Source organism: Plectropomus leopardus, chromosome 22, assembly GCF_026936395.1.
Source record: "Plectropomus leopardus strain MGB_pleo_1.0 chromosome 22, ASM2693639v1, whole genome shotgun sequence".
Taxonomy (NCBI): domain Eukaryota; kingdom Metazoa; phylum Chordata; class Actinopteri; order Perciformes; family Serranidae; genus Plectropomus; species Plectropomus leopardus.
Window position 1 is genome coordinate 10,507,160 of NC_142197.1, and position 121,896 is coordinate 10,629,055.

The 121,896-nt window shown below is 39.7% G+C and overlaps 4 protein-coding genes and 1 long non-coding RNA gene across 7 annotated transcripts; 3 read left to right on the top strand and 2 right to left on the bottom strand.

Moving 5' to 3' along the window:
- The first annotated feature begins 7,493 nt into the window (after nt 1-7,493).
- tmtc2a (transmembrane O-mannosyltransferase targeting cadherins 2a) lies at nt 7,494-80,535 on the top strand. Its single transcript, XM_042511279.2, has 12 exons — nt 7,494-7,898; nt 40,937-41,552; nt 54,822-55,656; nt 57,060-57,174; nt 57,956-58,041; nt 59,771-59,955; nt 60,085-60,163; nt 61,560-61,681; nt 65,195-65,276; nt 68,881-68,995; nt 72,591-72,654; nt 77,909-80,535. The coding sequence occupies exons 1-12, from the start codon at nt 7,816-7,818 to the stop codon at nt 78,116-78,118; spliced, it is 2,592 nt and encodes an 863-aa protein (XP_042367213.2). The 5' UTR covers nt 7,494-7,815; the 3' UTR covers nt 78,119-80,535.
- A 5,981-nt stretch (nt 80,536-86,516) lies between these two features.
- Nucleotides 86,517-89,476, bottom strand: LOC121961078 (protein mono-ADP-ribosyltransferase PARP11). Its single transcript, XM_042510928.2, has 7 exons — nt 89,262-89,476; nt 89,018-89,132; nt 88,865-88,931; nt 88,666-88,729; nt 87,502-87,635; nt 87,268-87,413; nt 86,517-87,170 (listed from the first exon to the last, which is right to left on the bottom strand). Exons 1-7 carry the CDS (start codon nt 89,355-89,357, stop codon nt 86,872-86,874), a joined length of 921 nt encoding a protein of 306 aa, XP_042366862.2. The 5' UTR covers nt 89,358-89,476; the 3' UTR covers nt 86,517-86,871.
- Nucleotides 89,477-89,811: 335 nt separating this feature from the next.
- Nucleotides 89,812-97,032, bottom strand: LOC121961423 (protein mono-ADP-ribosyltransferase PARP11-like). 2 transcript variants are annotated; one of them, XM_042511413.2, is made up of 8 exons: nt 96,868-97,032; nt 96,494-96,618; nt 95,072-95,192; nt 94,810-94,885; nt 94,580-94,652; nt 92,841-92,968; nt 92,466-92,617; nt 89,812-92,362 (listed from the first exon to the last, which is right to left on the bottom strand). In XM_042511413.2, exons 2-8 carry the CDS (start codon nt 96,608-96,610, stop codon nt 92,046-92,048), a joined length of 984 nt encoding a protein of 327 aa, XP_042367347.1. In that variant the 5' UTR covers nt 96,611-96,618; nt 96,868-97,032; the 3' UTR covers nt 89,812-92,045. The 2 variants fall into 2 exon arrangements, with proteins under 2 accessions (XP_042367347.1, XP_087928758.1); XM_088072632.1 differs by lacking the exon at nt 96,494-96,618.
- A 30-nt stretch (nt 97,033-97,062) lies between these two features.
- LOC121961421 (sodium- and chloride-dependent GABA transporter 2-like) lies at nt 97,063-111,632 on the top strand. 2 transcript variants are annotated; one of them, XM_042511411.2, is made up of 18 exons: nt 97,063-97,112; nt 97,684-97,771; nt 99,987-100,112; nt 102,428-102,619; nt 103,937-104,071; nt 104,606-104,746; nt 104,912-104,993; nt 105,818-105,859; nt 106,601-106,736; nt 106,942-107,076; nt 107,197-107,300; nt 107,388-107,512; nt 108,287-108,399; nt 108,475-108,612; nt 109,090-109,192; nt 109,929-110,029; nt 110,955-111,101; nt 111,218-111,632. In XM_042511411.2, exons 4-18 carry the CDS (start codon nt 102,439-102,441, stop codon nt 111,383-111,385), a joined length of 1,851 nt encoding a protein of 616 aa, XP_042367345.1. In that variant the 5' UTR covers nt 97,063-97,112; nt 97,684-97,771; nt 99,987-100,112; nt 102,428-102,438; the 3' UTR covers nt 111,386-111,632. The 2 variants fall into 2 exon arrangements, with proteins under 2 accessions (XP_042367345.1, XP_042367344.2); XM_042511410.2 differs by lacking the exons at nt 97,063-97,112; nt 97,684-97,771; nt 99,987-100,112 and adding an exon at nt 101,950-102,074.
- A 746-nt stretch (nt 111,633-112,378) lies between these two features.
- LOC148185867 (uncharacterized) lies at nt 112,379-121,366 on the top strand. Its single transcript, XR_015775498.1, has 3 exons — nt 112,379-112,808; nt 115,264-115,385; nt 118,198-121,366. It is a non-coding gene; the product is annotated as an uncharacterized LOC148185867 (long non-coding RNA).
- Nucleotides 121,367-121,896: the final 530 nt, after the last annotated feature.

Genomic DNA, 121,896 nt, shown 5'->3' on the forward strand with positions numbered 1-121,896 from the left:
TGTGCAGTGATAAGGTTGGTGGGTGATGTTTGGTAGACGAAAAAATATTCCCTGCATTAAACTGTTTACAACAGTGTCTGTGGATTATGATTTCTGGAAAGAGCTTTTTTAATGTATTTTTTTGGTGCTTTGAGCACCTCAAGCTGAGTACCATCTAGTTCCATTATATTGGAGAGAAGGCAGGCAGTCAGTATATCCAACACTTGGCAACTTACACCCAAACAATCTAGATTGATAAAAAGCACTTCAGGTAAGAGGAAAAATATGGATTTTGACTTTAATACAGATTGTCACTTTAAAATAGTTACAATAGTTAGCTTAAAGCAATGGATAGTGGGTTAAAGCATCCAGCTAATGTCTTATCACACGGTGGCATTAATTCAAACTTGACCTAAACAACCTAAACACTGACATTTACACTGCATTAAAAATGTCTATTATCCACTTTTAAAACATTTACAGTAGTATATAAATTACATTGGTGTGAAGTCATGTCAGTACGGGGTAACTTGAGTTCATTTGAAAGGTCTGTGTCAAACATAAAAGATTATCTTTTAAAATGAACTGTCATATTTTGCCCTGTGTGTCTCTCACTACCCACCACAGAGTCAGTAATGGTCCTGGCAGCTGTACATGTGAAAAGTGTTGATTAAAGCTCCGTAGGAACATCCATTCTTCATAATTATGGACACTCATGAACAAAATTAGCCTGAAACAAAGACAATGTAATACACTTTCCCACTGTGCACTACCTATACAAAGCACATCTCCCACTGCTTCTATTATTTGTCACTGTAGCTGCAGCAGCCTGCACATCTGTAGGCCATCCATAGGTCTGTCAACGATGCCGTGACGAAACCGTGTCCTAGAGCTTTATTTTTATCTCGGTAAAGACAGATGGCAAGGCTCTCTGCTGCGTCTGGACCATGTTTGGATCCGGCACGGTGTTTCACACTGACAGCCTGCTCGAGTGGCCAAACCGTACCGACATGGATGCAGGCAATTCAAGATGTGAACGAAGCTTGTTTTGGAATACAAATGTTGCTGGGGTTTTGTTGTGGCCAAGTGAGTCATGTCCTGTGTCCTGTCCTTGATGCTTGCACGCATGTCTATGCACATGTATGTATGTATATACAAACACAACCTGGCGCAGCCGTCTTTCATGTGCCCACATAGAAGACAAGAAAAGTGACGTGATGAAAGGCGTGCTTCCAATACACACAAACAAACTTGTTGGAAAGACATCAGGACAAGCTATCCAGGCAATGCAAAACTACAATTTCCCAAAGTTTTAAGACAGGAAACCGGTGACAGGAAGGAGACAGAAATAGTCTTCATGGGGAATCATGCAAGGCAATCCCACCTCAGATGACTTTTCATTGCAAGGAGGAAGTGGAGGGGAAGTGAGGGGAGTGCGTCAAACACTTCGGCCCTTTGCTGTGATCACTGTTTCTCACGGTGGTGTTTGGATGTGAATCAAGTTCCTGCTATCCTACTTGGTATGAAAAATTATCTCCGAGTTCCTCCGACTTCATGAACAGGAAGCAGCCTACATTTGCAGTTTATCTACTTTCAAACATCGTCCAATCATGTCTAAACAAGTCAGTTGGTAGATGTTTTGGCTTGAAAGAATGCCCTTTCTTCTGACTTTTAATCAATGAACTCAAATATTCAAAGGGTAAAATTTGGAAGGAAGTGGCTTTATCAAGCAGCAGCACAGCTTGAGTGTAAAGAGAAGGAGCAAGGGAAAAATGAAGCTTAGTGAACTGATTATTTGCAAAATGTCAGAAAGAATGGCAGTGCTGAAAAAGCTATTTAGTACAATTAAACATCATAAAGACTTTAGCCAGTTATCTCAGGATTGGTTTTAGATTAGTTCTGTTCTTACCCTTCAGAAAGGTCATTCTGTTTGGAAATTGGAAATGATCACTTAGCTTCAGTAAAATATGGAGTTCACAGGGATCCGTTCTTGGGCCCATGCTATTTTTCCTTTTTTTTTTTTTTTTGGAGATTTCAAAAATCAGATCATTTTTATCTGCCAACAACTTAAAACCAATACTTAACACCAATTCATGCATTTATTTCTCCTGGTTTGATTCTTGCAATGCACTCCTCTCAGACCTTTCCACAAAACCCTCAATAAAATCACTTCATTGGCCTAAAATCCATCCTAAGGTGGATTATCATAAGTTTAATAATCACTTTTAAGGTTCATGGGGGGATAGCTTGTCCTTTTTTTCATTTTGCAGTTAACTTTTTAATGAATTTTACTTGTACAGGAATACAAACAAACAGAAATCAAGGAGTAGAGGACCATATATACATATATAACTAACACGGATGATTAAGACATTTACTCGAAAAAAAGAAATGTATATATGTAAAAATACAATTCAATTCAGTGAAGAGTATAAGATAAACAAGAGTTTGAAACGTAATTAATGAATGAAACAAAGAAGAAAAACAAAACAAAATCAATAATTGTCTGAAAAGCACTTTGTAACTTGTAACTTAATAAAGTTATTATTATTATTATAGTTTGTCACAGCATCTCATGCACAAGCCAACTACAGTTACTTCTACATCTACTCTCATACACACTGCTCAAATTTCTTACATCTGAGCATCATCATGTTGTCCTGCTTTCACTGTCCCCAAGCACCACTGGGATTTTTTGGGGGCCTGGGCAGACGGCCATAGGAGAGAAGGGTGCCAGGAAGTGGCCCTGGCTGCCATCATCCTGCCCCTTCAGTCACGAACAGGCTACGCTTCTCTGCCAGCTGCCCTTCTTGTGAGAAAGAAAGGATTTGGCTGGGTATCGAGCTGGGCACACACGGCTTGTTTTAGATTAAAATCGGCTGTTATCACCTCAAGTCACTGCACATTTATCTTCCAGAGAGCCACATTTACAAAAACGCATTTTTACACCTGTCAGAGATGTATCTGCAGACGTGTAAACAGGCACGTCAAGCTGCGTAAATGTTTGACTCTGACTCTCAAATAATGTCACCCTCAAGAAACTGGACAGCTGCTGTTTTCAATGAGAAACAAAGTTGTCACGTATATCCAATAACAATACTTGTCTCTCTCACTGAATCATATTTTCCATTAATCTTGCCCGCTCTTATGTTGTCCAGATAAATATCAAATTAGATCCATCTAAAACATCTGCCAAGTCATAGAAAACAGACAAAAGAAGAGACACTGTTATGTGCAGCTTGCACAGAATATAGTACTCCAATTCTACAGCTTCAACCTGTAAAGCAATTGCCAAACACATGTAATGCTTCATTTCCCCTTCAAATTATGAGTTGCATGATTAACGTTGCTTTGCTTGTATTCACTGGCGGCTCATCCGATAATTAACATGGTCAGCTGCTTATAGGGTGCACAGAGGGCCCCTACCCAAAAATAAAAAAAAAAACCAAACAAAAAAAAAAAACTGTATTTTTGGACAATCAAAAAAATTAAACTTAAGTGATATGGTGGAGTAGAGTGTGTGTAGGGAGCTGTGGAGTAAGACGAAAGGAAAAGGCAAAAGCCATCTAGGACAAAATGACAAAAACAAGAGCATAAAATTAACAAATTTCTAAAAAAAAATACTTGATTTTTTTTTTTTTAAATGATGCAATACTAATACTACTACTACTACTACTACGACTAATAATAATAATAATAATTTTGGATAACCTGTTTGAAGAATATAAATCCTGAATGTAATTGTGTAAATGTATTGACACTCTTACAGCACACATGGAATGAAAAATACATTTATTTTAGTATATTATGTTAGCACAAACTGCAATGTTCAATGGAAGTGCAGAGGGAAACCAAAGTGAAACATCACTTAAATTAAGATCTAAAAAGTTTTTCCTATCTTGAAGGGTAAACCACTCAGAATTTGTACTTTCTTTTATTGTCATTGGATTTAAATACTTTCTTGAGGTAGGGAAATACTTTAAGTTGTATAAACTGGATTTATTTTAGAACTGCTGAACGCAGAAAGCTCATGGGGTCAATAGAAAAGCCACTTATAAAATCGGTCAGGTTAAACTTTTTTCCCCTTTTCTTCCCCTTCTACAGGACAGCTTGAGACTCCAAAACACATCAAATTTATTGCACATAGTAATGATAACATTAAAGTGCATATGAGCGGTTTCATTTTATGGTTATGAAATGTAGTTATTTTTCATGTATTCCTGTTTCATTTATCCTCACAATTTATCTTTTCTGAAACAATACAAGCCACTGACCCTTTTAACTACTATTCAAGCCATTTTACAGTCAGTCATCAGCGTGGTTTCAACTTGCAATAACACTCATTCCCCTTCTTAACACCAAACCCAAACAGTCATCAAGCTCCCATTTTATTCCAGTTATATTTCTGATCTTCCTGAGCTGAACGAGGAGGTGACACCCTTACGGATGCTCCACAGCAGGGAGGATTTGATTTGGTTTGCGACGTCTCCTGATTTTATGTTGTCAGGCTTCAACGTTTATATTAATAACATGGGTGTGCTATTTCTGTGAGGGCAGGGTCCGGGCCCGGTCCTTCCAGCTGTGATTATGTTTCCTGCGTGATGTCTATCTGCTGAGGTGAAGAAACAGTGGTTCCGGAGTAAATAGCACAGGATAATTACCATTACTCGCTTTGTGTAGCTTCAAGGGAAGAGGAAATCTCTTAATAGCCCTTTTTACACAGAGATCATGCGATAGGGCCGTGACGAAGACCCTCCATTAGGCGGGATTTGCTTTTTTGTACAGAACCAAACAATGCTAGCATAGCACCGCCCCAGTGTGTGATTTTAGATAACATGCTGGCTTTCTGGACGCAAAAGAGGTGTAACTGACTTATTAATGAGCGAGCAAACTGCAGATTGTTTCAGTGTTTCCCAGTAAAGATGTCCTAACCTGCTCTGTGTGTCCACAAACAGGCTAAATGCCATGTCGCTCCTATGAAAAAGTGCTCGCCCTGTCTCTATTTCTGCAAAGCTTTGCAAAAAGAAACAAAATGAACTTTGACTGCAGGTAGTTAATAAGTGCTGTTTCCCCTGTTTCTTTATGCTAAAATAACCAGCTGCTGGCTGTAGCTTTACATTTATTACACATGAACGTGGTTTTGATCGCCTCACCTTTAGCAAGAAAGCACATTTCCCAAAATTTTGGGGAATGTGTGCAACTAATACTCATTGAAAGCATGTAGTCCTTTGCTGAAGGCTTCAACAGTTTAGTCACATGGCAAGTAAAATATGCAAACATTTTCTTGAGCAAAACAAAATGTGGCTTAGATGAGCGTGCATGCATGCTTTTAATTAAAAGCACTAAATGTTTGTCACTTTTTATAACAGATGGAAAAATAGGAAGAGAAAGAAGAAAAATAAAATCATCAATGAATGTAAATACACCTGATGATGCAGAGTCCTCAACTGCCCTTTAGACTATATCTAAAACCCAAAAGGAATGTTTCATTGCGTGTTTACACCTGAAGAGCGGGCAATATATTCATGACGCTGCTCCACGGTGAGGACGTAGCAGGTAATCAGTCAGAGGGAGTAAACACTTCTTCTCTTGTAATGTGTTTGTTTTGCCTCGGCCTGTTTATACTCTACAGGAACATTTTTCCCTCTTTGCTTTAGCTAATCCCTTAATCACTTGTGCCGCCTGCAAAACAGAGCACTCCTTGTCCCCATGGGGCTGCAGCGTGACGACACAGTGTGCATCCTGTAGGCTTTGTGTTTGCCTGTAGGTTTGTTTAGGTATATGTTGTGATCACGTTGGTATACAACACATGTATGTTAACATCTATTTTTGTAATAATTCACTTAATGCCTTTTCACATTATGCAGATCAAAATAGCAAAACCAACAATACTCATGTTTTGTTTCAAGCTGTGATGCTCAGAGCAGATGATCCACTGTCTACAAGCTGGCTGTCTCTGTACCCCGGATGAGATGGATAATTGCAATTTCAATAAAACTAACTATTTAACCAGGATTTTGAGGCATGGCTCAAACTGTTACAAGGCGATGCGTATGACCCACAGTGTATTTTGTGCAAAAAGTCTTTCAAACTCAGGGCAATAGAGTCCCACATGCAGAGTGAGAATATCAAAAGCTTTGTCTCTGGCACAAGAAAAAAAGTCATATTTGTGTTACAATAAACATTTAGGCAGAATTGTCTTTAATGCTAAATAATTGATTTGGTACATATTTTTATTCAATATTGCATATTGTAAACAAGGTGTTAAATTTAATTCCAAGTGGATTAAAAAAGTCTTACATCTAATTTTCCCAGATTATAACTAATTAATGGTTAAAAGCTGACATTCCTTAACAAAACTAACAATGAGGTTGTCTTCCTGATAAAGTTTCAAAAGGACTGAGTGTCTTCCTACAACCCAAACACTCATTTGTTATCTCTGGACACTGATGGATGCTGTAAGAGGAAGCACCTAAACATCAGTCTCAGGTACACAAACACAGCAGCCTGCCGAAAGCTTTCTAAATAGTCCAACAGGTTCCATGAGGTCAAGTCTTTTTCAGAGTCAGGGGTCACTGGGTGCCACTGTTACAAATGACTGTTCCTGCTTCGTCACTGTCTCACCCCTCACCGGCTGATGCCCTCGCTCTCTATACATCCCTCTCCAGCCATCTGTTTTACTCTCTCTGCCGCTCTGTGCTGGATTTCTCTGCTTGCAGCCCCGACTGAGGGACAGGCGTCGGTCCAGCTGGTAGTCAGCGGGACCAGGCTGCACGTCTCCAAACTGACGCCCATATGCATCCTCGCCATAGGGTGAGGTACAACGGTTCATCAATCACAGCAACTCTCCAAGTTTAGCCTTTCCACAGAGACAGTGGGGGGGCTGATGTATGGCAAATTAATCAATATTTTTATTAGAATCAGATTATATGATACCTACAGCAGTGGCTTCTAGTCAGGTTGTTTAGCAAGACACCTAAGCAACAATTATGTTGTCAGAATTTGCAAAACAGCTTTTTAGAAATGTATTTAAATGTACAACATCAGTGTTTTCCAAAGTTACAGTTCAAAGTTGGAATACATTTATTACAAAACCAGGCAGCCATCCAACCTTAATCTTACTACCAGAGGTCACTTTTTCTGTAAGATAGGTGGTATATATGGAACTAATTTGGTCATAATTGTATCTTGTAGCTTGTTGTGTGTCTCTGAGGTTATTCTGTGTCTCAATGAGGTCATTTTGTGTCTCTTTTTGATCTTATTGTGTGCCTCTTTTTGGTCCTTCGAAGTCATTTTGTTTCTGCTTGTACTTGTTTTGTGTCTCTTTCAAGTCATTTTATGTCTCCTTTTGTATGTTTTGTGTCTCTGTGGTTATTCTGTGTCCCACTGAGGTAATCTACTCCACCAGCAATGCATAAAACACAATTACTTATTTCCAACACTCCCCACCTTCTCTCTCCAGTGCAGCGCCCATTGCGCATGCTCAGCCTCCCTGAAAACCACATGCGTCTCCCCGCTCTGCTCTCTCCAGTGCCAAGGCGGAGAGATGCGCACACTGAGGACACCGCAGCATAGAAATGCGCACAGCTCCGAGCCAAACCCGGCTATAGCTTCACCTCGCGGCACCCCTGACCCGTCTCTCAACACAATGGGTTACAGGGAATATGGCTAACTTTGCCACACTTTGCATGTCTCGGGAAATGCCCTGCGTTGTCTGGAGAGCTGTGCTGCCGAGCGGCTGAATTGAGAGCACAATAACACAGAGACTTGAGAGAAGAAGCGGGAGGGAGACCTGATTCCAGTCATTTCTGTCCTCTCCCACTTTGGTTTTGAGAGATGATCACGGAGCTGGTGTGCACCGCCGTGGCTGTGGGTCTCTATCTGAACACGCTGGACGCGGATTTCTGCTACGATGACAGGTAGGTTTCGCCCACAGAGCGCAGCAGCAGCAACATCACCATCCGCCGCTCCACTTGTCATCTCCTCTTGTTACCTCACGCACGGAAGCGGAGGGGGACGGTCGCTGCGTCTACCCGCATGTTTGCACGTGCTTTTGTCCGGAGTCTGTCATAAATCACTGCTTATCACCGGCTGTGTAGTTAAAGGCACAAAGACAGGGAGAAGGAGAGTTAAAATTACAGCAAAATGCCAAAATAAACCAGCAGTGGTGTTTTATTCTAACTTGGACCGCTGCTCATTGAGTTCATATTGCTTTATTGCCCTTAATTGCATATTTTCTCTGTAATTGTGTGCGTCTAACATTCATTCAAGAGCTACAAGTTATGATTCCAAATTGTTTGTTTTTTTTTTTTTAAGTATTATTGCCAAAAAAGTGCACTCCACATGGTTCACAGTAACTTAAAGCAAAAGAGGTGAAGTTCAACACGTTGTGAACTGTGTGGCTCGGATGCTCTTTGTGTTGTGAAGCACTGGTGGCTGTTACAACAACGCCCTGCTGCACCCCCGGGGGAATTAAAGCTAATTTAAACCGGGAGTTTCATTTTGCAAACAGCTGAATAAACATGTCAACACTTTCATGCTGTGGAGGGACATGGTGGGGAAACCTGTAATGCCCTGATGGACTGTGGAAGTCGAAAATCATCATAAGAAACTTTAATAAAAAAAAAACTTCTTTCATTTTAGGTAGAAGTAGCATCACTTTGTCACTTAAAGACAGTTTTGGCTGCATTTGCTTTCTTACATAGGAGCAAGACACACAGACTTTGTGGTTTTGTTGTTTTGCATCTCTTTGTTGATGCATCTTTTTGTGGTTTTGTGTCTCTTCGAATCTCTGTCTGGTCTTTTTGAGTCTCTTCCTGGTTGGTTCATGTTGATTTGAGTCAAATTTTGCAGGTAAAGGCCTGTGCGGGGCTCATTAGTCCAAAAATGTAATTATTTGTGATTATTTTTAAAAGTAATATGAATACTCAATTATCTCCTACAGTAATTAGTTACACTACCTGTTACATTACTTTTTTTGTTACATCCCACAAAATGTCTAATTGCATCTTTTCTCCTCAAAATTCAGACTTTGCATGTGTCTCTGTGTAATTGTCAGGGCAACATTAGTCGCAAGTAAGCACAGCTAAGGCTAGATGGCTTGCAAATGTTACCTTGGGATCTTCTGTTGTTCTTTACTGGTATTTCCTCAAGGATTATTAAAGGCAGAGAGTCTATCATGGACATAGGCAACATTTACTCCACCAACATATCCAGCCATAAGCTTCATTTGTTATTTGTCGCCTGTAACCTGCAGCTATAGGTGATTAAAACCCAGTTTTGGTTATTTAGCTGTTGTAGGGCTGCAGCCATCCTCCATGGCCGCAGAGGGCTCAAATTTGGTGGGGTGTATTTCATGGAATGTCACGTTTGTATGTTTAATATGCTGCTGGTTACTTAAATTTCCCTCGGGATCAATAAAGTACCTATCTATCTATCTATCTATCTATCTATGTTGTTGTGCTGTTTGTTGTGGTAGGTGTTTCAGTTGTGTTTTTCCAAAAAGTCTTAATACCACTACCTGTAACAGTGATGTTATTTTCGATTGTTATATTCTCTTCCTCCCGCCAATATCAAAGTAATGGGGATGTTTCCAGCCACTGCATGTAAAGTAGGAGTCAGGCTAGCTTGCTGTTTTATTAACTGTTTTTATGATTATGAAAATAAATCCAAAATGTGATTACAAATCAGTAGGGGTGTGACGAAAAACATTTTAATGAGTTATTTCTTTTTGAAGTAACCGTAATATTATCACTGAAATTGTATTAGTAATCTGTTACACTATTCTGTACTGGAAAAAATAATATTATTATTGTTATTACTGGTTAAGGACGGGTTGGGGGGGCTGACATGTTGGGCCCCTGGGCTTGTGCCCTGTAGGCCCGTTTAGTCATCCATCAATGCTTGTGAAACATGTCCACACTGAGGGTGTAACCTTTGATAACAAGTCGCTGGGCCAAAAATACAGAAACCACTGATAAACTGTGCACGTATCCATTCATTATGACTAAAGTGTAGTGTAAGCCTGTTGTGTTTCACGCCCACAAAAAAAGAAAAGTATGTTGCTCAAATTTTTGTTCAGTGAGTGAGCCTGCCATACATCTGTGAGAGAATAATCGCCCTTCATGTAAAAGTACATTTGCACCACAGCTGGTCCCCTTTCAAAAAAAAAAAAGTCTGGACAGGTAGTTCTTCACTGACTCTGAAACACTGTATATGGACATAAAGGGTTTTGGCTCTTGCAACAGTTCTGCCAAAACTGTTATTAATCAGTCTTCCATTATCAAGAGTTAAATCAAAAGGTGAACTACTGATATGCAAGGTATGTGGTAGATTTCTCATCTGCAGCTCCATCAAGGTTTGCTGTCTGGTAAGCATCTCCAGACACCTCTTAAAGGTCAAAGATCCCCCCGCTTTACTTTTCAGCACCGGCAGTGACCCCTCTGTGTGTCAAGACAGAGTGTGCGTGGAGGTGAAGGAGGATTGGTAGAAATGAGGTCCGTATGGCGTCTCCACTTGCATCACACCTCGCCAAGTATCCCTGTAAAGCACCCAGCAGGGGTTATTCCATCCATCAGCCTCATCTCTACATGTGACTGTGACACCGCAGGGTTGTCAAAAAGCCCCTTGGTGACAGATTACCTGGGGCGCGGCCCTGCCCGCTTCAACCTACGCTTGCACTCCATCCCCTCAGTGCAAGTTCAGTGTCTGCCAGTGCTGTGTATCTATCATAGTCACCATGGTAATTTACGCTCTTGGGGACACACTCTGGCGTTTTGGTTCAGTGATTTCAGGTGGAGGAGGGTGAATACCAATCAGAGGTTTGACCTTCACTGGTCATTCATCAAACGTTGCCCTCTTTTGGGGTCAAGAGTCGTGTGCTCCCGCTGTCTCCCTCGGGGGTTGGAGGAGAGTTACGAGCAAAAGGTTAAGGCGAGAGACAGTCATTCTGGTCTGGAGTAAAAAGATGGTTGTAGACAAATTTGTTCTGCATTTGTCTGCTTTGCGAGCTGATCGTGTCTGACCTTTCACCCTATAATCTAATTATCGTCACGTGTCGCACACTGATCTTAACATTGAAGACGAGATGGCGGAGCAGATAATTACAGGCGCTCCAGCTTGTGGGGATGTTCTGGCCAGTCTCTGCTTTTTCAATCATGTCAAGTGTTTTTCCTGGGCACCGCTCAGGGCTCAGCCAAGCGCTCTCTTGGCCAGTGGTAATCCCAATGAAAAGCCTCTGCGTGTGAAATGAGTACGTTTTTACGGGAGCAGGGAGAGGGCTTGAGCCAGGCACATTTTTGATTCTGGGAAATAATCAGTACATGATCTGCTGGTTGCTGGTGTTGAGCCAAATGTAAAGGCAACCTATATTTAAAAATCATATTTAAAACAAGCTATTCAGGGTGCTGATGTGTTCGTGTTTGTATAGGCTTGTTAGATTGATTGCTTGAGAGCTGTGGCCATCAATTGGAGAATTTATTTACCGTAACCTCTGGACGATCCTTTGAATACCCATCATCAAGACTTTTGACAGGTTAACAAATGGGACTCTGAGTGACGCTGCCATTTCAGTGATGGTTTTTAACTGCACCTTTTAACAAATCGACCCAGTAATGGATGTCTTATTCGAAAGACTTGGACAATTTCCTGTTGACACCAATAGTGAAGCAAGGACAAGAGATAATTGAGGTGTTATTGTGAAATGAAATGCATCCTAAAAGCTCAGTTCAGACCAGATATTTGTGACGAGACGAAACCGTTTTGGAATGCTGCAGAGAAAAGTTGCAGTGGTGTGTGAACTGGCCCGACACAGTTTTTTTGGTAATCATATATTGCACCACTTTTCACCAGAGGTTTCAATGTCTATATCTGCCACAGACATGAAAAAAAAATTAGCTCAACACTTTTATGTTTCAAAATAAAAGCCTTCTGACAACATTCATTAGTTAACACAAGGCTGTGTGTGTTATGTGTTATGTTTTTGCCGTTCCATCACTACCAGAAATGCAACTGTAGGGCAAGTATCCCACTATCATCATTCACATTTGTTCCTTAAGAAACTGAAAATGATATTCAGCTACAAAATAAGCCTGAATAGCTGAAAATCGGAATGGAAGTACGATGCATTGTTGCTATGGAGATGACACATCATCCCATCTAGCCTCTTTGGTGTAAACTGGCAGGATTTCAGAACATTGCAGACTGACGCATTGCATGTAGTTATGAGTTTTGACCCATCTCATTGCAAATCTTTGGTCTGAACTGGACTTAAGTGTCTTTCAGCTTTCAGAGTCATATATCCCAAAAGATCTGTGACCCCAATCACGTCGCCGTCTGCCTAAGAAGTGCATTCTGGTCCCTTAAGAGACTAAAGGGAAGACTTGTTCCCTCTTTCTTTCAAAAGAGCAAAACAGTAAAATCTCTGAGCTTTAAGGGGCTGGGAGGTTTGAATTTCACTGAACATTCACATTCACCCTTTATAATTTCAGATTCCTTCTCGAAGTATCATCACCCTTGAGATTAAAAATGTGCATCCAGAGCGAGTTTTTAAACAATTAAACATGCCACACAAATGACAAAGAAGTGATGCAGAGTAGTGACTAAAGAGAAGCGCCACAGTGAAGACAGAAGATCACTTAGTCTGCCGGTTGCAACATCTGTTACTTTTATAGCTTGGTTTCTGAGGTTGACCGATAAGTGCGTCAATATGGGATTGTCTTTAAGAAGTGCCCTTTCATCTTAGTGCAAACCATAGTGCTTTGAGCTGAAGTACGAATGAAAGGATGTATGTTAAGGGTGCACACATTGTTTAACCCCCTGGATCACCTATAAATATGAATAATATCCCTATGAACTCCTTAAAGTGCGTAAAACATGGGGAAAAAAGGGTTATTGCTTCCTTCTTTATGTCCGTCATGTTTCTGCAAGTCATTCCATGCATAAATCTATATGTAGTAAGTATGTGGAAGTATGTTCAGTTAATAAGGAGCCTTGTTTTGTCAGGAATGTTCACATGCTTGTATCAACTGAGATAAGAGAAGCAGTAATTTTAGTTTGAAGCAGCAGGCCGGTTTTCATTACAGTGTTTCTGGTTGTTTCTCTGCTACTAGCTACTAGGCCTATTTTTGAATTATGTATCCTATTATGGCCAGTGTTGGGAAGGTTACCTGAGAAATCTAATTATTTTATCATTACTTGTTACTAACTAAAACTAATTACATCCCTTACTAATTAAACTAATAGTTAAATCACTTTTGTTACTCACACAAATGTTGGCAAAGGTGCCCTTGAACACCTCCAGCACCCACACATAGCATCTTTTGTAGTTTTAGCTGCGCTAATCAATATTTTGATGTTCTATAAATCTTTACCAGGCAATGCAGCTCCCCTCAGCTCTGTGGAGTGTCTCTTAGTTCACTGCCTACATTTTATGTCCTGCAACTTTGTGTAGTGCAAAGGATTTAATGGCATTAGTGGTGAAAATTGCAGATTTCAACCAGCTGAAACTTCTATGTGGCAAGCATGAATTCTTGGTGAGAATTTCTTCAGTTTTTTGACCGGGAGCTCAAATAGCCGCAGAGGTTTCCTCATATCCATAACAGACAGACCCGGTGACTTAAACTAGCACAAACACTAAATAAAGCAGTTTCACGTTATACCAACTATATCACATTTCTGCCAGTATATGGCCCCAAAACCATACTCACTGGCCTTTTAAGTATTAGTTTTATTGTTGTTTACATTAGTAGCAGGAAGCTGTAGCTTCTAGCTTGGAGTATTAAATGGCTAAAGAGCAAGTTGTTCCCTCCAGCAGCCGGTGGACACAAGACCAGACATGAAGAAGTGGGAATATTAGACTTATGTCAGCTAGGTGGCTAGAAAAACGCTTCATAGTTTAGACAACAGTCCAGTGCAGCTCTCCAACAGTTTGACGGTAATTATAACACCCTAAAGTTGGAGGGTGTGTGAATCCTGTGGCAGGAAACCAAGCGACTGGTGAACGTAGTTTTATTGGTGGCAAGCTAGCAGCCAAGAAGACACATAAAAAGGACATCTTTTGAGTTACAGGAGGATGTTTTCCTTTTCTTTTGACACTGGCTAGCTGCCTCCCCTGCACCAAGCTAACACATCCTGGACCAGTCTGTCCCATCTGTCCGCTGGGGACGTAGGAATGAAACTTGTTATCAGCCCTCCATCAAACTCCTGGTAAGAGAGCAAACAATGCTGTTCACCGTATGCTGCTCCACCTGTTTGTTTTTTTATCTTCTGGTTATGATTCAATTGTTTTTATCTTCCAGTTTAGCACTAGCAGCGCTAATTGTTGTCGTGCTCTATTACACTTTTAACATATGTTTTATGCTGCCCAGGTGGTCTCACAAAGCAAGTAGCTCCAAAAAAAAATGGAATATTTGGAAAACTATTAGAACAGCTTTTTGTTTAACGATTGCAATACCTAAAATCACGCAATGTGAAACACCCCAGTTCAGGCAAAAAAAAAAAGTGATTAAACTACTCAATATTGACTATGACATATGGCCAGTGTTTCTTAAACATTTTCAAATAATTACCCTTTGAATTTTTTAAATCCAGCGTAAAAGTATTTTGGTAGGAATACACACTAAACAAATGTAAATGTAAACATGATTGCGTTTATTGCGGCAGTTGACAGTATATGGCAGTTAATGGTTACTTTAAAAAAAGAAGAAGAATATTAAATACAAAATAGGGTTTACTGAACTCCTTATACTAGTATTATATTTGCAATAATGTATGACTTATTTCTTAAGTTAATATTTTGAAAAAATCTCAAATGCTCCCTGAAGTATGGGAACCCATACTGGCATCTGTGCCCCTGTTTTAGAAACACTGGTTTTAACCCTTGGAAAGCTAAATCAACATACCTTTTCTTGTGCCACATTCAGACGCCTTCACAAGTATTTAAACCTTCGAACCCTTAGTGAAAACAGTGTGAAAAAGGCAATAAGCTACTTGGCAAAAAAGTGTAGCAAAAAAGTGCCAGAAATGAGAAGATTACGATTTTATTCTTATAAAAGCTGAGAAAAAATGTCCAAAAAATTATTAATTATCTAAATTATGTATAATGTATTCTTATGTACAGAATGATTATTAATTAATTAACATAATAAGTACTTTATTTTATTTATTTTTTGCTAACTTTAGGTGAAATTGTTTTCATCCTTCAAATTTTTGGATTGTTTTTTCCTAAGTAGGTCATTGCCTTCTTTCCGTGTTTTTGTAAAAAATAAAACTAATTTGCTCATGTTTCAAAGGGTTAAAAACATACACCTGTGTTTTTCAAAGTCCCCATGTTAAACTCTCAAGGGCATGGATTGTTATAGGGCTGTAATATTCAATTCGTTGGCTTAAAAAAACAGTTGGCGTGTTTCCTGCATGTGCCTGGTTGTGTTCCATCAAAAGGACCCACGTCATCTCTGAATCATTTTTGAATCATCTCTGTTTTTCATGACTGCTCGTAATTGTTATCTCTTTTGGGTTGGTGCTCTCAAGGCTCACTGTGATGGGTTGTGGCCCTCTGTAGTAAATGTTGCCAGGAATCCCAGTGCCTCTAGTGGAATAATTATCTAAAACATGTGCCCTAGTTGTGTTGAGGCTGTTTAAGTTACAATATGTGCTCGGAGCAGATAAATATTGAAGGAAGATGTAGGCTAATGAAATGAGTGAGAGGAATTTTTTGACTGTGTGCAGTAAGGAATACAGTGGAGGTAAAAAAAAAAAGCTGTCAGGAGGAATTTTCACTGTAAGAGATGAATAAAACCGCCTTGAGATGAGAATTAAAGAGGACGATGTGTGAGTGAAACTGAAAAAAAGTGTTTATGAAAAGTAATTTGAGATGGTTTTGAGTCTTTTAACCAGATTAGCCGACACAGGAGATGATGTGTTTTCGAGGAGAAACAGGCAAGCCTCATTAAAGTGAGGTTTGGTGGTAAAAAACCCCCACTCATTGTATATAAGCTTTAACATGTTTTTTCACTTTCTGGCCATGAAAAGAGTTTGCTATTGATGTCTTGTTTTTGCAGTCCGTAGCCTCTTTATATTCAGTGGTAGAGGGATCAGACTATTAGTCAAACAATAGGAGGGCGGGGGCAAAAAGTCTCATTTTGATTACTAGCAGATTTAAGTCACAAAAGCACTTAGTGGTCAACTCTGCAGATGTTGTGGCTTTGAAACAGCTTTAAAGCCACAAATGAAGGCTTGAACCCTCTACGCTGGACTGGGTGAATTAGAATTTCTCTTTGGGGTTATGAAGGCGTCTGGTTCAATGTTTAAGTAAAGAAATGGCAGCACATGTGCAGAAGACACAGGATGAAATATTAAAACCTATCTTCTCACGCTGGGATGTGCTCCAGCTATTGCAATCCTTAAAGGGGCAGAAAAAACAGTCTGCTGGCAAACAGAGGAGCGTGCATGGCTTGGTCTTCATAATGAAAGGGCACCGAGGCACGCACATGGCAGATTTATTTTTTATCAGAAACATTTATGAAAGGTATTGTCATAATAAACTAAATCTCTTTCAGAACATCACAGTACTTGCCAGTCAGGGGTCGGGGTTTGGTGTAACTGCTGCCCAAGGTTACTCTGTAAATGTGTGTGTCCTCAATTGCTATAAACTACAGCTGCACAATATGCGAAAAAATAATATTGAGATTTTTTTTGGACAGATATTAAAATACAAGTCACAATTTTTGCATTTAATTTTTACTGAAGAGAAAACCATAAAAATTATGATGTCATTTTTGCTGAAGTCTGTACAAAACAAGCATGTTAACTTACGTTTAGAATATGATTTGTAGGCCAGGACGTCTCTGTAGCACCACTAGCTTCATATTTTACTTTTATAAAAAAAAATTCAGCTTCTGCTGTTTAAATATTGCACTTGGCCATACAGCAATTAAAATAATACTTCAATTAAATGTCTTGCCATATTATTAATCTTGATTTACAATTACAAACATGATATTTAAAATTGAGATATTTATATCATGATAACAATGCACATATGATAATATAGTGTAAATAATGTAGTGCCCTTTTAAATAATTTGCTTTTCTTTTTATTCTTGCTTTGTCTCCCTCCCTAAATGCTAGTTGTTTTTTCATAATGCAGTTTGTGAAGTTTTTAGATTCTTTGTTCACTGTAGGCATGCAAAAAAAAAAGTTTTCTTCACAATTTCAATGGAGCACAGGGTCATTTCTTTAACTGATATACAAATGGTCATTTCGGGGGTGAAGTATTTCTTTAATAACTCCCTTGTCACTGAAACCACTGTTAAATCTCGAAGAGATGATTTTGTTTATTTTTAGTTTGCCCATCCTCCCATCAGATCCAGTGATGCACAATGCTGGTTGAAACTGCTGCTAACCCTTGGCTGGCCCTTTGGCTTCGCAGGCCGCAGTCGACCCGCCCGTCTGCCAAGACATGACCGCCAAACCACTGTCCCACGACCCTCCCTGTGTATACACCATATGTGAATCCCAAAACACTGGTATCCACTGACAACCAGGGCTTACAAGATTGACAGCGCCCTGCAAGATATGCATGACAAAGCTGTAGATATGTCATGTAACACCAATGCTAGATTTGGGAGTCTGACAACCACAAACCATAGATAAAAGGCTGAAAACATAGTCTCACAAGTTTCTTATCTGGCCAACTGCATGTGTGTTCATCAAGTGTGCCTTCATAACTGTAGCATGGGGTTCAATTTCCACCTCAGCGCACTAAACTGACTTTGTAAGCAAAGCTCCTTTTTGTGGCGTTAGATTACACTTAAAGGCCGGCATCCACTTTCTCACTTTAAACTACAAGGTGGACTTCTAAAGCAAGCAGTTGTGGCGTAATGTAAAACCAAACCCAAGCTCGGGATCACACGAATCGCCAGCAGTTACCCTTTCTACCTTTTGTAATCAATAGCCATTAAGTATCTTGTTTCAGTGACTGTGGAGGTTTTTTTGTCTGCTGCCCAGAACAGCTGTCAGAACAGAAAATCAAACGTGGGTTTTTTTTCCGCTGCATTTGACAACACGCTCACATTTCACTATGGCTCGCATCAGTTCTGACTGCAAGAAGCACTCTGAAAGTGAGCTCTGACTTTCATCAGCCACTTCCTCAGAATCTGAAGGGCTCTGTTTGTGCATGTGAAGGGGGTTTTCATGTGCACTGACAGCCTTTCCCCAGTGAGGGTGAAGCTGTCAGGAGTTGATGGCAGAAATGATCAGGATGACGGTGCCAGCGTTGCCAGATTGGGCGATTATCAGCCCAACTGGGTTACTTTTGATTTAATTGGGCGGGTAAACAATGCTTTTGGTTGGGCAGTAATAACTTTGGCTAGTTTTATACCATTTAAAGCTGCCTGGAACACTAGTTTCCCCCCAAGCCTTGTGCATCCACTACTAGAGTTGGAAGAAATTGCTTTTGCAAATAAAGTTATAAATAAATGTTTTCGTATTGCTAAACGGATTATTTATGCCAAAGCACTGTAGACCTGTTGAGCATTATGTTTTTGAGTTGTCCGTCTCATTCTCAAGAACACTGTATCTTAGGATCGCCCTGAGGAAATCTCTTCAAATTTGGCACAAACAGCCACTTGAACTCAAGATTGAACTGATTAGATTTTGGTGGTTCAAGATCGCTGTGACCTCACAACATGTTTTTGGCCATAACTCAAGAATTCATATGCTAATATGAATAAATTGCTCAATGAATATGAATTAGACACAATTGTCAAATTGGATAAAGTGATGATACTTTATATCCAAAAGGTTGAAGGTCAACGACATCATAATGTTCTGCTAAAACACTCTTCTGGCTGTTATTCAGTGTCATAAATTAGAAACAGAAGGGGAGATATTTGGTCAGATAATGAATTGGCAAAACTTAACTGAATGAATAGATCCTCTGCTGCTGGGAGAAGATGTGTGTGAAGCATCCATGTTTTGGGTTGCAGAGGCATACACTTGCAAAGCAGTAATCCCAGTTTGTCTGAAAAATATCTGTAATATAAGGTAAAGATTGTGCCATGCAAGCTTTGATGAAACTCTCATTCATATTTGCATGGGATACTGACCCTATGTTGTGCCTTAATTATGGTATAAATACCAGCAGCTTCATAAACCAATAGAGATTCATTAGTTTGGCAGCCTTGGCACCGAATTCTAGCAGAGCACTGCACACACTTTCCATTTCCACGCATGGCTACTTCAGCTAACTCTTGTAAAATATACTAATATGCAGAAGGCTTTCTGGGTCAGAACAGGGCCAATGATGTGTGGGGGGGAAATCGGTTTGTGCTTCTCACCTCATAAAAACCTGAGAGGGGGAGATTGAGGGAGTTGGTGTGAGGGCTTGAGGGATTTAAGATTCAGGAGAGATCAGATGACAGCCCCCGCTACTTTTACTCAAGGGCACAGTTATAGTGTTTGGTATTGAGATGGAGGGGGAGCGGAGTGATTATACTGGAAGCTCTGTTACTCGAGTGTGCTACAGTTGGTATTTGTTTGCCTCCAATGTCTTTGTAGCTCGACACTGGAGACTTTCTAAAGTTGTTTGCCGAATCTGAACCTGCAGGAGGTCGACATGAAAGTCTTTTGAGTAATTTTAGATGGGTGTGCAGTAATTTATATCTGAATTTATGATTGTATCTTCATGTGTACATAATGGAAATATGTCATTGAGTTTTAAATTGATTTATAAATGTCTGAAAGGGCTATAGTATACTCATATTTCATTCCTGTTCCTGCCAGAAACATTGGAACTGTACGTTTCTGCAAACCAAGAATACTTTACATTTGATTGATTTATACATGAAGTATGTATCATATCAAGGTTTGTGATGTGGCCTAATATACGTATGTGGATTTGTCAGCTGTAGGTGGAGGGGACGGGGGGATGGCGTGTCACCTAGGTGAGATGACAAGCTGCAGACCACTGCAGACCATTGTTTGACGGTTCACTTCTGGCTGGGAAGAGTGGTTGTTTCTTACAGAGACATCACTGCTTTTACAGCTCAGACTGTGCCATGAAATGCGGTTGTATTTACGAGTCTTTGCTACTTTTCTGGCCCAGAAAATGGTTGTCATTTACTGAGTCATCGCTGCTTTTTGGCCCAGGTTGTGGCCTGAAAAGTGGTGGTTGTTTTTTACAACGACATAGCTACTTTTGCAGTCTGGATTTGGCTTGAAAAGCAGTTGTTTTTTACAGAAACATCACTACTTTTCCAGCAGGGATTATGCACCCAAAAGATGATCTTTTCCCAACCATAACCAAGTGTTTTTATGCCTAAATCTAAACACGTAAAGCACAGAATTATTGAAAAATAAAGTCTCAATATATCTGCTACAAAATAGCATGCAAGTATCCGTGGTTAAATGCCATGTTTTCTGGCGATTGGATTGCCTTTTCACATAATTCACTCTGCAGAGGGAAAAAATCATTGTCCTTTTCCCTTTTCCTCTATAAGCAGCTAAAAGTGGAGAACCAGCCGATTATACAGATAGAGGAAGTGAGAGTTCTCAGTACAGCTGTGTTGTTTAGAGGTATCTCTCTTTGTGACACAATAGAAGGCTATTTGGAGGAGTGATGACACCAGTTGTATTATGAACGGAGATAGTGATTAGCTGGAAATACAAGGAAATGGCAACTGAGGTCGGAAAAATTCTTTGACTCGTTCGGAGAGAAATCTGCATGGCTTGATGCTAAGCTGTTCGGAGTTGGGTTTGAAATTGTAATTTCCTGCTCCACCATATAGCCACAGATTTGGGTTTTGTGGCGGATCATTTCCAGTCCAATCGAAACACACCAATTCACTCAGGTTTGGCTCGGTAGCAAAGTAATCATTCTGTGTTTAGAGCCATGAAGCGCACCATCCTTCAAGTTAACTATCCTCCTTTATTATCTAGGCAGGGTCAGGAAACATTTAAACCAATTTTCCCATTCTGATGGCCTGCCCATTTTGCTCAATAGTATCTCACAGAGAGGAACTGAGCTCCTCATTTCTGCAGAGTTAGTCTTAGTGGCTGGTTTTTCAGGTACTCGGAGCTCGCTGGAGATAAGGTGAATTGCTGTTTAAGTAAACATGGCAGTCTTGACTACAAGCAACCCACAGTGGAAGTCAACCTGATTAATGGAAGAAATCTGCATTTGATAATGGCTATTTTTCCGCCTCAGTCATTCCCGAGATAAACCAGCCACTGTATTTATCTTTCTACAGAATGTAATTTGTTTCTCGCCATCATTCTGATATTCATGGATCAATGGCTATGGGACAGGCTGTATGGTTATAGTGCTTTCATGATGAGCTATGACAACACTGTAATGTACTTTTGATGTATTTTGGGGGAAATCTACCATACTAGAGTTTTATCTCCTTCACAGATTTTCATCTTTTAATGTGGTGGAATGTACTGAAGGTCACTGAATTATGCATGTTTTGAAGAACATGGGTCGTTTATATGAGCTCTATGATGCATTTTCACTTGCATTTTGATAGGAAACACGCAGCAGGGAGCTCGGACTCTGTCAATACTTTGATTGGTTTCCCCCAGCCTAAAATAAATTCACCATCCAAGGCAATCAGTCATGCTTTTTCATGTGAATTTGAGTTAAGGAAACATCCAAAGGCGCTGTCCTGTTGTAGATTGGTATCTCTGTGCGGTAGACATGGCGAGCAGACAGATTAGAGGTCACCTCCGAGTGCGACGGTGCCAGCTCATCCACCTCACCAGGTGCATTTCATCAAAAAATCCACAGACATTTTCCCCCCAAGGCTTGCTCATTACCGTGATACCACATCCAGTCGATCCATTACCGAGGCGGCTGACAACGACAATTTAATCTTCACTGTGTGGCCTTGCAGGTTCTTTCCTGCTATGACCAGCAGCATCTACTAGCTGATAGTGTTATCAGCACCATGTGACATCCCTGTTGCAGACAGGAAAGATGTTTGTTCGTAAAGTGGAATGACCCATCTTGATGTATTTTTCTTCCACGCTCCTCACAGACATGGAGAAGCTTATTTACCGGAGAAACTGCCTCATAGTGTGTAAATAAATGAGCGTTTTTGTTTTGCAGCTGTAGGGAAATTAGAGGCAACAATGGAAATTCATGGAAATACTCCTATAAGCTTTCTTGCCAAGAGTTAGAGGAGTCGATTGATACCATTCTTATGTCTGTGCTGTAAATGTTAAGCTACCATTGGTAGTGTAGCTTAGCACAAAGACTGGAAACAAGGGGGAAACAGCTAGATCAGCACTGTCCAAAAGTAACAAAATCTTCCTACTAGCACCACTAAAGCTTACTAATTAACATGGTAAAAAATTGCCATTTATAGGACCATTTCTTGATGTTTTCACACAGTTTTTTTGGATTAAAGAAACTGTACAACATAATTATTAGTGAGCTTTTGCAATGATGCAAGAAAGCATGCAAATGATTTTGACTAAGGGGTCCACTGTTGCCTGTGAGCGGTACTTTCCCAAAGATCTGTCTAAAAGATGAAGAGTTGCAAAGATAGGCAATACTTCATCCACCACATATCCAACCACAAACTTCATTAGTACTTTGTTGCACCTGCAGCTGTCCATTATAAAATCTAGTTTTAGTTTTTTAACAGTTGTAGTGCTGCAGCCATCTCATGCAGCTGTGCAGGGCTCATTTATTGGGTCATATTTCTTCAAGATTTACATTGTTTTGCTGACAGTTGTAGTAGGTGTTTCAGGAGGTCTGAGGTTGTGGTTTTCGCAGTGGAAAGAGTCTTAGTACCATTGCCTAGAATAATGATGTTTTTGTCATCTTTCCTCATGACAAAATTAAAAGTTATGGGAATATTTACATCCACTGAATGTTCCAAGCAAGCTTGCTGCTTTGTGACATGCATGCATGACAATTACTAATATGTAAATTTCTAAAAGTGTAAGTGATTGTTAGATTTCAAATCAATCAATCAAATCAATGAATGAATGAACGTAATATTATGACTTAAATTTTATTAATAACTCTTAACCCCACTTGTTACTCACAGCCAATCACTGCAAGCGTTGTTCCATTTAATGTGACATGCCATTAGCCCACTACTATGGTAACTACAACCTACTCCTACACAGACTGTGCTGTGGTCAAGTCAAGCATAGTGTATTTCACAGAGGTGTTTGTACAGATATTTGATAAATATTCAAATAATTTGAGCACAATTTAAAATGTATCTGTGTAAAAAATAATTAAGAGGGTGCAGAGTAGTGGTGGTATTTCATGCAGCTGAATGCTTCCATTAACATTATGGCTATTTAGTGTAGTAGAAAAGGTGTCAAATGACAAACTCTTTTGGTATCAGCACTACATTAAGGGTAGCCTACTGGTATTGGTATTGGTATCATTATTTTTAAACAAAACCTAGCTCTACTGATTTTCTTACCTTTAGAAAGAGCCAGGCTAGCTGTTTCTCAGTGTTTCCAGTCAATGCTAAACTAGGCTAACTGGTTGTTGAACTTTTCCTTGAAGCAAATAGCCCCATGTCAGCCTGTTTAAATGTGGAAATGACGGGGAAGTGTTCTTTCCATCAATGCTCTCTGTAGCTGTGATTTATATGTATATATGGAATAACAAAAAGAACAACTTGGCTACAATCACTTGTAACCCAGTCTTCCATACAAATGTCATGAAGTTGCAGCATGACATCATGTCTCCTTGTCCCTCCAGTCCATCTCAGAGGGGAATATAGTGCTTTTATGATGTTACATGATGCGTTTTATGGTTTCATAATGGAGTTTCCTGCAGAATTTTAAACAGGGCAATATATTTTGGAACTCCTGCTGATAGTTTGACAAACTTGGATTATATTAAACCTCCTGCAGGGAATTTGTATCTGACATATTCTGTTATTGCCATGGATTCACTTGGTCTCATAATTCATATGCTATAATTATTTGCGCTTGCTTTTGGAGCACTGATAGAATTTGTGGGTTGTCGAGTGAAAACGTGGCTTTGAATAAAGTACCTTTGGCCAACTTTTGTTTGTCCTAAGTTAAGGGTCAAATGGATGGGGTTTGACTTCACTGGTTCCAATGTGAGAGTGGAGTTCAGGCAAATGGTTTCGTTGTACCAGCCGTGTTCAACAGATCACAGATCAGAATTTGAAAAGATCTTAGATAATTAGCACGGATCCTTGAAAAGAAGACAGATTTGGTTTGGGCTGGCCCCTGCGGTACCCCTCTATAGCTACCGTTTCTCTCTGCCTAAAGCTGGAATGTGACAACTGGTCACGGCAGAAGAAAGGAGCGCCTATTCTGGATTGGATACAGTGCTGAGCGGCCTGTTAGTGCAGCATACTTGGCCATTACAAACGCTGCATGCGAATTTGACCACTGAAAGCTGTCAAAGCAGAAAAGAGCTTCACTGCACCAGAATGTGACTGTGCAGGATGTTTTTTCTACTCATTCTTCACATACAACATAAAGGCACAAAATCTCTACATTCTTAAAATAACTGCATTTTTAATTTCTGATCAGATTACAAACCAATTCTGCTGGAGCATTAAAGTGTTTTTTTTCTAATCAGAGACAGAAGGCTTTCAAGCAGAAACAGAATGCTGCTTTGTTTCTCCAGCTGCTCCCTTGGCAGCGCTGCAGTAGTCAGATCCTCCGCTGGCTCCGTGATTTGTCATCAGCAATTAAAGTTTTCCTCATTATAATCTCCGCAGTGGATCAAAAATGATCCGGTTTCTCAAAGGAACGTCGAAGTTTGAACAGAAGTATTGTCTCCGAGGAGCAAACATGTAGCCAACAATATAGACTCCTTATATCCACATTTGATTAGCCTGCAGCAAATGTACTCTTTACTAGTTATTCCTGTGTGCTTCTTTATAGCAGGACAAGTGTCAGGGGATAACAGAGTTCAGTACTTCAAGTTCTAGTAGTTTTGAGGGTCTGATACACAGATTTTTTTGCTGCAAAAGAAACTTTATTCCTTGGCAACGGACAATAGACATTGCTGGACTTTTCCAAGGTCTGCCATACTTCCAGTAGTGCAAAACTCCAGAGAGGGGTGTTGTTGATGCAGTGTGTCCACACCTGGTGCTCTGCAAGTGTACGAGTAAATTTGAACACGTGTGAATGCAGATTATATGGTAAAAATTGAGCCGAGAACAGTGGCCGCCCTCTCTGAGCCTTGGCTCTTCAGGACCCATTAACATGCATCTATTCCCAGTAGAGAGAAAAAAAATCAATGCCGGGCAGAATATTTGTCCCCGGTGTTCAAGTCCCCCCATTTTAATTCAAGAGTGGAAGTGGGGGCTTCCATATTGATGAGCGTTGGTGGCTGGAGGTACACGTTTTTATAGGTCACTGTGCCAACACCCACAGCTTCTCTGGAAGTAGGCCAGTGGAATTGATTGTAGAAGTGGAAGGTAAAATGAATCGAGGGAAAAGGGAATAGGAGTTTTACCTGGTGCTTTAAAAAAAAACAAAAAAGCATCATGATGTGCTGACGATAGTCAAGTAGTCAAACCACTGAAGGTGTTACAGCATCCATACTTGGACAGTAAAATGTTTGCTTTTTGAAAAAAAAAAATGGTTGAAAATGTAGATCAGTGTTTCCCAAAGCTCAAGATGACATCTAAACATCTCAAGATGACATCTGTTGATTGTGAAATTCATGCAGCATATGGAGAGCTCAAAAATCCCTTGATGGGATTAAAAAAGGTACATTTATGAACAAAAGAGAGATTTCTTAAACAGCCGTGGGCCATATAGTACATTTAAAAACTCAAATTCCAAAAGATTAGAATTTGCATTATGTAGCCTATACTACTGTATCCTAATAATTCTGCAACACACTTTATTAAGGCAGATGCTTACATGGGTGTACACTGAAGGCATCCTAGCAACATCATAATAAACTGGTCTGTAAGTTTATGTACACAGACTCCAGTGTGAATGTCATCCACCACATTTTAAACTTACTCTGTGGATTGTGTTGTTCTTTGTATTACGTCACCTAACATTTTGGCAGTACATTTGTAAGTTTTTTCTCGTAAATGTACCACTTTAATGTCAGAAAATATCCCCGATTGGCTAGTGCTAGCCCTAACCATGACCCTTTGATCCTTATCGCTTCCAGCCTCGACATGTCAACGTGACAAGTGCTAGCCAATGTCAGCACGCAGTGGGATACATAAAAACACGTTGTGGGGATGTGTGTAAATAGCCAAATAGCTGCAGTGTGACTGTTCTCAAATGGCTGCAAATAGACACTCTATTTTACAGATGCAAAAATTTCACTGATTGAGTCCAGGGAAATTGTAATTTACTGTCAGTGTAGCGTAAGCTATTGAGTTTCCATTATTCAGAGGAAGTTAAACAGCTAATTACAGATTGAATATTGAGTTTCCCCCCATTTAAATGGTGGTTGGAATTTTGAAAGAATAGTAACAGCCCTGTTGCTCAGTTTTGCATGTTATAGATAGATAGTTAAAGCAGCAAATACAGACCCAAACGAAATAGCATAATTTTGCATAAATTCCTGCAGATGCAACAATGTTGCAAATTGAGATATGGCAACATCTGTCTGGGATTTAAAATCATATCATCAGTGTGCACACAGCTGTGATTTATGTATTGTTTGGCAAAGTCAGAGAACCGCACTCAGTCCCTTTTTAATCAAGCGTCACATTTATCGCTGTGGAAGCAGGCGACTCAGGGAGGCCACCCTAATTACCCGTCCGCAGTCAGACACTGTAATCAACTGTCGAGACCATACTGGATGCAGAATTTGGACAGACTGATTGGCTGCTTATTTGTTTTCTTGTAACACACTCAAGGTTGTTTTCTGGTCGGATGCCGGCAGTGGATGGATGCAGGGTGTTAGAGTTGGCCACTGTTTCACTGATAAGGGCTGGATGTGTGGGGAAGCCAAGGACTTTAGAAACCCTATAAAACTCTCAGCATCCAGTGCTCCTGGATGTTGGCTCATTTAAAAGCCGCTGGGCACTGTACCATACTGTAGGCATATGGTTTATTTATTGGGTGAGACTTTTTTTTTTTTTTTTAAATTCCCATGAATTTCACATTAAGCGCTCCTATCTGGATGTATAAGGCGGCAGAATCAAACCTTTTTCCAAAGACATTGCTGGTGGTCTTTGGGGTTTTCACAGAGGTGTGAAACCGTTACTTGCTGCTGAACTGCGCTGAACTCAGTCTCAAGCGTTTTTCAATTTGATTGCACTCACACGCATTGCCTTTTTATAGTATGAATACACCATGTGGCAGGTCTGCTTGGAAGCCTTCACAAGCTGTTGTACGCTGACAAACAGTTACAAAAACACCTCCTGTATCTGCAGTCGTACATTAGGTGTTCATCATATAAAAACTCAATTAATTCCACAGCTTTTTTGAAGCGTGAGTTTTGACCCCCGCAAATCCCAGCCCAGGCTTTCCTCTCACTGATATATTTATGCCCTGGGGAGAGTGGGGCATTTAGTTTTATTAGCCATTGATTTCCCATAGCCTTCCCCCTGGTGTCGGCAGAGGATTCATCACCGCGTTTTATTGACACCATCACTCAGGGGACGCTGCAGTGGACTCAGCCTCCTTTCTAGCTGAGGTGGCAGTGGTGGCATAGTTGTTGGATCGCCTCCATTTTGTGTGACCAGCTAATGGGAAGTGATCAATCAATCACTTGGATGGAGATAAAGCCTTTGCAATCAGTCTGCCGGAATAAAGATGAAGGAGTTGCACTCTTGTGGATTGGGTTCATAATTTTGACCCAAAAGAAATGTGGTGTATTAAGAAATGTAGCATGTACTCTAACGACAGTGGACTTGTTGCCACGCTAGTACACTATTAAACTAGGTTAAATATAATTTTATTAGACATTTATTAGACATTTAGAAATGGCGCTGCAATGATTATTTTTAGTATTGATAAATATGCTATTTATTTACACAGAAAGTTAAAAAATAATGTAAATGAGTCCGGTGAGAACATAGATAGCACTCTGATGTCTGTGCGTTTATAGACAGGTTGTGGTTAGCTTATCTTAGCATAAAGACTGGTAGCAGGGGTAAAGCATTTCTTGGTGGAAAGTTATCTTTTTGTTTTTACATTTCTCTTTGTGTGCGGATTAAGCAAACAGGCTGTAATGTGGTACTGAGTGAAGTTTAGTGTTTTGTTGTTGTTGTAAAGCTTATTTGTGAACTTTGGACAGAGCTATGGCAGCTGCTTCCAGCCTTTTCAAGATAAGCCAATCACCTTCTGGCTGTAGTTTTATACTTAATGGACAGACATGAAAGTGATAAACATTCTCACATCAAAGTTTTGGCAAGAAAGCAAGTAGGTATATTGCACAAAATGTGTGAAGTGTCCTTGCACAACAAGAGAGCAAATGTTGTTCTGCATATTGAGGTTTAGGGATTAAGGTATTATTGATACCAGTGCCATTCTTTATTCTTTATTGCTTTACTTAATGATTCTTTAACAGTTTGTCTGAGTGGGAAAAGAAGCAGGCCCACACAGGTGAGGGAGCTGATGGGTGAGTGGAGCTGGCTGTAGTCATCTCGCCTGCTCACAGCAGAGTCAGGCCTCTAGTGTGACATATATGTGTTTGCAGCCCTTTCTAAAGAATAATAATGGCGTAACTTGACAGTAACAATAATTTACTGTCCCTGTTATATTCCAGGTGATCTTGTCCTCTGCTTGGAGGGTAAGGTCCTCCTGAATCTCATTGTTTCCCAAATAGATAGTTGTTGCTTTTACACAGATGCCTTTTTGGCTCTGTTACTACCTCAGTTGTGGGTTTAAAGGTGAGACAACTCTGTCTCCCAATTCAGCGATCGTAACTTTCATACTGGATGGTGAGGTGGGATAATGGTGCAATGTTACCGCCTTGAGCAGGCAGTGTAAAAGGGGCTTTGACCCTAACCCTCAGCAGTGGGTTTGGTTCTTAACTGGAACCAGTTAAGAACCAAATTTCCATCCTTCCTGTAGTTAGATATTAGGTTAGGACCGGTCATCAATGGGTATATAATAATATTAGTCTGCAACTCAGATTTTAACCAATCAACAGATATTTGTGTTCTCCTTTGGTGAAGCGCAAACTCTTGTGGTACCTTAACAGCATGAACATGCAAATGGCTGTGCTGTACTTGGGATTTTGCTTCAGATTTTAAAACTGAAAAAAATGGCAGTCATTCAAGCAATGTTGTCCAATTTCCAAAAAGTATTCAAAGCATTAAACCATGCCTTAGTTTTACATCAACAGTAGGTTCAGAGATGTGAGTCAGCATTCCAGTTACTGATCGGTCTGGCCTCCAACTGGCTCTCAGTCAGTGCTTTTCAAACTCATACGCTATGAACAGAACTAGTGGATGTTATTATATTTGATACTTGAAAATAAAAACGTGCATCATACTATTTATTTATCAATCAGTATATGTTTTCAATTCATTGTCTATTTCATTCACTTGGAAGCACAATGAGTTGACCCTATTTGGAGTTTGTTGTCCTGCTGATCAGGAAACCGGCATCACAGGGGACATGAAAGCGAGTCCTTGGCCTGACAGAAGAGAGACGGCCAACTTCCTGACGCTGAGCTTAGACCGTTTCAGGCTCTTTGAAGCCGAGAGAGCCCGGAAGAAATCTGTTTGTCCTGATTGGCTGCTCAGACAGGCTGAGGATGTAGTGGAGACTATATCTTAATCAGGTATGAGTTGACTGTTGGGCTTGATGATGAAGCTAAAACAGCTGGACTTTAGTGATGAGGGGTAACTACACAGAACTGCATTCTTTTGATCACCGCAATGAAATTTGTGAATACTTATTACTTAGCTGGCCAGTTATTGACGTTAGGGGAGCTGCTTCTCTAAACGTTACGTGCATTCTGAAATAATATAATAGTAGACTGTCTATGGATAAGTACCCCGTATAACCCCACTTCAGAAAAATCTGAACTATCCCTTTAACCTTTGCTGTGTTAGCTGCAGACATCTAAAATAGACTGCTTTGTGTAGTTTTCGCACTAGTCTCTGTGTGAAGAGTTAAAAATAAATCATTTAACCGGCCTTTTCATTCCAACAAACTTCTGGCTGGTTATTCTGCACTCTTGGGAAAAACGCTGGGAGCTGCAGGATGGGCTATTTTTAATCAATGAAAAGATAGATCCAGTGAACTGAGCAGGAGAGATAAAATGTAGGTTAGTGCCTTGAATACAAAGTGCGTTTCATCCTCTGTGTCTCAGGTTTATTTTCAGTAATATATATATTTGAAAAAAGATGAAAATCTTGCCAGTTTCTCCTGTTTTTTTTCACATCATCAGTGCCCAGCTATGTTGAACGCCATCCAGCAGCAGTTTATCACTGTTCACACATTTCAAATGATGGAAAGAAACAAATAATTGCATGTGAGCGAGGCATAAAATCTGTCAAATTAATGTCAATTTTTTAGGCACAGGGAAAGGGAAGAGCCTCTGCAGGGCTGAGTATAAATCTTTCACAACTAGGCCACTGGCAGTATGTCAGAAGTTTTATGAATGCTATCTGGACATTTATGGTTTTTTCCTCTCCTCCCATTTTCATGCCAGTTTGGCGTGGGACGGACTGTGGGAAAGCAGTGGTGCCACTTCTCCATCGGGGTATTGTTCTGCCAGGGGTGTCGCTGACGTATGATGTTTGAGCACACCCTTAATGCTCACTTCCTGACCCTTTCAGCCTGCAGATATACAAACTAAACAGATACAAAGAGTTGATTGAAAATAAGGAAATATGTCATTAACGTCTTTATGTACTGTCTGTGTCCGCAGTATTTTGTGAGGAGAAAAAATTAAGATACGCTGTGCAGGATTTTACTAAAAAACGACGTACAGACTGATACCGAACGAATTCCTCACAGTCATCACTTATGACTCAATAGAAGTGTGTGGCAGTGTATTAATTTGCAAAGACTCTGCCTGCTGCCTGTATTTTGTTTTTGGTGTTCAAAATGTGTATGGGCTTGTCCCCCCACAACACTCAGGTGAGGTTGCTGCTTTATAAAAAGGTAGAGACCAGGTGCTAGATTCTAAGCAGCGCGCATCCAAAACTGCAGTGCCTTTTATGACCACTTCAGGCTCGCTCTAGAGACCAGTCAAACAGTCAAAATGCCCAACTTTATTGTAGATATAAACATGTTTACAGCATGGTACAAATAACGTTTTTTGGTCTCAGTGGCTAATTTCCCCATTTTGACAACTGTATGGGGGTTGAATTTTATAACTCACTTGTTTATGTTTTATGAAGACTTAAAGTAAAGCACAATAAAGGGCAGTTTCACTTAAAGTGACAGGCTGTCTGTCGATAGCGTCCACAGCTTCTCAGTCAGAACCTCCCCTCACTCCTCCATAGCGCCTGCCTCATGCCCAAATATGATTACTTCTGGCTCCAAAAACAACCAAAATGTCAATGGCGGAAAGCTAAACACAAGGCTTCAAAACAAGGGGCTACAAATCAACAGCTACATCCCTTATTTTTACAGTCTGTAGGTGTACCTTTAAATACCAAAAGTTTCTTTATAATGTAGGAAAAGGGTTCCCACAGTCATGGAAAGCTGGAAAAAGTCATGGAATTTCACAGTCACATCCTCCAGGCCTGTAAAAGTCATGGATTTAGAAAAGTCATTGAAAGTTTTGGAAAAGTCATGAAATTTTGTTGACTGTAATGAAATATTTGCAGTAATCTTCGGTGGATGACCTTGACATAACGAAAATAATACCTAAATACTTTCTCCATAGCTGTTTATGTGTGTCACATTGTTTACCATCAGCTACGTTTCAACATTTTCTCCCCACGTACCGTCTCTCTTTTCATGTATGCTAACTGAAATGATAGCTCTTGAATCTGATATGTTTCAAAACACCAGGCAAGTTGGGCAAGTTTATTTATTTTTTTAATCATCATGGCTCCTTGAAGTCATGGAACCGTTTTGAAATTTTGTCCATGAAAATATGTGGCAACACTGTAGGATGAATATTGATGAGGACATTAAATCATAAAGCCAGAGCTCATCTTACTCTTTCATCTTCATCACAGTCTCCTCATTGCCTTCCATCGTGCTGCAGCCACATACTGGCAGGATTATAGCAGCTGATAATCAGCCAATGAATGAATCACTCAGGGCCAGCCAGCGAGCGTAACGGCTTTACGCATGATCATTCAACCCTGCACTGTGATGGATGGCTTGGTACTTCTAGGATTTAAAAAAAAAAAAAAGATCAGATCACCATCTCCACGTGCTCGGTTGCCTCATGTGGTGCAGAACAATACGCGCCCCACTGCAGTGACCATTGAGCTGAAATTTATGGGATTTTTATCCTCAACCAGCTGTGGCGTTGGCTGGGAACAAAGGCATGAACATTGTTTTCCTTCCAACTCCTCATAGAATTAGGACGCTGCTTCATATAGATTACATGTTGTGTCATACATGTATGAGTGTGGAGCCTCGAGCGCACAACCTTTAAATCAGATTAGTCGTTGACCCCGGACCTCCGTGCATGTCTCAGAAACTCTATGCACTCTATGATCACTTTCTAATCCTGTTAGAACTGGATTAACACTGAGGTGATCTGGACCCTGACACCCACCCATACATACACTCTCCCCAGCTCACTGCCCCTTGCCCCACCCCCCCGCTAGTGCTGGTGAGACAGAATCTAAACCATGACATTGAAATCAATAATTGATAATGTATGCGATGAGAGTCTCTTATTCAAATGCAAATCATTTTGAGAGGTCAAAAAACTTGATGTGAAAATCCATGTCAGTAAATGATCAAACATTTGTTGTTGACTTAATCAGGACAAGTCATTAGACGCGTTATTGATGCTTTCGTACACGCACTCTGATTTATGACTTGACTGATTTATTCTACATGATGTTTCTGTATTGGTTTGTATTGCCTTTTTTTGGTCTAGAAAATGTCTTATAATGGTGGAAAAAAGGCTAGCAGCGGGCACATCCAAAAGCAGTTAAATACTAGGTACTGGACAGAAAAAAAGTAGACACAAAAATACAAAAATAAAGTCTGCACACTAGATGATGCTCCCATGAACATATATTACCTCCACGTGGGACGTTTTCGGGCCCAAGACCTTCTTCAGACATCTGACATGTCTGAAGAAGGTCTTGGGACCATGTTTTTTTTCTAAATGTAGCCTTACTGGTAGGGGTGCTAATTTGTAAGATTCGAATAGTAAAATACCCTCCTGGAATTAGACTGCCGGTATTGCATTTAAGGTGTATGGCCCTTTAACTCTATTTTTGAGAAGTCCTCTGTGACTCCTGTTTCTCTTTACTATTTAAGACCAAAATGGGTGTAATTACATGGTGATCCAGGCAGATTTAATTTGTTTATAAAGGTGGCAGCTCCGTAATCATACTGCTCTTAAATGGCTCCACCTCAACACATTTTCCACTGTGCTGCTGTGGATTTGTTTTGTGCCGTCAGTACGGCGGATTTCTCTTCTCCCAGAGACTTAATCATCTACGTTCCTGTAACTCCTGCACAAAGCCGGCAGCATCAGTGGTGTGTTTACTTCAGCGGTGCGCCAGCTCAAGATTAGCATTGTGTGAATAGGCCTGTCTGCCGCAGCTCTCTGACTGTGTGCTTAATTAGCACTCAGATTGCTCAGTAAGGAGATGGAAATTTAATAGATGTTGGCCAGACAACGGGCACTGAAAAGGGCTTAGTGGCAGACCAGTTTAGATGAGTTACATTATTAAGGGAGAGCTGAGAGATGAAAAGGATAAAGTAACAGAAAGGAAGAAGGTAATGGTGACAAGTCAGGGGAATAAGATGGATGAAATTAAATTCATGAATACTTGAAATCAAGATAACAGAACGGATGGCCGTGGGGAAGTGGGTGGCTCGAAATAAAGACGTAATGTTCACAAACGGAAAAGAAAAAGGGAAAAAGAACAAAGAGGTGATGATATCCATTAAAAAATGTCCAGCCCAGTATCCATTACCAGCGCTGTTTTTATGATGATTGGCTAATCCATCTCATTACTGCCGTCAGGGAGCAGGAGGATGCACTCTGCTACAAAAGGTTATAATTCAGCCAGTCCTGATTACGTTAAGTGATGACCGTTTATACTGCAGATGTTTATTGGAGCGGAGCGGGCCGGCTCGTACGCACGCTGCAGACAGACAGGCTGGATGAGAGCCCAAATATTTAAAAACAGACTCAAGTGCGTTGTTTTGCAATGCAGTTAATATTGCTGTTCTTTTAAGAGGGCACGAAAACATGAAACTAAAGGTAGGTTTATTGAGTCAGACCACAGAGTGGGAGAGAGAGTTATGCAGACTGTGTTTGTCATCTGAAATCTGTAAACTGAACTTTACAAGGATGCAATCACAAAACTCTTTATACTCTTTTATAGGATGCAGTCTGATTGAATTTCCTTAATAAATATGTATATTGGTTAGAAATAGCTGCTTAGAAAAACCCGTATTGCTTTATGTTCATATATAAATGGGTCTACATGCACTCGGAAAAAACTTATCAGGTTTGATTTGACCACTAGCAGCGCTATATATTATAGTTATACATTTACAAGAGCATAGGCAATGCAACACACATTCCCAGTTGCGTTTTTTCTCACTGTTTGACATTCGGTGGTGGTAATGCGCAGAGAAACAGCAATCTGATGAGCAAAGGCAGTAAAGAATACTAGCAAGCAATTGATGTAAAAAATGCACAATTTAGATTCAATTTTAATTAATAAAATCTGCCTTTCCAAATCTTTTATGAGAAAGAAAATACACTCAACATATTTGTTTGATCTCTTGGATGCATACAACTTATTTAGATGAGAAACACTCCATGCAAACATAATTTCATGTTAGTGGATTGGACATGGGACATGGGCAAAACTAAAAACTCACGTCAAAGCTTTCCTACGTCATTTTAGGTAGTTCTTATTGGCTGATGTCTGTTAAAGTGTATATTTTTCTGATATATTTGTGTATAATTAGTTTAATTTGATGCTTTATGGGTTCTGACATCATGATTGACAGCTGTGTGCCAATCAGTGTGCTAGCGATTGGTCGGACGGGTGTGTGGGTGGGTATTTAATAATGCAGAGGTTTCTACTGCGTAGACTTAGGCTCCCAATAACTGTAAATCGTGAGGGCAATATCACAGTGGCCATATCAGAGGTATTTTGCCTTCAGTTTTGCTCAGTGGGAGAAAATGGTGACACAGTGTCTTTATATATAGTCCACCCTGACTACCTCTCTAAATGGACTTTAACGCTACATCACCTGACTTCCTCTTTTGCACATAATTACCACAGCCTAACAATAAACATAAATATAGTAGGTAGAGGGGGGCCATACTACCTCAAATAATTGCTCCAGATGACGACCGCTAACAGCCATTTAATGGGCTAATATTTGAAGCGGGTGCTTTTTATAGCTGCTGCACAAAGGGATGGAATATCTGCTGCTAGTTTCTGCTCCACCTTTGTTGTATTTTGGGAGATGCAGTGATTTCCACTCCACCCATACTAAATCATGGAGTCATCTTCAACAAAAAACCCTCTTCCTATATTTGTCCACACCTCTACCCTTGGGACTAATGTACTGTAATAATGAGTAATGGCTTTTACTTAAATTCACTTCATCAGTGGAAAAAAAAATGTCCCTTTTTTTTGCATATTTCCATGTAAAATTTTTGCATTGTCCCCAAAAGAGGCCTAGTGTGTGTCTGCAAGCCACCACAGTGCATGAAAAAGAGAATCAGTAGTGGTGAGATCACTGTTTAGGAGGAGGTGGAGTGCCTCATTTCCATATTGAAAAGACACATACCCAAACACTGAAAGACAGCCAATTTTCTCTTCACTAAAAGCAGTGGACAGGTGAAAGAAGACCTCACCCTATTACAAATGGACCCTTAAAAAAAATGTCTCCTTTCAGCCTTAGATGGAAATCCTTTCGATCTTACCACCCCCCACAAAAAAAGAGAAGCAAATTGAAAGGACCAAACCTCGTCCTGTACTTTGAGGATTGTGAATAGAGTGCCCCGCAGCCTGCCTGCCTGCCCCACATACGGTGGCTGAATACAAAAGAACCCCCTCTGTAAGAGCAATCACTACGGGAGACCACTCTATCTGCGCTGCTGCAGCGACAGGTCTCAATGAAGCCGTCAGCACAGGCTCGGCTGTCACACACACATGTGCACACACTTGCAAAACACAAAGCCGGACACCTTGCATGAAGCTATTTATTCTTTACCCCTTACAGGCACAAACTGGGACTTTCAACCCCTTTCCAAACCCTCATGGCTTTCTTTTCATCCTCCAGGGTCGGGCAGGAGCAGGGAGGGAGATGAGTGGCTGGCGCTGATTTGAATATTTAAATTATTTATCACCAGAGAGTATTGAGATCCAAGGCGTGCCAGGGGACACAGGGGAGCAGGGTGAGGGTGAATCTAGCCGTGTTTGGATTTAACAGTGTGTTGTTATTGACTGAGGGGAATGCAGAAGTGGAAAAACATGGATTGCAGATTTTGGTTGACATTTATTCTTTTTTAGTAATGAATCAAAATCTTTTATGTGTTTTTCGAAGATAGAGTGGCTGTAACGGTAGACTGCAGTACTCTCTTAGGACATTCATGTAAATCCTGCATTAATAAAACTTTCAATAGTCAAATCATTGCATTTCAATATATGTTTATAGCTCTTATATCCCAAGTCCTGCTGCCATCATATCATTCTCCGCACTGTACTGGGACTGTAAAATGTTTTATAAATAATAGCTCACTGTGGAAATACTGTAAAAACAAAAGAGGTTTGTAAACTGGATGATGTAATGCATTGAGTCCATAGAAATTTTGGACAAGGGAGAATTCTGTAACTCAGAGCCTGAGAAACACACTTGCCTTCCTCTGACAGAGAACAATCCTGGGAAATTGAGGAATTTACTACACTTCACGCGACGACAGGGCTGTTGAAGGAAAAAACATTTCAATTAGGATTAACACATTGAGCAATTCTCGCTTTGACAACAGATTCATCTGCTGCCCCCCATTGTCAGTCTTTCTCTTTTACCTTGCCTGCTCTCATGCTGAGTACAGACTGGCGCAGCTCAATCTCGCCCTCCCTCTTCTTTATGTGTTCAGCACTAAGTTACAATCTCTAGACAAAGGAAGTCCTCGGCTGGCCCCCCTGTCGCTGTCCTTTTTCCTCCCTGGTGCACCATGCACAAGCACAGAAACAGCGCTGATCACTATCAAGCCCTGAGAAAAGAAGATTGCCGTTAAGTGAGTGTGATCGAATCTTGGAAACACAAAGTTTATGACCCTGTCTACACATATATAGATATTTTTTTAAGGGATATTATCTTATCCGTTTAGGAAAAAAAATCTGTCAACATGACCTTTGTTTTAAAATATCAGGCGGTTCTCATGCACTGTTCGTATGTATATCTATGAAAAGTAATGCACTAGAATTCATATATAACCCACGTAAACAGCAGTCGGGTAACAGGAGTAAAGGTGGACGTGATATAAGGACTTGCGGTGACGCATTAGTCAAACAAACACAGGACTTTACACAGGAAACCAATGTTTATGTTCCATTTAGTAGTGAACTTTGTTATTTTATGATTCATCGTAACCATGTTTCTCTTTTCTTAACCTAACTTACAAAACGTTACTTGTCAAAACCTAACCCACGCATCCCTACCGTAAGTACATCATGTCATACATTGGGTGCTTACTTGTTAGGTATCACATGAAGTTGTATTAAGATTTGTTGCCAAAAATAACTCACAGACTAAAATGCACAAATGCTCACTGGTATTGGCAGTCTTCTGCAGTCTCCCCTCCTTGTAAAGGTAGTAAAGTGTACAGGCTAATGTTACTTTTTCTAAAACACTTTCTGGAGATGGTATTACCATTGATTCCACTTCGATATAAGCAAGAAGGAGGTCACTCGAAGTAAAGAGTGATAATCTAGACCCACGGAAGTTTTCCTTCCACTCCTCATCGACTACAAGACTGTTGTTTATGTCTGACTTTTAACTCAGAATACTGAGGTGGACCAAAAAAAACTGGGTGCAGCAGATGCTTTTGATTTTCTGTGAAGTGGTGCAGCACTACCAAGTTTTAGGGGTGTATCCACGAAAGCATTTTATCTGATGCCAGCTGTTTTTTGTTGTAGTTGTTTTAATTGGGGGTACTGTGTATCTACGCCAGGTTACAAACCTCAGCATCATGACAAGGTGCTGAGGATCAATGCGGTGCTGAGCGCTGAACATTAGGTATTTTATTGCTGAGTGTCGAGATTAAAAAATGGTCAGTTTTGCGTAAAACACAGTGTTTATTGCTGTCTATTTTTACCAAGCTGTTCAGTCACAATGGAGGAGGGAAAATACCACTGAGACCATCCCTCGCATCTTACATATACAAGTGCAGAACAGCAACATTGGAGGAGAGATTTGATAATATACTGTATACTGTTATTTTTTGTTTCCTGTCATGAACCCACATAGCCCAGCAGATCTGTACTCTCTCCCTACGTGCTTTAGCCTCCCTTTTATCCAGAGCAAGTTGTCTACCCTGCATCGCCATTTTTACTTCCATGGGTATTCTGTATCATGGCAACGACATGCAACCAAAACATCTCAGCTGAAAATAAGCTGTGCCTTCAGAGCACTTTCAAGCGCTCCCAGCTCGGCAATTCCCCCGAGGAGTGTTTTGTGTTTTAAGCTTGGAAAATTGCTGTGGTGGACATGGGGCTTAAGTGTAAAGTAGTCATTAGACTAAGCAGTGCTAACAGATCATAAACAAGTCGGTATTTCGCCATTGTTGTGACTGCTTCCTGCACATGCCAATTACGCAAAGTAACAATGGGCATGCGCGAAATTGAGGAGATGATATCATCCTTTCACTCTGTTACAGATACACAGTTACTGGAGATTTGAAAAATCGACACGTTAAAAGTCATTTTTAAAAAAATCTAAGTTTCAGTGACCCAAAATTGCATGTGGACGAGAGGCTAAAATGTAGAGAGAGACTTACATTCATTCTCACATACCCATCTGTTTTCATGTTGCAGAGTGCAAAAACAATATTGCAACCTAGTGAAAAAAACGTTTTAATGTTTTCTGTTATAATGAATAATCTCACTTGGTGATTTCAAATTAAATTTCCTTTGTTTGCTCCAATACTTGAGTCAGCGTGGTGCTCGTTAGGTGGTATCCACCACAGCTGAGTGTAGTTTTTATGAGACCTCTTTTAAAAAGCCTTTTTGCATCAAGTTTATTTTTTGTCAATGTGATTGTGAAGCCTATGAATTCATACATTAAAAAATACATTTTTTCTTTTTTTTTGTTAGTAACATCCCTGTTTTTCCAGCAGTCCATATAGCTTGAGGAAAAAAGAATTTACAGTATTATTTTTCATTTTTTTTTTTCTCTTTTGAAATAACACTTATGTCTTGCAGGGGAATCTCCCATTTGCCTCCTTGTTGTAGCTGCCATTCATCACCGTTAATCCCTGCGGTGAACCTCATTTGTTGCAGTCTATGAGTGAACACGAATGCAGCTCGTGTCCCCAGTAATGATCCGCTAATTATGAGAATCCACTGCAGCCTCGGGGGTGTGAAACCACCTGTGTGTGTGTGTGTGTGTGTGTGTGTGTGTGTGTGTGTGTGTGTGTGTGTGTGTGTGTGTGTGTGTGTGTGTGTGTGTGTGTGGTGTGTGTGTGGTACCTGTGACATATGTACATGCTGTGAGTGTGAGAGAGAGAGCAACAGGGCACACATGTCTATTTAATCACACACTCTGCAGCCTGTTTATTACATTTGGTGTCCTCATTGCATTTGTCTATTAAATTTTCTTGATGACTGGAACATCAGCAATGTGGGAAACGTGTTATTACATATGAGGACATTTAGTTCATAAGATTTAGAAGTGTTCAAGTCTCTTTAAAAGAATTTGTTATTCAGTATCAGATGTTAAAATGCTTAGTTTTTATTATTTAATTAGTCCTTTACTTTTTGCTGGATTTTTTGGGGGGGTTGTTGGAGCCTAAAATGCCTGATTTCACAGCGGTTTTTCTAAAAAAAATGTAATATGGGTTTCATTTTTTTTTCTCATGCAGACAGCAGTGGCTTGCAGTAATTTCTTCAAAATTGGACTAAAGGATGAAGTGGTGTTTAAAGGTCAAATATCAAGCTCATTGTGACCTTGTGCATCTAATTCTCAAAAAAACCTGAGGGAATTTCTTCACATATGGCACAAACTCAAAATCACAAAATTCTAGTTTTGCGATGAAATCATGGTAGCAGGTGAAAATTGCACAAATAGTTGTGATGCTAAAAAAAAAATCATTAATATCAAAGTGAAATTGTTCCAGTGGGAATAAAATCTCACTGTTCTGAGTTTTTGGTGCAACATTAGCTCTAACTCTGCATATTTACACATCGTGATTCTTATTGACACAATAGATGTGGGTGTATCAGCCTCTCTCATGATTATTTGTCTTGTTTGTTATCTAGGCCTTTCAGCCTTTCTCGAGATGTATTTTGGGATAGCAAAGTGTTAGTTAATTGATGTTTGTGTTCCATCACAACATTGTGCATGTGTTGCAAAACATTTTTCCCCTGCTTTCATGGAGAGCATCAGGGTTTGTATTGCACGGTCTTTAAGAGCAATTTTTGTTGGTAAATGTGAGACTTTTGTGTTATACATGGCTGCATCTTGGTTGTGAGTTTGGTGTGATTGGTCAAATTTGCAGAAAATTTGTAGTGATTTGATAAAATTGCAAGGTTGCTCAGCATTCACAGGGATTGGTTGCAACCCCAACATTGCAGCATTTTTCTGTTGTGTTTTGTTATTAAACTTAAAGCTGCTGATCACACGACTTCTTAATAATTAATGTTTTCTACTCATTTTAGCCGAGCCATCAAGACCAACCAGGACCTTCTTCCTGAGACTCCGTGGACCAACATCCTGTATGATGACTTCTGGGGCACCCTGCTCACTCACAGCGGCAGCCACAAGTCCTACCGCCCCCTCTGCACCCTCTCCTTCCGCCTCAACTACACCCTACACGGCCTGCGTCCCTGGGGCTACCACCTGCTGAACGTGGTGTTGCACGGGCTGGTCACTGCCCTCTTCACAGCCTTCAGTCGCTCGCTTCTTGGTGGAGGACTGTGGACCCTGCTGGCTGGCCTTCTTTTCGCTTCTCATCCAATACACACTGAAGCTGTCGCTGGTGTGGTTGGCAGGGCAGACGTAGGTGCTGCGTTGTTTTTCTTGCTGTCTCTTCTCTGCTACATGAGACACTGTGGACTTCGTAGGGACCAACGAGGGACTTTTCAGACCAGGCGATGTGGTGGCGGCTCAGTGACCCGGTGCTGGGGATGGATGCTCGGCAGCTTGTGGTGCGCAGCAGCCAGTATGCTTTGGAAGGAGCAGGGGGTGACAGTACTGGCCGTGTCAGCTGTGTACGACCTCTTTGTGTTCCAGAGACTCCGGTTTCGCCAGGTGCTTCTCCTCCTGCTGGGAAAGGTAAATTAACCCTTTATAACCATGAGCAAACTGGTTTTATTTCTTTCAAAAAGATGTGAAGAAGACAGCGAGCAACGTAAGAAGAAATGACCTTCAAATTTGCATAAAATTATTATTATAAAGAAATTTACCTGAAAAGTATCAGAAAAACTGAAAGTAAAAAAATACAAAGAAATTTACTGTTTCAGAAAATTAGCAGGAAAAACGGACAGTAAAACAATACAAGGTAATTTACTTGCGTTTAATTTACGTTCTCAGTAACAATTTTGTAATATAATCTTAAATATGTAACATTTCTTAATGTAGTATAATGGACATTTTTGACTTGCTGAGTATACAAATAATTTATAAAATGTACTAGTTTCTTGCAGTTCATGGGGCTTTTCTTGCCAGGTTGCTTGTTGCCTTTTCTCTCGCAGTTTTTGAAATAAATCAAACCAATTTGTTTCAAAGGGTTAAATAGCTTGTGAAAGGCGTCTGAATGCAGCACAAGAAAAGTGATGTAGATCCAGGTTTCAAAGGGTTAAAACATGCCACAGGGACCGGTGCCTTTACAGGCTCTTGGCGTCTCTACCGGTTTCCTCTTCCTTCCCTCAGAGGCATACCTCATGTAGCCAGCTGTTAATGGTTCCTGTATGGTGGATTAAGTTTTGTGTGTGCGCATGCTGTTTGCTTTTCATTAGGGGTGTAATTAGGAAAGCTGTTTGCCGGTGCAAACCGTGCAGTTGGTGCATGAAAAGTAAGCTATTCTCATTTGTCATCGGCTAAACAGGAAGAAACTATATGCACAGGGGAAGTTTTCCACTTCCTCGCAGCTTCAGTTTGCTGCAGTAAATAGATACACATTAATGCAAGGAAATTTAGATTAGGATCTCGGCCTCATTATGTATGTTTGTGCGTTTCGGGAAAGAGAGCAGTTGCACAGGAAAAGCTATTTTCAGGGTGAGTTGTTTTTTTTTCCCAATTCAAAGTGACAAAAGGTATGTGCAGAAAAACAATAACATGCCTACTCTGGTTAATGATTTGTTCTACTTGTGGAGTCAGCTCTCCAAACATACGTACACACACTATTCCTCCTCTGCAGGATAAAAAAAAAACAACTGCAGGACTCCTTTTTCCCCTTCAAACTCAAGTTCTCTGAGGAGTACAACCTCAATGCAGTGACTCATCTGATTATGGGGATCAGTGTTTGACTGGAAAAGCTCCACTCTCAGGCACTCTACATTTGATTAGGGTAACTGCTCCTTAGCCAACATGATGGCCCTCGTAAAATGCATAACTAGCGTAATAAAAAGTCCCCTTGGGTTTACCGAGCAAGGACAGTCTGGCTCTCTGTGGTGGAGATCTTTTTATAGTTGTTTCTTCATGAGGAAGCATCTATAAATACCTCTGTTTGTTGCAAGGGCCGTGATGTCACCTTGTATAATACATCACAAATGTCCTATGGAACTTTCTGGCGCATACAAACTGCAGCCCGTTACAAACTTGTGCGTGCCCGTCTTATTTACACAGCCAGCCTCCGAGTGAAATCATGTTCTACCTTGGAGAGTGTAAGGCTTTACCGTACCTGTGAGGCAGCTTCTGCAGTAGTCGCCCCTGGCAGAATGATAACCCACAACTGTTATTAGAAGCCCTGCGGTGAGCGGCGCAGAGAGATCAGAGAGGGGGAGTTATGATGTTTTTTCTTTTCAGTGCTTGGCAGGAGTGACTCACGTGTGTGTGTGTGTGTGTGTGTGTGTGTGTGTGTGTGTGTGTGTGTGTGTGTGTGTGTGTGTGTGTGTGTGTGTGTGTGTGTGTGTGTGTGTGTGCTGTCACGACTGCTAGATCTCAGCACAGATACAGCACAACACCTGTCTTTCAAATTGTACCTGATCAGTTTTAAAAAGCTGCTAAATCTTGTTAGCGTAGCTACGCAGCATGAAGAAAATATGTAACGCTATTGCAGATGATGAAGCAGACAAATATTAATCTTGAACGCAGTCCAGAGACAAGCAAGAGAGAGAATGTAGAGTACAAAAAAAAACCCTGGACTTATTTTCCACCTCTGAAAGGGATAGTTCAGTTTTTTTTAAGTTGGGTTGTATGGTGTACTACTTATTCATAGTCACTTAATCACCTACAGAAATGTCAGTCTGCACGCCACCAATTTAGAGAATATGTATGTACTGCTGTGGACGGGGGGCAGCAACAAAACACTTTTTAGCCACCTAAGAAAAGGCCTACCTAAAACACTCAAAGACATTTTATAACTACCCTATATTGAGGGAATTGCCACCACTTCACTATTTTTGTTAGACAACCTGTTCCAATGGGGGAAGCCCTAAATAGCAAAATCTGGTCAAATTTCCAGAACCCACTGACAAAAACTGTAATTTTGGTAAATGCTGGAGGTGCTGATCTGAATTTGCGTTAATTGTTGCAATCGCAACATCACAACATCCTGAAGGACCTGACTAGCAAACTGATGGAGGCAGTGGTGAACCAGCAGCTCCTGTGTTCAGCAATATTAAATCACTGTTTTTCTCAATAGAGTCTGGCTTCTGTTCACTGTGGAAATTGCTGACTGACAGCAAGTTAAGGAGTGAAAATATTCTACATATAGTGAACGCTGATTTTAGGTGGCTAAAATACATTTTAGTGCTGATCCCTCCACAACAGTATATTGGCTAGCTTCCACTCCTGTTTGCTTCTCCAAACTGGGGGCGTGCCAACTGACATCCACTGTATATATTACACTGTCTTTGGATAAATAACCCATCTGAACTATCCATTGAAATTATCCATTTTCCTTATGAATATTTTTAATCTGCCACCCTCAATGGCCTGAGGAGGAATACTAGCTGTAAATTCTGATTCGGTGGCCAACTTTTTTTATATGCATATATGACATCTTGGATTGTTGCCTAGAAAAGTTTTTGGGTTTGAGTAAAGCTTTGGCAACTCAGCATGAGCCTGCACTGATTGACCCAAAGTTGAGTCATTGGAGTTGAAGAAGTTACACTGTTTGAATCACCCACTCCTCTGACACCATCCCAGCCTAAAATGATGAAAAACAAAGAAACATTGAGACAAAAAAATCCAATTTACTGAGAATTTTCAAACTTCATAATGATGTATTTGTTGGGATTGTATTGTATTATTGTCTGCCCCTGTTCAAACAAAGACAGTAGACACAGAGCTTTGGAGATGAAGCCACAACCTGAAAGACATCCAGAACCACTCGTACTAGTCTGTTGCATCACAGTCTGAAAGATTTCATCACCCTTGGTGCTTGTCAGAAGCCGCTATGAAAAATCCCTTTTCCCTGTGCGTTTATCACAAAGGAGAGCTGGGATATCATCAGCCGCCCAGACACAATAGCACAGGCCAGTGTCTTTGTGCCAGCCTGTCAAGGTCCTGGTGCCAACCTCCTCCAGCACTGCGCCGCCACCTCCAGCACATCTGGCTCGTTTATCACTCTGGCATTGCCCTCCTCTATTGCCCTGGTCACGGTTATCTTGGTGGGGAAGCTCGTTGTGTGACGGTCACCAGCTACGGGGGCAATCGTTTCCTCGATTATGAGCCAGGAGTCTCGGGAACACAAGAGATATCAAGAAAGAAGGATAGGGAAACTATGCTCTCACTTCCTTTCTTTTATCTGTCTTTGGTCTTTCTCACCTATACTGTGCCCTAAAAGCACTTGGGAATGGACGACTTGGCTTCACATTCAGAATTGAATGGTAGATGGCTGCAAACACAGAGAACAATGCAGCTTTTTTCTATTCATTTAAAAAATGACATCCACAGTGTAGCGAAAAAAAGATTGAAAAATCCTCCACATCACATGATCTGACCGCTGCCTCACAGCAGCCACAGACAATAAGGAAATGCAAATCAGCCGCAGTGTAGCAGAGGAGACAGATGCGCCTCGGCCGGCACTCCATTTCTCATCCTATTAACTCCCTAATCAGACTGAGATGGGATTTGAAATGAGACGAGGTAGGACGGAGGGAGAGTTACAAAGTGATAGATGGAGACAAAGGAAGGTGCGATGTTAGCGCTGCAGCCTATTGAGAAGGCAGAATGAGTCTTACACGCTGGGATCATAAGAGCATGATGTCTTTGTTCTTTTCCACTCTCAGTTTGTCAGTGGCTAAAACAAACAGGTTGATGAATGAGACTCCAGGCTTTAGACGGGGTCCGGGGAAATTGTTTGCTTTTGTTGCTGTATGGGGAGGCTCTGATCTCCCTGCTAAGCCTGAGGTGAACTGTGAAACTTTGGCAAGATGGATTTCATTAAACGGTGTTTGTTTAAATGTTGAGCAAAGAATTGTAAGCATTTACTTGACTGAATAACAAAGACGTCAGTGATTATACCTTGCGTTTAAAGCTTTAAATCAAAAGGTGTGAAATCAAATACAAAAATAAGGCTGGATTAGATGGTGCTCTCCCTAATCCTCAACACCTTCTGAAACTTTTACTTGTGCACCTGTGAAATTAAAGATAGAATTTCACTTGAGGCATACGGACAATAGAGGGATTTTATTGTGTTGTTAAAGTGTTTCCGGACTCCTCCTCCTCATTTGTCTCAATGAGCGCTGCAGGCACGCAAATTAAGTTCAGTGTAACCAGCTGACGACTTGAAGGATGTTGTGTCAATTATCTTGTATCAGAAGCATTCGGCTGTGAAATGATGCCCTCTGTTGCATGTCGTGCTTCATCCTCTGTACTTAGCCTTCATTCATGTGTCACTGGAAAGCCGAAAGACGGGCATGTTCAGAAGTTTCTGGTAAAACATTTTCTTATCCTAAACGTATCTTTTACAGAATAAATCAGATTCAGAAAACCATTTTAACTGCACAAACTTATTTTAAATTGTTCCATTCGACTTGGCATTGTCTGTTAGTGGGATTGATCCATGTGGTAGTCTTCAGAAAGTTGTTAGGTAGCTAGCTGCTATTGCTAAACTGATAAGAGTGACAAAAAATGGTAAAGTCCGGCTTCTTCGTCAGTCACCAAACAGCTTTAGGTACATTATCACTGCCCTCTGGCAAAACTCGCTATTGAAATTTGCACAACTTACCTCCACTGTAGCTCCAAAAATGTCATTTCCCTACACTGGATGAACGGGAGAAGCCAGGACAGTACTATATAAAAGTCCTGACAATGGTCAGCCGTCAGTGAGCATCTGCTTTTGCAGTGTGTCAACCTGCACAGCTGACACTAGTTGGCCCTTGTCAGATTTTTGGGAGGCCCAATTCAGCATGTTGCAGTGGCTTCAGAGCCAGTGGAGCCCATTGGAAAGTGAAATCACTCTTTTTTGCAGTTCATCTCAGCGCATGAGAAGAGAAATGGAAGCAAACAAATGACCCAAATTAAGAGGCATGACACAAAAAAAAAATTAAACCTTGTGTCATTGTACGTTAGCAAACGGTAAAAATCATTGGCACTTTCAACATCCATCAAATTTGTCTCTCAGAAACTTCCATTTTCACATGCACTCTCCAACATTACTCTTCAGCGATCTGCTTCCAGGAAATGTGATTCATTTGTCATTTTTATAAGAGGGATTATCATTATATAAGAGGGATCATACAAGTGACAATATATTCTAATTTGCTCTGCAAAGTAACTGGTCTATGCTTGTTTTGTTTTTTTGTTTTTTTTTGTTTTTTGTGTGGGATGAGACATACTTCGTCCGTAAATCCTACCTCTCGGATCTGATGTCCAATCAAAATTCTGCGGCGTCTGCGGTGCCTGGCACAGTCACATTTTTCAAGAGGCGTGCAGCACGTCTCTGCAGCTCTCTGGGAGCCCCGTAAACCATCTCTGCTGCTCTGTCAAAGCTCTGCACATGCTGTTCCAGAGAAGTGTTAGTAATTACCAGACACCAATCAGATTTGTGGTCCAGTCAACTGGGACACATATGTGGCATCAAATTTGTATGTAGATTTTATCCAGATACAAGACATTTGCAGTAACAAGTGTTAATAGGCCTTTTAATCATTTGGAGAGGGCAATTAAAAATGAATCTTTGCAAGTGGTTCTTGCATGAGGTCCATTGTGTTTTGGTATTTGGAACATGCATTTAAGATGTTCATAATTATCTCAAATAGCACAAATTAATTCTTTCAAGTAGCTGAAACAAAACCGACAAATTTGATTAAGAATGCTGTCACTATATCACAAACAGGAAGTGCTTTTAATGTCACGTTAGCACCACTGGCACCTTTCGGCTTTTATCAGCTGTCCTGGTGGACAGCAAGCAAACGTCAACCTGTGACCCGTCTCATTACAGGTCTTTGTGCCAGCAGCAGCAGCGCCTTCACGGAGAGAACTACGGGGTAATTAGGTCACTCTATCAAAGTCAGCCCTCTCAATGCCAACCAGTGCTGCTTTCTGATGACTTGGGCGAGTCGCGCCAAGTCAGCAGAATCCAGTACACATTAGAGAGCTGGAAAAAGCACTGGATGCATGCCTCGTTGTAGCTTCCATCACAATTTAGCATGTCACTGGTAATGCATCAAATATGAGCGCCGCTGGATGTGCATTGTGCAAACGCAGTGCGTCCAGAACTTTGAAGGCCTTTCCATGCACACGTCGCTGAGAATGAATCGCTCCACAGTGGGGTGATAAAGCTCCCAACTCAAATCTAAAGCAAGAAAAATAACGTTTTAATATTTGAATGATCTTTTAAATTTTAAGGTTGGCAGGTCATACTAAAAATAGATTTCAACATTTTGATTTTGATTCCAGTTTCTCAAACAAAGTGGTGGAAATCCCATGCATGATTGACCCAGTATGCTGGAAAGAGTTAGAGGCAGTTTAAATTGGACTTGACTTTAACTAGAAAAGTCCGGAAGATTGAACCCCCGCTGTCTTGCGTCAGTCCACAGCAGCTTTAAACACTGCGCGTATGAAGTCAGCCGTATCCCGCTGTTTCTTCAGACATGTTTTAAACACCATGCACGCTACAGTGTCAACAGGCAGACCACACACTTCTGGGATTAATAAAAACGAGAGCTAATAATGAATGGCACCGTTAAAAGATGAGGGCTTGGGAGCGTAATACTGTATGTTTATGTGCGGAAAGAGAGAAATGGAGAGAATGAGAGAGGGGTTAGTTCAAGAAGTGGATAATAAAGTGAAAGTGAATAAAAAGCAGGAGAGGGGAAAGCCACAGAAATTGACGCTGAATTTCCAAATGAGGATCCAAAGTGGAGGAGATATGTGGACGGTTCAAAGGCTTGGAGCGAGCGGGATGTTAGATTTGACAGTTGGCAGGGGATTATGCCAGCCGTCCTCCATGGATACACACAGATCACATGGAGGCCAATCAATCATAGCCAAAACCTGTTCCCAGGAATTTAAGTTAGACAGCAGGAAAGCTGAAAACAGGGAAATTAGAAGAAGACAAAGTAAATACAGAAAGCACCCCTCTGGATTAGCCATTTCGGCTAACTGCATTTGGATTTAAGTCCAGGGCAATATGCGATTTGATACTCTCTTTTTTCTCCCCCAGACTTTGTGCTAGCATTAGCCATAGTTTAAATGGGCATGCATATAAGAAAACTTTGTTACAAAAGGCAATTTGGCTGTGACAGAATTTTTGTTTCTATTTATGGAAGCCTGACACCATAGAACTTTTGAAGAGATTTCACTGTCAGACAAATTTTCATTGTTGGAATAAAATAATGGGATTTTTATCTCAGTTGCTGTGCCCTCCAGTGGTCATGATTGTTTGGTGGAAAGCAGCCATAAAGTATTTTTTTAATCATTTTGCTGTTCTGACAAAATCGAAAACGTCTAATATTATTGTGAGTTTTTCATCTTGTCTCATGTTTATAGTGAAGAATAGCTGTGCTCTTTCCAGCACCAAACAAGAAGCAGCAAACTGGGTAGACAGTAAATATGGAGGGGGTCTCTGAGGAGGCACAATAGTCATATTCGGAATAATAGGGGAATATTGGTGTGCATGTAACTATAGCTATTGTCTTAAGATGTGAAAGGGTGTCAGACTTTAGTACTTTTAAAGTCTTCTAGTGTGTGGTAGAGGGACATGTAGAAGCAGATCTTTTGTTGTAGCAGTCTTGTCTGTTAAACCCAGGTGTGACTCCTAACCTTAATTAGCTCTTCCTGGTGTTGAACATGTAGCTTACAGGAACACTTGAATGTGGCAGGGCCATCGTTAATGTAATTAGTTACACCTGTACTGCTCCCACCAGAAATCAAAGTTTGCACCATGAGAGACATCCAGGAAATGTCTAGAATTTAGGTATTTTTTTAACTTTATCCAAAGAGCAAATTCACAGATACCCATAAGAGCTGTAGGTGTCTATTTTATGCTTCATTATAAGCACTGTTCTTACTTAAAGTGTATGTACAAATCAATAATATACTTTGAAAACACCACAAAAGCACAAAGACAGCACATTTTAAGGGCTGTATTAGTCAGGGTAGTGCCCTGCCAATATTCCTCGACCATAGAGCGTCAATGTAAGCTGGAATTGTTGGGAAATCAATAAATCAGGAGAGGTTGAAAGACTTTTTAGGGCAATTAAAGGGTGCAGTTGAGTGGGGAATGATTTAGTTGTTAGAAGAGGATGTTGGTTATTGAAGATCTATTTTCAACCGACCACAGACGACTCTACTGAGTGAAGAGCGAAGGTTTTACCAGACTTCAGCAGTATAGGAAATAATACAGTGTCATGCCATTGATCTGATGGCCCAAAATTCCAAAGCCCCATTACTCCGAAAAATATTCCATTGGACCAAGAGCCCATTTCTCTGACAGCCCGTTATACAAAAATACACACTCCCTGCAGTTAGTTTTAGTTTCCCAGCAGTGTTTGAGTCACCAACCCTGGTTGTTTTTACCAACCCTCTGTGTTTTTCAGTAGCTTTTAAGCCACAGATTTTGGGAGTTTTTATCCACTTTTTGTGTCTTTCTGGCACTGTTTGAGCAATTGATCCTGGGTTGGTCTTTGCAGTGTTTCCTGGCTGAATTTAAGTCAGGGACCTGGGTATTTTTTAATGATACTTCATAATATTTGCCAGTGGAATTTGAGCCATAGATCCCAGTTTTTTTTACCCACTTTTTGTGGCATTTCTCAAGGGCATTCGAGCCACAAACCCTCAGTTTTTTTCACCAACAGTTTACAGAGTTTCCTGTCAGCTTTTGAGCCATCGATCCCGTTTTTTTTTTTTTTTTAGCAACCCTTTGTGGTGTTTCCTGATGGAATTTGAGCCATAAACCAACCCTTAATGGTTTTCCCATCTGCATTTGAGCCACGGATGCTAGGTGTTTTTACTCACCTTTTGCAGTGTTTCTCAGGGGCATTTGAGCCACTGCACCTGGGTGTTTTTCACCAACCTGTCTCTGCTTTTCCAGCAATTTTATGTACCAAACATTGATGTTTTAAGCCAAAACATGATATTTTCCAAACAATACGCAATTGGTTCCTGGGCCTACAACCTCACATTCACCACAGAGTCATTAACAAATGTAATGTATTTGTGATGTATGTGTTTACAGACACATGCATTGCAAACATAACAGGCATATGCATTACAAACAGGGCAGTTGGTCCAACTAGATGAACTAGATTACTTGGACTAACAGGGCTACAGAATTCTGGGCCTTCGTAGCAATGGAAAGTCCTCAACAAAACCAGCAATCCTTTCACTTCATGTCTTCTTCAATAACCAACCTACAATCTGTTGCTTCTAAACATGCTAACAAAAAAGCATTTGTTAAGTTGTCCATTTACTTGCTGCTGAGTTTGTAAATTCATGGTCATACATCATTGAAAAGCAGAAACACCCATTGCTGTAGCACGCTTGCAGTCCAAGTTGCATGATTGATCAGGAAGTCAATTAAGGAACGATTTAGGAATAGACAAGGCGGCAAGGGGTAAAATGAAGCTCATTCACGTAAATGCCACAAATAACTCTCTTGCTGGAATTGGCTTATCTTCTGATACCAAGCAGAATTGGATTTTTCAGACAGTTTCCTCCCTTGACAGGCAATGTGGGCTAATCCATCAATAAACACATCCCCCCTACCCCCTTTTTGTGTATAAGGCACTCTCTCTTATCCTTTGTGAACCACCTTTCAGCATCCCAATCAATATCCAATTTTTTTCCACTCTGACTTCCTTTCAGAGTGCTCCGAAATGTTGAACTCCTTGAACTGGCCCTTTTCCATCTTACTGTTGACAAGTGGCTTTCTGTAACTAGCTGCACTCTTCCTCGGATAATCTCATGGGGGAATATGCCTTTCCAATTCAGATGTGAAGAAATAAACTGGAGCCTGCAGGTCACACGAGTCAATGCTAAACCTCTTATTCTAATCCTAACATGGGCTTGTTATGGATAACTTGTGTTTTCCATCATGTTTCTTGAAGGCGTGCACAAGCTTACTTGGGCATGCGAATTGTAAGAGAGGGGATATTTGCCTCAAAAGTTTATTAATGAGACAAATGAAAGCTTGTTCTCTGTAGCTTTTTATCTGCCTATTGTGCAATTCATTCAGAGGGGATTATACAGAGTTTAAATTATTACTGCGGTAGAGTAAACTCACTTAAGAGATAAAAAGAAATGCCGGGCTACATTGGATCAACACTTTGAGTAATAGAGACTCCTATGATGGCGATTATCAGTTACATCAAAGCTAAACCTGATAACTCAACTACTCCACGACTAATATGTAATCTTCTCCTGTCCTGTGCTATAATACCACAGTATAAACAGCATTTACATTATGAAAGCATGCATTTGTGTATGTGCACAGCTCTAATTCCCCCTGGACAGGTTCAAACAGAGTTCATATTACATATCACGGATGCTCAGAAAGAATAAATGGGCTCAGAAATTAGGAGGTGAGCAGCATCTCTCTGCTCATCACTTGTGATGTTATGCCAGAGTCAGTCCATTAGGTAAACTGTGGGAGAAACATGAGTTACAAGCACTTTTTGGTCAGGACTGCGCCAGGCTATCTCTGTCAATACTCCTCTATGGCATTTCCATTTTGGTATTTAATGAAATAAATTAAATCAGATTTCCTCAATCTTGGCAAAAACATGTACCACTTAAACAGATTTAGGGAGGAATTTATCTCAGAAAGCTTTTCAAAATGTGATATTTAAGAAATTAGGTAAAGTACTCAAGTTCTCGATTGGGATGTCAGTGTTTGTTAAATGCAGAGTTTTTTTTGTTTTTTTTTTAAAAAAAAAAAACATATGGTATATTAAAATGTACATATTCTTGGATGGGGCGCAATTATGTAACATTCAGATAACATTCAACGTTTTTAAATTGTACTCACTTGATTTAATGTCACAGGTAGAAGAGTTACCAGTAGTAACGCACGGGTCACTGCCCATTACGAGAGCAAATTCGCCCAGCCCAGCTCGTAAACATGTGGTAATCAGTCACCCAAACCTGACAAATCCACAAACTGGAGCTGAAGGTTTCTGGTAAAGGATCTGCTTGTTGTTGGCTATATTGTATGTAATTTCTAATAAATATCACAATGTAAAACGTGTTTTAGCAAGTACTTACCCATCTTAGAAGTGCTGACATCTTAAGTATGATCTCGGGTGTACAGTTTATATCTTATGTGGTTTGTTTACATGATGTAATAGAAGTGCATATTTAACAAATTAAGTTTGGACATAGAGACGTTTCCTTGCTCGCTGTGTGGGCGTATTTTTACCGGTCATTAAAATATGTCTGACTTCCTGGTCAACAATCAGAAAAGAGGTGAGAAAAAAAACAAGACTTACGCAAGACACTTACGCTGGTGAGCATGATTACAAACAACAGCTAACTCCAATCTAATAGTCCTGCATAGTGAAAGTACTTAAAATGCCTATCCTCAAGAAGAAGTCTGACATCAGAGCATCTAACAGACAGAAAATGTCTTGCTTCCATCAGTTCTGTGGTTTCACATTTGCATTTCTCTCCCTACTGTCACAGACAAATGCAATTTTACAAGCTAATGATCAAAGGTCAAGAGGTCAAGGAGGCAATCGAACAACCTTGTCACGTCTTAGCAACTGTAACTCAAACTGGAGACATATATGCAGCACATTGTGAAGCAACTGAAATGAATTATACTTTTGACCCTAGAGAGTATCACATAGTTCCCGAATCTAATTTATGCACCAAAGATGCCCTCTATGTTTCCTTCCAAGTATGTATCAATACAGGCATTAGGAGTTTAACACGATTTTCAGTTTATGAAGGGAGCATTCAGTTGAGGTTGCAGCGAGTCCCTGGTTGGCGTGTGACAGTTAGTTTAAAGGTGTTGCGTGACAGAGGAGCTAATGGTGATCATGCTGCAGAATTAATGCTCTTATGAGATGCAAACAGCATCTACATACCAACACAATGAGTCCTAAGCTGATTACCAGTCACACTCACTGCAATCCTGACAGGCAACAAGGAAAGACTTAGAGCGAGAGCTTTAAATTTACTTCAAAGTTGACCCCAACTGAGTCAGAGCTGAGGCGAGTGTGGTTTACTAATATATGGAAAACTGTTGAAATAATCTTTTCTTCACGTCTTTGTGGAAGTGCGTTTTGGTTTTTCCTCTGTTATCCACCATAAAGCATTCTTGACATTTAAGAATTTATTGGCAAACCAAATGCAAAATTCCAATTTGAATCTGACATATCCCATTAAAAAATCATTATTTCTTGATGTAAATAGCCACATTGTTGACGACAGAAAGTGACATCCATTACAGTGCACAGCTGTCCAAATCCCAATGTGTCTTTCACCAGCTTGAACATGTCATATTTCACTATTTTCATGTAAACAGAGCTGTGTTGTTTCTGGCTGTGGTGCATTTTAATTTTAAGAAGTATGCTAGTGTTACAAAGGACTGTATAATTGTATGTGATTGCGGTTTATGCCCCAGGCAGCTATCAAAAACATTCCAGGGATTGCTTTGCATAGTTTCTCTTTCTATAGTGGGGTTAAGCTTTTTTTTAGAGAGGTCTTTATAAATCAAACTCTAACAGCTCATACTGAAAGACTGGAGCATCCTTCTTAATAACATGTTGTCTACAGAGACCACTAATGCATTTTTAGAACCATTGTTGCTCTGATTTAGCTCTGATCCAGACCCTTAACTTGGCTAAAATAGCCTCCTAAAATGAAAACAAATTCAGGTGCTCAGGAACGCAGACAAATATATCGTGGCTGTGACTGAGCTCCTCAGTACTGAAATGTTGGTTTAGGTGTTTTTCTTTAGCATGACTTTTATTTCTCCTCTCTTTTTAGAAAAAGAACATCAGTGTTATGCTGAGTCTTGGCGTGCTGGCCTCCTGGGGAGTGATTCTGTTGTCAGCTCGCCTCTACTGGATGGGCAACAAGCCTCCCAACTTCTCCAACTCGGACAACCCCGCGGCTGACTCGCCGCATTTTCTCACGCGGACGCTAACGTTCCTGCACCTGCCGGCCGCCAATGCCTGGCTGCTGCTCTGCCCGGACAAGCTCAGCTTTGATTGGTCCATGGACGCCGTGCCCTTGGTCAGGTCCCTAGCTGACTGGAGGAACTTTCACACTGTTGCCTTTTATGGTGGATTTATCCTCCTGGGTTTGTTTGGCCTCCGTGGCCCCACCTCCAAAGCCAAGGAGAGCAATGGGAAAGCATTTGTCACCAATGGGAAGTCAATCACCAATGGGAATGGTTACCATGCCCCTGACACAAACCATAACATAGATCAGGGGCCGCCAAAGACCGCCCTGAATGGGTCAGCTGGACTCCATCACTGCCCTCCACGGACATCCTTGCCCCCTACAGAAAACTTAGTACTATTTTCATTAGGCATCCTCTTGTTGCCTTTCATCCCAGCCACAAACCTGTTCTTTTATGTAGGTTTTGTAATTGCAGAGAGGGTACTTTACATTCCCAGTGTAGGCTTTTGTTTGCTGGTTGCTGCTGGTGCAAGAACCCTGTATGTCAGACTGAGGACTAGAGGCTGCAAGGCCTTACTGTTGTGTCTCTGTGCGGGACTCGTGCTGCTGAATGGACTCAGAACTGTTCAAAGAAACAGAGACTGGAGCAATGAGGAGAACCTCTACAAGTCTGGGATTAGTGTGAATCCCGCAAAAGGTAAGTTACACCCAGAGATGGGTATCAAATCTCAAAGCCTTTTGACTACATCCAGTGACTGTATGGACGGTATGACAGCTCCCCAAAAAGTTAAGACAAAACATCTTGATCACATCTTTCACCTAGGAGACCGCTATTTGTCTCCTGGCTGAAACTATAAGTCATTGTGGACTCATTCTACATTTACACAAGTCACCTTACAATGTCCTTACATCCCGTACAAAACAGGGCCAGTTTTTCTAAACCACCACCAGTTTTGGTGCGTAATCCCTACCGTCCCACCACCAGGTAATGCATTATTCAGAGGTCATGGTCTGAGATCATGTTGAACACGATACTGCAGCTCCAGTTTCATATAGCTGCTGCGCAGACTCTGGCTCCAAAACCCCAAGGAAAGATGGCAGCAGCCATATCCAGGATATTTTGGCTTCATTTTTGTACAGTGGGAGGAGGTGGGAATGCGTTGTCTATCTCTGTAAATGGTCTACAGTACAAACTTAAATCTGCACTGAGCATTAAAAATGATCAAGAACCAAAAGCTGATTTAAACAAGACTAACATTTGAACAAAGAAATAAATCATTCTACGTATAAATGAAAATTTGGATTCATAAGCAATAAAACAAACACTTGTTCAATTGTATTCACTCGGAAAATATGTTGCTTTATATAGATAGATATTATATGAGGAAGGAAATACATTAAATACACTTATTAAACCTCATAGAACCCAAAATTACTTTTTGGTCCACTGGCCAAATGGCTAATGAATGTTCAAATTTTACCAGTTTTACCAGCATTTGGCCAGTGCATGGTACTTTGTACCCTGCACAAGGATACACTAAATGCATTTTGGTAAGAAACACTGAATGCAAACATAACTATTGTTTATTCACAAAAAAAATACCCACAGAGCACCTTTAATACTTTCTTTACTGAAGGAAAAAGTTCTTGCACAAGTAATAAAATTAAATCTCAACATTAAATTTCAGAAGTTTGGCTTATTTCATTAAATGGGAAAAAGAGGTTTGTCTCCTTAAGCTGTGTGTCTCTTGAAAGGTGTGAAAAAGCAGGAAAGTATATCAGAAAATGACAGAAAGTAACATATCTGCTTGGGGAACTGCAGCACAGTCAAATCCACAGAGGAAACCCCAAAATATGACTTTCTGCTCCTTCATGCAAGACTTGTTTTGAAATTGCTGAATTTAAATGCAGAAATAACATGAAAGCAACTAACATCCATGAACAGAAGCAGTATAACTATGTACACATGCTTAACAGAGACTTGTGTGATATTTGTTATTTAGTCATCTGATTACAAATTGATGGAAATAACTCAGTTTTTATATGAATGCCAACCTGTTTTTCCATTCCACTGTTTTGACTGACACATGTCTCTTGTAGCCTGGGGAAACTTGGGGAATGTACTGAAGAATCAGGGCAAGATGGCGGAGGCGGAGAAGGCATACAGAAACGCTCTGCACCACCGAGGAAACATGGCTGACATGCTGTATAACCTGTGAGTGTTAAAGACGCCCCTCTACCCCTCCTCCTGTTTGCAAAGTCTTGACACGAACGGCTTCCGATTCCTCCCATCCATCACTTGAGATTTCCGTGGCAATAACAAGAAAGCCGGAAAGGAGAGAAGGGGGAAAAGCCACACTGACAGAGAGAGTGACAGACAGGAAGAACTTAAAAGACAACAAAAATAGATCTGATACACAAGGAGAGAAGCAAGAGCAACTCGCTAAGCATGATGCAAGAGTGCGACAAAGAAGAAATAACTTTGTGCGTCCCTGGTGGCTCTTTGTACCCTCTGCTACTGATTTGATTAGTCTTGGTTTTTGAGGCCTGTGGGAGGACACAAAGCCGCTTCCAATTCTGCAACATATAGAGTGTCAAAGGTGCCAAAACCTCACAGCAGACCCATGTCTCTTGCTCTCATGCTGACACTGTTTTCTCTTCTCTCACTCTTTTCTGCTCCCTCTCAAGTTACGGGTGTGAGGAAGCTGGCAAAGCAACATAGGGAGACAGAAAAAACCGAGTGATGATGTTTTTGCATTCTTTCTAACTGAGGTGCTATTTGAATATGATGGATGGTTGGGTATATTGGGGATTATGCATGGGTATATTGGGTAAAAGACACAAGCTGCTACAGTTTTTGTTGTTGTATCCTCAGCTTTCACCCTAAGTCCCCTCATCACTTTGACGCGCTATAATTTTCACAAATTTAAAATAGCAAGCAAATCCTCTGTTATGCAGTGTATGTCTTACATTTTTTGCCTTTTTTTGTCTGCTAGTGGCTTGCTGCTGCAGGAGAATGAGCGTTTTTCTGAAGCGCTGCATTATTACAAGCTGGCCATTGGGAGTCGGCCAACACTGGCATGTAAGTAAAAAAAGCTCAAAGTCTCATTTTGTACCGGCGGTCATGAGGAGAAGAGTTATTGAAGATTAAATGTTTTCACACAATTTCCAATTTTTGTCTTTGATTAAAGTAAAAGCTGGCGTAGGCAGTTATCTGGAAAAGGCAAGAAAAGGACAGGATCTAAAAACACACCATTCTGCTGCAACACTCCCCTCTCTGTCCTTGGATCTGTCTCAGAAACTGAAGCAACAGCGTTGAGTCTTTTGCTTCGATTAGCAATTGTTGCCAACTCTTTTCCTATGAAAGTGGCTAGCACTAGCTCCAACAGTTGCAAAAACAGATGATGTCATATGCTCATGCGCATATTGGTGAAATCATTGGGCATTAATGGAAGCATGAAACTTTGCTGAATTAGATTTAGTAGAAAAATCCTCAACAAAACATTCGAATTAATGGTTTGAGAGCTGTGACAGTTGTATTATATTGCACAACTCTCTCATGCTTCCAATCCAAAGAGTGAGAGCGTCAACATTACCATAAAAACTCAGTACAGCCAAACTCCCACAGCTCAACCAGAAGCGTGCATGTGAATGAATTACAGTATATTTCTCTCTTTTTCTTTTATGGTCTGATTCAGCTTTGCTGAATATGTCACAAGTAGCTTTTTAGAACGAAAAAAAAATCACTAAAATTGCCAATATGGCAGAAGGCTAAACCATTAACATAATTTTCTCTCCATTTCTAAAACAATTAACACATATCAACACATGTTTTACTTTGTTGTCAGACTCTCTTTGATATGTCCGTCTTCCTTTTTCGTTGCTTTTCAGTTTAGGGAGTTGTTGCCAAAGCTGGAATAGTAGGTTTCTTTGTAGGATTCTCTGCCATTGAATCTCACCAAAAGGATGCGCTCATGCATCTGCATTTGTAGAACAGCCAATAGTAACACCCTCTCTCTGAAATTACTTGTGATTGACCAAAGTCTCCTGCTACAGCCTGAAAACAGAGCGAAGAGGAGGTGCAAAAAGTTTTCTCCCAGACCATTTAAATTCCAATGTGCTGAAAGGTTATTATAGGATTTTTGCCCAATAACACCAAAATAAAACTGCCTACACCAGCTTTAAAGATCTGTTATTGGATCACTATTATGCTCCAAACTGAATGCTGAATAAGATGTTCTTTTGCCACATGCTTATTTGGAAAACCATATTCAGGTCATTTCAGCTTGACAGTGAAATGATGAGATTCAATTTCACACTTGAGTGCTCGTGTGTGAGATGAGGGTGTGTCTTTTACTGTACCAAGGACAATTTTAAAAGAAAGGACAGGTTTCTAGACTGCTTTTTTCCACTTCATAAGCTATCTTTGATTATTTCTTAGGTTAACCTCCTTTTAGACAAATGTATTTCTTCTTCTTACTTATTTTTCTTATGGTAATTTAATCTGTCTTTGACCTCTGTCTTGTCTGCTTTTGATATATTGTTTGTTCATTTTTCACCAACTATCTGTAAATCTTAAACATTTTCTCCACTTTTGAATACTCTAATACTCTTTACAGTTATGTGTTTTACTGAGTTGATTACTTGTATAGCACATTTGGATTTGTAAAAGAAGCCACATCTTTAGTTTAATAGCAACAGGAAATTACTTTCATGTAGTTTTTCGGATTCTAGTGTTTGTCTAAAACCTATTTATGAATGTATGACTGATAGCAGGCTGTCAATTAATTAATTTCCTCTTCTCCTCACAGCGGCCTACTTGAACACAGGAATCATCCTGATGAACCAAGGCAACCTGGAGGAGGCCAAACGCACCTTTCTGACCTGTGCCGACATTCCAGATGAGAACTTGAAGGACCCCCACGCCCACAAGAGCTCCGTCACCAGCTGCCTGTACAACCTGGGAAAACTGCTCCATGAGCAGGGCCAGCAGGAGGTTAGAAACTGTGCACATAATGAAGTCTGTTTTGCACAAACTCCCTGATCAATTACAGGGACTGTATAATGCTGATGTAAAACAAAAACTGGACTTGCTAAGTTAACTTTTTTCCCCTCTCCACTTCAGGAGGCCCTGTCTATTTATAGGGAAGCAGTACTGAAAATGCCCAGACAGTTTGCACCACACAGCCTTTTCAACATGATGGGTAAGTTACTGTTGGAGCCTGTTTCACCCTGAATATTTGAATCTGAATATAATAATGCAGAGACTGAAATTCAGAGAAAACATTTTCTTCCAGATATCTTGAGATGAGAGGTCAAGGGACCCCTTTGAAAATGGCTTTGCCAGTTGCTTCTTCACCAAAATTTAGCCTAAATAAAGACTGTTATTTAGTACCATTTCTTAACAAGCAATGCCAAAATGGTTGTTACCAGTGACAACACAAGATACCACCTTCCTGCCAGCTCAAAAAATACGTGTGCCACAACCTCTTGAAGAAAGTAATGTCGGCCTCCGAGTATTTTTGCCTTGGGGGGCAGCAGTTATTTCAGGGGAACCATGGAGGCATTACTAATTCAATATTTTACTACTCTGCGATACTTGCTCTAAAATACTAATTTGTTTTTTGATGAGGTAACATAACCATTTGACAAATGTAAATATGAAGAAGAACGTCATGCTTGTTTTATGAGGAGTAAAACAGTCTAGTCCTGGGACAAGTTTGGCAAGAGCTTATGTATTTTTATCGTGTTTGTTTCCATTTTAGATGTTTGTCTTCCATTTTATCTGATCCTTGAATTGAATTCAACAAACTGACATTAACTCACCGCCAAAAACAACCTTCAGAGGACTTGAACCACCTGTTTGATTCCAACACTGCACAGACATTTTGTCCTCTTGCAGAGGACTGAAGCTAATCCGTGCAATAAATCACATCCCTCTCTTTGTTATTGTAACACTAATTACATTATTGGAAGCTCATCCTGACGGCATAGCTGAGATTGCGGGGAGATGTCTGCAAATATTCTTTGGGCAAGCTAAATGAGAATGGGAAGTGTGTTTTGTCAGGTGGAAGAAGGGCAGTGTTTGCATTAGTGCGATGTCCAGGGGATTCTTTGTTTAAACTGATGTCATTTTACCCCAGGGGCCGACAGCAGGACCTCAGATCAAACAGACTCTCACAGAGCTTGAAACACAACAATTGTTCTTTCAGAGAAAACTGTTTTTGACACTACTTTGTGGTATGTATTCAGCATGTGAGGAATGCCGACCTTATGGATAAGAGGCAGATCATCTGTCTTACACCTGTTAGGAAAAAAAACAACAGACAGGAGAGATTTTTTCTTTTGAGAATCAGTGTAATTAGAAGTTTTTATATTTGCAGAAGCTCTGAGAATACAATCCAAATATGTTTACAAATTAAACTAAACCCGCTAACAAGGAAACTGGGGTGCTTCAGTTTTGTAAATATTGATAATATTCTTTATTTATAAATTTTTATGAAAATATGCAAGCCCTAAAGACATATGTTCTGAGAAAGATGATTACGTCTACTATTATTATGGTTATATTTTGACTCCTATTCTTTGTTCTTGTACCAGGAGAGGCCTACATGAGACTGAACCGGCTGGAGGAAGCAGGCCACTGGTACAGAGAGTCCCTCAGGGCCAAGCCTGACCATATCCCTGCCCACCTCACTTATGGCAAACTCCTGTCCATCATCGTAAGTCTCATTGCTGACACACACACCGAGAATCATGAGGCGAGCCTGAGCATTATCTTAGTAACAATTGCGGTGGTTAACTACCTGGCAGAGTGTAATTGAACGGGACCTGAAGTGGCAGAGTGGAGCGATGAATAATGCATATTGAGTGATTTATGGGAGCAAGGCGAACCCAAACTATTGATTCCCCTGCAGAGCCTGGAGAACAGTGATAATTGTTATGAGGTGTGAGCTCCTGACTGTGAAAGATGCATGCCAAACAAACATTCCCTCCCTGATCAGAAGTCAGCAAGAGGGACTGTGATGCATTCATGAATATAGTGTTTGACCTCCAGAGCTACTGGTTGGATGAATAGGGGATCACAGTGTGAAAGACGAAATTATAGAAACCATAAATGCTTTTTGGGTGGCCTTGGATCGCCCCTGATCCAGAACTGATGCCAAATAGCTTCAAAGGCCGCCAAATAGTAGCTGCATAAATTCACGTCTGAAGGTCACAGACGTTGGGAGTTTGTCTGGTGTGGATGAAAGATATCCCTCTGTGATTGGATGACTTCCAGATTGTCTGCTTTTTTTTCTGTCTCTCACTGTGTGGATGAGTGTTAGAAGACATCAAGGGCACAAAAGTTTGCCCAACTTTCCTAAATGTTACCTTGCCCTTTTAATGTTTTGTTTTTTTGCCAGCCCGGTCGCCAGAGGAAAATGTTGGCGTTGAACATTTTCTGCAAACCATGCATATTTTACATTTGCATGTTTTATATGAATGCTATCAACGTTTCTAGAGTGATGTAATGTATGAGATGACTTGGCATCATTAGGTGGAGGAGATGGAGGATGTGCATTGTAAAGTGCATTGAAAAGCGTTTGTTTTTACCAAGGTGCGTTGTGAGGGGATTTTGCAACAGAATGACATTGTTTTTTAACAGACCTATTGCTGCATTTCCTACTGGGATAGTATGCTTATGGGATACCATAACCAAGGGTTTTTTGTGCCTTAACTTAATCACACATTGACCACAACATTGTTGAAGCGTAACATTTTAACATATCAGCTACATAATAACATTTAAATGTTCGTGAGATTCAGTTTTTTTCTGGCGATTGACTTGTTTCTTTCTGCAAGACAAACTCACTTCCTATCCTCCTACCACCTCTCCCATCCCACCAAAACACAAACACATTTATGTGACAACAGATGTGTTCACAGCTGAGTCAAGTTTACATGTGGGAGTTGAACTGTGTGCCCTCTGCAACCCTTCTATACACGTTTGACCTCCCCCCTTCCACAGCCCGGGTGCTGAGGAAACCAACCTGCAGTGTCTGACATACTTGCAGCTGCAACCCTCACAGGCTTTAAACCTTCGTTCTGATCATTTCCTGTCTTTGTGAAAGATTTGAAGATATACATAGCACACACACAAACACACGTACGGTAAAGCACAGGTTCAGATTCGAGTCGCCCAGTGTGGCTGGACATCTGCTGTGCTCCCTGAGGCTCAGGGCTGCAGATCCATGCAGGGCCCTTCACTCTCAGAGAGGCCCCCTCCACTACTACAGGGCTTAAGGAACAGGAGATTGGATGGACCCTGGACAATGGGCCAGTGGACAGGCTTATAATGCAATTACTCTCCTTCCTTATTGAATCAGTCCATCAGCTACATTTTTGGCTGTCCTGACGGAGTCAGTCGACAATGCAGACATGGGGAGGAAAGGTCAAACTGAAGTCTTGTACTGTGGTTCACCCCAATCTTTGCTGTAGTGCTGTTTTTCTTACTTCGTGTCAACTTTCAAAGTGTCCATCTCCCCCTTCTTCATTCTTTGAAACCTTAACAAGAAATGGCCCAAAAATTAGTAAGAGATTAGTAAAAAGTTACACAAAAAACACATAAAAAAAGTAGCAAAGAAAGAGAGATTTAACCCTTTTAAAAGCTCCTGCTTTTAAAAGGGTTAAATCCACATAGTAATAATAATAAAGCTGGAACCTGATAGTCTTGCACACATCCTCATCCATCAGCAAATAACAAGTGCATCTCCTAAAGCCACTAATTTGGCTCATTCTCGCAAAGGTCAAAGTACTTACGAATTGGTCAAGTGTAATATTAGAGCCCTGCTGTCTGTCAGAGATCTCTTGCTGGAGTCAGAGGGGTGTGGTAAAAAGTTGTGGTCAGTCAACACTAAGATGATTTATGAATTTGAACTCTGTGTTTTAATATACATTTTAGCCTCTCACTGTGAAAGACCACTCAGTAATGTGAAAACTGATGAATATAAACGCCACAAAATTGTCCTCTGATAGTTGCTTCAAAAACGTAATTAACACTGACCTGAAAACTTTTATAAATCTCTTCAATGACAACTTCTGCCAACCGAACTGGACTCAAATGCTCTACTCTCAGTTCTGATGGATGTCCGGGGAAAAGGGTTAATTGAATGTGAAGAGAAAAGCGGCAAAGAAAATGTGAAATAAGCCATTGAAGCACCGACATTCGCTCATTCATTGAGAGAGATTGCGGGCATGGGAGAAAGCTAATGAAGCAGACCTAATAGGCCTCTCAGTTCTTCTTGCATGGCAAGTCCTTTGGCAATATGGAAGCAATCAGTGCTGAAGCATGAAACAAAAGGGGAGGAGTAACTAAGCCTCATGCACATAGAGGCTGTATGTTTCTCAGTTGGGTTGCAGGTACACACACACACACGCATGCCTTGGTTAAGCAAAGGTTATGCATGGAAGGTGGGGTACCGTATTCTTTATGAGCATCAGTTTCCTGCTGTTACCTCGCCTCAACCGATGCATGTCGGCGCACTAAAATAACTCAAAGCAGATACAGTTAAATGGAGGGAGGTTTTGTAGCTATGTGTCTGTGTTTGCATTTGGGATATAAGACATTCATGCACGTTTTATGTTGCACTACAGCAGTGCCCACTAACAATGTGCTTCTTCAAAACGGGCTGATTATTTGACCTCTGATATTGCTTGCTCAACATGTTTTCGTATGCCCTTGAACAAAAACCAAAAACCTTCATATATACAGTATATATATATATATACACACACACACACATGTATAAGCTAATGCTTTAGTGCCTTGAACCTGCATTCTTCCTACAGAACTCCACTGGTTGCAAAATAAGGTCCAATTGTATAGAAGTGAAATTCTTCTTAGAAATTATGGTCCCATTTAGAGTAAAAGAGATAATAAAGCAGGGCATGCTCTAGGCCGGGGCTACCTTGTGAATGACAAGTCAATACCACAGAGGTGTCCTTGTGGTCTCAGTCATATCCACCTCTCGCCTCTTCACAGCTCCACCCTACTGTCCAAATATGCCACTTATGGCTCCAAAAGCCATGTTGTTGACAGTCAAAATGCCAACCTCAAGGCTTCAAAACAGCTGAGGGGTCTCCAACTGCTGATTTCGAATCTCTGATGTTAAAAATATTACATGTATAACAAAAAACAAACTTCTCACCAAAAATCAACTTTAAATCAATGATCTCCTTCCTTTTTCTTTTAGGGGCAGAAGACAGAAGCAGAGAAGTACTATCTGAGAGCTATTCAGCTTGACCCGACAAAAGGGAACTGCTACATGCACTATGGTAAGAACATCAAAGGTTTCCCTTCTAGAAATGGCAAACATTTTCAGCAAAGCCTGGTTGAAACATTAGAATCATAAAAATATGGATTCCTCTATCCTTAAAAATGTCGCTCTGTGGTTGACAGAGCTATATAGAATATAATTTAAAGCCTTTTTTTAAAAACTGTAGCATGCCTGATTGCCTATAATCCAAACCTCTGCCATGCAGCCCTTGTAGGCTTTGCTGTAATGATCAGGCTTTGCTGCAGTAAGCTGTACTCAGAATGATTATTAGGCAAGGCTTTTTAGACTCTTTCATCCAAGACCTATACTTTGTAGTGTCACCCTCGCACCCAGAGTCATTAGACACACTCCTCCTCATACAACTCATGTCGTAAACCACACCGGATCCAAGCTCATAGCTTATGTAACCTGATAGGAGTTTTGGTAATCATGTGGAAGTTCACATATCCAGCTGTTTTCATGCCTTTACGTAAGTGATGGCTGTGACCAGAGGTATTGTTTTCGGATTGCCTGTTTGTTTTCCGATTTCCATGAACACAACACATATTAAGAACAGCTTGAGGTAATTTCTTCAAATTTGGCACAAACATTCACTCGAACTCAATAATGAATTTATTAGATTTTAGTGTTCAGATGTCACTGTGACCTCGTTTGTGTCATTCTTGTGAACGTGATATCTCAAAAACAACTCACATGAATTTGTTCAAATTTGGCACAAGCGTTTCCTTGGACTCAACAATAAACTGATAAGATTTTTGTGACCTCACATCTGTCTCATGATCTTGAACATGATATATCTCACAGACGGATTTTCTTCAAATTTGGCACAAACATTTACTTAGGCTCAACGATGAACTGATTCGATTTTGATGGTCAGTGGTCAAGGTCACTGTGACCCCATCCATCTCATTCTCGCGAGCGCAGTATCTCAAAAACACCTTGAGGAAATTTCTTTAAATTCGACGCAAATGTCCACTAGGACTCAACAATGACCTGATTCGAATTTGGTGATCAAAAGGTCAAGGTCACTGTGACCTTGCATCCATCTAAATTTTATGAACACAATATTATAAGAAGGCCTTAAGGGAATTTCCTCAAATTTGGCACAAACATCCACTTGAACTGAAGGACAAACTGATCAGAACTTGGCATCTAAATGTCTAAGGGCAGTTCGCTGATTATGAAAAGATTTTACACAAATGTCTACTGGGATAAAATGATAACATTATATATCCAAGAGGTCAAAGGTCAACTGTGACATCATCGTGTTCTGCAAAAACACTTACCTGGCCATTACTCAGTGTCATAAGTCAGGAGCCGAAGGGGAGACATTTTGTGAGATAATAAATTGGGGACACTAACCTTGGGTGCCCTCCCTGAAACTGTGCTGTTGTACAGATCCTCTGTGCTGCCTGGGTGAAGATGTATGTGAAGCATCCATGTTTTCATAGACATGAATGTAAACTGAAAGTGCAACTTGACTAGTTCGAGGAGGCATACAATCGCAAGGCAGTAATACTAGTTTTATAATTTGTCCAAAAAAATCTCATGTTTTAGAAATCCCTGCACCAAAGTAAGAGATTTATGGAAATGCACTGTCATTTACTCTTGGTATCAGTGCTGCTGGAGCAGTTTGAGGTGCTGCAGATGGTGCAAACACACATACAAACAGCCATGTATGCCGTGTTTAGCTGAGTGAGGAGACAGGATCAGAGTACACTGTTTACCATTTGTTACAGAGAGTAAAACATGATACCACTTTCCGCCTGTGCTGCTGTTAATGCAGTTTCATATCAGCTTGCAGAAACAGGCACCCCGCTGCTCCGTGTCGCTATCTTCAGGATATTCGTAGGAAATGAAATCTGTCCTGAAAGCACTATTGTGCGTTGTCCCTTTCTCCTCTTCCTTATCTCTCTCCGTTCCTCCTGTTGCTTTCTCTGCGCTGGATATCTCGAGGTTCGGGTTTAGTTTGCTCCCCAGCGAGCGGTGCATTGCTGTCTTTGGACCAAGCTGTTTCCCCTTACACTCTTTTTCTCCCTCTCTGCCTATCTGGATATTTTCTTTTTTCCAATGTTATCTTGTAGCTTCTTGCTATAGGTGATGTTTATTTGGGCCGGTCCCCTCAGTTATCTCAAATCTGGCTGCTTTGGCTCTCCTGGGTTTACTGGATGAGCTCCAGGTGTGAGTGTGCAAGGAGTGATGGTATCTGTCCACATTTTAAGACAGCGGATGCAACACGGAAACACACATATGAGAGAGCACAAGGAAGCAAGGACACAGAGGGTGATAGCTAAGACAGCGCCCCCCTTTCCTGCCATTGTTCACAGTAACTCATTTTACTGCAAACTGTCCCTCATATGACCCACTTCTAAACAGTCTGCTTGGTGTCTAATGGCATGTTTTTGGAATGCAGTTCAGCACAAGAAAAGTCAACACCTCAATGAAGCCTCCCCACATCCCCCTCTTCCTACATTTAGTAACATCTGCGGCTGAGCTCGGCAGTTAATTTATAGCCGCTGAGGCAGGCACTTGTGGGTGCCGCGCCAGGTGGCCAGACTCCCACAGGAAAACGCATGAAATACCTCTGTCTCATCTGTGTTCTCAAACGCCACTGAGCTGAGCAAAACAACAATCCTTTCACCGTCTCACTTTTCTCCCGCTGTCTCTGCCTCCTTGTTGCATTTCCTGTGGCACTCTTATCTTTCACTGCCTCCATTCATCTTTCTTTGTCTCGCCACCCATCTCCATCTTTGTCTGATGGAGCTTCACTGCAAGCATTCCTCAGTCTTTCCTGGCCCCTTATACCACTTCTATCAGTTTGCTCACAATGCTAATGTTTTTTTTGCCACTATATTGTTTGCCATGTTTACCGTCTTAGTTTGGCATGTAAGCATGCTGACATTTGCTGATCAGTGTATTTTGACCTAATGATGGCGCTAGATGAAAGTTCAGGGAATCCATTAGATATTGTGGTTCATCAAGAGGGGGCCACGCATGAGCTGCTGTGAAATTTAGTGCAGATATTTAACAGTTGTCAACAATTAAATAATACCAAAGTTGTCTACCTCCTGATGGTATTAGAGGGAAAGTCAGGGAATCACCAAAGTCATGGTCATTTATCATGTAGGAATTTAAATATCTGTAAAACATGCTATAGCAATCCAGGAGATGGTGGATAATACTGGTTTTAGTGAAAACTATGACCTGCTGGAGGTCTTAAAGGTAAAGTAATTACATTATCAAACTCCGTGGTGACAATCCTGTTGGAATCAAGCAACAACCTGCAGGTCTTGAATATGGAGCCAAAGTTTATCTGATAGTTGTCAGTATAGTTTATGAAAAACCAAAAATGTCAACCTCCTGGTGGCCCTAGAATAAAAGTCAGGGATTGCCATTTGGGTTTATCCTTGGAGGAACATCAATATATAATGCATCGTAATTCATCCAGTAGTGGTCGAGTCTGGACCAAAATGGTTGACCGACCGGCCAACGACGTTACCATCCATGACGCCATACCATTAGCACGGCTAAAAGAGCACTAAACAGAACTTTTCCTACCCTTTAGAAATAAGTGCACCTCCTCTGTCTGCCCATCTTTCCAGGTCAGTTTCTGTTGGAGCAGTCTCGTCTTGGCGAGGCGGCGGAGATGGCAGAGAGAGCTGCGGAGCTGGACAGCTCAGAGTTTGATGTGGTCTTCAGTGCTGCTCACATGCTCAGGTTTGCTAAACCGCCGACATACAACAACTTGCGAGTGGAGTTTCCCTTCTTGAAAAAGCATACAGAACAGAAAATTGAGCGACTGTACATGTCAAGAAATGTTGAGGTTTTTGAACTCCTGTATTTACAGAGTTTGCTGCTGTGCCGCTTCACCATTTGTGGGTTTATTCTTTACCACTGCCATTTAACAATCATTTTCGAAATATAAATTATACCAGTGTTATAGAATAGTAAATGTCCTCTCTATGGAAATAGCTGCCATAAAAGCTATTATGTATTACATATATAAACAGCAGTGCAGTCTCGGTCCATCATAGTGATGTTTCGGTCCAAGGCTTGTAAAAAAGCCATTGGAGAATTTTTCCCTCAAAGTTTGGCAAGCACGTGCACAGACAGCGTGTAAGTCTTAAAACGTGTCAAAAGGGACTGCAAATTCTATTCCCTGCAACCCAAGGAAATATTGGAGCGATGTGCCTTCATTCCTTTTTGCTCTACATATCTGGGAAAGTCATTACTGCTCTCAAGCATCCATCTAAGTGCAACACCACAGAGGATTTGTAAAAAGTTGAAAGTCTCTGGGTTTGGCTAAGGGTTGCTTTTGGAAATGAAAGAGTAAATCTAAATGACAGATCATTTTGCCGTATTCTGGTTATTTAACTGGTTATTTTCAGCTGAGAGTGACTGTGACATAAATCCACATCAATTAGGATTAAGATTTAACAAATGTGACACATGCCTGTCATTAGCTAGATTTAAAACATCTCCACTGATTATAAAGGTGAGCTGCAAATATTGACTGAGAAAAACCAGGATTAAAAAAATGACCCGATAATCCAGTTTGACGGAAGGTTTTTCTTTAACCTTTTGAAACCTGAGCAGATTGGCTTTATTTCTCTCAAAAAACATGAGAAGAAGGCAATGAGCAAAGAAAGAGAAAAACAAATAAAAATCGGAAATAATTTTTTAAAAGTACAAGAAAATTGCCTCAAAATTAGTAAGTAAAAAAACCCCACACAAATGCACAAACAAAAAGAACAAAATAAATTTTAAAAAGTAAAAATAAAAACAAGAGACAAATTATAAGAATTCTGTAAGATTAATATTGTTTTCCTCCAATTTTTTCTAGACATTTTTTCCTATCTTTCTAAAAATTATTAAAATTTTTTCTCTCTTGCAATTCGTGAAACATTTCTTACCAAGTTACTAATTGCCTCTTTTCCCACATTTTCAAAGAAATCACGCCAATTTCCTCAGAGTTCAAAGGTTTACATGAAAGGCGTCTGCTTTCAAAGTATTAAATGCTTTGGTTGATCTCGCCCTTCATGTCATTGAAGCAATCCGCTGTTATTGGTTATCTGGTATGTGATTTCTCCGAAAGCAGATACTTCAGCAAACACTGAAGAAAATCTAACTGGGAGTTCACGCTCGACACACAGGAGAAGTTTCAGCTGGTTGCAATCTTTAGTCTTCATCGCTAGATGCCACAAAACCCTAAACACTGCTCCCTTGGCAAATGATCAACTTCCCCAGGATTATTATTACTTATTAACAATAGTTTCACATCTAAACTTTTTACTCTGCAGATACCAAATGCTTAAGGACAATTTGTAATACATTTCTAACAGTAGTTAATGCCAAATTTATGTCACACGTTGTTCCTGCAGACAAAGGTGTTCCTCATCAAATGCAAAACATGGACTTTTTAGTATTCAGAGACTGAATAAACTAATGAGTCCATATTGTCACATAATAGCCAGCGGATGGTACAGATCCTTCCTCAACTGCAGCAATGTTGAGTTTGCTAATAAAATTATGAGGAAACAATGATCTGTGCAGCTGATTAATTTCTAAACTATGTAATAACTGTGATAATGTGTTGGGGCTTTGATTTGCTCTGTTACTTTAAGATGATGATTAACTCACTTTCCTTTATGCCTTCCTTCTCATTTATCACATGAAGAGCAGTGGATGTTTTTATAATGCCAGAAACACTGCATGACACAGCCCTCTCTTCCATGTTATAGCTAGGTTCATAAAATGGCAACAGTTAATCTCCTCCATACGTACGATTTTATCCAAAGAGTACATGAAACCGGACTTTGCTGTGCCAAAGTTAATAAAGTCAAGGAAACCATCCTTTCCCGACATGGTAATTAATATTTATGAGTGTGACTCAAGTAAAATATGCAACACTTTATCGAGGTTCACTGGAGTTCATAACTGACTGTTGTATCAGCATCATCATATAGCGTGCTTCCTTGGTCTTTGTTTGGTTTGGTCAAGTGCTGGAGAGTCAATAAAGATTTGAATGTTGGGCTTTAAAGAGACAGTGTAGGATTTAGTAGTATCATGCGATGAGGATTGCAGATTGCAAACAGCTAAAACTTCTTCCACGTGCCAAGCGTGAACTCCCAGTCAGAATTCCCTCAGAGTTTATTGTTCAGAGGTAAAGGTGTTTACTGGGAGCCAAGTGATTACACACTAAAGGCAACGTACAAAATTATGTTATTTTCCTTTTCTGTTAATTAACCATTTGAAAACTGGGTCAACATCAGTTTTCTTGTGTTGTGTTCACATGGAAACCTTTGAAACCTGGGGAAAAACTTTTTCCTAAAAACAATTGCAATGAGTAACTTGGCAAGAGATTCCCCTGCAAAGTGAGAAAAAATAGGGAAAGGTAATGAGAAAATGACCTGAAAATGTGTTGGTTATTTTAAAGGGGAGAGAAAAAAATATTAGAGATGTTTTGGGGTTTACCAAATTGAGGAAAATGTCCAGAAAAAGTTTTTCATGATTATAATTTTATATTTAAAATTATGTTACAGAAATATGTGTATGTGTTTGTACATCAGCACTTAATTTCAGTCCATTTCCTCATTTTTATTTTATTTATTTACATTTATTTTTTGCTATTTTTCTGGTCATTCTCTTATCTTTTTTCCAACAAATTTGCTAATTTTAATAATTTCTTTTTGAGTTGCTTATTCTGTTCTCTACATGTGTTTTGGTAAATCAAGCCAATTTTGGGAGAAGGAAAAAAAAAACAGAGTTGAAAGCTTTCCCAACCCGGAGATCGGGACCCCTTCAAAGGATCCCAAGATGAATTTATGAGGTTAAAAAGCCAAAATCGTAAGGGAAAAAACATTTCTGTGATATATCTGAATATCTGCTGATGCTAACAGGAATATGCACCCAATAATACATTTTTTTTCTCCTACCTGTACTGCTATTTATCAGTTTAGATTGTTTTGATGTGAGTTGACAAGTGTTGCAGATATCTGCCGTCGAGATGTCTGCCTTCTCTCCTCTATAATGAAACTAGATGTCACTCGGCTTGTGGTGCTCAAATTGCTCAATATTCAGTAACTCCCACAAAAATAATCTACTCCTTTCAACGTGCAACAAATCTGACTATTGAAATGAAAATTTTGCAATAAAATCACCACTGAAGCAATTTACATTCACTCATATGATTAGCTGTACAATTATGAATGAATACAATTATCAGTCATTTGTATTGGTACAATATTATTAATATAAACAGTGATATGTCACAGTCTTACTCTTTGTTTTTCTCTGTTCTTGTTCTCTTCAGACAGGCCAGTCTTAATGAGGCAGCAGAGAGGCAGTATGAGCGTGCAGCCAGCCTCAGACCAGATGTAAGTACCTGGACTGGTGGGCCTGTTAGCACTTATCATGGAAATGCACACACACGCCTGCACCGTAAATTCAATTTACAACACGCTACGTGTTACCCATCATTCTGACACTATATTAGAGTGCTGTTGTTCCTGGCAAACAGAGAATATAAAATGGAAACTGTGTCCTGTTCATGGCAGAGATCTGCAGCTTCAATGTGCTTATGCAAACATAAAAATCCCAAAGAGAGAAGAGTTTAGTGGTTACCGTCGGCTGTTATTGAACTCACACATTCAGCTTCTGAGTAAATACTCGATCATCACAGTATAGTTTAACAGACAAAGCCTTGAGGGATATCGTGTCTCTCGATGTCAGCACATGCGGTTGAGAAGGTTTGGAGGCTATTATATGCTGTTTCTGCCACATATTAATCAGTCACTTCAAAGGAAAAGGGTGCGTGGACTGGCCTGGAAGGGGTAACTTAACTTCCTGTGTTTTCAGACGACCTAGAAGGAGCTTCCTGCAGTCATTTGTCATGTTAGTATGCTTTATGAATTATGTTGCCACTTCAGTCAGTAGAGAGCGTTAGACTTTCATCTTCATGCCCTTCACTGAGGTAACTAGTGTTACAATGCCCCGCCCTTTACAGCAGCGTTTCCCCACAGCGCTGTCACATGAACTCAAGCACCCCTTCATCGACTCCAGTCCTGATACTCCAAATGTATTCAGTTGAATTGAAATTAAACTGAATGCAATTTCAAAAAATACTCATTCCATTTTATGCTGTAGTCAGGAAGACGCCTTTCTTTTTTCTTGCATGCCTCCAGTGAAAGAAGAATCCAAAAACTGAGAAAGTTCTTTATGAACTGAAATCACGGGGGTTCGTGTTAAACAGCAGCAAAACTATATAAAAACCTCCATTTACAAACCCTCAGACTTGTGCAGTAGAATCCAAGTTTCATTCACCCAGCTGTACGTGCAATACTTCCAATTTTATTCATTTTTGCTTAAACCTTTGAACATGGGAGCTGCCAGTCTATCCCTCCCTCGATCAGTTTGTTTTTGCTATTGTTTGACTTTGGTGAATCCAAACTAACTCTTAAAAACAACAAACACAGTTGTAGACCAGCAGCTCACATGTTCAATGGAGTCTGGCATTGAAGAGAGCATAGATGAGTTTAACTTTAATTCAGTTTTAAATAGTTAACTTTTTCACTAAAATTCATATGTTTTTGAACTACTGAGCATACAACTGGAGAAATGTGACTTGGATTATACTGCACAAGTTGTGTGAGGGTTTGTAAACAGTTTTTTAATATAATTTCACTGTTGTTAAATGCAGAAACCAAAAACTGCTGTCGGCAGGCTGTCTGATAGCAGATATTTACTGAACCACAGCAGTTGTAGTGGATGCCAGATCCACAGGAAGAAATATATTGTGTTTGTAGTTATTCAATGAATTGATTTCGTTTCCTAGCTCTCTGAAGCAAGAGACGGGAATCTGCCACTCACAGACCAACTGAGAGTGGATCAATAAATTAATGTATGTTTAATAAATTAAATATGCGACTGACACCTTTCGTCAAAGCATAAGTTGAAAACATTGCTTCACACTCTTCAAAATTGTCGGCTCTTACCAAAAATCATGCTTTTACGTTTTTATTAGTTGAGCTACTCTGAGAATCACTACTTTAAAGCATCTGCCCCTTTTTAGATAAGGTCTCCTGTTTAAGCCTTAAACCCTATAAACCATAGAGGAGAAGAAAAGGCTACTGGCTGTCCATCTTACTGTGTTCATATTTTATCCTGTAAAAAATGAGCTACCTGCAAGTCACAGTCATCATAATTCATAGTCAGGAAGCATTCATGTGCAGATTCAGACACGCTGAGGGCGTCTCTTGTCATTTGTCACAAGTAAAGCGCCTCTTGTCTTTGACATTTTCCCTGCACACGTCTGCTTAGTAAATGACAGTCTCTCAAATATCAGCCTAATCCAGTAGCTCTCAGGTCATGAAAGATTCAGCTCTGGCAATACGTGTTAAGAAAGTCAAAGATTGTGCCTCCAGAGAAAAGTGCAAGAAGTGTTTTTTCATACAGCACACAAGTACACTGAAAAGGTTTATTTATACCACACAGATAGAGTTTCATCACAAATATCACGCTGTACTGCGAGCAGAATGCTATATTCACTGGCTGTGGAAAATGGTGAGCCTAATTCCGAAAATATGTAGGTTGCAGTATGTGTCCCTTGGTCCCTGCAACTTAAAAACCATGATATAATTCGCTAATATTGGATTATGTATTTTGCTTGTTTAAAGTTGTAATCCTTAATATTTCACACTTGGATAATTAGTCATATCTGAGGGTACCATGGTAAAAGCAAGTGCAGCAGCGACAGTATGTGCATATTCGTAGATTTTGGATTTTTCACAGAAGTACAAATACCACATGCAGTTTTAAAAATGTTAACAACTTAATTAAACTTTTTTTCTTGGAAAATAACAAATCGGACACAAATTATTATTCGAGGCAGACGCATCTGCACTGGCAACAGCCTTGGCCATTACATTTTCAAGTTGTCCACTCGTTCCTCTGTCCCATTCTTGTGAACGCAATATCTCAAGAATGCTTTGAGGGACTTTCTCCAAATTTGGCAAAAACATCCACTTGGACTAAGTGATGATCTGAATAGATTTTTGTGGTCATAAGTCAAAGGTCAAGGTCATTGTGACCTTATTTGTTCTTGTGAACTCAATATCTCAAGAAAACCTTGAGGTATTTTTTTTGTCACAAACCTTCAGTTGGACTCAAAGATGAACTGACTACATCTTAGTGGTCATAGATTAAGGTCATGTTGACCTTGAATATGTCACATGTGTTTCATTCCTGTTAAAGTATTATTTCAAGAGAGCCTCGAGAAATTTCCTAAAATTTGGCACAAACATTCACTTGGAGTCAACAGTGAACAATGTCAAAGGTTGAAGTCACTGTGAACTCAGAAAACATGGTTTTTGCCATAACTCAAGAATTCAAATGCTAATTATTCTAATATCTAAAAGGATAAAATGATGAAGTGGTAACAGTTTCTGTCAGAAAGGTCAAAAGTCTGCAAAAATGCTTTTCTGGCCCTTCCTCAAGCATCCATGTTTTCACAGACATTGATTAAAACTTCAACTTGACTGGTTCGTGGAAGCATACAACCAGGAGGCAATAATTCTACTATCTGGAAGGGATTTTAAGTAATGGTTCACTGTAGCTCATAGGGCAGGGTGCACTCAAAAGCTGGAGATCACAGGCAGATGGTATCTGAAAAATACTGTATATCCAACCTGCTGAAGGTCAAGAGCTTATATCCATTTAATCACTGCAGCAAGACCAACCCAGCTTCAGAAATAATTGTTTCAGTCAAAAGAAAGGCAAAAAGGGATTTACTGAACTGCTCTGTGTCTGCCTTCCTGTACACAGAACACAAGCAAGGCTCCATTTCTAATGATTTAGCCCTGTCTGTGTGTATTGCATATCACCCGATTGTTTAAAATGGCAAAAGGGATCCTCATTTATCTAGCTTAGCGTGTCTCGTCGTCTCACAGAGTTCCTCAGCGGTACAAAAAGCAGAACAAGGGTCTGAAGCACTTTGAAATATAACAGCTTCATACATAAATTTGTTGCACTCAGTGAGAAAAACAAACCCACTGAAAAAGTACTGCACTGTAGCTCCTCTCTCTGTAAAACTGCTTTAATTAATTAATTCTCCAGCGTCTTCCGGGGCCACTACTTGAAATATTCCAGTTCCGTAAGCGTTCATTTGTTACATTAGGTGAGAAAAACAAGCTCCCAATCCCAAGGCTCGTCTTTTAACACTGCTTGAAAAGTGGAATGTAAACGGGTGAAATATCAGCGCTAAGAAAGGCGAACAGTTGTGTTTGGGGAGAGAAAATCTGTGAAGTAGTTGCCAAGTTGCTAACCATATGTCATGCAGCAAGGACGCGGGCCTGGGAAGGAGGCCAGGTCTGGGGGATGAGGTGCCGATGACTTTTAGGATGAGATTTGGGTGTGTTTGTTAGTTATGACTTTCTTAGAGTCATTTCTATGACCTGGATTTAGTAGATTTCCACGACTGGTACACTATTCAGGGCCAGATGGTTTCACTCTGCAACCTCAAAAGATGGTATTTTATTAAAGCGGACTCCAGAAAGACACCTCTAGATGGGTTTGTTCATTTACATCATAAAAATACTACTCTGTAGGATTTAGGGGGATACATTTTAAGAATGGATTGTAAATGAGAATGTTTTATTTCATGTATAATCACCTGAGGATAAGAAGTGTTTTTATTACCCTAGAATGACCCATTTATATCTACATAGGAAGCAGGTTCTCGTCTACAGATGAGTTATGCAGTTATGCACCCTGTGACTCAAACTCTACAAACTGCTGCTGAGGAAAAACAATGCGCTGCATTCATTACCCCCAAAAACTTCTGAATTTAGAGAGGGGACGCAGAATGATAAAACATGGTTAGTTTAACAGAAAAAAAGGAAAGTTTGCTGAAATACTGGCGATGTCTCTACAGTAGCCCACACAGGGCAAACCAAACACTGGCTCTTGGGCCTTTTGTGTCCTTGTGCTTTCGATTTTTAGCATTTATGCTTCAGCTACCATAGTTAGCAGCCCCTCCATGATAAATACATCTTAAAAACACAACCTGTCTTATTCAGTGTTTTTACAGATTTTGATCACCTTGTCCATTATTTTGGAAAGGAAGAGACCTCTGCAGATAATTTGGCTCCTGATAAAAACAGTGAACACTGAAGGAACCCTTACCAGAATAAGTTTTAGCTGGTGGTAATCTGCTATCCTCATTGCTAGATTTTACTAAATCCCTCTAAATGTTACACACCTTTTTGTTCACCGTGTTACTATCAAAGGACACCCTCTTGTCTTTGCCTGCATCTGTGCCGTGGGATTGCATTAGGGCTAATTTAATGCATATTTGATTTTCTAAGCCTTAAGCAAATTTCACTAAAGCATTTGCCTTAATCCACTGTCCATAAAAACCTGGCAAGCTTCCTAAAATGCATGTATGTTTCACATAGCTGTCTGTGTCAAACATAGATCTAAGAAGGGCAAGTTTAAATTAGTTTGCCCAGACAGATAAATTTAAGATTGACACAGTTGCCACAAATACAGTAATCCTGTAAGTCCTCACAACACACTATAATTATTTTCCACCACTATTTCTCCTCTCCCCACGGTGTCCTTGCTCTCCCCTAGTACCCGGCTGCTCTGATGAACCTCGGTGCCATCCTTCACCTGAACGGGAAACTTCCCGAAGCGGAGGCCAACTACCTGCGTGCACTCCAGCTCAAGCCCGATGACGTCATCACTCAGTCCAACCTGCGTAAGCTGTGGAACATCATGGAGAGGCAGGGACTCAGGATTAAAGCGTGGCCTCGGGATGCAGAGGAGCGACCTTTGAACTGAGAGAGTCACTGCGCTGTTCCCATTATGATGACGCAGTGTGTCCTCCAGAGAACGAAGCAGGACAGCGCTGAAGGCTCAAAGCCCTCTCTACAAGACAGGAAGGACAAATTCTGCAGAGTCGTGGCCTGTGGATCTTATGGAGGACAGTTTGAAGTTTGGCATGTTTGGGTTCCAAGGGTTCAAGAGTTGTACCCAATAATACGTCACCACCAGTGCTGCATGGTGGCTCAAACAAATAATGTCGCCTTTATTGTTAAATTTTAGAAAGCAATGCTCAGATGTTAAATGATGCACTGAAAGCTAAGGCAAATAACTGCAAAGTTAAACTGCAAAAAGAAAAAAAATGTTGAGACAAAGGATTATTATTTCACTATCATTAAGAACTTTGGTATGTTTTAAAGCACTTAATTTGAAGAATGTAGCAAAACTATTGAATAATTTCTGCAGAATGGGTTTTGAAGTTTTGGCACTGATGGATGAATAATGTCAGCTGGTTTATGCTAAATGGGAACATTTTTAAGCGTCAAAGTCTACAGTACAACTGCATATGTGAAAGAAGCTGTATAAGAATATAGTCACACATGAGTGACAGCGGGCGAGTGATCATCGACTGCCGAGGCTATATTCGTTCTGATTGTGGACAGTCCTGGATTTGACACACACTGAAAGCTAACTTGATATCATTTTCTTTTTCTCCCTGTCTGTCTTCTGACTTTCTGCCAGGCAGGCAGTATCTCTCTTGGAGGGCAGTTTGGATTTTTCTTGGCTAAAATCGTACGATTTCGACTGGTTAATCACGGCAGCAATCAGTGTCTACTCCACACATGTGTTTGCTATTGGTTTGCTTGAAGTTCACCAAAGCTGAACTCCATTCCACGATCTGCCACCAGAAGCAAATGTTTTATTCCCCCTTTCGCTGTCACTGAACAGAAGCGTACCACAGGTACGTTTTAATGTATGACCGTAGCCTAAAACCTTTGTGGATGCAGAGGGAGCTGCACAATGAAGCTGCACGGATCTGATTTTCAAGACCCGCTGTCAAACCGGCACTGCAACATGCAATACCACACCTGCCAGACCAGCTACACTTATGACCAATTTAGTTGTTCCGCTACCCGACCCGACCTGTCAACACAAACCTCTCCCCCCAACCCAAAACTGCAAACCCCACTGCTATAATTACTAGGGCTTTATTCGACTCAAAATTATGCAAGTCAAATCAGATTTGGCAGTTCAATATGAATATTTGACGATTTGTTTTGTTTTCATACAAAGTTTTTTTTAGTTTGAACGGACTCCGTGGGACGGTCAGTGTGACAACAGCAAGAAAAGTGATGTCATGGGAATCAGCTGAAAACTACGTTTAAAAGAATAAGAAAGAAAAATTTAGAAAGAAGCAAGATTACGAGACCTCTGTAGCACACTCCTCATCTCTGTTTGAGGCTAGCTGCTGCTAGCACAACACACCTGTCTGGACCGACGTCGGTCGGGTGGCATCATGGGTAATGTAGGCACCAGGTTTTGAAAAAAAAAAAGAATTTGCGGAATAAAAAGATGAAGATATCTCTGGTTTTGCTGCATCAATGTTGATCCTTTTTCTTTTTAAACTGTCCATCGTCAGTTTGACAATGTCACTGGAGTGACAATAAGTGGAGTTTAAAAAAGTCAATTTAAAACCTTGAATCCTTGAACTCTAAACACAGTAAATATATAATATTGAAAAGCATGCCAGTACGATGGCATCTTCAGGTACCACCCACTAAACACAATGCTGTGTAGTAAATTGTTCCGACCAATTAAACACCAGGTTTAAGCATAATGCATATCTAATTCACGCTCTGTTGTCCAAGTCACTGAAAAATGTTTGCACCTGGTGCATTATAAATTCTTGTGACTGTAAAAATGAAAAAGAGAACATGAGAAAACTCCACAGCGGTGCCAAAGCTTGAACTGAGTCTTAACGCCTCTTGTGCCAAGCAAGAACTGAAACGTGTCGTGTTTCTCGTGTCAAATAAAGATGTATCATTTCATGTGATCAAACTTAATTTATTAATACATGTTGTTTTATGTGAAAAAGCCAACACTGTGCCGTCACTGTCACAGTAGCCCACCCTCTCTGATTTCTCCACATTGACAGGCTACAGTCGGCAACATGACAATTACATTAAAATGTTTTTTTTTTTGTTTTTTAAATGTTATTTTTTCCTCTCTGCTCAGGGACATCAGGTTGTAGTTCCTGTCACAGAACGGCTTTGTGACACAGAGAGGGCTTCTTAAATAATGATGTTAGTTGTTTTTCGATGATTGTGATTGTTTGGTTAAATTATAGAAAAATGTGTAGCTTACAAAAAAAGTGTTGTGTTTTGTAAAGAAAAGTGAATCTTTTTTCCATAATAAAAACATGACTTTTGCTGTCAGCAGTGTGATGTCCTCGGGAGAAGTCTTCGCCTCTCAACAATGTAAATTCAGTCCGCCAACCCGCATGTATATTTATGTGAATACAGAGCTGATATTTGGCCTTTAATCCTGCTCACATACACCTCCATCTGCTTCTCACAGCAGAGACTGACGAAGTCAAAGCGTAGAGTTTCCCATGTGAGTGTGCTGTGTGCGAGACAGCAGTTGTTTGCTTCCCCAAAGCCAATATACAATATCACCAACTATTTCAGACTCAGGTTTGCAGTGAGCTTATTGGAAGAAACTAAAACAGGCAAGAAACAAATATGAAATATGCTAAAACAAACCATAAAGCTCAATATATGTATATTTCACTACTATAGTAATCAAGCATGACAAATCCTTTTGACATGAGGGAACCACATGTGTTGAACGGATTTTAAGGTTTAAGGGCTTGTTCCTGGGGTTCTCTATAAGAATATATATTTATCATTTGGAGTAAAGTATACTGTGGAGTTTTGTTTGTGTTATATGTTGAGAGGGGTCATGGAAATTTTATTTTGGGTCCTTAAAAAAATCATGAAAAAGTTTGAAAATTGTGTCCATGAAAATGGGTACCCTGTATGTAGCAGCATATGATTAAAAATGAACAGACACCAAAATGCAGCTCCTCACATTAACTCATTACTGACGACACAAGCAGTAAACTAGTAACACACAGCTGATACGACTACATGAAAGGAATCACAAATTAGCAGTCGGAGCAGAGAAATCAGAATTCTTCCCTCGTCTAACTCGTAAAAAGTTACACAATTGTATTTCTTGCCAGAAAGCCAGTAGATTAAATAGAGCTTTTCTACAGCAGTCATTCTGACCTGTCAATCACAGGTGTGATTGATAACACTAACGATGGCTGCAGGAGCCAGCTCCGGGGTCTGAGCCGTCGTTATCGTTATTAAGTGCACCTGTGCTTTTCCTGCCATGACGAGATAAAACGTCTGCGGTGAAACAGGTCTGTTTTACATGAGCAGCAGCAGGAGGGAGCAGCAAGTGATTCCACTTACAGCAGATTTTGAAACTGAACAGAGTTGGCAGCAGCAGTTAGTTGAAAGATATAAGAAACCAGCAGAGCACCAGTGACTGAAATTAAGTTTTTTTGGCCTTTTAACCTGAAATGTAGAAAGCAGTAACACTTCCCTTTGCCACAAACAGAGCTTGCACAATTGATGAAAGTGTCAAAATATGAAAATGACCATAAATCACTGCTGTTAAACCAAATCTGGAAATATGTGAAGTGACTTTGGTGTTTTTCCACAAGTTCCTGTGTCTAAGTGACTAATGGGAACAACAAGTCCAGTGTTGACTGAGACTGCTGCAACCAGCAGCAATGAATTTGTGCATTGTCACTTCACATTCACTTAAAAGTGCTTGTTTTTGTCACAAAAAAGACTTGGATTATTATTCTAAGTGTCTGACAACATTATGGAAAGGGTCCTACAGAGGATTAAGCTTTTTGTTAGGGAGTACGATCCTTTTTTTAAATGAGAAACAGCCCCAAGTCACACTCACCAAACACACCAGATTTCACTTAAATAATCACTCATTTTAGCTTGCATAGAGCCAGCATATTTTCACATCAAACTTGGTGCCATGAGGGTTCATTTCAACCAAACTAGAGATGGTTATTGGTGGATAAATGAAAACACCGACCAAGATGGCTTTTATCAGTATTATTGTGTTTCTGTGGATTTAAAATAAAGTGTGTTTCACTGTGATAAAATAACAGTTTATATAAATGGAATCTAGTGGCTTTGGCAACACATTGGAATAACATTGACCCTCTAAGTGGGAAAAAAAGCACTTTCAGAGGACGTAAATTGACACTGTGCAATTGCTCAATAGCATTACACTGCAGCTTCATTTCACAGCGGCACAGCTGCAGCCGTCTCAGTTAATAATGGACCCATTTTAAAAAAATGTTGTTCCCATTAGTTATTTAGACACAAAATCGTAGGAAAATATGGTCCAGATTGAAAAGTTAAACTTCAATATTTGTCATACTTAACAACAGACAAAGAAATTATGTAAGTTATTCTAAAAAATGATGTTTGTGGCTCAGTTAGATCTCAGACCCTATTAGGCATGTATCAGTCACAGATAAATATGAATAAATTAATCCGTTATATTTAACCATTTTCAACAGCTGGTCTTATAATCAAACACACTGTGAGGATACTTTGTGTGAGTGTAGCAGTGACTGAATTGTCTTCTTAACTAGTTTGCATTAAATTGAGATTCCAAAATGTAGTTCAGTGTGTTTGACGTGTTTAGATGTTTAATAACTAAGAAATATTTTTTAGATTTCTCTTCAGTGTCGTTACCTTGTCTGGGTTTTATAAGAGACAGAAAAGAATAGTGCCACGCTCACTCTCTAAATGACAACACACACACACAGAGCTCTCGGAGAGGAGCCACTAATTAGACTTGGTCGTCTCACAAACTCAACATGTTGATATCATCTGATCATGCAGACTTCAAAGAGTTTCCACTAATCACATGCCAGGCTTTGAGCACACCAAGACGTAAATATTTAAGAAGATATCAAACTCGACTCATTGACTTGCAGGAACTCAAAGCCCCAGTTTCAAACATTTCAGAAGTTAGCATAAATCAGCGAGGACATATTTTGTTATGTAATAATAAGACCACTGAATCAAGTGTGTATTTGTTATGCATAGAAACAACCTTATTTTCAAACACCATCTGCTGGAGTCATCGCTGAATCTACCCATCTCACCCACAGGACCAATTAAATCATCTCGGATGGTTTACAGAGAGATGATGGCCTGGCTCTGCAGAGGAAGCAGCTCCATCTCCAAAAACCTCCAACACAGTAAACAGCCACACACACATGTGGTTCCATACAATGATGAGCCAAAATAAACAAATAAAAAATAAAGGATAGGGCATGTTTTTTTTTTTATTTGTTACAAATTAAATTCATGTGTGAATATTTAAGTCCAAAAAAGTGATGAAATAATGAAATAATTACTGAGTCTATGTGCGAGTGTGTGCGTGTCACTTTGGATTTTTGAATGGTAGTGTTATGTGTTTTCGTAGTCTTTCTAATGTTATAATGAAATATTGCATCCTCAGATGGTGTGGACTTGATTCTACAAGATAATAAGTTAGTGTATTTGATTAAATTACGCAAGGAGTACATTAATATTCAGTACAGAATAAATAAACTGGAGGAAAAAAACTTGAATTAAGTTAAGAAGCTTTCATTCGTTTAATTGCATTAAAACACCTAAAACACAGACTGATTTTGATCCTAAGGTCTTCACCAGTGTTTTTTCAACCTCCATGTGCTGAACCTTTTCTTCGAGAACACCTGCATTTTTTCATTTTGTAGGATTAAAACAGCACTCGAACGCAGCATCAAATAAAATGAATTTAGGGCATACCCAGCACAAATACTGCTGCTTTGCCAGTGGACCTACATGTCTAGATATGATGCGGTAAGTATCCTCCTGCGTTTATTTGGGATGGCCTGTCAATTTACGCTCAACAAAAAAAATAAATGAATAAAATAAAGCTTCATTATTTGACAAGCTGAATGTGAGATGGCTGGCATACCTCAAAAAACAGATGCAATGGATGAAGAAACAAGTAATCTTAACCTAAACCTTGCTTACACTGTCAACATGGATGAAGCACATTACCATTCTCCAGTCACACTAGCTTGATGTTCAATAAGGAAGCACAGTGACAACTTCTTCTTCCTATCTTTTGGGTTGAAAACATTGCTGGGAGTTGGTGCCAAGGGGCCAAATTGTCTGTGGGATCCTCTGTTCCAGGAGAGTAAATCAGTCTTATTTAGCGAAACAATACAGGCAAACCACTGTGTCTAATTACAGCTGGTTTTCTGTCTATTCTTTATACCTAACTACCAATTAACTGTGAGCTGCCTTTGTCTTTCAGAAAATGAGAGTTATTAGCACTTGATGGCGACATGTGTTCCATATCCGGCAGACATGACTTCAGACAGCAGGATCAACACCTGGGCCTACGTGTCAAAGTAAACCACTAAAACTGCAAAATAGGGAAGGAAGTCAGGCAAGGCCCATGACACATGAAAGATTTCCTCCCACTGCGCGATACCGCGCCTGCATGGCGTGCATATGGGAGTAGTGGGAGCATATGGCTGGTGCCATTATGTCTTGGTGTTTCAGTGAAGTCAATTTCAGGGGCGTTAGATGTGGTTTCATTAAACAGTCGGGCATACAAACACATCTCTTGACTAAAGGTTGTGTTTGTTACAAAGACATTTATCATCCATGCACATGGACAAGGGCAGAGAACAGGGGCGAAAGTTACAGGGGAGACACAGAGGACATGTCGCCTGCCCCTTTTAGGAAGGCAGTACTTGATCCCTCAACTTACTGCAGTCTGAAAACTACGCCCTGGAAGCACACAGAAACAGTGCCTGGTCAAAAACATGAGAAACTACACCCACTACCATGAAGACACAGCATGCGGGAATAATAGCATGCTCAATAAACTGAAGAGACTACATGCAGCAAGAGCATGCAAAACATCTGCAAGCTTAAAAAACAGGAGAAAAATGCACGCACCAGTACTACAAGGGGACAATCCCTACTCACAAACGCGAAAAGTGCTAGAAGCATGCTCCTTGAGCATCCACTCAAAAACAGGAGAAACTGCACGCAGTAGGTGCACGAACAAACACTGCATGCTCAAAAACAGGAGACATGGTGTGAACTGGATACATGTGGAAACAAAAGCACTCTTGAAAACAGGAGAAACTGCATGCACTATGAGAATGCAGAAACAGCACCCTTACATGGCAATATTTGTATAATACATACATAAATATACATATTTGTATAGGCTGGACTATCAATACATAAAACTATCCAAATGTCTCATAGGTTTAATGTATAATTTTCACATATATGTATATATAGTTTTTCTTCATGTGTACTATAGCGATATCACCACCCATACCAGCGTCCCAATAACCGTCATCATGGAACTAACAAATAATAATATCCCAAAACGCTGACAAAAAAACATGTAACAATACCAAAATATAAATCATCCCAACTCAATATTAATGTTACAAAACTCCCTCCTTTCTAGATTAATTCATGGCCCCTACATGTAGATATATTTAATATAGGGAAATTTAATAAATGTGCACATGGTAAACATCCATATTATATTATATCTGAATCCTGGCCTTGGGTCACTGAGAGTAATGACGATGGGAGAGGACTGCTGACTCACTCTGAAGGAGTTTTGTGCAGAATTAATGACAAAAAACATGCCATTAAAAACCACTAACATAATGTGTACCAGCAGGTCCTGATCTGTGCCAGGACTTACTTATAATGCATCCATGCTTCAACTTCTAGCTCTTAAAATATTGCGTCTGTCAACAGCGACCTCTGCTGACAATTTCCATTTAGTACAGCTGGCTCCATTTCAAGATATGGAAGATATGGAGGAGGTGAATGAAACAATTTTGGAAAAAAAACAGGCCTGTGGTGAACAAATAGGCTTCTAGTCTGATATATCTAAAAATGCTCCATATATTATTGTTAATTTCAATGAAATTTCTTGTCAGTAGGGAGGGAAATGGAAAAAAAAGATCACAAGGAACACACCGCAACCTGTGATGTCAGCACAGGTGTGGCCCATTTGTTCTCATTGTGAAAGGATGACACCTGTTTCGACATCACTGACATAAGTTACATAAGTTACGTTTCGATTTCCTTGCTTCTGCTAAAAGTGCTTGTGAAAAGTTAGGTAATAGTGTATGCTGTGAACAAGTCTACACTTGCAAATTTTAATTTTAACAGTCTGACTGGAATAAAATGAGAAAGTGGAACCAGAATTGAAACCACAGTTAGTTTATCAGTCACAGTCATAATACAGATGAACAGAAACAAACACATGCAGATTTTCTGTTTGGTTCTGATTTAAATTTTATTTATTAGGCTCCCCTTTTTAAAGCTACAAAAATAAAGCTGCTATGAGGTTATAAATGTTATCTGAACACATGCACAAAAAAAAAATCAACCTGCAATAATGCATTTTAAGAACTCTATTTTAAATTACTACACTAGTAGTATTTGTAGGACTATTTCTTTTTTTTTCCCCAAAAAATGTTATGCAAACATTGCTTTCTTTTATATAGATATAGATTCTAGTTCCCTTTTCCAGTGTTTAATGTTTAAAAAGTATCTTTAAAGCAATCAAAAGCTACAGTATGCTGGAAAAATAGTAAATAAGTTGATATTGCACATGCTCATGGTTTTCTCCTGACTTCATCTGTACTGAATCAAATACTCTGGATATATTTGATTTGGATCAAATATAACAAAAATCTTGGGATTTTTCATGTCATCCACACAGCTGTGGTGAATGTTTTCAGAGCTTCCATCATCAGGTTTTCGGAAATACATTTGTCCAACAGTTGACTTTCCGATCATCACCCGAGCCAAAAATATTATTTTAGTGAATTCAACTGGTGCACTTCGTGTTTCCCCACCGTACAGCAGCAGTGGATCCATGCTGTGCATGCTGTATCGGTCAGCGTATGCTGCATGCATTGCAAAATAAATTCCTAAAAAAAAAAAACTCACATCAGTCATACCGACATTTACAGTTATGTATATTTTATACATTGTTGCATATACAGTTTCTACTCTCATTTAACTTACCTTGGCCATACACACCTTGTCCAGCTAGTCGTAAATCAAAGTTATACTTGCAAATGCTGTCAACATTTTCCATATTTGTCCCGTGAAAGAGTCTTCTCTCTTGAATTTCTTTGACCCCTTGAATTCTCATTAACTGCTTCTTTTTCCTTTGGCACAAAAAAGAGCAGCTTTTTAATAACACAGGTGGGAAATGATAAAGGTAACAAAGAGAGACAAACTAAAAGACCTACTTACAGACAGTAGATTTCCCATAGATCCAAATTCTGTATCCTGCTGATTGAAACAATGGATTTGTCCAACAGCCCGTCTGTCTTCACGTAATCTGCAACAGTCTGATACTCTTGGGTGAATTCACTCAGAGGGATTAACTGCAAAATATCAAAATAAATATTAAAAAACAAACATTAAAGGATGCATGAATCGTCGTGTTTGAATCCCATGGCTGTGTCTGATTTTCTCTTCAACACACATACTGATAGTAACAATATTTACCTTTTTTTGGTCAAAAATTAGCTATTCACATGGCAATATTCTCTACAAAGTATATCGATGCTGGGATAACAATTTTTCATAGGCTGACTCAGGAGTTAACATTGCCCTGGTTCCCTCAACAAAAATCCAGTGTTTTATTGCACTGTATTTTGGATTATTGCAGGGGAAAAAAGTTTTAAACCCTGAAAACAGAGGCTAATACTGAATATTGATCTCCTCTTTACAGTCAATGTATTGTAAGGGTTAACAAACAAAAGGATTAGGCCTTTAAAACTCACAAAACATGAATGCAGGAAACATGATATATTAAAAGTCTAGCCTGAAATTTGATTGGCACTGACCATGATTGCCATCTGCCCAGTCAGTTTACACTGTTTGACAAGTAAACCTGAGAGGCAGTAATGTGCCAGAACAGTGTCTGACCTGACTAATTTTACATATAAAAAACTGTTCTCACAGGCTTATTTATTTAGATATTTTTGCACTTTAATGTTGTTGTCACTTTATATTTACTACTGCACTACTTGCTTTTGGAGGAACAATTTCTTTAATAAAATATAGAAGCTTTATTTGATATTTGTGTGGTGTCACTGTGTTGTATTGTGACTGGTAGGGGTATTTATCTTTTAAACTAAACTGTAAACAGGAATGTAAGACATTGCAATGTTTGTAATTAAAGTAGGTATGGGTTGTGGAGACAAAACATAGTAAATTAAAGCAATGCAAACGCACGTGCCTGCAGTTGCGTTCGTACTTCCTGAAACCCCTGCATAAATCAGTGCCCCTCTTTGGTCACCTCAATAAAAAAGCTCTTATTGCTCTTATTAAAAAATAAATACATCATCTCAAATTTGACACATATCACTGGGACTATACGCAGCTTTCAGTACATTTTTGTCTATTCACCTGATATGGACAAATAGGATCAACCTTTTCCCAGAATACAGGATGAGCGTTGAAGCAGGAGCAGCTGTGGGAGGAAACAGAAACTAGTTTCCATTGTGCCGAGAGTTTCACTTTCATTTAGAAAGAAACCATACTTATGATCTAACATTACTGACTATTGTGTAAGTAAAACATTTATATTAATAACTTTAAACTTCACCTTCTCTCAATGTAGCCCCGTCGGATTTGTCTTCGCCCTCCTGTGCTCATGTCAGTGTGAACCATTGCTGTGTAAGAACACAGGAATCATGTCAATGAAGTTGTTTATAGATAAATGAGGACTTAATGCGAGCAAATGAATGCTGTCAGACACCTGAGAAATCGATCCTGCTGTGACAGTTGGATGAAGATGAATTTATCACCGCTTTTGAGTTTCTTTGGTAATATTTTTCAACATCCTCACTCCTCAGGGGGTTATCAGGGTCATCCTGCAGGGTGGACAAAAAGTAACTAAAGTTTAGCTGTACCTCGGACATTCTGCTCTATATAACCTGCATTTTTATAAGAGAAAAAATACGATCTATAGACTGTGATCAAAAGAAGTATCCAAAATTTACCTCAAATCTGTGCCACCTTCCACAGTCAGCCAGGTAATACCAGTATAACGGGGTTTCCGATGTGTCCATATATTCGATTTTGTCATTGTTCCACATTGTCGCTTGCAGAATTCAAACAGATATCAATACAAAAGCTAAATAAATAAGTGTTAGAACAAGACTTCCTCTCTCTCTTACGCTCAGGTACCTATTAAATGTTGACACTGGTGCCTCTGACTTTCATTAATAAGATGTCATTCATAGCCACACCTCTGAGGTAGGCTGGCTCTCACCCAAAAGTCTTCCTCTCTGAAATACCCTCAGAAAGAAATCATTTAATGTGCTTGCTTTGAAAAGTTTATTAGTTGTAATGTGGAGATTACAGACACACATATATAACATCACACACCCCTGCACTCACACACAGCTGCAGTGTTAGGATTAAGATTAAGATCTTTTACTATTATGTCAGCCAGGGCAGGTATGATGCTAAGAATCCTTATGTTATCCCCATTGATCAAACACACACACACACACACACGAACCAATGAAATCAAGAAATGCACGCAGCAGAGGATTATCACATTTTGTTGCTAATTGTTTATAACAGTACTATACATGTGCTGGCTACATTCATTTTTTCAAATAAATTTACACCAGGTGCAAAGAAAACCTGCTTATTCCTCAAAGAAACATGTCAGCAGGAGGTGACATCATGCTCAGATGGTTTTAAAGAAACACATCACCTACAGAATGAGCATTTGTGTATCAGTTACACATCGTGTGTTCACTTGAATTCATGAAGAAAACGTAGTTTTTCTCGTGTGCCTTGGATAATCCGAAAAAGATGAATATTTTCATGAATTGTCCACATTTAATAATAGCAAAACTATTATGAAATACAGTTTTTTCACTAAAACATTACTGTTTAAACAATGTGAGCACAAACAGTCACATGCAGAAATGTAGGTTCAAGCACAGTAAGGGTGTGGTGTTTGTAGGTGAAAGTGTTTGATATTGTAACGTTTTTGGCAAAAATGCATTTGTTTAGGAAGTACTAAACACGATACTAGATAAATGAGACTTGGAGAGTTTGTAAACAGATATTTTGATATAGTTCTGAAACGTGGTTCCCAGCGACTTCATTTCATGGAGAAAACTTTTTGGATTCTCTGTTCATCCCGGGGGCATGCCAGAAAAACGTTTTTTTCACAAATTCAGTGTAATGTTTGGTGAGTAACTGATACACAAATGGCCAACTTGCAGGTGAAGTATTCTTTTAAGTCAAATGCAATGCCAGAGCAGATCTGCTTTTGGTTTGGAATGAACTTGGCTGCAAATGCCCACACAAAATCCAACCTCAGCCATTGTCAAGTCTTTGAAAAAGATTGACGTCAATGGTCAGAAAAGATACACAGAAACATATTGCTCAAGGACCACAAGTGAACACGACATCACACTTTTATGTCATTGTGACACAATTACAAAACCTTTCATGGAAAGGGGGGAAAGTGCACTGATGCATGGTTAAAATTAATGCAGAGGTAGAAGCGTTTTTAAAATAAAAACAACAAAAAAAGAATCCATGACTACATAACACATTGTACTAGGTACACACAGATGTTGATGTCACTAACTGACAGGTCACGGTGCTGGATGAGTGAGCAGGTTCGTTTTTTGGTTTCATCATTTGGAGTTATGTCTACATGACTTGTAAATAAGCTCATGCGTGGCACTGTGGATGTAAAGGAGGGGCTAATGGCATGACATCACCTGTAACCTACAGCGGGGATACTCAACTTACTCTGCCCAAAATCTCAGGACACCATGGGCCAGATAATAAACAAACATTAATAATGTTTATCAGTATATATGATATATTAATTTCCTGTTTCAACTTTTCAAAGTTTGCTGTGCTAATTATCTTTGTCAAGAGGCGGATCTTGTTGCAGCAGGTCTGTGTAGGTCGGATATGTGCAGGGGCGTTTGTAACATTTGAGGAGATCAGCCGAGACCCCCTGCCTTCCCTGTCACTTTGTTTGGATAAACAAGCTCTATTTTAAAGCTTTTTTTAAAATCTGGCACATTATTTACAATCAAAATCTAAAAAAAAAGTGTGAATCAATTCATTTTCATTGTGAATTAGAAAATGGTCAGCAGAGAAAGTAACCACCATGAAGTTTTCACAGACCTCCATCCATGCTGCTTTTTACTGTTTGCTTGCCTGTGTTTGAAGTCAAATGGGACACACACACACAGAAAGGCATACACGTCTGCTGCAGAGCGGTGTACACAGCCCTGGTCTACTGGCAGTGGGAGAGGAGTCTATAGCCTATTTTTATGCATGCACTAATTTTGGTGGAAAAAGGGTTTGAGTGTAACGAGTTGTTAATTCTGTCTGATGTCAGACAACCACAGGCTGTAAGTTGAGTATCACTGAACTACAGGCTGCAAGTGCCATTCTTATTTTTAAACAACTGTGCACAGATATTGAACAAGCAAGCACATATTTCTGCATTTAATACAAAATTGCCACTAAGGCTAATTTTTGTGTTTTCATCCTTTTTACATTGCAGACACACTCCAACCACAAGTGCCCATTTTAGAGTACACTGTACAGTATAGAAACTGTACACAAAGTCTTTATTGTCTTGTTTTTTCCAATTTCCCCAAAGGCACTTTAGATGACCCAAACTCCTGCTCGGCTCTGGATCTGAAAAAGAAAAAACAAGCCGCGTCTTTTTTCCATTTCCTATTCTTCTGTTTGAGATCCAGACTCTACTTAAACAGTCCTCTCATCGGGCTTCAGTAGAACTCAATCAGATACTCCGGGTAAATCTGATTGCTGTCAAAAATGACATAAATCTTTGGATTGGCCATATCGTCCACACAACTGTCATAAAAGTTGGTGAAGCTGGCGTCCTTAGACGGTGGTCTGCAGTACATAGGATGTCCGACTGTGTACTCTCCGACAAGCACTCGGGCCAGGAACATGGTCTTGTAGGGCGGCTCGCTAGCAAATATTGGCGGGGCGAGTCCGTGTCTCTGCAGGGTGGTGTTGTGCTTCCCTGTGGTGTGACAGAATTTACTGGAATATTTAGCATCCCGGGCGAAGTAGCTCCCTGAGTGGAAGGAAAATGAAATGTTAAAATCAGACATAAAAAAAAGGTGCTGAATTGTTTCATGATGTTGCATCACAACACATCACAACACAGAGGGCTCTACCTTTGCCATAGACATCTCCATGGCTTCCTGTCAGCCGCCAGTCAAAGTTAAATGTACATATAGCTTGTATGTTGCTGTGTCCTGTGCCATGAAACAGCATTCGCTCCTCAATATCCAATGTGCGCTTCACTTTTCGCAACTGTGTTTTCTTCCTTAGGGGAGAACCAATGAATGACAACAAAGAGTACTGATCATCACTTTGTCCCTCCGTGCGGTTTACAGTTGTTGCATCAAAATCGACTAAATGCTCTAAATCGTATTTCGCTGTTGATTTGCTTTGACAGAAGAAAAGCTTCGTCTACAGTGGGAGCTCACAGCAAAATCCTCTTTACACAAACTAGCATTTTTTTACATTGTGCCATCCCAATTGTCTACCTGCAGAAGAATTCCCATAAGTCCAGGTTCTGAATTCTCTGGATGGATTTGATTGGATGATCCATCGTCCTTTCATACAGTCTGGCGACTTCTTTAAATTCATAGGTGTCTCTTCCAAGCTGGATGAGCTGTAGAAACACATTTACACATGGGTAAAATTATATAAGGGATGGTGAGTTACACCGGTGTTTTCTCAGTTGGGGGTACTTTGGAGTCTCTGTGTGTGTGTGTGTGTGTGTGTGTGTGTGTATCTCTGCAGGGCGTGGCAACTGCACCTGGCGAAACCTCACGCCTGCAACTCATCTCATCCTCATCAGCCTCAGTATAAGAACCCAAGCTTCACCTCCACCCTTCACCAGATGATTTAGTCTTCTCCTGTGCTAGTCACAGTCAGCCGCTCCGAACTGTTTTTGGTTTGAGTATTTTGCCAAGTGTGATCAGTTAGGTTTCCTAACGTGACTTTGTCCTTGTGTTAAAGATTTCACCAGTGTCTCGTGCCTGCGCTCATCTACATAAAATCTCAGAGAGGACTCAGTCAGAAGAAACTCCTCTGTCTGCTCATGCGGCGTTCCTTTGTATGCAGAACTCTGGGAAAAAGCAACCTCTGACTTGGAAAAGTGCAATGGAAGGACCGTTCAAGTCGGGATTCCAAATTCTGGCAAGATACATGGAGACCGAGTCGGTCGAATTGATATCACAGCATTATGCAGCACACATGGTAAATGGTAAGCAGAATCACCTGTCAGTTTCTACTTTCGTGTAGTGTTTGTGTTGTAGAAAGCTTTGTAGTGGCATTTCCACTCAGTTGATTTGTGTCTGATAGAAGTCTGTGCGCGCATGTAGTAGCCTCCTAACCACGTCTCTGTTAGCTACCTACATCGATGAATCTGCATGTAGCCTACTGTAAGATCTAAAAATCGGCAACATTTTTTCTATGGGAGGTGGGGTGTCTGCGAATAATGTTGCTGACAGACTGCATGCTTCTGATGCTCAAAGGTTAAACATAAGTTTCCTGATGCTGATCCCGACACAGTACATGCAAATACAGTGTGCCAAAAATACCAGCATGTTTTATTCATCTGGCTGGATTTTGCAGTATGCAAAGCAGCCAGCATGTTTTTCTGGCTAATTCTGACCCACAATCCTTTGCGCAGCAAAAGATAACATCACACTGACTGAGCGACATAGAGGACAGTTTGACAGCTAACAACATAACAATGAAAATAACAATGATGAAGTAATGCATATGTCATTTCACTGTGGGGGATATCAGATGTTAGAATCTGTGTTGTTTGCGGTGAATAACTTCAAAGTTAAAACTAAATACATTGTATGTGTGTCTCATGTAATAGCAGAGCTCTGCGGGCTGACCTCTGGCTCTGGAATTTTGTTTTATTGCCATAATAATGGACATATGGGCAAGAGGGTCAAAGTTCAGGGCGCTATTTTGCGAAGTAAAATATCCTGATTGTGTGCAAATATATATATATATACATATATACATACTTTGTAAGGGCAGCTGCAGAACCTACTTAAAGTAAAGAAGTGTGTAATTCAGACCACACTATGTTTTTTTTCTGCTATTTCAAATATAATTTGGACACATTCGTGTTATTTTATGACTGACAAATAAAGAATCAGACGCTTTTTGGGGCTTGATGCTAACCCTAACTGAAAATGTGTGTATGTGTGAGCCAAATTAAGTAATAAAGTGCACGGTAACGTGTTATTTTAATCACCTGATACGGCTCATCTGTATTGATTCTCTCCCAATGACACGGCACAGGCAAGGCGAGATTATCACAAATAAACCTGATGGAATGAATGAAAGAAACAGTAATTACATTGTTACAACATTCATTTTAAGCATAGTCTCCTTCCCCCTCAAACCTCTTCCTGCTCCAGTATATTTCCTTTGTTAGATGAACTGAAGACAAAAACAAGTTATCTGGATGTCCCCAAATCTTACCTAAAGCCAGTTGCAGAGTGGAGGGAGCGTTTGATTGGCCGCTGCTTCCCTGTCGTTACATTTATCTGACGCATCACTGGTGAGGAATTTAACAAACATTAGAGCCGCTGGAACTCGTGCACAATTTCTTCAACAGCATTAAATCAGACACCAAGTTTTTGCCAGAATTCTTGACTACTTTTCTTTCATAATCCTGCGGTCTGAATTTTTCGCAGCCTGATGAAGAAGCGTTTGTGTAACTTTAACTAACTCGTCATAATACCTGAGAAGTCCAGTCTGTACGTGTACTTGGCCGTGTAGAACTCCATGACACCTCGCTGGTTTCTGTTGTAGCACTGCTCAATCTGTGCACTCGTAACAGAGCACGCTGCACTGGGATCAATCTGACGGAAAATTGAGAAATATAAATTAGTCTAATGGAGAGCTGAAACATTTAGTTGATTAATCATTTAGTCGATCAACAAAATGTTTAAGGGCTTCTATGCTTGATTGTTGGTTACTGTTGTAACACGCTCGCCAGTGAGAGTGAAAGTAAAAGTAAAGCCCTGACCTCACCTAAACATTTCTGTTTTGACATCCCAGACTCAAAATAAGAGGAAAATAAGAAAATAAAGACAGATCTGCAGAAAAATGCACTGCCACACACTAAAAGTGGGATGTAAAAATACTTTGTCAGAGCACTTAATTATTTTTTTGGGAGTATCTGTACTGTGAGCATTTACATTTCTGTAAACTTTCACTTTTACTCAACTACATTTCCCCTAAGCATCTTAGATACTTACTACAAAATAGGGAAAGGAAGAAAGAAAGGGAGGAAAATTTTGTTAAGTTTTTCTTCAGTGTAATTTATGCTTCATTAAAGTGGTGTACGTGTTCAGATGAAATAATTTCAAAATTCTGACAGCTTGTTTTTGTATTAACAGTATTCCTTTGTACTTTTGCCTTCAATACATTACCCTCTGAAACCTGAGCAAACTGACTTGATTTCTCTCAAAAACATGAAAAGAGGCCAGTAAGCAAATACACAAGAAATGGCTCAAAAACAGGCAAGAAATTAGTAAATAGATACAAGAAAATTACCTGAAATTAGCAAAATAAATAAATATAACACATATATATATATAAATATACTGATTAAATGTATAATTATAAATAACGTTTTCCTGATTTTCCTTAGTTATTCCATAATTTTCTAATGATTCTCTCAATTTTTTTAATTGCTAATTTTTACGTCATTTTCTTGACAACTTTTACTTACACCTACGCGCAGTAAATATCAGATACTTAAAGACTTTCCCTCAGATAATGTTCTTAGAATGGACTTCCACCAAAGTCATTTTCTTTTCAAATATCTGTACTTTTATTCAAGTATGGCTTCCATTCACCACTATTTAATTACATTTAATCCCCAACACGGCTTAATGGCTATGCAGAAGTAAAGGCTGAATGTAATAATTTCTAATAACTTGCCACTGACTGCCATTTTTCATGCCATCCAAAGACTGCACTATTGACTAATAGATGGCACCCGAAAAAGGGGGCCACTCTATGACACTGCACTGAGTGATGCTGACATTAAAACCTGCAGACTCTCTGCTGCGCACAATTAGAGACCGAGGGAGGGGCGATAGGCGGGGAAAACAGTTTAAGGGCGGTGAAAAAGTGTCCGTGTCATGTCATCTACCTCAAACATATGCCACACTCCACACTCAGCCAGGTAAAACCAGCACCAGTTGGGCTCTGAGGTGTCCATCTCCTCCATCTCAGTGGACTCCTCCTCTGACGATCTGATGGCTAACATGGCTAAATCTGAAATTAATCAGGGAAAAGACGCGAAAACACTCAGGCAATTAGTAACTAAAACTTAAGAAGGTACGAGTGGGAGCAAGATGGTGTTTTGTTCCCGTGACAAACGCCAGGATGATGTTTATGCGTCATGATCGTGAGGATATTTCATGCCTTTAACAATTTCAAATAATAGCAGGAAGCTGCCACATCGAGCTAGCTGTCATTAGCGGCTGCCGCACCCGACTCTTCTCAACTCAACGGGTGTCTTACCGGTTTCCAGCCTGCCTCTAACTGGGTCCTTATCTGGATGTGAGTCCTTCGTGCATTACGGATCACAAAAAATCCCAGTATCCGAATAAGAACGGGTGACTGACGTTACAAAACATTTCGTCTCCCTTTGCCTTGTTTACTTTTATTTCCTGGTTGGTTCGGCACGCACAGAACGTCAATGCGTCAATGTGATGTAACTCCTCCCTCCTGCGTGGAGCACTGACGCCCTCAGTTTGTCATGAAAGGTACTAAAATGGCTTAATTGAGACTAAATTATACACAGATAAATACAGGGAGTATAGAATATTATGCAGGGAACCTGGAAAATGAAAGATTAAATGAGGGTTTAACATGTTTGAGCTTGCAACTTAAGCAAGTTTATTTGAGGATGTGAATGTGAAGCATGGAAAATGACATATGTTTAAATAAATAAATGGATAAATGTAGAAATAGAAACAGTCAAAAAACAAACAAAACAAAAACTGCAATTTAATCAATAAAAGACTAAATTCATGCTGAAATTAATAGCCCATGAAAATAAACAAACAAACTCATCACTAAATAATTAAATGTAGAGGTTAGGATCTCCTTCCTCACTGAGAAATAGACACAGAAATGCAAAAATAAATTAATCTACCTGAAAAAAAATGTTCAATTGGAAGATATTGATGTTTTTCTGTCCTGTTTAATCATAAACATATACTCATTAGTTTTTAAATTAATATTATTATAATTAATATTTTAATTCAATATTTGTAATTATTTACTTATGTCTTTTTTCTTTCTTTTTTTGTGTGTTTGTGTGGTGTCCATTAGGACACACCCCTCTATAGGATAGAGCTTTTCTTCAGACTTCTCTTCGTTACATGGGGTGTTCATTAATGGGGCAACTGCACGCTCACGGGTGAGTAACATACATTCCCATCCCTTTTTGAGAAGCCAGAAATATATAATTACCCTGTAATGTGCAGCAGTGCTTTTTCTTATGGGTAATTTTTGCAATCCCCAGCACAAGTTTGTCGATGAATGTCTTTGAAGTCATTTGCTTGGGCTGTGGGCCAGTATCCTTCTTCCCTGTGTGCCAATAAATAAATAAATAAATTTGCAGTTAATGGCATTTGGGAGTTTAATGTTTTATGAAAAGATTTTTTTCATTATTTGACTAAACCAGAGGTGGAAAGTTTAATGTGTGAGCTATTAGGATGAAAATGACATTTATTAAATTGTTAAGACTTAAGTTATATGTGCAAACATGGAGGAGAGCTGAAAAAAACAAGGAAGAAACAAGGAAGAAGTCACTGTGTCCCTCTCACACAATGACAGCCTTTGTATCTGCCAGTAACTGCGACTGAAGTAAAGGAGAGTAGGTTGTCACTCCTCTCCCTTCCCCTCCCCCTGCTGCTCTTTCTCTATTTACGTCCTGCTTTTGATGATTCACAGCAAAGATTGTAGGGGTCAAATGTAATCACCAGAGGGTGAACCCTCAATCAGGGTGGTGTCTTGTCCTTTGCTTCTGTGGTCATATAGCTGTACATGCATTCATATGGTTGCATGAACATTCCTGTGAGTGGTGGACTGATATTTGCTTCTGCAGCGTTTCTTTTCTAGTCTTTGTCTGTTTGTACGGACTCCTGTGTTGCTCGTTCGGATGCATTATGTAATTCAATGGACGTGTCTGATCGTCTCTCTTTTTCCTTTATGAGTTAGAAGACAAAATGTGGCCGCATACATAAGAACGTCTGCTCATACAGCTCTGGCACACTGTGGGAATCTTGCATGTCATCAGGAGAGGAAGCAAAGGGAACATCTGCAAGAACATTATGTGGTGTGGTGTGGAGAGCAGGTGAAAGCAATTATGGGCCAGAGTTATGCAATGCCAGATGCTCTTAAAAATGATACACTTTCAATAAGTCTTACTCTAACATACTCCAGCTTGAACTGCAGAGGAAGTTGTAGCTGAGTTCTGGCCTGCATCTCCTTAATGAATATCTGTGAATGTGTTAGTCTGCATGTGAATCTGTATCCAGAGCAGCCAAGAGGAATTCTAGACAACAAGCATGCCTCTAAAGATGCAACAGCTATGTCTTTGTATAGAGTCAGATGTGAAGATTCTCTGCCTCAAACTGAGGCGAACATTTCTTACCCGAGACTGGCAACGACTAACACACACGGTGGGGCCAGAGTAAGGGCCTGTGCATTGCTCTGGAATTTGGCCAGCTCTGACTTTCACAAGGGGAGACTCGCAGTGCTTTTGTGGCTCTAATGCTACCCAGATGCTGTCAGTGAGGGCCCCAAAGCTGTGAACAAACAACTATCTAGTAAAGATTAAATTACTATGTCAATATGGACCTCAAAACTGAAGTCACGCTGCCTCTTTGCGTGTCATTTGTTGTGGTTAAGCATGTATATTAGTGCTTGGGAGTTGCTGTGTGTGGGTGTAAACTGTAAGTGCAATTTGACTGGTTTGTGGAGCCATACAACGCCAAAATGAAAACTGTAGTTCTGCTCATATTTCAGGGAGGGGCATACCTCTACGCTTTGATTGACAACTTCAGTACCTATTTCATCAGCGTCCTTTTAATGGTCATTTTTGAGACCATTTGGCCACCAAAAGGAACTTATTTCTAATTTCTAGATATCTATAGCTCTTATTCCAACATAATTTCCTTTTCATCAGTGTCATAAACATTTTGTATCTGTCTATTTCTGTACGCAGGAAACCAGTTTCTGTTAAAAACTTTGAGATTCACTCTAATTTATTTTTGTCCTGAGTTAAATTAAAAGAGTCACACCAACAAAAGACAAAAGGACAGAAAAATAGGTGTCCACTTTACTGTGCTTGCCCCTGTGTGCACTTTCACTTTTATTTTGGGTCGTCCTAAATACAACTTTTCGGGCTCTGGAGCTTTGGCAGTGAATATTCTAGGCAAATATTCTAGGTTTTTAACTTTTTTCTTATCATGGATATAATATAGAACCACGTAAATGCTCATAATTATAGGCTTTAAATCAGAGACAATACCTGACAAAGCTGTGATACAGAGGTTCAGAAAAAAACATACCAGCTCCAACAAATTAAAGATTTTTATTGATAAGAATCAGTGTTTCTGTTAAAACAGGTTAGATGCATCACTGGAGGACCGGGCATGGACCGTTTCTATGACAACATTGCCGATATGATCGCATACAAACCATTTCCCTGGATGAAGTACTGCTGGTTGTTCATCACGCCACTCATCTGTTTGGTGAGATGCACCTGCATCACAACTTTCTTACTTGGTTCATCTACTTTAATGTCTTTCTCCTCTCATGTTTTCATTATTTTCATGTTTGTATTTCTTCAGAACACAGATCTTTTACTGCCTCTTATCTTTGCTTCTTCCTGTTCGACTCTCTATCTTTGCTGAGCGTTTATTTCACGTGCCAAATTAGTAGTTGTGTAGTAGTTGTAACAAGTTCAATATAATGTACTTTTTCTTCTGTTCACCTATGTTCTGGTTGAGGTTTGCAGAAGTATCTTATTAATGAGCAGTTTGCTACACTAATACTGTGGGCAGACTGTTCTCATGCATTGTTCATTTGTATAACTACACAAATGAATGCACCAAAAATTGTAATAAAACAAACATGATCAGCAATACAATATTGTATAGTACATCATCACCATGTTTCTTTTCCTAAACCTAACTCACGAAATTTTATTAGCCAAAACTTAACCTACATAACATGAAGTACATAATGTGACAATGCCCAACCGTGTTTCTTTTAACCTTATCTAACATGCGTACATGCTTTTTCAGCACGGTAAAATGATGGGCGGATGTAGTTCAATAGAAAGAAAAGTCTCTACACGACTGGGTCATTACTCGGTCATAATTTCTGCAGAGACACATCACTGTTGAGTGATTTGAGTACCACAAGCCAAGTGCCATCTTGTTCCATTATACACGAGTGAACGCAAAAATCTCTATGGCCAAATATCTGCAACCCTTGACAACTCACACCAAAACAATCCTGACTGATAAGTAACACTACAAGTAAGAGAAAAAATATGTATATCTGATTTGGGGCAATTAAATGTGAACAAAAAATGCAGACAGAAATGTTGAGAAGTTGTCCCCATCACCCATTTGGCTGTACTTCCAAATTTAAGGAAATGGCATTGGGGATGGCCTGTAGTTGTGAAATGAACATTTAGTTCACAGGCAACAGCTCTGGAGGACATTGCTGCCGTCAGCATGCTAATGGCACGCTGACTGAAAACTTGTGACATCTGTGGCATTCCCTGTGTTTCATTAGTATTTCAACTTCCCCTTCAGGTCTCCACAGGCCTTGGTAATCCCTGCCCACTCCCCTCAGTTTCTAAGGCAACTATCTGCTAACAGATGAGTGAATCAATACATATGTAAGTCTACCTATACAAACCCATTATATATATATACAATTACTTTCAACTTTCAAATGCATAAAGAAAAGTCCTGGATCTTATTTTTTTTTTTTGAAAAATGTTAGCAAAAACAAGTGTTGTGTTCACATTTTTGTTGGTAAAGGAAATCCAAAGTTAAAAAGTATATTCCCTGAAAGTCTGTGGCTATAAGCCAAAGAGAAACTAAAGGTAGCTTTATTTGTGTAGCACATTTCATACAACAGGGCAAGTCAAAGTGCACCAACTGTATTTTTATGTATTTTGTATCATTACCATTCCTTAAGTCTACAGGTTTAACCAGCTGCTCCCTGAAAATGTAATCAGGGAGATTCAGCTCACCTGGACTCACCTCCTCTCTATGTGAGCTAAAAGCACTTCTTTACTTTGTTGGGTTTCAACCAAAGTGAAAAGAAGAAGTTTAGGACATGTGCGCCCATATTTGTGCAGTTTTGTTTTTTTAATGGAAGTTTTGGGTATACCCAGCCATGTTTATAGCTTCCATGCTACATCATTTTCAAAGAGAGTTCAGGACATATGCAGCTGTGCAATAAAAGTAAAAAATCTATTAATAAAAAATTTAGACCATGCTCTTGCTACACTAATGAGGCATGATAAGTTCGCATTGTGGTGGGAGAGCATCCATGAGGAAAAGTGCATTCCTTTATGAATGGAGCTGTGTGTGTGTGTGTGTGTGTGTGTGCGTGTGCGTGCATTAGGACACGCCTATCTTTTCTTTAAACTTCGCTCAGTCAGTCAGGGGAGAACAACAGCGCGTATACGGGTGAGTAAAACTCCCTTTTTAAGGAGCTATAAATATTCAGTTTCCTCGTGTTCTGCAGTTATTTATATTAGGGATAGTTTTTGAAATCATCAGCACAAGTTTGTTCGAGTAATTTCTTTGCAGTCATTAGAGTTAATGGCATTTGAGTGAACGGTTCTGTCAGGCCGTTTATTTGGCGTTGACGTAACCAAAGGACAGAAGTTTTAATGCGTGAGTTATTAGGATAAATATGAGGCGATATAGAAACTGAATTGTTGAGACCACTGCTCTATATCGTGGGAACGACAGTTGTAGAGATGTAGACATGGTTTGCATTACAGTCCGCTTGTTTTTAATGTGTGTGCGCATGACAGACGGAAAGACCATGACTGAAGAAACAGCTCCTGCTGGAGGCTCGGGGCCAGAGACGGGTCATTCAAATGAAGGGACTCTGCCGAGGGGGAAATGGGCCAACAAGAGGGAGTTCATGCTCGCCATGGCTGGACTGGTCGTTGGCCTCGGGAGTTTTGTTCGTTTTCCTTATCTGTGCTTCAAGAATGGAGGAGGTCAGAGACTGTTTTGTTTATTATGGTGAATGCTCATGTTTACTAAAAGCATTGCAAATGCAGAGTGAAAATATGTACACATATGTATTTGCAAGCATGCACGCACATGCATGTGTATGAGCATGGTGAAATTAATAATAAAAAAAGAGTGATGGAAAAACAGACTGATCATGAAGGAGGTGACACCAAAAGCCGCCTGTCACTAAAAAACAAATCATGGAGCAGTTTTATTTGTAATCTTAATGGCAAACTGGATTCATTTCAGGAAGGGTTTCCATTGTTGTCCTCATAGTTTGAATACAAAACAATATATATTATTATCCACCAGGGTGGAAATTTGTCTCCAGCCCACCAGACAGAGAAGACAATACATTTAAAAACAGTTATCAAAGCTAACAAATAAGCAGGTCATTAGAAACGTTAGACATATTAAATCAGGAGCTTTCTGTAAAAAGCTGGCTCAAAGCTTTTTGTGGCTTGCCAACCATTTTACTTTGATGCCATCGACACATCAACAATGAGGTTAATTCTTTACAGATTCTATTCTCCGAAATAAAGCTGTTGTCTTGCTTTGTTTTGTTTTCATTTTTTTCCTAAGTAACATGGAAAAATATTAAATCCAACCATGAGCTCCTCCATTAAAAGAAATTCCTTTCATTCCACTTAACTAGTCACATGATCAGCCTTTAAAGCTAGGGTAGGCAGTTTTATTTTGGTGCCACTGTGCATAAATCACATAACAAACATACTTTAATTCAAGTGGACCGAGACAAAACTATACTTTTGCACCTCCTCTTGGCTTTTTTTTTCAGGCTCTACAAAATCTTGTCAGTGACGGGAAATGCTGGCCATTCACAGGGCATTCAAAGAGATAGAGTGTTCCTGTTGGCTGGTTTCCTCTGTTGTGCTTCTGTATATGTCCAAGGAAGGTGGAAAGAAGAAAAGTCACAGCCTGCACAACCTTATTGGTTGATTGCCCAGCAGCTGCAGGCCAAATTTTAACTGCGCATGTGATGTACCTCAGTTGTGTGATGTTGTTTGAGACAGTGACTTCTCCTCTTTCCATCCTCCTTTACATCCCCATAGACTTAAAGCTGTGGGTGGGACAGAGAGGGGACAGCTTCAGGAGGGGGATGTATTTATAAATTCTTCAGGTTTTTTTTTCCACTTTTTCCTGATTTCTGCCTGCCTCAACTTTAATATGCATAGATTTTATGTGTTAATATGTGTTTTTCTGTCACGTCATTGCCAATATTAGAGGAACCCTGACTTTACATCCAAAACAAGTGACTCTTGTTCACTGGTGTATGTTTGCAGTTGTCTTCTTCATCCCTCACTTTGTGTGCCTCTTCTTCTGTGGCTTCCCTGTGTTCTTCCTGGAGACGGCACTGGGCCAGTACACCAGTGAGAGCGCTGTGACGGCCTGGAGGAAGATATGTCCCATGTTCCAGGGTAAAAACAAAGCTCAGACAGATTTTTGTAATTGCTCAAGTTGACATGCAGGAAATGAGTATATTTCATTTTGCTTTCTTCGGTGTGTCTTAATTTGTCAGTGTTTGTATCCAGACCCCCAAAACAAAATGACCACATTTGCCTATTCCAAATACTGTAAACTTGTAAAGGTGTTTTAGCTCAAAAGCTACTTTTAAATTTTATACAGCAAATGTTTCAACCCTCAATGTAAGCTGCTTGGTGCAATCTGCTGTTGAGCTTCACTTCCCAAGTATCTAAATTTTAAACCAGAAAGGCTGCTCTAAAATAAAGACAGGACATACATCAAAGACAAATACGTTTTGTTGATTATGACACGATACAGAGAGAGAAACAGAATGTTGAGCTCATGTCATCAGGATGGTTTTATGAGGCTGATGCATCCCCCTAATGCTTAAACGAAACCTTCACTCTTGTGTGCTACAGTGGTGAGAGACGGGGAACCTGTTACTTTTGGAAGAAGTTAACTGTGTGAAAACTCACTGTGTCCTGCAGGGGTGGGGATTGCATCCCAAGTGATGCTGGCTTATGTGAACATGTACCACATCGTTTTGTACGCCTGGGTCATCTGCTATGTGTATTACTCCTTTCAAAGCCCGTTGCCCTGGACTACATGTGACAACTCGTGGAACACCCGTGAGCTATACTTTACTACAAATCAACACCACCTTGTTGAAACACATATGTGCTTGATTTTCTGTGTGTGTATTGCTTTTTCTTATGGTATTAAGAGGAAACACTCTCCCTTACATTTAACACTTGGAAGCATTCAACTTCATCCATCTTTCCTCAACCTCTTAGCCTCTTGCCATGTTCAGTCTCATTTGGTCAACTGGTCAGCCCCACCCATATTTGACTCACCTGACTACGACTTCAGTTACGAGTAAGTTGCATTTTTATTGTCAGTTGATACTGTATGAAATACCACAATTTATTTTCTTAATGAGATACATGAAAAAGTAACGAGAACTGTGAGATTAGTCTTGGCTTGAGTAGATGTAGCACCTTTGTCACAGCCATGCTTCATGTGTTCAGAGCAGGAAGTCCTAACATCTGTTTCTGTCATAAAGACTAGCACTATTAATTGTTTTCTTGGGACAGTTTGAACATTAAATGTAGACCTAATACATTTTAATGACTTACCAAGCCTAGTTTTAAGGTGGTAGGGTGTCAAATGGTTTAAAAAATGCTACAGGGAACAGCTATAGGTTCTTTTGTAATTACTATCACTATTGTATTACTATCGTTCTAAATACTCTGTTTCTGCTAGATGAGCAGGCGGTTTGTCTGTTAACATGGAGGCAAGTAGGTTATGTGTGCCGGTGATGGAGAGGATCAGAACCCCTTCCCTTTGTTCAGGCATCCTTAATGTTGTGGCGGTGCGTGGGAAAGTGGAGGAAGTGCGCTAAAAACTCAATCACGAGTGGACTAGGAGATATTGGTTGAGGCCAAACAGAGTGTTGTGTGATTTCTATGACATGTTGACCTGTGTTTAAGAGAATTTCGCGCATGAAACACATGAACATGCCTCCCAGCTGCAGAAAAATGGAGCCCAATAATTGCAGTAAATTGCACTTTGCTATCACTTGTTGTTTATTCAGCATTACAGGGAATCCCCAGAAATGCTGACCAGTCAGACCAGAAAAATGTATTTCATTTTACCTCACTTAACTTATTTGCTTGCTTGTTTTTTAATTATATTTGCAGGGGAGAAATTAACCACAGAAGTCCAGAAGAAGAGTTCTTTCAGTGAGAAACGTGCACACTCACACACTTATCCTTCAAAAGACAAACAAAAATTCTTTGATAATAATAAGTAATATCTGCATAAATCTGTGTCGTAATCCAGTCTGGTAGATACCAGATGCATAGGAACTGGTACCGTGCAGGCACTGGATTTTGGGACCCAACAATGAGCTGACTAGTCTTTGGTGGTCAGAAATCACAGTGACCTTGCATTCGTCTCATTCTTGTGAAAGTGATATTTCAAGTACACTTTGGGGGAATTTATTCAAATTTGACACAAATATTCACTTGGTCTCATTGATGATCAGTTTAGAATTTGGTATATAAATGTCTCCTTTTTTTATGAAATAATTGAAGATTGCCTGACAGTAGTTTCCTCAAATTTGGCATAACATGGACTCAAGAATGGGCTGATTAGAATCTGGAGGTCGAATTCAAAGGTCAAAGGTCAAGGTCACAGTGTCTTCATATGACATGTTTTTGGCCAAAACTCAAGAACCACATTAAAACTATGCTAATTGTGTAGATATTCTGTATTTGAAATATCATGTTTTCATACATGGATGTAAAGTGTAAGTGCAATTGACATACAACTGCGTGGTGGTATATCTAGTTTTCACAAAAAACACAAGAAAGACACAAAGTGTGTTGTATACATTGCACATCTGTACATCTATTCTGGATGTTGTTAGCAGAGGATGCAGTTGTATTAATGTGTGTATGTGTCTGATATGTTCCCTACAGGAACAAAGTATTAAGGCTGTCATCCGACTTCATCGCAAACCTGGGGACGGTACACTTGGACTTAGCTGTGTGTCTCCTGCTTGCCTGGATTTTGTGTTACTTCTGCATCTTTTTAGGAATCAAATCTGCAGGAAAGGTGAGTAGTACCTTTTCCTGATGTAGAAAGTACTGTCCTTCATATTAGATAAACTCATAATTGTCAGTGTTGTGATTTCTGCCTGTTCCCCTGCACCTCTACCAAAAAAAACATCCCCTTATAACAGATTAATGTAACAAGTTAGTGTTTGAATGTACTTACGAATTTGTGATCTTCCTTTTTGTTTGCATTTTTGTGTTTTTAGGTAGTGTACGTCACTTCTACATTACCCTACCTGATGCTGTTCATCCTCTTTATCCGTGGAGTGACACTCCCAGGAGCTGGAGAAGGACTGAGATATTACCTCTACCCTGACTTCTACATGCTCGCACAACCGTCTGTAAGAACTCAACTGTTCTTTACAACGAGCCTCATTCACCAATCTTTCTCAAGAAAAAAAAATCTAAAAACTCATGAAAAATACAGAACTATAATAACTCTTACATTTTACCTTTTTGAGGCTTGGCGTGACGCAGTGTTTGATGTGCTCTTTTCCATCTACTCATGTCTGGGAGTACTGACCGCTCTGGGGAGCTACAACAAATACAACAACAACTGCTACAGGTCAGCGTCCTCACACACAGCATATAATCATACGTGCAGTTTAACAATCGTGCTCCTTGACAGTGCAGACGTTTGGGTATCTTGTAGGGATTGCTTGCTACTGTGCTGCCTGAGCACTGGCACCAGTATCTTTGCTGGTTTGGCTGTGTTCTCAACACTGGGATTTATGGCTGCTGAAATGGGCGTGGATTTAGCTGAAGTTGCATCAAGCGGTGAGTTCGTTCCTCTCTTTTCAGCATCTAATCTTTCATTTGACTGTTTTCAAATGTCATCTGTGAAATATCTGAAAACAGATATTGTATTTCTTTTGTATGCATCGTTGGACATCAACTTATAATTATTTTCAATATCTATTAATCTGCCAATTATTTTTTTGACATCTTCAGTTCTAGCTTTGTCCGACCAATGATCCAAATATATTCAGTCATATTTAATAAAGCTTGAAATGATTATATTAGAGATGCTAGAAACAGCAAATGTTTTGTCAAACGTTTGAGAAACCCCAGGAGAAAAGGATAAACGTGAGATATCACTCTTTTACATCCCCACTTGGTTACTAACGGTTACACGATAGTTTTTTTGTGTTGTACGTTTTCAGAATTTTTGTGTTTAAATATGCATTTGAGGCTTTATTCTGTTTATTGAAATCTGAACACTGGAAAAAGCCAGACTCAAGCTTCTTGTTGATTTTATGGACGCATCAGAGTCAAAGGTTTTTATGGAGGGAATTAAAATTTAATCTATAATCTAATAACATCTATATTTTTGCTGTAAAGTTTTAATTCAGTTTTTTGCACTTTGTGTTGGCTTTATTTTTCAGCCGCAACGGCTGGCCCGTGGTAAAAACAAGTGGAGATAAAGATTTGTAATTTAAAAATTCATGTTTTTTTTTAGAGGAAAAATGAGAACGCTGCTTTTGAAGATTGCAGAATGCTCTCATGTATTGATCGAAGCATTATGTTCTATTATATTATTATATTCTACAGGTATAGCTCTGATCTTTCACGCCTATCCCAGGGCTCTGTCGATGGTGCCGGGCTCAAACTTCTGGTGTTTGTTCTTCTTCCTCATGATCCTCGTCCTGGGCCTGGATAGTCAGGTACTTTTATGTAATGTAGGTTCCATGTAAACGTGCCTTTCTCTTAAATAAGCTAATTTCTTTCCATCCACGCAGTTTCTGAGTGTGGAGAGCCTGGTCACAGCCATCGCGGATCTGTTCCCACGTCACCTGAGGAAGCCGCGGGCCAGAATGGTACTGGTCCTGGTCACCTGTGTTGTCTTTTTTCTACTGGGGCTGCCATTCATCTCTGGGGTAAGCGGCACAGAGAGAAAGGGATTATTTGATAGAAACATGTAAAATAATTGTAATAATTATAAAAATAGTTTGGCTCTTTTTCAATTTAACTGTCAGATGCAAACATGTAGATGTCCAACCCCAAATCCAAAAAAGTTGGGACACAGTGTAAAATGTGAATAAAAACCAAATACAGTGATTTGCGAATTCTATTCCAGCTATTTTCAACTGAAAAGGTACAATGACTATATTTTATGTTAGTGTACACAGCTCTGCTGCAGGCAAATGTGTGTTTATATATGCTTTTGTGTGTGTGTGTGTGTGTGTGTGTGTGTGTGTGTGTGTGTGTGTGTGTGGCTCAGGCACCCACATTTTGAGAGATCTGTGCAACCAACTGTGGCTTAATGGCTGTCTTGCAGTTGTGTAAAACACAAACACTCCTTCATAAAAAAACACTCCTTCTTTTCCTACATTTTTTTTCTGCTAATCTTTCAGGGAGGGTCACTCCTCTTCCATCTGATGGACTCCATTGGTGTCAGTGGACAGGGCATCCTCTTCATCGTCTGTTTTGAGACCACCATCATCGGCTGGGTGTATGGTAAGTCTTGCCACTGGCCATTATCACTGCACTACATGGTGCTTTTTTTAAATGCACTGCATTCAACAGTGAGCAACTATTGCACTTAAATAACTTTTTTTTTCTGAAGATATCTATCTTTTGAAGTTTTTGCTTATAGGATCACAAAAAGGAACTTGATTATACTCTAGATATTGTTCCGGCAACATTTTTTCACTGTGTCCTCCATCTGTATCATCTTATCTGTAAGAGAGAAGCTTCAGATAAAGTTTGAGATATTCATTTATTTTGACTTTATCCTGAGTTACGTTAAAAGAGCTCAGCTGCCACTCAGCAACTTTCATAGGAGTGAATCTGTATTTGCATTTTCTTTTAATGATCGAAAATTAATTAATTAAACAGTGCAAAGAAAGCTTCAGCATGGGAGGAACTTTTATTTTGCAAAACCTAAGGGAGATATTTTTATTTATTTATTTTTTCACTTAAATTTTCACTTGACTCTTGTATGTGATGTTGAACATTTCAGTTTTGACATTTGCTAAAGGCATTTAAACAAAGTTTTGCGTTGGAGTTTGTTGTATTCCAGAGTCTAAATACTGACAAAAAGATTTTAATTTTTTTTGTAAATACATATCGGTTTCAAATATTGGTTATTGGTCTCATTAACTACTAATAATCTGTATTGGTATCAGCCCTGAAAAATCCATATCGCTCAACCCCCTAATTCTTACTATTTCTCCTATCCATGACTTTGCAGGTGCTGACCGTTTCTATGACAACATTGAGGACATGATCGGATACAAACCATTCCCCGTGCTGAAGTACTGCTGGTTGTTCATCACGCCGCTCATCTGTTGGGTGAGATACACCTGCGTCACATCTCTCTTACTTGATTCATCTACTTTTTTTTTTTTATTTCCTCTAATGTTTTCATTACAACAGAACACAGATCTTTTGCTGCCCCTTCTTCTGGTCTCTCTATCTTAAAGAGAGACTGCTGCCTTTACCTGACAATAAATGAACCTTTCTTCAACAGTCAGGTTTAACAAAAAAATATGTGTTGCTCAGTGGACAGATGGATGGAAATAACCTGGAATCAGTGAGTCAGACACAGCTGGAGAGCTGAAACGAACTGCAGGGAGTGTGTATTTTTGGAGAAACAGGTCTCAGGAGCATTCAGCGTTTCTTTTTAAAATAACGGGCTGTTGGAAAAATGGGTCCAATTTTTTAGACTAATGAGGTTTTGGAATTTTTGGGCTGCCAAAACAATGACATTACACCTGTTAGCCATATCAAGTGCACAAAGTGACAATATGATGCAGGTTCAAATCTTCCAAAAAAATCTGCCAGTTGTACACTAGCCAGTTGGCTTTGTCCATTTTTTTCCCTACTGTTTGTTTTCTGACAACATATTTTCAGAACTTGTTGCTGCACAGCATTTAAAACACAGAAGAACTGCACTAAACTGTCATTAAAACTAAGTTTAGAGGAAGTTATGTTAAATTATCAAGCGATATAACAAAAATATATCTTGAGACAAAGAACTTTGCAAGTTAAACAATAGTTTGTTATTTGCATGTGCCTGTTAAAGCAATCGAAAATGTTTTAAACCATATAATTTCCTCACTATTTGAGCAATGTGTGAATTAATGCAGAGAATTTCATTTTATTCACTGACTGAGTAACCTACAATCATTCTCTTTTATCTTGCACCACAAAGCACAACACAACACTTGTTTAACAGACAGCTTAGCCCCTAAACTTGAACATTTCTTGTCCCTAGATCGTACTGTCATATAACCTAACAATGACATACACACTCACGGTGTACGGTTATCAGTACAGCATCTGGAGCCACATCTTAGGTGCAGTACTTCTAATGATTCCACTGATGTGCATCCCGGTATTCCTTTTTATCAGACTGTGTAAGGTGGGTAAATTTTAAAGTTGTATTTGGTCATTTGGTTTTCACGATTATACTGTGATTGGCGTTTGACTACGTTTCATAACATTACATTTTTATTACATTTGCCTCCTTATAATCAGAATCCTGAAAACATGACCACACCATCCAGCGATCTGCGTCAGGCTCAGCCCCACAAGCCAATTCTCACACTGTGCAGACGCGTCATCTTCAAGTCGCAGGCGAAGCCAAACAGGCATGTGGACGAAAACGACGAGAAGATGATGATGGGGGAACCCAGCACAGCTTGATGGTTGCTGATGCATAGACCAAATCTGTTAAAACTGGTTTTATGTTAAATCATATACAATTTGTTTTTATAAACGTTTACATATTTCATAAGTGTTCAGAGACCCCATTATATATTTTTGATATATTTTTTTTTAATGAATAATAATTGAAAAGTTCAATACAATGTACTTTTTTATCCATCTGTAATCCTTTGTACTCTAAGAGGTTTACAGAAGTACTTCATAATAAACCATTTTATTCCCACAATACTGTGGGCAGTCTCTCTTTCAGTGGCACTGGTTTCCAAATGCTGCATTCATTTCATCATCTTGTTGTGCCTTCTTCTGTATCAGCTGCAATACAACTGAAGAAACTGAACTACCAACTCTTTTTTGAATTGTTCTAACTCAATATTTGCATAATAGAAGTGGATGGAAATGCACATTAATTTGCACTGAATTTTTAACGAAATTTCAAAAATCAGAAATGCTTTTGAATTTTCTGATACACATTATTGCTTAAAAGTGGTTTTGAAGTGGTTCGCTCAGTCAGACATGTTTGTTTTGGACAGAAGAAATACAATCTCAGAGAGGAAATGGAAAAATAATAGATGGGAGAGAACAAAGTGTTCAGGACACGTTCAGCTGTGTTTGTAATGATAACCACTCATAATTAAACTCCAATAACATACAATAACAACAACAGAAGCAAACTAAAAGATTACATTTCTTTTGCATAATTTTATTTTGCTCACAGATCTTGCTACTTTAATGAGGCGCCCATGAGGAAGAGTACAACCTGTGTGTGTGTGTGTGTGTGTGTGTGTGTGTGTATGTGTGTGGTATACATGAGGACATACCCATCTTTTCTTCAAACTTTGGCCAGTCGGGGTATTTTGGCAGACACTGCGCGTTTACTGGTGAGTTGTATGCATTTAAATTCCTTTTAATAGGCCAGCAATATTTAATTGCCTGATGTTCGGTAGTTATTAATCTTGGGTGACGTTTGTGCAATCCTCAGCACAAGTTTGTTGAGTCATTTCTTTGAAGTCTAATGGCTTTTTGGGAGCTTAAGGGTTTTGTCATGGCTTTTCATTTGGCATCGAATTAACCAATTAGCACATTTAATTTTAATTACATTTAAAATTAAATGTGTGAGCTATTAGGATAAAAATAAGACCCAAAAACAACAAAACAATTGAATTGTAAAGTGGTTTGCATTTACCTCTTACTTTAATTTGTGTGCACATGACAGACGGAGAAACAATGACTGAAGAAACAGATCCTGCTGGAGGCTCGGGGCCAGAGACAGGGGCCTCAGATGAAGGGACTCTACCGAGGGGTAAATGGGCCCATGAAAGAGCATTCATGCTCATCATGGCTGGACTGGTCGTTGGCAATGGGAAATTTTGGTGTTTCCCTTTTCTTTGCTTCAAGAATGGAGGTGAGGGAAAAGTTTTATTATATATTAGTGTTTTTTGCCAGCTGTAATGCAGAATATACGACTACTTATGTTGCATAATAGCGTTTCAAATACAGGCCATAAATATGTGTACTGTATGGTCTGTACTGTATAGTACAACTGTCTCAAACTTAAGTACAGTCAATACTATACAGTACTTTCTTTCCTAAAGTAAACGAGTGCAGATAAATATAGTTTCCCATTATTTTCTCCCCCTTTTCCCTTTTTCTTTGCCTTAAATCTTGTTTCTGGTCTCAAGACAGTCTTAACAAGAAAAGCAAACCAAGATCTTTTTTCGAGTGAGATGTTTGCCAAAGAAATCTCCCCCTTAAGTATACAGTAACATCTTTACACAGGAGTAAAAACAGTCTCTCTCCTTGGAGAATTCCTAACACATTTTGAGGGCATATTTACCTTATAACAAGTCAGTATAAATTCCTTTAAGTTGAAACTGAAGTCAGTCATTTACATCTTTGTGAATTTTGGAGTTTTATGTTCACAACAATGGGCAAACTGTATTACATCCCTACATATTATTTAAATTCTCAACTGAGGAATTCTGGATGCTCTCACATAATGACAACTTCTGTGTCTGCCTGCAACAGCAACATAAGAGAGGCTCTATGTCTCCCACTAAATAAGACTTCCCCTTCCTCTTTCCCTTACTCCCTCTCAATCTCTGTTCTGCTTTTGACAGTTTTGGGACTGCAGAGGTCAAATGTAATCAACAGAGGATGATCCCTCAGACAACTGGGGGAGAGCCTCTTCCTGTTCCTCTGCAGGCATGTGGACACACATGAAGATTCCTGCAAGTGGAGGCATATTTTTAGCTTGTCTCTCTGTCCGCTCATCCATCCCATTCTCATGAATGCAATTAATATATCAAACAAAATTACACACAAATTTGTCATAGGATAAAGAGAAAAAGTTCTGACATTTTATTTGCAAAAGGTCTACTTCACTGTGACGCCATAATATTTCTGGCCATACTGAACATCCCAGCTCAGGAACAGAAGGGGAGACATTTGGTCAGATACTGAAGTGACACTAATCTTGGGTGTCCACCTCGTCCACCTTGTGCTGATTGTATAGATCTTCTGTGCTGCCGAGTGGAAGATGTGTGTGAAGCATCCATGTCTGCAAAAACATGGATGCTTCGCACACGTCTTCCTTGACTGGTCATTCTAGTCGCTGTTAGTAGTTTCTTTTGGAGTCTTTGTAATTTTGACTGGACTCCTTTGTTGCTCATTCGGATGCATCATGCAACTCAATGGACTTGTCTGATCATCTCACTTTTTCCTGTTTGAGTTAGGAGATAAAATGTGGCTGGACATGTAAGGACGTCTGCACATACAGCTCTGAACCACTGTGGGAATCTTAGCGCGTCATCAGGGGAGGAAGCAAAGGGAACAACTGCTAGAACGTTATGTGGCGTGGTGTCGAGAGCAGGTGAAAGTAGTTATGGGTCAGAGTTATGCAATGCCAGATGCTCTCAAAATCAGATCTGCTTTTAATGAGTCTTGCTTTTGCATGCAAATGTTTTTTCCTTGAACCACAGAGGAAGCTGTAATCGAGTGCTGGCCCGCATCTGTTTAATGTGTGAATGTGTCTCCTTTTGTTCATATATCATTGTGCGTGTGATTCTGTATCCACAGCAGCCGAGAGGAGTTCTAGATAAAATGCATGCATCTAAAGACACAACAGTTACCTCTTTGTCCAGTGTCAGATATGACAATTCTTTGCCTCAGACTAAGGCGTCCATTTCTGACCTAGCTAAAACCCACCATGGAGCCAGAGTAAGGGCCTGTACATCGCTCTGGAACCCTGCCAGCTCTAACTTTTGCACGGCAAGACTTAATGTTTTTGTGGCTCTAATGCTAACCAGATGCTGTCAGAGTGAGGGCCCATAGACAGACATGCATGTCAATTTACCCGCCTACACTCACAAACCTGAACAGACACAAACACATATGTTTTTGAACACTCACTGAAGTAATGTGATACAGAAAGAAAAAGAGGGAGATGCAAATTCTGTATATAATCTTCCTGTCAGCCATTGGTGTCGTGGAGGGTATATGCTGGTATAAGGGTATATCATTTTTATTATTTATTATATTTCTGGCTGCTTTTAGTATACCTACCTTCTAGCAAAAAAGTCATCAAATATATAGAGCCACTTTCCCACTAGATAAAAAAACCTCCAGCTTTGATCAGCTTTGATCAGCAGTGAGGGAAATACGACACCCAGGTGGACGTGCTAAATTTAGACCCTTTGCCGGCACAATGTAATGACAAAATACAAACGCAAAATACACTCCGTCACCTTCCAAGCAATGATCATGCATTGTGAAAAAAACAACTTGCCCAGTCTTTTAACAATCATTTTTACAATCATGTGCTTTTTGACAGTTGAGACTTTTGTTTTTGTATGTTTTAGGGGTTGCTTGCTACTCTGTTGCCTGAGCACTTGCACCAGTACCTTTGCTGGTTTTGCTGTGTTTTCAGTGGTGGGATTCCTGGTTGCTGAAATGGGCGTGAACTTACACCCTGGATCTGGTGGTGAGTCCATTCCTCCCTTTACAGCATCTGCACCTTTCATTTGAGTGCTTTCAAGCGTCTGTTTTGAAATATCTCAAAAAAAGTTGCTGTATTTATTTTGCATTAATTCACTGCATGAGTATATTTAATATCAATTAATCTGCCTTTTTTTTTTTTTACATCTTTAAATGTCTTGCTTTTACCAACCAACAATCCAGAGATATTCAGTCACATTTAACAAAGCTTCAGATCATCATATTTGAGATCCTGCAAACAGCAAATGTTTGACATTTGTGCCTAACCTTTTTTTTTTTTTTTTAGAAATTGTACAATCATCAAAACAGTTGCCCATTATTTTATATCAATCGATTCTGCCTATCGTTGCAGCTCTAATGCATTGTGGCTTTAATTCTAACAGCGGCAGCAATGACTAACATTGTCCACAAGATGGCATCTTTTGTTCACACACAGTTAAAAGATTTCTTATGGCCGGTGGTAATTAGACGTACTCAAGTCCAATTTCTCCAAGTCCCTACCCTCTTCTACATTTTTTCTAGACATATTTTATCGTCATAATTTGTTGTTGCTTTCTTCTAGTTAGATTTTTTATCAATTGGAGTTGTTTAAATACACATTAAACCCAAGAATAAAGGGTAATCATGAGATATCACCACTGAACATCCCCAGTTGGTTACTTATGGTTACACAACAGTTTTTTGTGTTATACAGTCAGAGGATGTATGTTCAAATATGCATTTAAAGCAATATTTTATTTTTTAAAATCTGAACATTGGATTAAGCCGGGTTCAAAATTCTTGTTTGATTTTGTTGACACATCAGGGTCAAAGGTTTTAAGAAGGGAATTTTGGATATTTTCTGTCATTGTCATGTCTCATTAAATTAGAAAATAGTATCAACAGCCATGAAAAATAAATTTGGATATTCCATATTTTTGCTGAAAAGTTGGGTATTTTAACATGAAGGTCTATGGGGATTCATTCGCTTCTGAAGCCAGCCTCAAGTGATCATTAGGGGAACTGCAGTTTTTGGCTTCATTTTTCAGCTGGGGGTTGCCGCTTGGTAAAAACCTACTGACATGGAGATAAAGATATGTATTGTGAAAATCCATGTATTTTTAGACAACAGAAGTGTGAAAAGGTTTAAATTTTAACCAACAAATATAACCATGAAACTTCCGCAGTAGACAACTTAAATCAAGAAAAATAATATTTGACTGTATAAGAAGGAATTATCTAATTAAATATTCTCCTTTTGCATACATTTCCTGAAGAGAAATATGGTGTAATTTAGACTTTCTCTTTCCTGTTGTCTGACATAAAAAGATGTGTTATGGAACCAAAGTAGTCCAAAATCTCAAATTGACCAGTGCATGAAAAAAAAACCCTTTTCACCTGAGGTGTCTGGCCTAACTCCTCAAATTTCCTGCATTGTTTTTGTGCTTAAGTATCAGGGAGGGCCACACCTCTTTCATCTGGTTAACTTCTGTGGTCTCAGTGCAAACTACGTCCTTTTTTTCGTCTGTTTTGAGACCATTGTCATGGTCATCGCCGACACTACATGATGCTTTTTTTAATGCACTGCATTCAACAGCAAATTATTGCTAAAACTGTTTCTCAGTCCACAGTTGATATAACAACTTCCAACAGCTTTTTTTTTGTTTTTGGGCCACCAGAAGGAACTTAATTTGTTACTTTCTACTTGTTGTTTCTTCTTCTTTAAATGAGTCATGATTTGTCCATTGCTTGTACCACAAATGTCAACCTTTCATTTCCATATCCTAGCTCTCTTCTGCCATCATCTTTGATAAATCTTTTGATCTTTTGCTCTCATCACTTCCCACACCTTCATTATTGGCAGTAATACTGGCTAAATTTCCACATGTGGGTGGAAAGTTCTTCAATTATACACAGTATACTGTTTATATATTCATTTTCTGTGACTCTGAAAAGTGCATTTCCTTCCACAAAAAAAGACACTCGCTCTGCATCTTTTACTGAAGTAGAGTGAGATATCGATCTGAGTCTGCAGCTCCTTACTCTGTTTAGGCAATTGTTTGCCTCCAAATTTAATCGAGGCTCACTTTTCTCCTTCACAAAGATGGAGCCACTTTCAGGGGTTGATTGTTGTACCATTTTCAGCGCCGTGTCTGCTTTCCAGAATAGGTTCGACAACTTATTTTGCTATAGTGCATTTGCAAATATCAATCTGTGGATGTTGTTCCATCAACCAGGTCGTGCACTACACCAATCGTATCAGTCGCCTCCTGTTTTTTAATGTCCCTCCTCCTCTATAGATCTTTTTTTCTACTCTCGCTTTGGCAGCTCAAGGTGAGCAGCTGTCTCGTCTTCGTCTCACTTCTCCTCCTCATTTACTCCTCCTTACCTCAGACTGGTGTCCCTTTAGTATTCCTTTCCTCCTTATTCGAACCACCTGAATTTTTCTTGATACATGTTCTATGTTGGTTTGTGGACTCCTCCTCCCCACCTCTGTACTAATTGTTCATTGTTATTCTCAGTTGTGTGTTAAAATGTCACATCACGTTTTCCAGCAGTTTATCAGATGACACAATGGAATGCGACTCTTGGTATGGTATGCAAATCTTAGATTGTGTCATTAATACTGTAATTCAAAATGCATCGTAATGCAACTTCATAGGAGTGAATAGGCCCTCCGACACTGTATCAGGCTCGCTCGAATTTATCCAGTGTTCAACCAGACCTTTCTTCAGTGCTCGCATGGCACGAGAATAAAGTGTGGTAATAGATCTGATTATGCAAGACTTTAACTTGGTAACTTATCCATGACTTTGCAGGTGTGGACTGTTTCTATGACAACACTGAAGACATGAAACCATTCCCCATGCTGAAATACTGCTGGTTGTTCATCACGCTGTTCACGTGTTGGGTGAGATACACCTGCATCACATCTCTCTTACTTGATTCATTTACTTTAATGTCTGTTTCCTCTCATGATTTCATTATTTTCTGTCTTATATTACTTAAAAACACTGATCTTTTGCTGTCTCTTATCTTTGCCTCCTCCTGTTTGCCTCTCTCCTGACCTTTCTATCTTTGTTAAGCTTCATTTTGCAACATCAGTTAATGCTTGAGCTCACATGAGAAAGAAGAGATGAGACTGCAGCTTTTAGCTGAAAATGTGGACTCATCTTTTTTTAAGAACATATTTCTCTGCATTATTAATAGAAGATTAAAAAGAATTTACCAATCAGCCACAACACTGAAATCACTTACAGGTGAAGTACAAGTATCAAAACTCCACCCAGTACAGCCTCTTAAAGACGGGAATGTTGGCTATTGATCAACGCGATTTTTAAAAAAATTAGGCTTTATTTATAGACCTTAATCGCATCGTGATTAATGCATGAAAGCTGACAGCCCTAAAGAGAAAAAATATACCTGGAGACAAATAACTTTGCAAGAACTTTGAAGATGGACAGTAGTTTGTTATTGCATGGGCCTGTTAACCTGATTGAAAATGTAAACACTGAATATTGTCATAACTGAAATAAGCCTCATAAACATGTAACTTATGTACTTGTAACCATACTCAGTGATATAATGTGTGTATTTTTTTAATTTTTTTTTATTGATTTACTAAACAGGACAGGTTTTGTCATAAAATGTGCATGCAAAAAAAAAAACAAAAGTGATAAACTTCAGTACTCTCATTTAAAGTTTTATTATGCTAGATATCCCGACACTGTGTGTCTCCTTTGATTCAGCACAGATTGGTTTCTGGACAGACAGGATAAACACTCAATACAAGTTCAATAAGCTTCTCAGTTCAGTGATGTGAGTCTCATTTTTCCTACTTTGTAGCGAAAAAATCAGAAATATTCCACAGCTCTCTGTGTGTCTGCTATTTGCCTTTTTTATTAGTACCAAAAAAAAAACTTGGCTGTGTGTATGTGTGATGTTACAGGATATGTGTTATTGCTAAACATGAACTCTCGCCATCATCATGCCAAGTCCAGTCATCCGTGTGATCCAAACCGGCATTCAATTAACAGACAATTCCGGCCAGTTGCCTCCCACCTCTCCTCACCCCCGACTGCCTCTGTTCCTCCCCCGACGACAGGGAATGACCCTCAGTCCTAAAAAAGAATGGCCCTCAAAGCTAAAAAGCCACTACAGTGTCAAGTACATTTTAACATTGACATTGATTGTTTCTTATTAATAATCGGATAAAAATCAACTTAAAGCTATCGTGTACCCTTATTTGATTGAAAACAGCGTAGGAAATATGTATGGTCATGTCACCATTTTGTGCATTGATGGTCCTGTGTTTAAATTAGAAGCAGCAGGTTGCCTGAGGCTGGATGTACAACTATAGGTCCACAAGTGGTGCAACTCCTCCAGTATTTATAATTAGAGCAGCCACCAGTCAGCCCTTACATAACCAGCCATCAACCAGCTGCAGCACAGAGAGTTACTGTGATGGAAAACCCGAACCACCAACATGGGGACCGGCAATTAGGGACATGTACAGTACGTGTCATGCAAATACAGAACGGAGCACAAAATAAGGCCAGTGGGACGTTATCAGCTCTCATGGAAACAGAAATCGCAATGAGGTCAAAAAGGTGATGAGTAGATAAAAACCATCTCAGCCATTATGTACCCGCAGCTTAATTAAAGGCACAGTTCACCCCAAAATCATAATTGCATGCAACAATCTAAACTGATAAATAGCACCACAGGTAAGAGATAAAAATATGTATTTTTGATTTGGGGGTGACCTGTCCCTTTAAAGGAGTACTCCAGCAGTTTAGCATTGCACTTGAAAACTGATTTATTAAAAGAAATGGTCAATATTGAATCAACCAAAGCCCAGACATGTTATATTTTAATTCCTACTATGGGTGAAGACCCAGGTACACTTGGTCCTTGATTTTCCCAGAATACAACATGATAGTATCTATCATTAGCCCCTTCCTCACTGACACATTTTATACTCCACGTTTCCAGTTGTATTTCAGGCTTCCTGTTGAAAAATGTAAAGTTTCAAACCAAATCCCTGATGATATCACTATGTCAGACCTAATGGCGCTCTCTTCAGAGCCACAGAAGACATTACAACTGTAAAAACACTAATGATTGAAATAAAAAAATAAGAAAAAAATGCCTTCAAGATCAGATTTAGTAATGTACAAGATCTACAATTCATCAACCCCACAGGGTGTTGTGACTGAAATCACCTGCTGGGATATCACATTGACTTAATTGTGCTGCATTATTGGTTCAGCTGGGATCTTCCCCAGAGCTGTGTCTTTGTAGTCCCATCTCTCGTTCTGTTTCATAAGACGAAAAAAAAAAATGATGCCAACTGGAGACTGAACTAAGATAAGAGAAATGGTTTTGTAAAAAAATTGAGTTTTTAAGACCAGAAAGATGTTTTTACTACTTAATAAAGGAATATCAAAGAATGTAAATCCACAGTTGCATGGAAACTAGTAAATAGGGAACCCCAGGTTAAAAAAATATTCCCTAAAAGAATACACTGTAGCCTTAGAGAAACTATGTTTTCAGTCAACTGCTGTGTATTTTTATGTTTTTGTGTTTCATTGTCTTGCAGTCTACAGGGTTCCCCAACCGCTCCCTGCAGGGGCTGGGAGGGTAATCAGCGAAATGCAGCTCACCTGGACTCACTGCCTCACTACTCTGTGTAAGCTCACTGCAGGCAGTTGTTTGGTTTGGTTTAATTTCCTTTAAAACTCACGTCTGTTGCCCTCTTTGTCAACTCTGAGTCTGATAGTGACACCTCCACCACCTCCAGTGCTGATAAACACAGAAGGAAGAGCAGACAAAAACTAAGGGAAAAAATTGCCTAAAGTGATCTCTAGAAAACTATTTATTTTGCCTTCAATATTTTCGTGTTACCTCCATGAGATTGTATCTCTTTTGTTGAACAAACATGTCCATGTCTTCAATATTTTGCAATATTTCAACTTTTCTCAAATATCCAGCATTCCCTCTCAATTTCCCATGCACAAATTGAACATGTGCATATGACAGGGTAGAAAGAGACACACTTGTTGCCTGGAACATTCCTTATTGAATGCATGGCAGCGGGTGACATTGTCCACAGGACATGCATCACTCTGTGTTGCACTGATGGCGATCAGTCCCTGCCTATATATATTCATCAAAGTTTAATGAAGCTCTCTATTGTTTGCAGTACTCAGCAACAATTCCCACAGGGTAAAACGGTGAGGAAAGGAAATATGTGTGACCTTATCTTTCAGTTCCCCGTTTGATCAAAATCATTAGGATGAAGGCAACACTGAACGCATCACAGTAACAGATTGCAAAAGTTCCCCGTAACGTAGATTGTGTTTATGCTTGATTGCTTCTTTAGGGCTTTTATGGTCTTGATGTAATTTATTGTGGGACATATTAAGGGCAATGACTTTCCGTAGGTCACAAGGATTTGAGACACTTGGTATGATAAGACATGACTCAGGGGTAATGGAAGGAGAGCAGAATGAAAC

Bases quoted from the DNA above. Each gene is read 5' to 3' on its own strand.
- tmtc2a (XM_042511279.2), top strand. From the start codon at position 7,816: ATGATCACGGAGCTGGTGTGCACCGCCGTGGCTGTGGGTCTCTATCTG. The intron at 59,956-60,084 runs GTTAGAAACTGT...TCTCCACTTCAG, and splicing joins ATGAGCAGGGCCAGCAGGAG to GAGGCCCTGTCTATTTATAG. The intron at 60,164-61,559 runs GTAAGTTACTGT...TTCTTGTACCAG, and splicing joins CAGCCTTTTCAACATGATGG to GAGAGGCCTACATGAGACTG.
- LOC121961078 (XM_042510928.2), bottom strand. From the start codon at position 89,357: ATGTGGAACAATGACAAAATCGAATATATGGACACATCGGAAACCCCG. The intron at 88,730-88,864 runs GTGAAGTTTAAA...TTCCTCCCACAG, and splicing joins CGGGGCTACATTGAGAGAAG to CTGCTCCTGCTTCAACGCTC. The intron at 87,414-87,501 runs GTAAGTAGGTCT...TTTGTGCCAAAG, and splicing joins CTATGGGAAATCTACTGTCT to GAAAAAGAAGCAGTTAATGA.
- LOC121961423 (XM_042511413.2), bottom strand. From the start codon at position 96,610: ATGTTAGCCATCAGATCGTCAGAGGAGGAGTCCACTGAGATGGAGGAG. The intron at 92,969-94,579 runs GTGATTAAAATA...GTGTTTCTACAG, and splicing joins ATACAGATGAGCCGTATCAG to CTCATCCAGCTTGGAAGAGA. The intron at 92,363-92,465 runs GTAGAGCCCTCT...CCTTCCACTCAG, and splicing joins TGGAGATGTCTATGGCAAAG to GGAGCTACTTCGCCCGGGAT.
- LOC121961421 (XM_042511411.2), top strand. From the start codon at position 102,439: ATGACTGAAGAAACAGCTCCTGCTGGAGGCTCGGGGCCAGAGACGGGT. The intron at 108,400-108,474 runs GTACTTTTATGT...CCATCCACGCAG, and splicing joins TCCTGGGCCTGGATAGTCAG to TTTCTGAGTGTGGAGAGCCT. The intron at 109,193-109,928 runs GTAAGTCTTGCC...ATGACTTTGCAG, and splicing joins CATCATCGGCTGGGTGTATG to GTGCTGACCGTTTCTATGAC.